Source organism: Microtus oregoni, unplaced genomic scaffold, assembly GCF_018167655.1.
Source record: "Microtus oregoni isolate MIOR12 unplaced genomic scaffold, Mior012 000168F_ref0000490, whole genome shotgun sequence".
NCBI lineage: Eukaryota > Metazoa > Chordata > Mammalia > Rodentia > Cricetidae > Microtus > Microtus oregoni.
Window position 1 is genome coordinate 474,000 of NW_024544824.1, and position 127,402 is coordinate 601,401.

Genomic DNA, 127,402 nt, shown 5'->3' on the forward strand with positions numbered 1-127,402 from the left:
CAAGGAGAGGGCCATAATGCTGGGCCCTCACTTCCCACCCCCAACCCTTGGACCCAGTGAGGGGAGGCCTGCCCCTTGCACCTTCCAGATCCCGGATGGGAGCTACAGGTGCCTGGCTCTGGAAGCTGAGGAGAGCAGCAGTGAAGATGGCCAGCAGGGAGAGGTGAGGCTTGCGGACCTGGAAGAAGATGTGGCTAGCAGACACAGAGCCAGCCATGGCACGCCACAGCTATCCAGAGCCTCAGACGTAATCCAGCCATCCAGCTGTTCCAGGGAGGCACGAGGTGGGTTCCAGCATGGTGACAGGACCAGCCATGACTGGGACGTGGTACAGGCCCGGAAAGTGATGACAGTCGGTGACAGCACCAGCCCTGGGTCCAGGGTGGCCCAGAAACCAGGTAAGCTTATATCCCTTCTCCCTAGGGTCATAGAGAACCAACCCCACAGGCTCTTAATCAGGGACTTTTAAAGCATGTTTTCCTAGGCTGTTTGACAATGATCACAAGTCTTCCAGCTGTCCGGATCTCCAGCTGTGGGAGGGGGCACCTGGGCAGTTCCAGCTCTTTGTCAAGGAGAAGGCACCAATAGAAAGTCTATCTTTCACTTGGTTGACAAAAATCTCACTCGCCCCTCTCACCTGCCCTTTAACCATCGTAGCAAGTGGCTGTGAAGTCCCAAGCAACTGGCCCTTGGGGAAAGACCCTTCATTAAACCTCCGAGCTCAGTGGCAGCTCTAGACAAACACCCTGACAGAGAGGCCATTGCCTCCCAGGTGCTGGCAGGGTAGAGACTGAAGCCTTCCATGTAAGATGACCTCAGTGGGGAAACTGAGCCTCAAGAGTAGGAGAGTGTGCCTCCGGGTCCCTCAGCATATTGCTGGCTGAGCTAGGCAAAGGGTCCTTTCTCAGACCTCAGTTCTCCATCTGTCAGAGATGAATGACAAAGGCAGAAGCCTTGTCACCTGGATTGTAACAAGCGTCAGTGACAGCTTGTGGAGGGAGGAGGATCATCTTCTCCCGGGCAGGGAGGGAGGCAGTGAGAGCTGGAGTGTGCAGAGGAGACAGGATAGGCAAGGGAATCTGCTTCGAATCGCCTTCACTGCTGGCCAGTGCCAATGGAAACGCCGTAGTGGGTTCACACTGCGGGTGGGGTTGGCCGTGAGCTGAGCCACCATCTGCCCAGGCAGGAGAGCTGCTGCCAGCAGGTCCCTAGGGTGCAGAGTGTGTGTGGGACAGTCCTGGGAGGGCTTGTGCGTCAAGAGAGTGAAGGAGCACTTCATTTCTCTGCAGGCGTTGCTGACGTCAGAGCTGGCACTTCACCAGCCTTCTCACCCACTCTGCTCTCGGCAATAATTCTCTCCAGGCTCTGATCATCTCATTTGGTCACAGTCTCTGCCCAGGCATGGGTTATACAGTGAGCTGGGCAGGAGCAGTGAGGGGCCAGCAGAGCCTCTAAACAGGGAGGAGGACCTCAGAGTCACCCTGAGTATGAATGAACCTGAGGACCATTGTCACTTGTTCCCTCCCCTTTCCTGGGCCACAGCTGGGTCAGGAGGCAGGGGTGATGGTGACAGGTACCATCAGCCCGGTGCTCAGTAGTCAAGCCCTAGCAAGTCCCTTTGGTGAGCTCATTATTTTTTTTCCATCTGTGAAAATAGAATAAAAACAGGAGCTGTTGAAAGGGTGCCATGATTTTAGCTGTAGCTATGTTTTGGAAAATTTACAATGCTCTGGGTAGGTGTGTAAAGTGAAATGGAAGCGATCATTACTGGCTGAACAGCATAACTGCCGTTGGGCGAGCGCTGTGCAGAGGCTGCTGTGCTAACGGCTTCTGTGTATGGCTTCCTGCAGTCTCGCAGCAGAGCCCATTACGTGGATGAAAGATGGCGGCTCAGCTGTGTAAGTGACTTGCCCAGGATGTGACGAGCATGCTCAGCCATGGTTGTATGGCTAAGGGCCTTGGGCTATCAGCTATGATTCTGTTCTGAAATCGTGCTTTCTGAAGATGCCCTGGAATGGTACGGGTGGGATGGAGAGGAGAGAAGATCACTTTTAATGACCTTGTTGGCATCTCGCGGGCTATGGGTCATTTGGTGGGATCTCACTCTCTGTCTTACTGTAGCTTTCCAAAGAAGGGCAGGTGAGACAATGGAGACTCAGAGATCCAAGATGCACAGCCATTGTCAGCCCTGAGACTTGGTGCATCCTTTTCAGGAACAGCCCAATTCATTTGTCTCTTTATGGTCCATCCAGTTGTTCTGAGCATTCCAGGGACAAAGGGGGCAGGAGTGGCCTCAGGAGGAGAGAAAGGAGGGAGAGGTAAGACTTCTCAAAGGAAGCTGGGTCTTGCTAAGAAGTGGAAATCTGGGTGGTCTTGGATCAAGTCTCAGTGGTCTTCCTACTCCCTGGGGATGGGGAGTAGCAGGTCCCTTCCCTCTGCCTGGAGAGTCTGAGGGAAGAAGCCTGGGAAGCTGCCAGGTTATTAGCAGCTTAGGGCTTCCTCTCCAAGCTTCCTCTCATTACAGAGTGGATCATAAGCATCTTCAGACAATCACACCCATCCTTCCGCTATTAAACCTGACTTTCTGGAGTGCTGCCTGGCAGACTGAAGTCCAAGCCATTCATCTTCTGCCTGGGGCACCTTGCAGACCTTTATTTGGGATCAGTGGTACCAGCTGAGCTGGGCAGAGCAAGGCCTTTGGCAAACAAGAAGGGGCTACAGCCTCACGTTCAGGTTCTGTGTCACCAGTGGCCGAGAGAAGTCTGATATAGGGAAGCGACCAGGCTTCTGCCAAGTACTAGGTGGTCCACGAAAGAGCTCTCCTCTGTAGCCATCTCTCCACACGGTCTCAGCCGACTGTACCTGACAGGGGATCAAGTCTGCTGTGTCGATGGCTACAGTAGGAGAGAAACCAAAAATGACAAGTGTACAAAGTCACCCAGTAAATTGGTAGCAAAATCAAAGGGTGCAACCCCAGGCTTCTCTTTTCAGATGCTAGGCTCCGTGTTGAATGTTTTATATAGATTACTTCACTGCACCCCCGAATAGCCTTACGGAATTCAGATCGGCCACTGCTGTCTCCTCCTCTTCTTCTTCTTCCTCCTCCTCCTCTCCCTCTTCTTTCCTTTTATTTTGAAGCAGTCTTGCTAAGTAACCTTGCTGTCCTGAAATTTGCCAAGGAACTTGTGCTGACCTTGAACTGCTGCCTCTCCCCTGTCGGGACGGGACGACAAAGTGTGTCTTCCACACCCAGTTCTGTTCTTTTCTTATCTTTGTTTTACAGGTGAGGAAACTAGGCTCACAGAATTTAAGAGAATTGCCACATTGCAGTCCGACGGCCTGTAGGTGGAGAAGTTGAGATTTGAACCCTGTGAGGTCTTGGACCCATGCTTCTAAATCCTCTTTCTGCTGCTTTGTTTCCATGGAGACAAGGAAGCAGGCTGTGTTCTTCCACCCACCTGGGGCTGGAAAACGGTTGTTCAGGCTCTGAGAGTGGGTGGGCGACCCAGCCAAGACGCATTCCTCTTCTTCAGATGTAACAGGGAGACCTGGGAGCCACTGCCGACCCAGCTTCTCCTTTGCAAGTGGTCGTTTGCTGGGGAGGGCGACCTAGAGGATTCTGGGTCTTTGCCACTCTAATAGATACTACCTGGAGCCTCAGATGGGGAGGAGAATGGGGGTAAGGGTCTAGAAGGCAAAGTGAGTCTGCCCTGGCCACACCCATCTTGATCAAGCAGAGAAACATCTATTTTATTAGGCAGAGAGCTGACAGAGTCAGGTCAAGGTCAAGGAGCCGTGGTCAAAGCCCCTGTCCCTTAGGCTTCTGGGAAAGAGCAGATGACACAGGAGGCTGGGAAGGGAACCCCACACCCTGGTGACTTTAATAAGAAGAGGACATTGAAGAGTACTGCATACAGGTTCACTTAGTAGTATCTTGTCCCCCACCCAACACAACAGCTTCCTGTGCTGTTCGATCAAACTTACATACCACATACATCCATAAACACACGTGTACACCACAGTGTATACATACCACATTCTCGACAAACATTCACCCTATGTATGTCCTTTTAAGTTTATACATGCGTGAATGCCATCAAACCCTGCACATATATGTGCAATGGGCAGACACTGGCATGCCCCCCCCAACAACCCCTCATCCCTCATACCACACGGTACATGTGGACAAGTGTCTCAGGTTTGTTTGTATGACTCCCATCCCGCTGCAGGTCATGCAGACACAGATCTGTGTTGTCACACAAGAACAGTTTCCTGTAGACAAGGGTTAAACCATATCCCTTTCTCAGTCACAGCCTGTCCTCCAGGCACGGCCACTCTTGCACATCCACCATCAAACACCCACATGCAGGCAGAATCACTTTCTCTTCTCCTTTCTTTTTCCCATCTCTTTCTCTTTCACAGCCACCCACACAGTAATCCTAGCCTCTCTCTCTTCCTCTCACCCACACACTCTGTTTCCTGGATTTCCACAGGCTGGGGTGTAGTCACCTCCCCAGTGCATGCACTAGAAGAAAGCAATCTCTTGCCTGGTGCCCTCGCTAGGGTAGTATCTTGTCCCCCACCCAACACCACAGGCAAAAGTGACCACAGATCTGGGAATGCCCTGAAGCCCACAAAGCCAGACAGAGGGATGGAAGGGGCCAGAATGGATTTATCTCCTCAGTCACCCAACCTCCTGCACTCAGATCATACCCACTGGGGACACGGTCAATCTTAGACCTGAACATCTTTGGGTCTGTGTTTTAGAGGACCTTGGTTGGGATGGGTGTACATCAGTATATTTCTAAGTTCCTTTATCAGAAACCTAAACACTGTTCTTGGGGACAAGTGACACTGGAGCCACTCTGGCTGCAAGAGTGTTCAACCGGTGTGGTCTTCCTTCAGACTTGCTGGGGATACAGAGGTGCTTGTTAACCAAGCCCACCAGCAGCTCCCCACGGGATCTGCACTGGAATGTGAGTCTCTGGACTTTCAACAGCTGTGTGTGTGCCGTTCCCAATGAAGCAGAGCGACAATTGCCATGGCCTCTGCTGAGCTCAGCCTAAACCGTGTTCTGCAAAAGTTAGGGAATCAAAGCCACACGGCATCTCTGCCCTTATTGCTGATAGCTAATTAAGTCGGGGGAGAATAACGGGTTGGCGACAACCCGCCTCAGGAACAACCCTACTGAGGAAGAGAGTTACTCTAGTTTCTGGGTTGAGACAAGTCGGGTGGGGGTGTCATGGTTATCACTTGAGGGGACAGAATCTCAAAGACAGATTTTAAAGGAGGGTTGTAGGGGGAGGGAAAGAGAAAGTGGCAAAGAGATGGCGGCGCATGGAAAAACCGAGTGAGAAAAAAATGTAAGGGCAGAACGGCAGACCTAGAGATGCCAGTAAGATGAGGAAACAGAGCGGCAGGGGAAGCGGAAAGTGAGATGAATAGTGAGGTAGAGAGGAAAGAGCCGGAGCTCCTGGAGATGAGGTCGGCCACAGGGGATGGGGGTGTTGCACCCCGGGGGCTGGGCGGGGCTCGGGAGGGGCGGCGCTAGGGCCCAGGGGAGCGCACAGCAGGATAGCGGCGCCCGCCCAGCGCCCGCGGCTCCCGCTCCGGTCCCCTTCAGCCTCCAGCGGCCAGGACCTCGCTTCTGGCGCTGAGCGGGCGCCACCGCTGGGCGGGGTGCAGGGATCTCGGGGCGGGGCTCACGCTTGGACGTAGCCAGGTGAGCCAAGGCGGCGGCGCCCGGGAGCTCAGGGACCGTGTACTGCTGCTGGAGGTGAGTGGGGGGGCTTGGGGTTGGCGAGGCGCCCAGTGAGCCTCGCCCTTTGCCACCTGCGCAGCTACTCGTTCCTCCCCGGAGGAGGTGGCACATCTGGTCTCCAGTCCCTGCACTCAGGGGGAGCTTTGCCAAGTTGCTTCTACAGAGCCTCAGTTTCCCCATCTGTGCAGTGCAGGCTGGAGAGATCTCAGGGCTCTCCAGCAGCTCAGAAACCAGAGGACGCCCTGTCCCGGGGCGCTATCTTCTCCGGCTGTGTGAGTTTCAGCTGTGTGTCCCTTTCCGCAAGCCTGTCGATGTGGGGGGCATGCAGCCCCCAGGCTCAGCCATAGGCACCAGCCCTAGCTCTGAGACCCTGGCCGCTCTGGGAAATTCGGTTGCAAGACCCAGGGGCCTGTGGGTGAACCGACGTGGGCGCCTGCGGGGGCAGCAGAACCAACTGTGCCGGCGGACACCTCCATTTCCCGCGGGCCAGAGGGAGCTGCAGTAGTGCGGGTGCGCAGGGTAGCCACACCGCTACACAGCTGGGACCTCCAGGGCCCAATCCCACCAGGGGAAATCAAGACCTTTATAAAGTGCCCCTAGGGACTCCTGAGCCATCCTCACCGCACTGATTTACTACTCCCCCTTTCGCTTAATTATCGGAAAGGGCCAGCTCTTTTCTGACACTGCGCTGTGGAAAGAGGGGAGGGGGAATCTCCCGCCTAGGGCCTTGGAAAGACCTCTGAGGAGGAATCTAGGGGAAAAGTCTCCACGTTCTCCCTCAACCCCAAGTTCTGGTCCTAAATCTAGGTGAAGATAAGGACCCCTGTGTTCCATCCCATCTGGGTTTTTTAGAAGCTGAGTAACAGCTGAGTGAGAAGCCGCAGGTGGCATGTCCCCACTCCCTCCGGTCCTAAGTGGCAGGTGGCCCTGCAGTGAACAGCCTTGTTGTAGGACCTTGGTGTATCCCTCCCTTCTCCAGATCTCAGAGAGGTAGGTGGGTGGGCCCTGAGGGGGCAACTGCGTTACCACGGTGGCCCTAGGCACAGTCAGGATGTCCCACCCTTGCTGCTTTGGCAAGAGGGGGATGAAATCTGATGCCCGTCATGAGGAAAGGCTACAGTGGGGTGCCTTGCCTGTAGCCACCCTGCCCTGTCACTGACCCAGACATGGCCCCCAGTCATGGGGGTAGGGAGACTGATGACTCCCCCCCCCCTCGCGGGAAGCCAAAATCCCTGTCTGGAGTTGACCTGCTTTTGGATAGTTGTAGCATCATTAAGTTTGATGCTGGAAGAACTAACAGCAAATATTTGCTACTAAGCCACCAAGGCTTGCGGGCTCCAATTTTTAGCCTGTCCTCTCTTTGCAAGCCACACCCTACCTCTTGCACCCTTTAAACTAAGTTAGGACTGAGTCATTATTTGTACAGGGGGAAAAAAAAAAATAAGGCCTTTAACCCTTTCCCTCCCTGGCCTGCTGTTGACCCTCTACACTCTCTGGCAGGTAAGGTAGATGGTTTTCTTTGGTTGTGCCTGGTTTCTGGCTAGCAAGCTTTGCCCCCCACCTCATCACAATGAAGTTAGCCTATGGGCTCCCTTTAATGGACGCCTTAGCTCATCTCCATCTTCTGAGTAGGGGAGACTGAGGCCGGGGAAGGGAAGAGTTTGTTCAGATACTTCTGCAGGAAGGCTGCAGAGCTGGGGGTGGGGTGGGGTGACACTTTAATAATAAATGGGAGGGGCACAGTGCCTTCGGGCATCTGGTGGAAGGGAAGAAACACAGGATGTCTTTCTCTGCCCCCTTCTCTACAGTCTTCAGGGCTGATTCCCAGAGGCCTGCTGGGTGGGAAGTTCATACTCCGCACGTGCCCTACTACTAAGGCTGCCTTCCCACATGGCTAAACACACCTCCAGCTCAGGGGCCTGGCCTGGGAGGCACCTTTTCCTTCAGGGCAGCTCCTAGGCTTTCAGACATGAGCTCATCGGAGTAGTTGATGCCAGGAAGGGAGGGACTGAGGGGAAGCAGTCAGGGCTGCCCAGATCAGGATGCCATGGGCTCGAAGAAGTAGAGTGGGCACTGTTGTCAAAGACTTTCCAGCTCTGCCCCATTGTGATGAGGAAGCAGGGTTAAAACAGGCCAGCAGAGGCCAGCAAGCCGGGAGAGGATAGGAGCCAGGCTGAGTGCCCCAGCTATAGTGTCAGGCTGACCTCTGCTACCTGCTGCCTTGCCAAGTAACCTTAGTTAAATCCCTTGCCTTCCTGAGACCTCAGTAGCCCTGGCTAGCAATGAGGCGGGGAAGGGCACATAGGAACTAGGCTGGAGTAGAAAACCGATTCTGCACTCAGGGAGCTTGCTATACATTTGTATCTGCACATACACATGTATTTGCACATATATATGTATATATACAGTGTACATATGTGCACGCACACATATGGTTGGGCCTTTTTTGTTTGTTTTTTGAGACAGAGTCTCACTATATAGCTCATGCTAGTTTGGAACTACTTGCTATATAGCTCAGACTGGCACTGTGCTGTCTTACCCGGCTAGAAGCTAGAAGCATTGCCTAAATTTTAAAATTAAATTTATTTACTTATATGTGTGTGGGGGGACACATCATGTATGTGTGTGTGCAAATACACATGGTATGTGTTGGTACCATGTGGGTCCCAGGGACTGTACTCAGATCATCAGGCTTGGTGACAAGCACCTTTATCTGATGTACCATCTCAACACAGATGCTTTTATTTTAATTGAGAGAATAAGACAATAAAAAGGGAATGGGCAAATCAACAAGGTAATTTCACAAGGTGACGGAAGGGGGATTGTAGCGGGGAAAGAAGCCTTCGTTGAGATGGAGAGCAAGCAAGAGGCTCCTTTTGGAGGTTACTGTGGCATGGGGGTCTGAATGGTATTTGAAGGGTGGTCAGGGCTTCTTGGAGGAAGCATGTCCAGAACGGGCCCCAGAGTCTTTGAAGGCACTGGTCTGGGTCTGGGAGGGTACTGCAGAGGATGGTGAGTATTCCCCCTCAGAGCTGGGTGCGGGTGGTGGGTGCTGGCTGCAGGTTGTACCTGCCCCCACCCCACTCCTGGCCTCCTGGGCTTTAAAATGCAGGCCATAGGAGTTGGTCTTGAGATCTGGCCAGAGGGAGGAGGGCTGATCTGCTTCTGGGGAGGCTCTTTGAGTTAGGCCAGTGTGTGTAGAGCGCCCTTTGTGAACTCTCCCCAGACACTGGGGCTCAGTTGTTACTCCGTGTGACTGGAGGAGGAGTCGACATGACACAGCTCCCAGGCCTTGTAATTCCAGAGGCTTACCCAAAGCCCTTTTTCTGGAATGAACTCTTCACCGACTGGCTGCTGCCGACATTCCATCCCCCTGGGTTCATCTTTTCCATTCAGTTAGGCAGCCCACTGTAGGTCTGTGCTGACCCTGCCCTGTCCTGCCCTGCCCTCCACCTCCCTGGGTGCCACCGTCTATCTCTGTGTCACCTGCTTCCCGAATGGCTGGCACCTGAATCTTGTGGTCAAACTTTGGGGTTTCATTCCTGCCTGCCTGAGAGTTTGTAAGCACATTATGTAACCCCTCTGGACTCCTGTTTCCTCATCTATAAAACAGAGACAATACTAGGCCTTGTCGTGTTATGAAAATGGAATCAGTAGATGGTGAATGCTGAAAAAAATGAGCTACTACTTATTAATAGTACCTCCATGTTTTGATCGCCATTAAAATAGCAAGCCCTTGAGCAGGTGGCCTGTCGCCCAAGGCTCCTGAATCTCCATGTAAATTTCTTCTTGGTGTTTGGCCAGGGTGTTTTGGAGGTAGCAGGATGAACCAGCACAATGTATAGGACTGAGCGTCAGGGGTAGCTCACAGGCTAGTGGTCTTGAGCAGCCCTTTGCTTCCTTTAGGCTTCAGCTGTAAGGAATAAGCTGGAAGGATGGGAGGGAACTTAATTTGTAGAACCCCAAAGCATTGACTTGTAGTAAGAAAGAAACAGTTAGATGAAACCGTGGTTGGGACATGGTGGGCTGACATGAGACCCTTGTGTCTAGTCTAGAATAAGATCTCTTGGAATGAGCATGCTTCATAAATAAAAAAGCAGTTTGTGAAATTTTTTTTTTGTTACTGTGTTTCAAGAGCTCTGTGAGACCAGCCTCACTGTTTTATGAATGAAACCTGAGGCATAGAGTGGCCAGTTCAGTGAGCACCAAAGACAGACCCCAAAGACCTCCAGCTTTACTACTGCATGACATAGTCCAGAGAGGCCAACCCACCTTCTCCAGATCACACAGTGTGTCTCCTGATTTTCATTATCTCAGACCCTCAGGCCCTGGCAAGAGGAGTCTCCTGGGCTTTGGGGCCCAAGCCTCTGACATTGGCCTATGAGCCAGTTCCTTCTCCTTCCTTTCCTGCCCTTCTTCCTCGTGGGTAGGTAAAGGGTGATTAAATGTGCTCTGTGGGTACAATGGGGAGGGGTAGCCCTGCCAGAGTGAGTGTGGTTAATGCTGCAGAGCTTGCAAGGATGTCAGTGCCTGAGCTGTAACAAGCCGTGCAGTCCGGCCTGCCCCAGCTCTGTACAGATAGGGAAACTGAGGTCACCACCCAGACAGTTGGAAACGCTTCATCCTTGGCCTCCTGTATTGTCTTCTGGGCTACTTAGGGCTTTTGGGCACCATGGAGAGCTAGGACACAGGGCTCTTTGAGAGGGTGGGGTGGGGAGGGTACTGATGAAAAAATAGACTGTCATGTGCACAAGGGCCAGACGTGCCACCACCCAGCCTCTGGATGGTTGGCTTCCAGGGATCCAGCTGCTGGGCTCTTCTCAGGCCTCCCGCTGAGAGCCCCATCCACCTCCCCTGGCTCTGGGCCTGAATCCACATGTGCCCAGCCCCGGCTCTTTTCCTCTCTCTCTCCCTCCAGCACTCCTCTTAGCATCCAGTCAGATGGTGCTCTCATTGAGCCTGGGTGGGCCCGAGGCTCAGCTGTTGACTTCTAGCTGTGCCAAGGAAGTCTGGTGTCACCATGTACTGGTTGTGTGGCCTCACATGAGACCCTGTCCCTCTCTGGGCATTATGCAATGATAGAAGAATCGGATGAGTGAAAGTTCTTTCTTTGCAGCTTTGAAGTCTTACCCGGGTTCCTTCTCTCAGGAAAACCTGGAGGGGTGTCATGGCCTGTAAAAGCCACTACACCTCAGAATGCGCAGGGCTATAGGGCCGAGGTCTCACCCCCAGTCATCTTGACAATGCTGTGTTTGTTTGTTTGTTTGTTTTAGCAGCTTCTCTAGTTGAATGAGATTGCACAGTGTCAGGGAGGTGAAGGCTTTGCTGTAAGGGTGTGAAGAGTTCACTCCTCTCTTCTTTTCTCCTGGTCAACAGATGTTTATCCGACCCCAGTGGTAGTGTAGGCATGGGAGGTCACACAGCCAATGTCCCTGCCCTTTTAGGGTGGGGCAGACTGATATTAAAACAAACAGTAATGGAATCTGATGAGTTCGAAGAATAGTCTGAGGACGCTATGGTGAGAATGTCACTCCCAGGGGTAGAGCATCTCATCACCTGCAAGCACCCCCAAAGAAGGAAAAACATGGTCAGAAAGTCACAGCTGATAGATAGACAAGGGCAGGAAGAGCTGAAGGCTCTGAAAATAGCGGGGCCAAGGCTCTGAGGTGAGAAAAGGTGCGGCACATCCGAGGAGCCATTAAAGGCAGGCCAGTGAGGCTGGAGGGCTAGGAGGATGAGGCATCCCAAACAAAGGTACATCATGGAGCAGTGGAGATAGTCATCCAGCAATGGAGCCCCAAAAGGATTTGAGGGGGATGCTGGGAAAAAGTCTCCTGAAGCTGTGCCAAAGACTGCCTGCGTCCTCTTTCTTGTGATTAGGTGCTGTCAGTGGGCCCCACACTCAGCTACTTCATAGCCCGTTGCTCACAGAGCATCTGGAGCCACCCCACCCCACCCCCTCTCTGCCTGGATCGCTGTGCTTGTTTCTGAATGGACTGCCCTGAGCGGGGTGTGATGGTCCAGCAGCCCTAGATCAGAGCAGGTCCTTGGGCAGGCAGCTCAGAGTCTCCTGAAGCCAAAGCCCCGGGGTGGTGTTTCAGTTGTTGGTGCTCTCTGAAGCCCTTTTCTTGGGACTCAGTTTACCAATTGGTGCCCTAGAGATTAGGTTTATTTTTCCTCTGCTCTCAGAGCGGGGCACGAGGCTGCAGTGTCAGCATCGCTGGAAATGCGGGTTCTTGTGCCTTGCCCCTTGCAGCTCTCCCCCGTACCCCGGTTGCAGCATGCGGTCTAACAGGTGCCCTGCATCACTCCCCTGTGCTTCGGAGCATGAGGACTGCTCCAGACCTGCCATCTTCAAACTGGGAAAGAGTAGATGCTTCCCCCGTCCCCAAGATTCTACATATAATATTCCCAGGTCTCTTTTTTTACTCCTTAAGAACTTGCTCACTGGCCTTTAAGCACCCTTAATTCTCTGGGGTTCCCTGTCTTAAGAGTCTGGAAATGCTAGCAGCGAGGGCAGTTAGCAGGCCACAGCCCTGTGACATTTTTCCTGCCTGTTCCCATTTGGTGTCCTGCCATCTTCTCTTTGGGATCCCTGAAAGGGTAGCTGGTACTATTCTTAGCAGGTCAGGGTGGAGAGGAGAGAACATACTGGTACATTATTCATGCCTCTTCGTCTACAGGATTACACTATGGGCTCCCAGGACATGGCCTTTCCAACATGGCCAGTGACCCTTTGGGTAAAACCAAATTATAAGGGATTAGTGGATCAGGCCTGAGGTGCCAGAGCCTCTGACTGGAAGCCACAGGCTGCATGCTGTGAAGTCCTAGGAGGTAGAATGGCCTTCTCTGGGTCCTCTCCCCACCTCTAACTTTTTAAAACTCTTTTTTTGAGACAGGGTCTTGCTATGTAGCTCTGGCTGGCTTTGCGTTTATGGCAGTCCTGACCTCTGCTTTCTAAATTCTGTGGGTACAAGCAGGTGCCACTACACCCCAGCCTCTGCTTCAGTTCCTAGAATGACGTGACAGTCCCTGCTCTGCCTGTATTTCTGATCAATGAAAAGAGCTATGAAAACCACCAAAGTGCTGTGAGTAACTAAAGGATGGTTTATGTTCGCTATCCTATTTATTAAGTTTTCTATTTTGCATACAAAATACGTAGGTTTCATCGTGGCATTTTCATGCCCAGCACTATGTACAGGTACGTGTCAATAAACAGTGCTCATACCCATCCCACATAATAATTCTTTTTACATGGTTAATGTTATTAAATGTGTTTCTGGTTAACATTAAGGAGTCATGTTATAGGCCAGACCACAGTCTAGGCACTATCTGTGTTTGCTAGCTACAAACGTAACTTATGGGTTGATGTACTCTTATGGTCCAGCGAGTCTCTCACCTGGCTGTATACCAGATGCTGGGGCATCTGGGGTGACAAATGAGGATACTGACGGTGGCTGCCGACACGCTCAGTGCCACGCAGGTACTTCACAGGGCTTAGTTATTGTAGGGGCGGAAAGAGGGACATTCTCTGGAACAGTGTGGTCTCCTGGGACACTCCAGCACCACGTGGTAGATTTTAATGCGTCCCTGAAGAGAGAGGCTGTGACTGAGGTGCAGAGTCATGGATTTCAAAGCATACCATTGCATGAGCACGGTGTACTTCCGTGTGTATGCCCGCAGGTGCTCGTGTGTCTGTCCTGCCCACTCTGTTTAGTGCGTGCATGCCTCTATCATGTGTCATGCAGATCTGAAGTGGGCAGAGCCTCTGTGTGGGAGCCCGTGTGCCAAGGCAGAGGTGTTGCCACCCGCTGGAGTCTGTCCAGCACTAAGGAAAGAGAAAGAGATCCCAGAGAGAAGAAAGTAGACACGATTCCCTGATCGTGTGGGGGGTAGCACAGGCTGTCCCTCTGCCAAGCCACTCGTTCTTCCCACACACCCATGTCTCACCCCCACCTCACGGCCTCACTCAGAAGCGCTTTCTCTAGGAAGATGACCTTGGTTGCCATAGTTAACTTTGTAAGTCGTTCTCCCCGGGCTCAGACTCACATGGATATTTATTATCTTGCCCCCTTATTAAAATTCACATATTTTTTGTGCTATTTCTCTTTATGGCCATGAACAGTGTCCGACCCTCAGTTTGTGCAATAAATATTGGTTGAATTCAGGAGTGTGTACTACCTATTTTCTTTAAATTGTCCAGTTATCCTCTCCCTAAGATACACCGGAGGCCACTGGCTTGGAGTTTGTTTTCTGGGACACATTTGAAATTTACATAGCAATTAAGAAATTAAGGACCGAGTGCTGGGATTGGAGGCGTGCGCCACCCATTCTCAGCTGCTTATCCTTGGTTTATCGAGGAGGAAGTCAAGTGGAGACTCAAACTCAGCGATTTACTCAGGGTGGGTGATGGGCGACCTGTTGCACAGTCATACGTGGAGGGGCGGGCTAGCTGGGGGAGGCGCCAGCTGACAGGATGGGAGTGTAGGCAGGTGCTGGAGATCCAAGGTTGACTCTAGCCTAATGCTGTAGGGAATCCTCAAACCCTTCAGAGCCTCAGTTTCTTTGTCTTTAGAATGGAGGTGAGAATACTTACAGCTCACGAGGATAAAGCAAAATAGTGAAAGAATGATTCTACATAAAGGAGGAAGAAGACCCAGTACAGGATGTGGTGGGTGGGCGGCTACTTGAGGAACAAGGGCACTTAGCCCCTGACAGGTTTGCTGAGGTGACTACTGGTGGCTGCCACACCACAGGGACTCCACTATGTCCAGTAGCTATGAGCAATTCTGAGTTCAAGTTTGCCCTCGTACCCGTTGCGAGAGGAAGCAGCAGGCCGCATCCCAGGAATGGCACGAGGCAGCGCTGGGTTCCCATGCTGTCTACCCCGGCGAGCAGCCCGAGAGCCAGTGTGCCTGTGCCGTCATTATCATTCCTCCTGTGTTTTTTTCTCCAGGGTTATTTATTTTTCTGAGGGGAAGGAATGTGGGGGAATTTACCACAGGGCTGGCCTTCATTTTTTTTTTTTTTCGGCTGCACAGCAGCCTCTTCTATATGAAGGAAGCGGCAGAGAGACAGATGGCAGAGTGGAGGAGGCAGAGGGTCCTGGCTGACTGTGGGACTGTGCTGTGTGCGTTATATAACCACCCAGAGGTTCAAGGCCGAGCCCACAGTGCATGTAGCCCAGGGCAGAACCTCCAAGTTCCTGGGCTCCCGTGAAATGATACCTGGCTCACTGCATGCACACTGGACTCCAGGCAAGCCTGCTGTCATTTTGCTTCGTCAAAGTCTTCTTCTCTCCATTTTGCTTTGGGGCGTGGGGGTGGATGGGGCCAGACTGCCTTTAGTCTTCTAGTCTCTGAAAACTGTCCCTGTTGCTTGGAGCATCCCCTCATCGCTTCTTACAAAAACCGAAGGCAAATGCTGTCCTCTCCCAGGGAGCCTTTGGCTTGGTCTATCCCGATTGCTCGCTCTCCCAGGCTCTGTGTTCTCCTGGCACTCCATGGAATCTTCTTCTTGGGTTTGACACAGAGACTTGGGGTTTCATCTCCCATTCCACCCACAGGCTTGCTGTTCTTTTTTCAGGCTCCCCTCACCCACTAAGAATCACTCTCCAGTCTAGAATCCAGATGAATCTGGAATTTGACTCCAGGGCTGAGTGACAGAGCAGGAGTGAAGACACAGAAACCTTGGCTTGTGGGGATGCTGATTCTTGGGTCCACACTGGCCGAGTCCCGCTACCCATAGTTCTGCCTGGTCTGAGGCGTTTAGAGATGCTAAAGGGGAAAGGCCTCAGCTTTGTGTAGTGCCCAGAGTGCAGCAGGCCCTGACGAGCGCATGAGGGAAGTTCTCTTTCCCATGATGGCTCGCCGCCTTTGTGTCTCTGGACCTTTGTGTCTCCAGGGTTAAGCATCTGGTCTGTCTTGTGCTCCTGACTCTTCCAAGAGACCTCATAGCCTGCAGGCCAGCCTTGCTTCTCTTGTAGGTTCTTGTCACCCTAGGCCTGAACTTGCTTGTCTCTGCTTACCATTTTGGGTTTTGTATTTCTTTTTTTCCCTGTCAGATAGGGTCTCAGCTGTGTTACCCTGGCTACCCTGGGAGATGTGACTTTCTTAGCATCCATAGGGGTAGGATTAAAGGTGCATGCCACCATGCCTGCCCTGTTTTGTTTCTGTTTTAAAATGTATAAATTTGGATTTTATACATGTAGGTGCTTTGCCTGCATGTATGCTTGTGCACCATATCTGTACAGTGCCCAGGGAGGTTTGGACAGAGTTTTGGAGCTTCTGAAATTAGAGCTATTGATGATTGTGAGCCATGATCAGTAAGCTGTGGATCTCTGAGACACCTCTCCAGCCCCTGATTTCTGTTTGTTATTGATGTTGTTGCTTCCTAATAACTGGTCGATTTTTTAACACAAGGGCTTACTTTGTAGCCTTGACCAACCTGAAACTCATAGATATCTGGCCGCCTCTGCCTCCTCAGTGCTGGGATCACAGGCTTGTGCCACCAGGCTGGCTGGGGTTTTGTTGTTGTTTGTTTTGTTTTAGACAGAGTCTTATGTAGCCCAGCAGGCCTCAGACTTGCTGTATGGCCAAACACTGAACATCTTATCCTCCTGCCTCCACCTCTGATGCTGAGATTAAGGCTTGCGACTCTTTCACATAGGGCTAGAGAATGACTACATGGCCTTTGTGCAAGCCGGACAAGTGCTCCATACTGATCTGTGTCCCCAGCCCTCTGGCTACCATTTCTAAGATTCTGAAACCCACCCGTTATACATTAGTAATTTAGCCGATAGAACAGGCAAGAGGGATGCTATGGCAGCCAGGTCCTGCCGGGATCTCCCAGCAAGCCGGGGTCAGCCAGCAGTGTTTTTTACCTGCAGAGATAGCTGCCAGCTGAGCTGAGTCTGTCTTCCCTCTTCTATCTGTGCCTGTCTGATGCCCTTTTGACAGAGAGGGTGGGGGATGACCAGGAGTTCTGGAAGAGCCCACATCCGATGCCTGCTGCATCCTGTGAGTCCTGTGCCCCCCAGCTGTGAGACCACTGGGCCTGGTTGAGCAGAGAACGCTACTGAGCTTGGAAGTTAGGGAGGACTGAGTAGTGCTTCCTGGATGAAGCAGCAGCTGATTCCGGGGTGTATGTGAGTACTCTTTGCAGGTGGAGCTTGGCTGGGGGAAGTGGTGCAGGCTTGGGAATCAGCTTTGCTGCTCAGCATGTAGCCTGCTCTGTCCCTTGCCAACCCTGAGACCTGGGATGGGTTAGCTAGTCTTCAATACCCCTTCCTCCTCATTTCGAAACTGGCCACCAGAAGCCATCCTTTGTGAACTGCTGCGAGGACTGGAAGGAAGACTTGAGCCATTGTTTGCGGCATCTGGAGCTCAGTAGGCAAAAAGTGGCAGTTGTCACCCTCAGTGAGAATGTGGGCAGGGCGGGATGCAGGAGTGGAGCATGTGTGCCCTGCCCTCAGGCTCCTTCAGTCTGTGGGGGACAGAAGACCCAGACCCTGGATGCCGTGAAACAAGCACTGGGAGGGACACCCTGAGTGATCCGCTGCTCCTGCTAGCCATGTAACTTGTTCCAAGCACCTCTGCAAGGCCTGTCTTCTCTGAGGTAGAGGTGAGGCCACTGCTAGCCTCGGGGCTGCTGTGTCGAGAGTGAAGCAACGCCCTGTCATAGTTCCGGGCAGACAGCTTTTGCTCTCCCTGAAGTGAGACTTCTCCACTAGTGATGACTAGTTTAAAACACGGACAGGCAGGGGAGGCTTTTGGAAGGGGCCAATCGCATTCAAATTGGGTGAGAGGCTGGGGATGTGGGGCACGTAGCAAAGGCAGAAAGTAGAAGGCTTCAAGTGGAGAGGTTTGTGACCCTGTTTCCAGGCAGGAACTCGAGGGCAGGGGTGGGAACTGGGAGCCACTGTGCCCTCAGCCATTGCCAAGGACACAGAAAAAAGAGAGTACTTGTTCTCTCAAGCAAGCTTTGCTGTCAAGGACCCCTGAATGACGGGATGAGAGGACCCTTCTGGCTCTGCCATGGCTTGGGGTTCTGAGCAGGAGAGAAGCATGGGGCTGGGAGGGAGGACAAGCGAATCTGGTGAAGCTGGCTGCGTGGGGTAGGTTGATTGGCGGGGGAGAGCCTGGGGGTGGAGAGGCCATTTAAAAGGCGGTTGCAGAATCGTTTTCCTGATAAAGAGCTGGGCTGAGTCATCTTCTGTGGAGGAGAGAAGTCATATCTAGCTCCTCCGGGTACTGTCAAGGTGGGATTTTTCTTCTCTGTATCAGCCAGAAGCTTGGCTGCCTGTCCTAGAGGCTTTGGGAGCAGAGGCCAGCGGCAGAGCATCCTGGGGAAGCTGGCTTGCAGGGAGGACCCAGTCAGAGTGAGTAAGCTGAGCACTCAGAGGGGCCTTTGGGGTTGGGACGTGACTCAGGGCATGTGGCATCCCCTGCCTGGCCTGTTTTTCCTTCCAGTGCCAGGAGGCAGATGGGGACTTCTGCCAGCCTGTTAGTAGCAAGGCTAGAGCTGGCCCTAGGGATTCCCACTCCTGTCCCCTTAGCTGGCAGCCCTCCTCTCCCAAGTGTGGGTCGTTCCAGAGGGAGATGTGTCGGTCTGGTCTGTATCCACTGTAAGAAGGCATTCCCCATGCTTCTGCCATGGATGCATCCTTCAGGGTCTGTGTCACTTCCCTCTGTGTGGGGAGGATGTGAGGCTGGGCTGGCAAAGGGGCTAGGTTATTACTCAGACCTCCTCATCTTCCTGCCCCAGTCAAGCCAGAGGTTGTATTGTGGCTGGGACATTGGGTCCTTCCTGACCCCACCAGGGGGGCAGTTTATCCAGCCTGTTTACCCGTCCTGTTGCCAAGGCTCCCAGGCTGCTACAATGGGCTGCCTCATGCCAACCTCTCTTCCCACCTCTGGCTCCCATCCTACCCACTGGCCTTGCCTGGACACTCCCATTGACGGCAGTCGTGTGGAGAAACATTTCCTTGAATTCTCAGTGCCCTGACCTTCTGCTCTGGTCTTTCTTCCCCTGCCCCAAATCCCTTCCTTTGGTTCAGACAGGCAAAGTGATAGGCAGATTTGGGGAGCTGCCTACAGGAGGGGATAAAGACCAGGGGCTGGGGAGAGGCTTGTTCCTGCTAGAGCAGAAGCCGAGCTAGGAGTTTACTGACTCTTAGCCTTATGACTTTCCTACTCCAGCACGTTTCATAGCCTATCATTCGTTTCTATCTTAGTGAGAATAAGTTCATCGGCTTCTCCTGAAAGGGAGCAGTGATCGGAAGCAGCTGAGGGGCACTGAACGGCTGGGGAGACGGGGGTCTGCAGACTCCTCCAGGAACCCTGAAGCTTCCTTAATGCCCTTCCCACTGAAGCTCTGAGCTAGAGAGCCAGTCAGACTTCCTGATTCTGAATCGCAGCCCTTCCACTTAAAGTTGTTTGACACTGCTGGGTGGGCACCTCTGAGCCTGGCTGTCACCTACACAGCGGGAGTGGCAACAGTGTTATCGTTTGGGGTCTCTGCCTTATCGATGAACACAGCAATGAGCGTGGAGCACTGACATAGGTCATGCGAGGCCTATGTCATGGCATCCCCACCTCCCTAAGGCAATGCTCTGTCTTTGAGCCTTTCTCTGGCTCTACCCCATCTCACCTGACTCCAGGTAGCTCCTCTCTTCCTTTACCCTCCAGCCTTCTTCTACTGAAGGCCTGGCTGTATTCAGGGCTGCTGTCCAGAGATCTATATAGGCCTTCAGAGACCTAGGCTAGAAGAAAGGGTATCATGGCCTGTGCCACAGCTACAGTAGGGGCTGCTTGTCTCTGTGACTGGGGTTTACCTCTGATCTCTCTAAAAGCAAGAAGCAAAATCTTACACAAGTTTGCCATTGCCAGAGATGACATTGCTCTGGGTGACTTTAGTTGGTATGTAGCTTATAACAAGGGACTCCAGGGTTCCTTTGGTTGGTCAAATCCTGCCCTACCCCATCCCATGTTTGTGCAGGGTGACAAAAACTTTCCAGGCTTATTGGCTGGGTTGGCCCCAAACCTCCCATCAAATTCCTTTTTTGTGTCACTGTGGCTGGCCTTGGGGGCAGAGCTCCTCTAGGAGGGGCACTCATTCCCCTCTGGCCCCTTCTGTCATTCCTCTCAGAGCTTAGGGGCAGCTCCAAACTCACAGGAGGGGAGGGCCATTCAGGGCAGGCCGAGCTCTGATGAGCCTGGCTGGAAGTCAGCAGCCTCCTGAGTCACCCACTCTTTGTGATCCTTTCTTTTCCTCAGCCCCCAAGCTAGCTTCTCTCCAAAGACCTTTTACACTGATGTTGGAAGATGGGGCTGGGGAGGGTTGTGGGGGACACAGGCCTGGTCCTGAAGCAGCAAAGGAAGAAGGGAGTGGCAATGTTCAGGGACACGGAGCGGCCTTGATGTTCAAACACCGGATCACTGTCTATCTGCCTTCCACCGTGGGATTCTGCAGCTAGGACGTGGTGCTCCATAGTGACAAGGGCCCATAAAGGTAGCTCTGTAATGTTGGACAGCTCACCTCACTGGTCTGGTCTTTGGGTTTTCTCATCAACACAAAGCACACAATAGCAGTTTGTGTCTTATAGGGTTGCTGTGGGAATCCAGCCGTACATGTAGTGTGTAGTGTGTGCCTAATCAGTGTTCGCTGCAACTGCTGTAAGTGTGTCGTAAGCAACATTGGTGGGTTCTTTATCCTGAGTCCTATGGGATGTGTTCGCATCTGTGAATCTCTGCAGGGTATATCAGGCCGCAAACTAAAGCTGTACACTGGTGTGGTGATGGTAATGGTGGTGGTGATGATGGTGGTATGGTGTGGTGATGGTGGTGGTAGTTGTGGTGGTGTGGTGTGGTATGGTGTGGTAGTGTGGTGTGGTGGTGGTGCTGGTGGTAGTGGTGGTGCACAGAAACACGCCCAAACGTGGAAGCCATTGTAGGCATTTATGGTTGAGAGGCCTGTACCAGTGGGAGGCACACCACGGGAGTCATGAGCCCATTTCAACTGAGTATATAAACACGTTTTGCACACACAAGGGTATAGCTTTAGGGATACAAGGATTGTGTGGAGAACTGTGCTGTGACAGCCACCTCTGAGTTGCTGAGACTCTGTGGTGCTTCTCCGTAACTCCAGAGTCTCCTGACGTGTGTCCTTCAGGACCCTGGTCTATGCAACAAATGTGCTTTGCTGGAAAAAGATTAGATACTGTCTGTCCCCACGAGCCAAGTGGGGTCACAGTGGCCAGTCCTTCCTGGGGTAATATGAGCCGTCTTTGCCCTGGACTTGATGATGACAGACCCCTTGTTCTTGTGATCTCAGGGTGGTCCCCAAATGTTTCTCAGCTAAGGAGCCCCTGACTCTGGGAGGAGGTAAGAGCTTGCCAAGATCATAGGGATAGCCCAGCCAAAGGACTTGGCTTTGGGCCAGGGGACCTGTTTCCAAACAGAGCAGAGGAAGCAGACACTGGATGGTCCACACATCCCTTAAGATGTCCCCGTGTGTGGAAACCTCATCTTCGGTTGTCCCAGGGGAATGGTCTGGCTAAACCCTTCATGTTTTACAGAGTGGGTAGCTGGGGAGGAAGAGGAATACCACAGCGGGGGCAGGCTCTGTGCTGTCATTGTGGCGTGATGGCAGAGCTACAGGTGTGGTGAATGGACAGGAGGATGGAACCAGAAAGCCATGAAGCATGAATTGGACCTGGCCTCCTTGGACTTCTCTGCTAACTCCAGCATAGCAGGGAGGGGGTCTTTGCCCTGGGATACTCTCTGGATCTCAGTTTCCCCATCTATAAAATGGGATAGTGGTGAATTACCTGTCTCCTCTATCTAGGCCCTTCCACCTCTCAAGAGTCCATGAACTCCAAGCCAGGATGGCAAGATGCCTAGAAAGACTGTCCCTGGAGACCCATCAGCCTGTCAGGGCCAGGGCTAATTAGGATGAGTTTGGAGGGAGGGCAGGGTCAGATTCCTCAAGAACTAATTAGCTTCCCACAGTCGGGAAGGAGTTTTCTCAGCCACCGGGTAAGCTATGACCCTGGTCCTAGGCTGATCCCTCTAGCTGCCTGTGACTCAGCTGTCCAGGCAGCTTGGTTTATTCATTGTTCAACAGTGTTGAGTACCGAGTGCATGCCAGCTGGGCATTGTGGACAGAAAGAGAAACGGTGACCTCGCTTAATAGAGGTCCGACCTGTGACCTCTGTCTTTGCCATTTCCCACTGCCTCTTCCCCCAGAAGGACCTTGAACACCATCTTTGCCACCTGTAGCTGTGTGGCCACGCATCTGTCAGGAATCTCTGAACTTTCTCAGAGAAGTTCTCCTCTGCAGTCCAGGCACACAGTGACTGTCACCTGGTACACTTGGGAGAGCAAGATAAATGAACACAGTGGGTCAGTGTGACCGCCACTGACATTTCACTTATGTTAGAATATATGGACTTTTAAATAATTTTCTTTATAAAAATGAGGGAAGCTTGTGGAAGGATATAGAAGAAACTGGCAGAATGGATTCTTGATTTGATGTGGTATAATCAGGGGTGGGGACACTGCCATGGTTACTTTTTTATTTGAATGTGTTAACCTTTCTCTGTCTAGAAACCTACACAGAGACAGGTTTCTCTGTGTAGCCCTGGCTGTCCTGGAACTCACTACATAGACCGGGCTAACCTAGGTCAGAAATCTACCTGCCTCAGCCTCCCAAGTGCTGGGATTAAAGGCATGCGTCACCATGCCTAGTGTGTTAACCTATTTTTTAAAAAGAAGTCTTAGGGGCAAGTGAGATGCTTCAATAGGTTAGAGGCATTTTGCTGTGCAAGCCTGGAGTTTGGGCCTCAGAACCCACGTAAAAGTCGAAGAGACCCGACTCCACTTATTATCTTCTGCCTCCACACGTGCAAAGTGGTACAGGATTCCCCACAATGATAAAGTGCCTTAAAAAATAAATCTTTGTAGCATCTTCCTATAAACCATCAAGCAAATGGCCCTACTCTGAATTTGAGAGTGTAAAAGACCCCCAGAAAAGCATATGGAAAGTATTTTGGGGTTGTTTTGCACATTTGGGACTCTTTAGACCAAACACTGTTCTCGGGGTTGGAGTCAGAAAGGAAAACGTATCAAGCGAGGCCCTCAGAGCTGTGTTTGAGGGGAGAAGATGAATCAGGAGATGTGCAAACACTTGAATTTCAAAGAGCAGTTGAGTGCCAGGGAGGAAAAGCAGAGATAAGACCCGAGACAGCAAGGCCCCTCCAGGGAGGGCGCACTGTCAGGGAAAAGGATGTTCCCTGCACTTGAGGCATGTAAGGCGCCTTACTTGGCCCTGTCTTTCTTCCACTTCCCCTTCTCTAGTGTAGAAGGGAAGCAGAGATGATGAGAAACATTCTCAAGGGGTGAGAGTGGCTGGTGGTCAGGGGGACCATGGGAGATGTAGTTAGTGGGGTGACTCAGTTTGGAGAAGCACTGTCTTGGCAACCTTCCTGGGCCGCCCAGTGGAATGGGCAGGCCGTCCTGAACATCTGAGCAGCTTCATCCTTGACTCCTCATGACAGCTGATTCTGGGAAACCGGGCAAAGGTCATATTTCAAAGAAATGGTCGGCTGTAGGAGGGCTTGGTGGTGACTGTACACCCATTTGCTAACTAGGCCTGTGTACTCTCTGCAGCCTTAGGCCGGAGCACTAGCTTCACTGAAAAGGATCTGAAGGAGGCCAAGGCGTGGAGCCAGCAGATCGCAGCCCAGCTGACCACCCCTCCCAGCTCCAACTCCCGAGGGGTCCAGCTCTTCAACAGGCGCCGGCAGAGGGTGAACGAGTTCACCTTGGAGAGCCGTGGCCAGAAGCCACCAAAGCATAGTCAAGAGGCTCTCCCAGCAGGGCATCCTTCGAACCCCACAGGCCATGCCCCAGGGCTCAGTCTGAGACCTCCATCTCCACCCAAGCCAGGCTCTCCAAAGCATCCCAGCCCCCGAAGCCTCAGCAGAGGGGTCCCTGGCCACATCATGGAAGGCTACTCAGAGGAAGCCAGCCTCCTGCGGCATCTGGAGAAGGTTGCCAGTGAGGAAGAAGAAGTACCACTGGTGGTTTATTTAAAGGAGAATGCAGCCCTGCTAACCGCTAATGGGCTCCACCTGTCCCAGAGCCGAGAGGCTGAACAGTCCTCACCAAACCCTCCAACAACAGAGGCACACAGTCCAGCTGCAGACATCAACCAGAACCTCTCCAATGCTACAGTCACCACACCAGCGTCCAACAGCCACCACAACCAGCCCACCACCGATGTGAATCAGAATCCCCCAGCCGCTGTCACCCCTGTCCAACAGAATTCATCTGAGGCCCAGTATCCCACAAATGGCACGCCCGATTCCAAGCCCAGCACTCCATGTGCCGATGGGCAGCCCCAGGGGCCAGCAGGGGAGGTGAGATCCAGCATTCTGCTGATTGATAAGGTGTCAGCTCCATCCCCTGCCACCAGCACCTTCTCTAGAGAGGTCACTCCCCTCTCCAGCTCTGGGCCACCAGCAGCAGATCTCATGTCCAGCTCCCTGCTCAGTGACGTGCAGCCTAGCCACCTAGTGGGGTCAGCAGAGCAAGAGATGTCCGGACGTGCAGCGGTCACCACGCCCACCACGCCCACCAAGGTGTACAGTGAAGTGCATCTCACGCTAGCCAAGCCCGCATCGGTGGTCAACAGGACGGCCCGGCCTTTTGGGATCCAGTCACCAGGGAGTACCAGCCAGGTGGAACACAGCCCCATGATGGGAAGACGACATTTTGGAGAGAAGGCCTGGGCTCCCTCGACTACCTCCATGGTGGACAGGAGTCCCCAGCCTCAAAGGCACATGATGTCCCGCAGCCCAATGGTAGAAAGGAGGCTGGTTGGGCAGCGAAGCCCAGTCCTGGAGAGACGCCCCTTAGGAAGCTTCACCCCACCCCCCACCTATGCCGAGACTTTGTCAACAGCCCCAGTGGCTTCCCGGGTTAGGTCTCCTCCTTCTTATTCTACTCTGTACCCCAGCTCTGACCCCAAGCCACCTCATCTGAAGAGCCAGGTAGCCCCTGCCAACAAGACAGGCATTTTGGAAGAGTCTATGGCCCGCCGAGGCAGCCGGAAATCAATGTTCACTTTCGTGGAGAAGCCCAAGGTGACCCCGAATCCAGACTTGCTGGACCTAGTGCAGACAGCTGATGAGAAGCGGAGGCAGAGAGACCATGGGGAGGTGGGCATGGAAGATGAGCCCTTTGCCCTGGGAGCTGAGGCCTCCAATTTCCAGCAGGAACCAATAGCTCGGGACAGGGTCAGCCCTGCAGCCGCTGAGGAGACTGTCCCTGAGTGGGCCTCCTGCCTCAAGTCACCCCGTATTAAGGCTAAGCCGAAGCCCACACCCAACCAGAACCTCTCAGAGGCCTCAGGGAAGGGAGCTGAGCTCTATGCCCGCCGCCAGTCGCGGATGGAGAAATACGTCATAGAGTCTGCAGGCCACACTGAATTGGCCCGCTGCCCTTCACCTACTATGTCCCTGCCGTCATCCTGGAAGTATTCTACTAATGCCCCTGGGGGCTTCCGAGTGGCATCCCTAAGCCCAGCGCGGACTCCGCCTGCCTCTCTCTACCACGGCTATCTGCCGGAGAATGGGGTCCTGCGCCCAGAACCTACCAAGCAGCAGCCATACCAGATGAGGCCTTCACTCTACGCTCTGTCTCCCGTCAAGGAACCTCCCAAGACCTCATCCCGCTCCACCTCACCACGCACTCCGTCCCGCACTGTCTCACCTCGTGCCACCTCTCCAGCCAAGCCTAGCTCCCTGGACCTGGTGCCCAACCTGCCTAGGGCAGGCCTGCCGCCATCTCCTGCTCTGCCTCGGGCTTCCCGCTCCTCCCCAGGCCTCTACACTGTCCCTGTCCAGGACAGCCTCCAGCCCACTGCCGTGAGCCCCACCTACAGCAGTGACATCTCGCCCGTGTCTCCCTCCAGGGCCTGGTCTCCCCGAGCCAAGCAGGCCCCCAGGCCTTCCTTCTCCACCCGGAATGCTGGAATCGAGGCCCAGGTGTGGAAGCCTTCTTTCTGCTTCAAGTAACGCATCCCAGTGCCTGTCTTGCCTCCTTCTCGGAGGGTCAGAGAGAAGATGTGGCAGGATGTGGTTCGGGGCTTAGCGAGAAGATAGGCACCCATGGATCAAGGTCTGGCTGTTGCCAACAGCTAGCTATGCAACCGTGGGTGGACCATCTCCTCTCTCCGAGCTGTAGACAAAGGGGTGTAGACTCCTTGTCTGGGTGGTGCGGAGGGTCATAGAGTAAGACTACCCTGAGAGGGTCCTGTTAAACAGTCTTTCCCTGGCCTTGCAAGCTTCAGGGATGGACCCTGATGGCAGTGTCTTGCTGGCTGAAGGCCCAGAGGGCTCCTCGTGGGGACTTCTGGAACAGAGAGTGGCTTCTGGCTGTGCCTTACTCATAGGGCTCAGGCTCCTGGCATCTGGCTTCCTGCTTCTGGATTCTCACCTCCACAGGGTGTTTCTTCTCCTCTGCCTTCTGGACATTTCCTCTCCACTGCCTCAGAGAACTTTGCCTGGCTATGCCTCCTCTCCTGAGTCCTCTGCTGCCTGTGGACTTTAGCGTATCACTGTTTTCTGATGCTTGTCTTCCTGCTCTCTGAGACTCTGCAGCCTCCGTGCCCTCTCCAGGACCTGACTCTACACAGGGAGGGAAACTTTTGGGCTCAGACCTCAGACCTGTTTCCAACTGCCTTGCCCTCACTGTTCTAGGGTGAGGCGACATCCCAGGGTATCCCTGAGAAGAATGTCCTTTAGAGGGGGCTATGCAGACGTTAGGAGAGTGACCCTTGAGTCATATAGTGACCTCAGCCAAGGTCTCCCTGATCAAAACAAGCCACCTCAGTGCAACAGCACAGGCCCAGGGAGATGCAATGGAAGAATGTTCTAGACTCATGTACCTTCCATTTGCTGGGTGACTTTGGCCAATTCACTTTTCCTTTCTGGACCGTAGTTTTCTCATGGACACAGGGTCTTCTAGTTGTGGTAATGGCTGAAGATTGAGAGACTAGGCTGGTGTAGTGGAATAAAGGTCTCAGAGGCAAGGGGACTGTCATGCAGAAAAAAAGTAGAAAGGATGGGCTGTTGCTGAGGGACACAGGAGTTAGCTTTTGATGAGAGTGACCTGGTGAGGTACAGTGGAATGAACTACTGCAGCAAGCCACAGTCAGAAGCCTGGACAGGGCGAGCTTAAGCTTGGGATCAGCTGGTGACAGCTGGACCAGGGCACGGTAGCTCAGAAGAGAGGGACAGGGTAGACCCTAGAGCTTTGAGGAAAAGATTGGGCTCAGATGAGAGTTCTGACTGGATGTTCACTTTGGGCCTCAGTTTCCCCATTCATACAGAGGGTGTCGAGTCAGGTAGCCTGAGATCACCATTCCCTGCCCCTCTTTGGATATGGTACAGCCCCTCCCTCCACCGAACTAGTCTTCTTTGGGGGTGAAGAATACAGGCACAAGAAGACATATTTAGATGGAATCTTCCCAAGACTTGGGGCTAGGACCACCCACTTCCTCTTTCCCAGCCCTATTTCTGGGATCCCAGAGAGGCAGGGGTGGTGGAGGCGGTGACCGTGCTGGGCTGAGTGCGCTGGCTGAGTGCGCAGTTTTCCTGAGCTTTGGGCTTGTCTCCATGGGAACAGGGGTGCCTTGTCAGGGAGCTCATCCAAGCGGGAGAGGGGGAGGCATGTGGGAACTGCGAGTGAGCTTGGCTTCTTCAGGTCTCCCCAGAACAGAGTGAGCCCCTAGGAGACCCTGCTCTTTTGTACCTGGGGTGAGAGTGGGGGTGGCAGTGGAGGAGCCCGTCCTCCGTCATGTAGCTCTTGCCGCTGGGCTGAGCTCTTTGCCACTTGGTTCTGTCTTCTGTTCTCAATACACTCTGTCTCAAACCTATCTGCCTTGCTTCTTTCTTCTGCGCTGTTGCTGCCACGGGCTGGGGCTCTCTGCTCTGATTGGGTCCTGGAAGTGAAGTGGAACCGCTCAGCTGTGTGTGTGTGTGTGCGCGCGCGCGGGAGTGAGGTTGTGTCCTTGGGTGCTGTGTGCTACTGTGCCTGCTGTGTGTCTGCATCTGTTGGTGTCAGCCATGGGCTGTCTAGGAAAGGAGGGTGTTTTCCTCCCTTCACTTCTTTCCCGAGGCTAGCCTAAACTGTGTTGAGGATAGAGGAAACACACTGCTCTACGGCCCAAATTGGTTTCTCCTTTTTTTTTTTTTTTTTGATAGGGTCTGTAGCACTCATTAGATAATGGGACATGCCTGAGCCCCCTTGATTGGCTTTTGGCTCTGAGATTGGTCTCAGCCGCTAGTCCTTCCTGTCTCACCAGGGGCAGGAACCTCCCTTGAAGTTCTCCATAAACTTGTGGTATGTCTCCCATAGGTGACCTGGTTGCAAGCTGCGACGTGTCACACACAGAGAACAGTTCTCGGGGACTCTGGCTTTTTTATACACATAGAACCCTGACCCCGGGAATAAAGAGGGGAAGAGGCCTGGTGCTGAGCCTTGAGTTGCTCCCTCGATGAGATTGGCTATCCTGGAAAAGCCTCCACAGGTCACTGTAGCGTTATATCCCTCCAATCGGTCCTCTCTGGCTCTTCTTAACGGTGCTTTTTAGTGAAAGGACACAGAGGCTGGACTCTTCTAGCAACTGCTGCCGTGTGATTGGACAGTTTATACCGTCTGCCTCTCGTTTCCTTTTGATTGGGAGGGACTACATTCTCTACATTGGTTGAAAGGGTGACTGGCAGATGGCTGACTGGGTGAACGCATGGATCTTGTGGGTGATTGATTATAGGCTTTGATTGGGATGAAGTCACTGACTGGACCTGATAGCTTGGGACTGGGACGAACGGATGATTGCTAGTGAACGTGGACTCAACCAAAAGCCCAGGCGAGCTACTTATTTCTGGAATAGGGGTCAACAGCTGGATAGTTTAAGGTGTGTGTGTTTAGCCTGGATTCCCAAACCCTCCGCTTTCAATCCCCTTAACACTGTTTAAGCATGGTGTAGCCTTTGAAACACACACACACAGACCACTGGGCTTCATTTTCATCCCTAGCGAAATGAATGCAATAATGCCAGCGTCCTAACCGGTCTGACCTAACTGGAAGACGTGAGAGATGACAGACGAGGAAAAAACACGCAGACGGATAAGTACTCAGATAGGTGGGAAATGCATTTGCCACCATAGCGGCGCAGTGCTTTTCACCGCAGATGCCTTCACCACCTGCTTTGCGCAGAACCAGTCTCCCTGCCCACGTTGGCAAGAAGCGCAGACAGGGAAGAACGCTGTCCAGAGATGAGAGGCTTGGCTTCCTTTTGTATCTCTGCCCGCCAGTAGGAATTTACTCCTGCTGGGCCCCCAAGAAAATAAAGTGAGGAGGTAACTTTGAAACATAAGGGCTGAAAGGATTCATGAGGTCCAATCTTAATAGCGGTAGTTATATTTTTTGAGTAGCTAAAACCATACGGTTGTATGGTTCAAAACTAAACATACATAGACTATAGTCATTTAAAAGGACTTGTCCTCACCCCCTGTGGCTGTGTGCATTGTGCCTACCAGCCCCATTCCTTAGCCTGCTGTGTCTTTTCCATCTCTACTTACGGTAGTTTCTGTTTAGTAATTCCCTCCGAGGAACGTGCTAATGCACGCAATGTCCCTTCATATGAGCTGGTCTTTCCTCGCGACTTCCTGGACACCCCATTATAGAGAGGAGGAAGCTGAAGGCTAAAGGGCTAGACGATTGCTTGCCCATTCCCTTCCACCAAGTGAGGGAACCTGTGTCCAAAGCAAGGAGGGGCTGACCCCAGATAGCAAAGGCTTTTAAAACTTCTGCATTGAGTTGAACCATCCGTGTTTTTACTTCAGGCACTACTACCTGACTTTGTTGGGTACCTTTCCGATCTCCGAATGATGGACAACCGTACTCGATCTTTTCGAAAACCCTGACTCGGAGGACCTGGCACTAAACCTTCCCCTCGCCCTCTCTGCTCTCTCCCCAGGACCGCCCCGAGAGCCTGCCCACGTCCCCGCCCTGGACGCCGGGCGCTTCCCGGCCCCCCAGCAGCCTGGACGGCTGGGTGAGCCCGGGACCGTGGGAGCCGGGTCACCGGAGCAGCATGAGCAGCCCCCCGCCGCTGCCGCCGCCGCCACCAATGTCCCCCTCGTGGAGCGAGCGCTCGGTCTCCCCGCTGCGACCGGAGGCCGAAGCGCGGCCCCCGAGCCGCCAGCTGCAGGCGCTTCTGGCGCGCAACATCATCAACGCGGCCCGGCGCAAGAGCGCCTCCCCGCGGCCAGCGGCCGCCGAGCCCCTGCGGCCCTTTTCCCCGCCGCGGGGGCCGCCGCCGCGCATGCGCTCTCCGCAGCCGGCTCGCCCGGCAGGCGCCTTCCGCGGAGCCGCCTTCGCCCCCATCCCGCGGAGCCCGCTACAGGTTGGGCCTCCGTCCTGCGCTAGTCCCCAGAGTCCTCAGGCCACGCCGTCCAGGCCTTTTCCCTACCGCCGCTCGCCCACAGACTCCGACGTGTCCCTCGACTCTGAGGACTCCGGGCTAAAGTCGCCTGGCATCCTCGGCTACAATATCTGTCCTCGAGGCTGGAATGGCAGCCTGAGGTTCAAGCGTGGTAGTCTCCCCACCGAGGCCTCCTGCACCACCTAAAGTTTCCCACCCTGGAAGGGCTGAGCCCAAAGAGGCACCAAGCTTGGGGAACCCCAGCACCGGGACCCCAAAGGGTCTGACCTCATTGGACAGCTCCAGAGAAGGATCAGAGAAGGAGAGCTCTGGGCCTGGGGGCCAGGTAGCTAGACACTCAAACTTGGGTTCTAGCCCTTGGTTCTGCCATTCCTTTGTGTGACCCTGAGTGAGAGCCTCCTGTCTCTGACCCTCAGCTCTGGCCGCTGCAGTCTCCAGACATTTTCCCCTTCTATTCACACACTCGTGCCTTGGAGAAGGCACCCATGCCCCCCACCCTTGGGCCTGCAGCGTGCTCCTTCTTCACTCCGTTCTCCAGCAGCCTGCCAAAGTATGGTGTTGAAAAGAACCTAGGCCGTGACCCATGCCCAGGCCCTGGCTTGACCACCGGCTCCTGGCACCAAGTTCTAGGCAGGAGCAACTGTTTTCCATCCCTTCTCAGACTAGCCCTATTTTTATCTGGTGACCTTTAGCGAGATCTCCCAGGCAAGCTCAAGGTGCCCTACTGGGCCCCTCTGGGGAGAAGGAGCTGGAAGAGTTTCCCCAGGCTCTGCCCTGCTGCCTTTGTTGCCCCAGCGCAGGGTGTCCGGGGTCTCCCTATGGCCAGGGCAGAACAGTGTGTGAAGTGCTGGGTTCTCTGGGGCTATGGGTCTCAGGAGCCCCAGACCTCTGCCCTTCTGGGCCTGGTCATGGGAAATCTGGTGTTTTTCAAAGCTGAGGAGAGAAGAGAGCCTTACATGGCTGCCCCCCCACCTGGCCTTAAATTGGAAAGAGGTCCTCGTTGCAGAATATGTAAGCCATGGCCAGGATGCATAGAGGGGACTCCGGTATTGGGGAGGGTTCTCATCCTGAAATGCATCCCATAGTATTAGAAAGGGAGGTTGAGGGTGGAGGACCATGGAGTTTGAATTCAGAGACAATAAACCTGGGTGGGAAGTCAAGGGGCCATACCAGTATGGGCCTGTGTTTCTGGCCACCAAGTAAATGCCTCCTCCCTTCACTTTCAGGCCTCAGCCCAGAAGAGTGGGCACTGCTATATTCATTTTCTTCACATCTCACTCTGGCCTAACTTGTGCCTATACCCAGTGGCCTTGAGGAGCTGGTCCCCTAAACTTCAGTGGCTCTGATTCCAGTCCCCAAGAATGACACTGGGAAGGATGTGGCTGAGTTTTGCGGTTTTCATTGTTGGCTGATGGTACCCATTGAGGTTCAAAATATCAGCTTCAGAATTCAGAACCTGGGGGTTCAGGTGCTGTAGTTCAATGAGGTGAAACAAAACAGGAGGATGTTGTTAAAGGCAAGGGATGATGTGATTTGGAGTAATTAGTAGATTTACCCACACATCCGGATGATCTAGAACTCCCTAGAGGAAGCTAGGGATCAGGGTGGAATAAAGTCAAAGTTGGGATGGAGTATATTGGGATAAAGGAGAGGTTCGTAATGGCCATGGTTGGGAACCTGTCTCCACCGGAAAGATGAGAGTGTACTCAGCTTAGTCAATAAATGAATACATTTACCAAAGCTCCTACCTGCTGCAGCATCCTTTGTAGCTAAAAAGTCCCAGGCTAGGGATGCCTCCCAGAGAAGACACTATTAAACATCCAGCTGATGCTGTGGCATAGATCAGCTTCTACCTGCATTTCCTCAGACAACCAGCAGGAGGCAGCTTTGAGAAACTACAGTTCTGTTTCTGCTGTTCTGCCATGGTGACTGCCTTCTCCCTTATGGTCTCTAACACACTAGAGCTTGCCTGTATCCTGCCTCATGCCTCTTGTAGAATTCAGAACAATAAATGCTTTCTTCATTCTTCTGCCTCCTGTGTCATTTTTGCCTTTCAGGAAGCCTTTTTCTTCTTCCCAATCATACATCAGTCCACAGAATATCTGAGCCACATGGTCTTGGATTTTGGAAACCATAAGAACAGCTGGAAAAACCTGGGATCATAGGCATCCTTGAATTGAAGCCTAGATTCTGTCATTGATTAGCTGGGTGGATCTGAGTACACCACCCCTTCCCCATGTCTCGGTTTCCCCATTTGAGTGAGGGGAGAGTTGATCTAAGTAGTGGCTCGGAGTGGTGGTGCTACAGAATGCTGTGGCTGGAGTGGGCAGAGCCAACCTCGGGCAGGGTCCAGCGCTCTGCTACTACTTCTTCATTGAACTCAGGATTCCAGGGTGGGGACAAGAGTCTCCAGGGGGAGGTTCCATGTGAGTTTAGGCAACTATAGTGAGACCAGGGTCATCAAGGACCCAGTTTCCATGGGTCAACCTTGGTTCAGAAAGAGTGATTGTGTTCCTACTTTTAGATGAGGCCATCCCTTAGCCCTACCCTGTAGATTCAGGCCCAGCAGAGACTGGACCCAGAAACCCAAGGGGCAGAAAGCTGCATTCAGAGCAGAGCCCAGGATGCTGCCCCACATGGGTGTCAGAAAGGCCACTGGGGCCATCTGCACTGATGGACTCAGGTGCTCGCCACCCTGTTGTGTGCCCACCCTTCCCTGGGATTGACTTGTGTGCCTTTCACAAGTCATAACTTCTGCTGGAACCTATCCTGAGAGCAGTCAGTATGTAACCGCCTGCTGTCCAGCACTCAGTACCTTAAGCTAATTCATCCTTGACGGAATGAGCTCACCATCCGACCTCACCCCCACCTGCTCCTTCCTTCCCACACCTCACATTTCCAGACCATCTCCAAGATGCGGGCGTTATTCAAGTGCCCTTCATTAACCTCTCCTCCTCCCCACTGCTTCTGTCTCCACCCTAAGTCAGTTACCCTCCATCTCTCTTTGGCTACCACACAATCTCCCTGCCTCTAGCCTGGCCCCTTTCAGCCCTGTATGTGTACAGCAGCTATCTCTGGGAAATGTCAATTTGACCACCACCTTCTGCCAGCTTAATCTCCTCATCAGCCCTTTGCAACACAAGTTCCCTTTGGAAATCTGGCCTCTTCCCACTTGTCTGGCCTCAACTCCCAGCACCACCCTCAGCTCCTATTTGCCAAACCCTCCACAGTCTTTGCAAGAGATCTGTCCTCCACCTGCAGGTCACCTCTGCCTGGTGGGCTCCCACAAATCCTGCATCCTCCAAGATCCAGTGCCAATGCGTCTTCCTCTGGGAGGACTTCCTAGGCTTCACGCCGAGCTGGCACCATGTTCCCTGCTCCTTGAGCTCTTTCCGAGCAATGTAGAGAGATGATAGCACAAAGGCTGCTTTACTGGTCAAGTCTGGGCTAGCTGAGCTCCTTGGAGATAGAGTCCGGGCATATTTATTTTTAGTCCACGGATAGAGACTCAGAGAATATGAGAAGATAGTAGGGAGGATGAGAAAGAGAAAGGGAGGGAAGGCAGGCCAGAGGGAGGAAAGGAGAGAAGGAAAGAGGGAGGGAGAGGAGGAAGGGAGGGAAGGAGAAAGGAAAAGCCAAGAAAAAATAGTGGGGAATTTGTTCACTTACTCCTCTGCCCATCCCTACTTCATTTATGCAGCGAACATTTGTTGAATTTCTATTAGGCATTACTCTAGATACTAGGGATACAGCTGTTACCAAGATCCAGTGAAGGCAGCCTATCCCCAGAGTTCGAATGTGACCGCGCCAGGGGGTGCAAGCCCTTCTGTTTGCAAGGGCCTGCTGCCGGGACACCTGTCTTCCCCAGAGCCCAGTGCTTTTCGCATCTGGCCCCGGCTCCTGTTGCAGCCCGAAATAAGGCTGACCCACGGAGAAGGCGAGAGTGATTCTTGTCAGCTGAAGCCAGCACTGGCTGTAGGACACACCCTGCTCACTGACCGCTGACCAGGGAGACTGCATTAGACACTGACCACACAACTCCAGCTCCCCGACGGAGGTGTTAATCTTAAGGGTCTGACATTCCTTCCCACCTACTGTGGCCCCACCAGGTACAGGCATCATCCTCTCATCTTCCAGGGAGCTCTTGGGACCTAGGGGGAGTGGGCAGAGGAGATGAGGTAATTTTCAGGGCCTTGTAGGTGATCTGGGGGGGGGGGGGCTCACAGAAGTCCAGGGTCTGCATTAGGAGGAAGGGAATTATAAGCTCCAGGATCCTAGACATCCAATGGGAAGGCTGGGGTTAAAGATGAGGGGAGGTAGTGGTTTTGCTTGGTCTTCAGGATCATAGGCACTGCCTGCAGAGAGACAACTCCCTGACTGTAAATGGGGGACCCTGCTCAGATCCTGTGAATGTTTTTCTGGGGACAGATCTGAGAACTATGGTGTTCTAACTCAGATAAGTCATAGTTGGCGCTTGTCAATTATCTCGTGACCCTCAACCGTGTGCAGACATACTCAGGTTTGCATTCAGTTTTAGAAGTCCATGGATAACCCTGAAACCCATTCTTGTGGTTTAATCTAATCCGTGCTGTTAAATTACAAAGGAGAAACTGAGGCACAGAGCTAGTGGATTACTTGTTTATTACTTGGTCATACATGCAGAGAAAGTCAAGGGAGCCTACTGGACTTAGCTCAGTCAGTGTCCAGGGTCCTGTTGTGTATGGGGACACAGATGGAGCACAGAAAGATCTGGGAGCCAAGGAGAGGGGTACACAGGGTCAGGCGGGGATGAGGGACTCAAGGTTGGGTTTCTTTTCCTGACCCATGTTAGGGAAAGTGGGTTGGGAACTCACACAGGTTCTCTGGGGCTTGTATTTGTGAATTCGTTCCAAGATTCCTGGAAAGCAAGAGAGGGATGAAGGAAGAGTAAGAGACAAGATGCCAGGTAGGGACAGCTGAGGGCTGGGGCCTTGAGGTGGTGCTTGGAACTGAGTTAGGACAGGTGGGCAGGGGCCAGATTTCCGAAAGGGGAATGTGTAAAGGGGCTATAGAGGGGGAGCTGGTAATGAGGTGGTTATACTGGCATTTACCAAAGGTAACTCTGTTGCCATAGAAGTAGCTCAAAGGTGTAGAGACAGGGGAGGATGTGATGGTTTTGCCTATATTGTTGGGCTAGCCTCAGGACCAAGTACCAGTGTGTAGACCCCAGGGTAGCCCTGACTTGATTCATGATGCCCCAACCTCTTCCAGCCTCCAGTTAGAGCTCTTAGGTCATGATGACAACCGTGCCTGATGCCCTAATTTCCCCACCCCTGAAGCCCCAGGCCTGGGGACAGGGCCCTAGGGAGAAGCCCTTAAAGAGAGTGATTTCCTAGAACACTGGCCTCTGATTTGTGTGACCTTCTAAGCCCACAGTCTTCTCCTTCGTATACAGACCTCAAATGCCCTTCAACCCCTCTAGCCTTTGCTTGTAACTATGGTCAGCTCGGGGCTGGGACTGGGCGAAAAGGACTAAGAGGAGGTTTGGGGGGGCGGGCGGAAAGGAGGCTTCCTGAGCTATTTGTGGGAGTTTCTCCTCCACAGGATGATCCCCAAGGAACAGAAGGAGCCAGCGATGGCTGTCACAGGAGATCTTGCCGAGCCAGGTAAGGTAGACTCAGTCCTCTATGTTCCGAAGACTCCCCTTGACCTCAGGTTATGGCCATTCAGGCCTGCTGGTCTCAGGGCTGGCAAGCAAGTGACGGTTCCACAGTAATCTCTAGACGCCTCTCTGGAGTATGCCCTTGGGCTAGGATGCTTTCTGAGGCTTTTGTGGGAACTTACCCTTCTCCACAACAGCTGAGTAACCCCAACCACATCCTTGGTTCCAAGATCACCCTGTTCCCAGCTCTCTCTGAGGCCAAACTGAGCTCCAAGGACTCCCTTTGGTTCCAGATTCAGCCCAACTGTGGGTCTCACTGAAGCCTGGAGACAGGACAGGTAGCCCAGTTCCATTTTTTGTGTGTTGGGGCATGGGGAGACTGAAGGGAAGGTGGCTCAGCTGGCCTCAAACCATTTTACTAAGACATGGATCAACTTTATGAATAAGTCACCTAAGATCCATGCTTGGCGATTTTACAAGGCCACTTTGAGAAGTCCCATTATAAGCATGGAATTTATTAGAGCACTTCAAATAGTCTAAAAATTAGTTCAACTTAGTGGGGGGTTTCAAGCTTTTGTGTGACCTCAATGGCTCTGTGTTGCTGATTAAAATCCAGACCCACAGCATCACCTCCTGGGACTATGGTTTGGTGCAGCTGGCGCGGGGCCCACACTGTTGTCTTTTGGACTAATACCCAGATGACTGGCACGGACTTGGCAACAAAGACACTCTGATAAATGCTCCCGAGCTCCTTTGCTGCTCAGTCTTGGTCAGAGACTGACAGATTCAACACTTGTGTCGTGTGACTTACAATTTATTTTTAGAAATATATATTTTTTTGAGACAGGGTCCCATATATCTCAGGATGGTCTCAAACTTGCTATATTGCTGACAATGACCTTTGAGAGTGCAATGTGGTAGGGGTGGGCAGGAGCAGGTAGATGAGTGGGTATGTGTATGTGTATGCGTGTGTATATGTGTATGTATGTGTGTGTGTGTGTGTGTGTACGTGTGCACACACATATGCACAAAAAAAGCCAGGAGAAGACGTTGGTTGTCCTGGTTTATCGTTTTCAACCTTAATCTTTGACCCAGGGTCTCCCACTGAGCCTGGAACTAGACTGACTAGCTAGCAGGCCCACAGGACCCTTGGTCTCTGTCCTCTAGCGGTGCTGGGGTTTAAGGAGTGCAGCTTCTCATACGGGTACTGGGATTTGAACTCAGAGCCTCATGTTTATACATGCTCTTACTGAATGAGCCATCTTTCCAGCCTCCAGTCTGGCTTTATGTGGCACTGGGAATCAAACTTAGAGCCTAGTACATTTAAGCAAACACTAACAACTGAACTGTAACCTCTGCCTTGTATGGCTTTATATGTGAGTTAGTCTTTTAACCTACCTTGTGTGTTCTTGTCTCTTTTTGTTGTCATGGGATTCCCCCCCCCCCCCTTTTGGGTGCTGAAGATCAAACTTAGGGCTTCATGTATGCTAGACAAGCATGCAGTGTAACATTGACTCACACTGCCAGACACATCCTCCATGACTTTGCATGCTTGTATATGCAAACTGTGAAGTATTGATGCTTAAACTGGAGGAGCCATGCAGCTGAATTCTATGTCTCTTGTCCCTGACATTAATTACAGACCCCCCAACTATCAACAAACATAATTTATACCAGACATGATTATTGCTATGACATGTATTAGCTATCTTTTGTTGCTATAATGAGAACCAGTGACAAAGGCAGCTTGTAGAAGGAAGAGTTTGTTGGGACTTACAGCTCCAGAGGGAGAATCCATAATGGATGGAAGGTACAGCAGCAGGCAGCAGGAGCAGGAAGCCCAGAGATCACATCTTCGACCACAAGCAGAAAGCAGAGAGAAAGCACTGGAAGCGGGGTGATGCTACGCTCTCTCACAGTCAGCCCTCAGGTGACACAGTCCTTCAGCAGACTCTGTTTCCTCAAGTTTTCATAGCCACCCTACACAGTGCCACCAGCTAGGGATCAGGGATTTAAATAGTGAACATGAAACCATCACAGACACTAATGCCATTTTCAAGTTAAAGCAGCCATTGAAAAGCAATAGCAATCACTGGGCAGTGGTGGCATACCTCGTTAATTCCAGCACTTGGGAGGCAGTGCAGGCAGAATTCTGAGTTCGAGGCCAGCCTGGTCTACAGAGCAAGTTCCAAGGCAGCCAGGGCTACACAAGGAAACCCTGTCTCAATCCTACCCCTCAAAAAAAGCAATAGCAATCAAAGCACTTACCATTATTTCTGGATGCTATGGGATAGACACTGTGCTAGAAGCTTTTATGTATTAAGCTACCTGAGCATCACAACAGCCTGAAGTTGCATATTATCATTCCGGCTCTACAAAACAGAAGCAGGGCTCACAGGGGCCAGGTGGTCCTGGTTGGTAGGTAGCAAAGCTGAGACTTGACTGTTGGTCTCTCTGTCCCAAGATCTGCTGCTTCTATTGTGCTTTTGTAAATAACACATCCAGTTAAAATATCCAGACAAGTGGCCAGAGAAATGCTCAGTTGGTTAAAAGCTTTGTCAGCTCTTCCAGAGGACTGGGGTTCAGTTCCCAGAATCCATTTGGGGGCTCACAACTGTTTATAACGCCAGTTCTAGGCCATCTGACACTCTCTTCCTACCTCTGTGGGTATTGTATGCATGTGGGGCAGACATACATTCAGGCAAAACACTCAAAAAATAATTGTTTTTTTTTGTTTTTAACAATTCGAACAAAACAGCACATGAATGCGTTTGAAAGTTCTTCCTAATGAAACGACTTGAATACGCTAACCACTGTCCGCATCCTGGTGTGGATTCTTCTGTTCACCATTTTTATATGCACATGTACATGGACCATGTTCGCCAGGGTCTTTCTTTTTTCTTAGCAGCAGACCACAGGTTTCTTTCCATCCTCGCATGATTTCTCTTGCTGCATTCCCTCCGCCAGCTTCCAAAGCACATCATTGTTTGCAATGTGTCCTATTTATCCAACCAGTTCATCATGGTGGTCCCAAAGTGTGCCTTAGGTGAGACCTTTGAAAGAAGAGTCGGGGTGCTCTTGTGCACCGGAAGGACTGACTGAGGATACAGCTTGGTATAGTCACTGTTGACAGTGACAATAGGGACAAGGGGGATGGTTCAGTGGGTGAAAAGTACTTCCATGCAAGAAGGGAGATCAGAGTCCCAATCCCTAGTATTCATGTAAAATTCATTGAGCATGGCTGCAGGTTCCTGTAACCCTAGCATCAGGAGGCAGAGACAGGAGGGGCCATGCAGCATCAGGAACAGAGACAGGAGGAGGGGACACGCAGCATTAGGAGGCAAAAGTATGTGACACTTCCCTGAAGAGCATGACACCTCCTCTATCTCCAGTTCCTACAACCAGAGGAAGAAAAGTGACATTCCCTGTTTGTCACAAAAAATAATTAGCACATTGAATAGAATCAGCAGTAATGATTTAGTGCCATCTAAGAACTAGTCTGTATTTAGATTTCTTAAATTTAATACTTTTTAAAGTTTTAAAGCTGGACGGTGGTGGCACGCGCCTTTAATCCCAGCACTCGGGAGGCAGAGGCAGGCAAAACTCGGAGTTCTAGGCAAAGAGTGGTCTACAGATTGAGTTTCAGAACAGTCAAGGCTACACAGAAAAATGCTGTCTCAAAAAAAGGTTTTTAAAAAAGATTTATTTATTTGTATTTTATGTGCATTAGTGTTTTTTGCCTGCATGTATGAGTAGCACATTCATGCAGTTCTTGTATGGCCAGAAGAAGGTGTTAGATGCCCCCAACCACCACCCAGGAACTGGAATTACAGATGATTGAGAGCTACCTTTAGGGTGTCGGGAGTTGAACCTGGGTCCTCTGCAAGAGCAGTTAGTGTTCTTAAATGCTGGGCCATCTCTCCAGCCCCCATTTGTAGTTTTAATCAGGACCCAAGAGAAGGCGCGTGCTTCTTATTTGGTTGCCATGTCTCTTTAAAATGTAATCTAAAACAGCCCCTCTCCTTTTCTTTCTTTTTCCATCTCCTTCTCTTGTTTGAAGAAACCAGACAGCTGCACAGCTGCCCTCCCCGAACATCCTACGTCCTTTTTCTGGCTCATTGCCCCCTTGTTCCACTGTCAGTTTTCTCTTGGGTCCTCTCCAGTCACACTTTCACAGCCAAATGCTCTATGGTCACTGCTCCAGGGGAGATCATCAATGACCCCAACTTGTTAACTCTGATGGTCACTCTTCACCTCTCATCTGGTTTGATATCTTTCAGGATATGGTTGCCAGGTACGTCCTCTCTGCAGTTCCTCCTTGCTGCCCCACCCCCCAGGTTTCAAGGGCATTTTTCTACTCCACCAAAATTGGACGAAGTTGTTGGCTTTCTAGATCTGTTTTGCTTTCTCCCTGACCTCATCCAGTTTCCCCAGCTCAAAATGTCATTTATATTCACCTGACACAGGAGGCTCTATGTTTGATTTTATTCTGTGTGTAGGTGTGTAGTGTGTGTGTGTGTGTGTGTGTGTGTGTGTGTGTGTGTGTGTGTTTCCTGTGCTGGAGGAGATTGGCGCCAGGGTTCTACATGCTGGGCAAGTGCTCTACCACTGAACGACACCTCCACCCTCTGTATCAGATGTTGAAGATTGGCTATGTTAGCTAAGCTGCCTGCATAGAATCCTTTCCCACTATCATCCGTAGCATGCCATCACCATGTCTTCCAAGAGGCTTCCTTTGTTGGTTAAATATATACTTTTGCTCTCAGGGAGGCACAGGCAATGGGGATGGGACCCAAACACTTAAGGATAGTCAGCGGCCCCGAAAATCCTCTAAGTGGGTTAGTGATTGATTCTAACCAACTCAGGGAGAGAAGGGTCTATTTGTTTATATGTCTTGATCCGAGTCTGTCATGGAGGAAAATCAGGGCAGGAATGTGGAGGCAAGAACAGGAAACTCATGGAGGAATGCCATTTACCGGCTTGCTCTTCATGGCTTGCACAGACTGCTTTCTTACACCACTGCATCCACCTGCTCAGGGTTGGGATCACCCACAGGGGGCTGGGTCCTCCAACCTCAACCAAGAAAATGTCCCACAGATTTTCCTACAGGCTAATCTAATGTAGGAATTTTCTCCATTGAGGTTCCCTCTTCCCTGATGACCCCCTTTGTGTCAGGTGGACAAAACGACCCAACAGCACAAATGTATTCACTTGGAAAAAGGGAACTCTTTGGTAAATCACATCACAAAGCACTTTTGCTATAGTGATTGAAAGGGTTTTACAGTGGGGCATACATTTCTGGGTGGGAGAGAGTGGCATTTTTCTTTCCTTATATCTATACTTTATAACTTTCTTGAAAACCTATGCTGTTTTTTTAAAATATTTATTTATTTATTATGTATACAATATTCTATCTGTGTGTATGTCTGCAGGCCAGAAGAGGGCACCAGACCTCATTACAGATGGTTGTGAGCCACCATGTGGTTGCTGGGAATTGAACTCAGGACCTTTGGAAGAGCAGGCAATGCTCTTAACCACTGAGCCATCTCTCCAGCCCCTATGCTGTTTTAATAATGTTGAAAGACAATTTTTAAAACTAAAACAACCAAGGTGGATTTGGTGGTATATATGTCTATAATGTCAGCACTCAAGAGATGGAGGTCAGTGAAGATCAGCATTCAAGGTCATCCTCACCTAAATAGCAAGTTTGAAGCCAGCCTGGGCTATGTGAGACCCTGTCTCCAAAACCCAAAATAAATATAATTAAATCAGCAAAATTTAAAGAATGTGTCTCAAGCCAAATTCTCATCTTCCCCACAACCATCTCCTTCATCCCCCCATCTTGGTGAATGGCTGCTCCATCCTCCCAGTGGCTCTGGTCAAGTCTTCCCTTTCTTTTACTGTTTCTTATTGTGGTTCCCTTAAACAACAACAAAACATATCAAAACAAAAAACCTTAGAGTCTCATCCTTTCTCACTACTAATATAGACAAAGAGGTGCAAAGGAAATCAGTGGAGTAAGTATAAATGGCCAAGAACTTCTAAAACAGCATTGAGCATCATTAAGCCTGTGCCCACCAATCGCTGAGGCGCCTTCTAACCCGCAGATGGCAAACACCCAAAGAACAATGATGCCCAGTGCTGGCAAGTGTGAGGCTTGGTGCTGCCCAGGAGTAATGGCAGGGCTGCCTTGAGGTCAGACAGTAAGAGCCCCCTCTGACCTCTTCCACAGTCCCTTCACTGGACCTGGGGAAGAAGCTGAGTGTGCCTCAGGATCTGATGATAGAGGAGCTGTCTCTCCGCAACAACCCGGGATCCCTCCTCTTTCAGAAGAGGCAGCGCCGGGTGCAGAAGTTTACCTTTGAGCTTTCAGAAAGTTTGCAGAGTGTGAGTAAAGCTATCGTTTGTTCTTAGGTTTGAAACGCAGAAGGAGAAGGCCGTAGAACTGGCTGACAAAGAGACAAAGTTAAGAATAAGGGGTATGGTTGGTTAAGTGCCTGCCTAGCGTGCAAGAAGCTCTGGGTTCCATCCATCCCCAGAAACACACAAAACCAGCGTGCTACACACCTGTAATCCTGGCATCTGGGAGGTGGAAGCAGGAGATCAGGGTTTCAAGACTGTCCTTGGCTACAGAGCAAGTTCAAACCCAACCTGGGCTACATAAGTAATCCTACCTCAAAATACAACAAAAGAATGGTTTGCTGGTGGCGGGTAATTTTGGAAAATACTAAACAAGTCTGGGGCATTTCTCCCTTTATCACTCAATTTCTGGACCTTACTGGAGTGGGGAAGAGGGAGGAGGAGAGAGATGGCAAGATGGCCACCTTTGTCAGGTGCCTGAGATAGTGCTTGCTAAGAAAGGGCTCTACAGGTATAAGGAAAATAAGTCACCATTATCATACCATGAGTATACCATTACCACCCACCACCAACACCGGCACCATCACCACTACAACTGTGACCATCACCCCCCACCACCAACATCACCACCATCACTGCCCCCCCCACTGCTACCACAGTCACCCCCACCACTACAGCCACCACCCTCAGGAGGGAACTGAGGCTCAAGAGTGTTTTATTCTGACTAGATTTACACTAGCAATGAGTGCTACCGATATTTCAGCATCACAGGCATTGGGTCATCCCTGTAAACCATCTACATTCCCAAGCTCCCCTCCCCACCCCACACCCTCCACATTCCTCAGGTGGTGGTAGTAAAATCCTGGTCTCTTGCTTAGCAGAGCATCCCTACCTGTTTATTTCCCCCCAACAGATCCTGGCGGGAAGTGCCCGAGGGAAAGTGGCTGGCAGAGCAGCGCAGGTGAGGAGTGACCCCTTTCCCAAGGGACAGCTACGGGAAGGGACGGGCGACCAAAGAGCGGCTGGCCTTGGCTTCTGAGTGCTCGCCCCTGTGCTCAGGTTCTCAATGGCCCGGAGGAGCAGAACCACCGCTTGGAGCAGAACCACGGCTCGGAGCTCCACGTTTCCCAGGGGTCACCGGGGGACCCCAGGACTGCCCACCCGGGAGTGACTGGTGTTGAGTCGGTCCGTAGTCCAAGTGCCCTGGCACCAGGTGAGCTGCTGCCCTGTGTCCTGGGGCACCGATGGCTCAAAGAATCGCAACAAATTCCCCAGGTTAGTTACACAGCGAATCCCTTTCTCAGGGCAGGCTGAATCCCACTGTTGCAGCCCTCCCGGCGTCCTGGGATGGGGAGGCTCACGTACCCCACCCCTACCTCCGCTCTCTTGACTCCTCTTCCCTGCCCTGGCTTTTCTCGCCCGCGGGGTAGGAGTGGGGGTGATGGTGGAGCCCTGGCAGTGCCTGTCACCAGCGCCACTCCACCCACAGGCTATGCAGAACCGCTGAAGGGCATCCCGCCTGAGAAGTTCAACCACACCGCCATCCCCAAAGGCTACAGTTGTCCATGGCAGGAGTTCGTCAGCTACCGAGACTACCCGAGTGGCAGCATCACCCCCATTGTTCGCGACTATCGCAACTTCAACAAGTAAAGCCAGGCTGCGTGGGACGTAAAGGGTGGGGAGGCCGAGTACTTTTTTGCTTACTAGCTGTAACCCCAGCACGTTACAGATATTTACTGAGATCTTGCTAGAACACTGCTTCACCCCTATTAGGTGTTCAATAAGTGTACGTGTGTGTGTGTGTGTGTGTGTGTGTGTGTGTGTGTGTAAGGTGAACATGTCGCACCTCCGTTACATGTTGCTGCAAGTACCAGATTCCCCTCATTCTATAAAGACCACACTCGGGCATATGAACAGCCTGCTCAGCACAGAAGACCCCAGAGGAAGGGGCAGCCCTGGGTGTGCACATCAAGTCCTAGAAGTCTGGGTTGTCTTGCTCTCCACTCAGCTCTGAAATGGACATCCAAACTCAAACTCTGTCCTTCTCTGGGGACACCTCCAGATCTCACCGGTTCTGGGCTTATCCTGCTTTTCTTTTCCCCAGTAGTATGGAAAAGGCCTAGAAGGTGGCTTTGAGGCCGTGGAAAGTGGAAAATAGCATGAGTTGGGGGCCGCTGAGGAAGTGGCCCATACGGTTTAGTGCGTGACCTTAATGCATACTTAGATGCAGACTCCAGACCTGGCTGTGCGGCCTTGGACAAGTAACTTAACCTCTCTGCACCTCTGTTGTTCCACCCGTAAAATGCAGCATTCCCCAGTACACACGCTGCTGTGGGGATAACGTGAGAGGTCCTAGTACATAGGCTGCTGTGGGGATAACGTGAGAGGTCCTAGTACATAGGCTGCTGTGGAGATAACGTGAGAGGTCCTAGCCGAAGGTTCTGTGGGACGACGAGCCAGCTGCTTTTAGGGCTGCGACTGCAATTGCTGCTTACAGGCAGAAATGATGGGGAAAGCGGATGGGAGAATGAGGCAGAAACGGGAGGAACTCCGCCCTGGGAGCCTGCAAGAAGAGCGGCAGATCGGCAGTCCCAGATGGCGGCGGATCTGCAGAGGGGCACCAGCTGGTTGTCTTTTCTGTCTCGATGCTGCTTCTGAATGTGGTCCTCTGATCTGGGCAGCTCTAAATGAGAACAAGAAGGCTTCAGAGAGCCGGGCAGCCAGTCAGCAGTCTTGGTACCTGCTGAGACCACACAGGAAGATTGTCTGAGAGACAGGCACTGTGTGGGAGGGCCTAGGGAGAGAAAGGATGGAAGGATGGGGTCCTTGAGAATACACAGTAGAGAGGGACTTGGCCGCTCTAAACAGCTGACTAGGTAAGGAGGGCACTGGTTGGAGGACCGGGCAGATGGGTGTGAGAGCCTTAGCTCTCTACCAAGCAGAATTGCTGTCCCTCCGAGGTCCTCACTGCTACCGGACCACAGCAGGCTCAGTCTTGGCAGCTAGCTTCCCGACTGGCTGATTTGGATGTATGCCTCACTCCCGTGTCTCAGAATGGCAGCTGAGGTACATTCCTAGCAGCGGGAGCAACTGAGGTGGCAGGGGAGGAATAGCTCTCTAGTGGACAGGCAGGGCCCAGGCCAGGACTCTGGACTCCCAGTCATGGCCGTGAAGCCTGCTGGGCTCAGACATTGCCCAGCCTGCCCCAGAAAGGGTTTAGTTGTTGCTGGCGAAGCTTGGGTAGCCTAGCAGTAGGACTGCCCTGGCAGGATCCCCGACTCTAGCCAAGGTTTGCAATTCCACCCAGAGGCGAACCTAGTCCCCCTTGCCGGGGAACTACAAGAATACTGCTTTCTGTATTCTTTTGTTGTTGTTTGAGATAGGGTTTCTCTGTGTAGTCCTGGCTGTGCTGGAACTCACTCTGTAGACCATGCTGGCTTCAAACTCAGAAATCCACCTGTCTTTGCCTCCTGAATGCTGGGATTAAAGGCGTGCGTCACCCCTGCCTGGCATGTATTTCTTAAAATAAAAATGACCATGGGTGCAATTGAGGGATTGAGCACTTGCCTAGCATGCATGAGGCCCCATGAGCAATACCTAGGACTGCTCTCTCCAGCAGAAGGCTTAAAATACATACAGCATTAGGCAGCTGTGAATGAGAAAAGAGGAGAAGGAAACATGGTTTCCCCGGGTTTCTGCACCAGATAAATGAAAAAAATAGAATAAAAAAAGGACAGGAAAGGAGCATAGCTGCTCCTAGGTGCGGTGGGGAAAGTTTACTGCAGACATGAGGGAGAACATAGGGACAGACGCACGGACATCTGGGAGAGTTCCGGGTGAACATGACTCTCAAGTAAAGACAGGATCTCTTTGTTGGCCACTCTCCGACCCGATTCCTTTGCAGTGGTAACACTGGTGGTTGTCAGGATGCCCTGCTGTGTATATGAATACTTTCATTTTGTAGCGTGCCTTTTTTTCACTCACCACTGTGCTTTTGGAACCCATCTCTCCCATACAGACGATTCCCTTTCCCTTGAGTTTCTGCGTGTCGCTGGCTCGTGCCCCTACATCAGAGGGTGCGGGGCTACTTCCCGCTTGTTCATGCCTTGCTGTCTGCTTCTTCACGCGAGCATGCAGGAGCCTCCCCCAGCCATATGCTTAGAAACAGAGTTGCTGGGTGACAGTTTACATATTTTCAGGTTAAAAACGATTATGCTAATTTGTCCTCGGAGGCAAAAGCACCGATTTACCCACAAGCCAAAGCAGCAGATGATGTGAGCTCGTCCCTGCCTCTTCCTTAGCTTTAGCATTCTCGCCCTCAGCAGCTTGTGTGGGGGAGAAGGGCTGAGCTCTGCTTGTCACTGGCATTTTGCTCCTTCTTGAAGTCAGCTGTCCTCTGGGTTGCGGGTATTTTGTCGTAATGGAAAGTGAGAAAGAGAAATCCACCTTCCAGTGTTGTTCCCTTCTGGCACTGACTGGAGGGGAGCCTAGAACTTTGCCCAGGCCACTTCTAGAAACTTCTCGCTTACTTCAACAAGGACCAGTTAATGATAGTATAGATCTTTGCTGCCTAGAAGGGGAAACCGAGGCCTCAAGAGAGGCTGGGTGTGAGCACATGTGTTACCCCTCTTTCACACAGCCCATCTTTCCTGTTTCTCTTTTCCAGGACCCCAGTGCCATTTGGAGGACCCCATGTTGGGGAGACTGTTTTCCAAGCAGGCCTCCCTTTTGCCCCGGAGCCATTCAGTGGCTTGGAACTCCTCCGCCTCAGACCGAGTTTCAACAGGGTTGCTCAGGGCTGGGTCCGGAAGCTCCCTGAGTCTGAGGAGCTGTAGCTTCATCCTGAAGCTCCAAATCCCTGGGCTCCCATCATGTTCATCTTAACTCCTGCTTGCTTTCTTATCTTTCTCCTTTCTTTCCTTCCCTTTTTCTTTTTTCTTAGTTTTCTCCCCGTCCTCTCTTTGAGACAGGATCACGCCCTGTAGCCTAGATTGGCCTGGAACTTAACGTGTAGCCCAGGCTGGTCTTGCCTCAGCTTCTAAGCACTAGGATTACAAAGTGAGCATGCCAGACTGACTTCATTCACACAGTGAACATCATTAAATATAGCACTTCAAAGGTCACTGGGTTCCTTAGTCCTCAAAGCAGATATGCATCAAACCATTGGATCTAATGTGGATTCAGGACCTGCTCTAGACTCACAGCCTCAGATCTGCCTGTGATAGGTGTTAGTATCAAGCCCTCCAGGTGGCCTGTGTAAGTTGCCTATGGAGTGTCTCCAGGAAGCTATACCCAAGCCTGTTCTGCCTGGTCCCAGCAGCTGTCACTCACCTGATGACAGAAGGCTCAGGAGTAGGCCATCTATATGTGGGCTGTTCCATTAGGAAGGAGCAACTTGGGAATGCAGCTGTTTGTAGGATGTTTGTTTAACACGCACAGAGTCCTGGGTTTGATCCCTAGCACCACATAAACCAGGCATAGTGGGTATGCCTGAAATCACTTGGGAGATAGAGGTAGGACTGAAAGTCTGGGTCATCCTTGAGTGAATTTTTAAGGCCAGTCTGGGCTACATAAGACTCTAGCTTTACAACAAACAAAAACAAAACAAAAACAAAAATGTTGTAACTAAGGCTGGCTATGAACTGTAGCCGAGGACAACCTTGAACTCCTGATACTTCTGCCTCCCTCTCCCAAGTGTTGGTTAGCCGATGTGCACCCGATGACTTTCCACTGACACAGCTGGCTCTCGTCTGCACATGTTCTCAGTATATCTGAAACATCTGTTCCGTGCTAGACAGTGGCAGGCCAAGGTCTTGAGAGGATATGATAGGGACGAGATCTGTAAGGCAGTTGAATCCTGACAGCTGAGAGCAAAGGGTCATGGAACAGAAGAACCCTGGGTGGGTAGGTGGGATTCCAGAAACTTCCCAGAGGACTTGAACCAGATCTCAGAGAAGGAATGGGAGCCCACCAAGGAAAGGAGTGATGAGAGGGTGCTTTTTGGCATGTGTTGAGGTGGGAATTGAAGAGGTAAGGTGTTCTGGAGACGGGAGAGGCTGTGATGGAGTGAGACAGCGGCTCTATTGTGTAAAGGAAGAAAAGGCTAGTAATGGCCTCACTGGTTGCTGTGTGGGGCCCTGGAGCGAGGCTGGAGAGCAGAAGTCTACAAGGGGCAAGGCTTAGAAGAGGAGGGAAGAAAAAAAGGGGCTCAGCCAGTGACACCCTTTACAGAACAGACACAAAGTGGAACTTACACCTTCCCATCCTCCCTGCTGAACAGATCCTAGTTTAAGCGATGAGGGTGCCTGATAGCAATGTGTGAAAGGGTCTTGGTGGTTCTCTCCATACTGTCCTACAGATGTGGATATCCAGTCTCTAAAGGGAAATGAGTTGTCTGGAGCAGAGTAGGGTGGAGGAATCAGGGCCCATCAAGGATTCCACCCATTTCTCTGGCCGAGTTGATGCCTACTCATTCTGGAACATTGTGGAACAGTGTCGCGTCTTGTGATTTAGAGTTTAAGTGATTGTGGGGATTGGGGGCACCCCATTAGATGGGCCTTGATTTACTCTGAGTGGCATGAACTTGGGGAAGCCATTTCCCACGGAGCCTCTGCTTCTTTATCTCTAAGGCAAAGACAAGTGTAGGTCTTCTGCAGGGCTTGGGAGCACAATACAGGACAGTCCCAGGGCCCGCTCCTATTGGATGCCATTTATAAAGGCAGGCTGTGCGGATGCAGGGTTCCAGGTCAGTGTGAAGCTGAGTGTGTAAGGTCCCCTCCAGCAGGAACCCCTAGCCAGGCTGTACTTTTCTTTGCTCTGTGGAGTTTTCCTCCCTTTCCTGATTCCAGGGAACCAGTAGCCTGAATCTTGAAATTCCTTGTAGTTGGTGTTTTTCTTAGATTTGGGACTGTCACTCAAAGCCAAGTTTCCATAATCTATAGACCACCTGGAAAGGAGGAGGACTTTGCTTGTTTGTGAGGCTCCCTGGAAGGAAACCTGACAGTGCAGAAGAGACCCTAGGAGGGCAGGAGCTTGTACTCTAAAGCAGGTTCTTATCCCTTCTTCTGTCAATCTTGCTACTTAATATGACCACTGTCTGTTCAGTATGGCCCCTCCCATGCACACCCATGTACTTAATATGACCACTGTCTGTTCAGTATGGCCCCTCCCATGCACACCCATGTACTTAATATGACCACTGTCTGTTCAGTATGGCCCCTCTGATGGAGGAAGGTCATTGGCTAATAAAGAAACTGCCTTGGCCCATTTTATTGGTTAGGACGTAGGTAGGTGGAGTAAACAGAACAGAATGCTGGGAGGAAGAGGAAGTGAGCTCAGAGACTCCACAGCTCTCTCGGGAGCAGACGCCTCAGAGAGAGACGCCATGCCCCACTCCCGGGATGAAGCTCCGACCCAGGATGGACATAGGCTAGAATCTTCCCGGTAAGACCGGTTCTCACAGATTATTAGAGATGGGTTGATCGGGATGTGAGAATTAGCCTGTAAGTGCTAGAGCTAAAGGGCCAAGCAGTGTTTAAATGAATACAGTTTGTGTGTTGTTATTTCGGGGCATAAGCTAGCTGGGCAGGCGGCCTGGGTGTTGGGGACGCAGCCCCGCCGCCATCCTTATTACTTCATATGGCGCCCACGTGGACAACTGCTTCCACATAAAGCCTGAGACAGCTTGGGAAGTAATTCTAGAACAAAATGAAAGCATTGTGCCAGGTTTCTTGGTAGCAGCAATTTCTTGGTTCTACTCTGCTTGCTAGAGGCAAGCAAGCGCCTCATCTAAGAGAGGCTTCCTGACTCAGTTTTAGCTGCAAAGCCTGCAGCTCATTAAGAGGTCCTGCCACAAAACACTTAAACGGTGTTGACGAAAAGCTGAACGCATGCTTTTCGGTTTTCAGCCGTAGCAGGAAAAAAGCTGCGCCGTTTAAAAATGCCGGCTTTCTGGGCTGTCCTGCCAGGGCAAACTCTGATTCTTTTACGCAGGCGGTTCGTGCAGTTTGCAAGCACAGGCTGCTGAAGCTCGCTTGCTGGCAAGGACCTTGAAATGCCATACAGTTGTTGCAGTAAACATGGCTACAGCCTGTATATCCACCATGAGGCTGGAAAGCTAAGGAATGGACTGGATCTAACTGGCAAAGCCACGCCTTTAGTCCTACTGAGATTGCTTGGTAAATTAAAGATTCATGTGGTCAGAAAAAGAGAGATATACAGTAAAGAGAGATTCAAAGACAGAAAAAATTTCTGAATGGTTTAAAGTGTGTTAGAAATATATGCAGACTAAAAGTTGAAGTTCTTAAAGTAAAAAACGAAAAAAGGAAGAGAGTTGTTGTGTGTGGTAGCACACGCCTTTAATCCCAGTGCCTAGAAGGCAGAGGCAAACAGATCTCTGTGAGTTCAAGGTGTAGTAGCTTACGCCTTTAATCCCATTGCCTGGGAGACAGAGACAGGCAGATCTCTGAGAGTTCAAGGACAGCCTGGTCTACAGAGTTACTTCAGGTCAAAGATACAGAGAACCTATCTCAAAAAGCAAAAAGTTAAAAGTAAAAATAAACAAAATAGAGGTTAAAACGAACAAAGATGGAAAATACACAGAGAATCTTGATACTGTATGCTATTATGCTCTCTTTGAATTGTTTGAATGCTGAGGAAGGAGCAACAACTGCTAAAAGATATTTATTTATAAATGCTGCTGAACTAATCCAACATAGATATTTTGATGCCTTGACTTTGAAATTTGGATCTAAGGACATGACGCTTTGGAAAGGAGTTTCTTATTTTGTTTTCACAGAGGATGAGACGCTGTTCATTTCTTCTATTCCGATTTGGTATGATGGACCACGTCCTCCTGAATGGTTCCTGTGCACGCCTTCAAAAAATTGCTTCGCTCAACTGCCAACTGAGATGAAACTAGCACACAGGTTATACCATGAAAGACCTAATTAACGACGCCCCCATTCAGCAGGAAGCAGTTTGGAGAGAAAAAACTGCGCCCATATTCCCAAATATGGTTTATAAACGTTCTTTTACATTTTAAGGGGGATATGATATAGATATGAATAATTTACATTAGTATAGATTTTGCTTTATTGATAGAGATTTAAGGTCAATTTTGTTATATGTATAAGCGTTTCTGATTTTGATTGGGGTATTGTGATTGTGTAGTTCATTTAAATATGTACTGTATAATTAAGAAATATAGGTTGTTAATGGATAATCTTCGATAATAGTAAAGCTTGTAGTCGTGTTAATTAGATTTTCTAGATATATAGAGATATATTTTAGATAGACATTCTTCATGTCTTTCAAAGATTACAGAATAGGACATTTAATGTTTTAATAACTGAGGACTTTTCATGACAATGAGACACTCTGCTCCTGGCAGCACCAATGTACTTCAAGAGGAAGATGGGCATCGAAGAGGCTCGTTATTGAGTTTGGTAGCCATTTGGGCAAGAAACTGCTCTTGCCTGGACTATTGCATAAACTGGACACAGAGAACCCACAGAGAGAGGACTACTGAACTTGCCTAAGGTGAGATGATCTTTCGGGGTTCCTGATTCATTTTGAAAGAGTCTGCGAGACATTCTGCAGGACACAACAGATAGTGACTGAACTGACTTTGAATTTTCCTGCTTTATGGAAATGTCTGCTGGATACCATGGGCCTGAAGGCTGAAGATGGATGCCCCAACGGTACAAAAGAACTTTGGGTGACTGTCCAGGCAGCGAGATGTCTTTGTCATTTCTAGAGTTTGAAGTTTCTTAGTTCTTGTTTACTTAGGTAATATTGTATCTTTCTGGAGTCTTTGATGGAGTTAAGAATAGTTATAGTTATAGTTTTCCTTAGTTATGATAAAGATTATTGTAACTTTTACTTGATAACTGTTTTGTTATATGTAATTTTGCTATGTTAAAGTTAAAGCCTTTTTTTTTGTTTGTTTAAACTGAAAAAGGGGAAATGATGGAGGAAGGTCATTGGCTAATAAAGGAACTGCCTTGGCCCATTTTATTGGTTAGGACGTAGGTAGGTGGAGTAAACAGAACAGAATGCTGGGAGGAAGAGGAAGTGAGCTCAGAGTCTCCACAGCTCTCTCGGGAGCAGACGCCTCAGAGAGAGACGCCATGCCCCACTCCCGGGATGAAGCTCCGACCCAGGATGGATATAGGCTAGAATCTTCCCGGTAAGACCGGTTCTCACAGATTATTAGAGATGGGTTGATCGGGATGTGAGAATTAGCCTGTAAGTGCTAGAGCTAAAGGGCCAAGCAGTGTTTAAATAAATACAGTTTGTGTGTTGTTATTTCGGGGCATAAGCTAGCCGAGCAGGCAGCCGGGGTGCTGGGGACGTAGCCCCGACCGCCCTTATTACTACACCCCTCCCATGCACACCCATGTACTTTGCTACTCCTGTATTCTGCTCCATCCCTGCAGACCACAGGTAAACTACTGGTCTTTAATGGAACCATACTACGTGTGCTGGTATTCAATAAGGACATTTTGGATCCTGAAAAAGCAAATAAAGTAATTTGGGAACCTAGCAAGTCCTTCATACAAACCTCTAATTTTGTCTCCTTTTCTTTACATAAAGTACCAAGACTAGCCAACACAACACTGAGAAGCCTGACGGAGTTGGCAGCAATGATCATGAACTAGTAGTTAGATGTAGCCACACAGGTACCTCTCAGAAGCAGAGTGGTGAGCAAGGCAAGCCAAACAAACACCCTTATGGTTACTATGCAAAGAAACAACATAAAATAGTGGTGACTCTGGAGGGAAGGGTTTGTGGATTTGAGTGATTGGAGGTCTCTATTTCTAGACCTGGCTGGCTGCTACACAGATGTCTACTTTAAAACAATTTAAGTTGGTTGTACATCTGCATTTTATGCACTTTTCTGTATATATTCCATTAAAATGATAGCTTCTTTTAAAAAAAAGTTACTTTTGGTCCCCAGACCCACCAAAAATTTGAAAAAGCTAAATAAATTCATATTACAGACAAATTCATTACGCTAAGCCACAAGTTCCCACATGTATTCCAGTGGTATAAAAGACGAAAAGTATCTGGAGGCATCACAATCCCTGACTTCAAACTCTACTACAGAGCTACAGTACTGAAAACATCCTGGTATTGGCATAAGAACAGACAGGAGGACCAATGGAACCGAACAGAAGACCCGGATATTAATCCATACATCTTCGAACACCTGATCTTTGATAAAGAAGCAAAAAATATCAAATGGAAAAAAGAAAGCATATTTAACAAGTGGTGCTGGCATAACTGGATATCAACACGTAGAAAAATGAAAATAGACCCATATCTATCACCATGCACAAAACTCAAGTCCAAATGGATCAAAGACTCAACATAAAGCCAGACACCCTGAACCTTATAAAAGAGAAAGTGGGAAGTATACTTGAACGCATTGGTACAGGAGACCACTTCCTAAATATAACCCCAGCAGGACAGACACTAAGAAAAACAATTAATAAATGGGACCTCCTGAAACTGAAAAGCTTCTGTAAAGCAAAAGACGTGGTCAAAAAGACAAAACGACAGCCTACAGAATGGGAAAAGATCTTCACTAACCCCATATCAGACAGAAGTCTGATCTCCAAAATATACAAAGAACTCAAGAAATTGGACATCAAAAGATCACATAATCCAATAAAAAAAAAATGGAGTACAGACCTAAACAGAGAACTCTCAACAGAGGAATCTAAAATGGCTGAAAGACATTTGAGGAAATGTTCAACATCCTTAGTCATCAGAGAAATGCAAACCAAAACAACTCTGAGATTCCATCTTATACCTGTAAGAATGGTCAAGATCAAAAACAGTGATGACAACTTATGCTAGGGAGGTTGTGGGGAAAAGGGAACACTTCTGCATTGCTGGTGGGAATGCAAGCTGGTACAACCCCTTTGGTGTCAATGTGGCAATTTTTCAGAAAATTAGGAAACAACCTTCGTCAAGACCCAGTAATACCACTTTTGGGTATATATCCAAAGGATGCTCAATTGTGCCACAAGGACATATGTTTAACTATGTTCACGGCAGCATTGTTTGTCATAGCCAGAACCTGGAAACAACCTAAATGCCCTTCGATCGAAGAATGAATAAGAAAAATGTGGTCCATTTACACAATGGAGTACTACACTGCAGAAAAAAATAACGACATCTTGAATTTTGCAGGAAAATGGATAGAACTAGAAAACATTATTTTGAGTGAGGTAACCCAGACACAGAAAGACAATTATCACATGAACTCACTCATAGTTGGTTTTGAAACATAAAGCAAAGAAAGACAGCCTACAAACCACAATCCCAGAGAACTTAGACAATAAGAAGGACACTAAGAAAGACTTACATAGATCTAATCTACATGGGAAGCAGAAAGTAGAAAAGACAAGATCTCCTGAGTAAATTGGGAGCATGGGGACCTTGGGGGAGGATTGAAGGGGGAGGGAGAGGCAGGGAAGGGAGCATAGAAAAATGTAGAGCTCAATAAATATCAATAAAAAAATGTATAAAAAAAGACGAAAAGTATGGGAAAAGACACAAAGAATGAAAAGCAGCTTGTAACTTACTAGCAACACTTTCTAGCAGCAATGGCAAACAAGTCATGCGCTGGCTCATCTCAGTCAGCGTGGCTACAGAGGGAAGCTCACAGAACCTGGACAGATGCCTCTGGGTATGCCTGTGAGGGGCTTCCAGTGCAGGTCAGTGAATCAGGTGAAGACCTGTCTGTAATGTGGGTGACACTGTCCAGTTAGCTGGGCACCTGGGCGACTGGAAAAGGGGGAAATTGCCTAATTCTTGTTTTACAAGTCACACATGTAAGCTCTGAAGTATAGACTTTAGCTAATAAAATGGCATCAAACATATTTTAGATTGTGTTGTTTCCCTTATTGTGGCTTGTGTAAGAAGTTACTCGAAATTACCATATATCAAAAGCCTAAGACAAGACTCTATAAATATTTTTTTTGACAGGGTCTATGTCTTGTTGTCTTAGAAATCACTATGTAGCCCTGGCTTGATGGAGGAAGGTCATTGGCTAATAAAGGAACTGCCTTGGCCCATTTTATTGGTTAGAAGATAGGTGGGAGGAGTAAACAGAACAGAACGCTGGGAGGAAGAGGAAGTGAGCTCAGACTCGACAGCTCTCCTCTCGGGAGCAGACGCCTCAGTGAGACGTCATGCTCCTGGCTCCTGGGCAGACGCACGCTATGAAGCTCCGACCCAGGATGGACGTAGGCTAGAATCTTCCCGGTAAGACCGGTTCTCACAGATTATTAGAGATGGGTTGATCGGGATATCAGAATTAGCCAGTAAGGGCTAGAGCTAAAGGGCCAAGCAGTGTTTAAATGAATACAGTTTGGGTGTTGTTATTTCGGGGCATAAGCTAGCCAGGTGGCTGGGGTGCCAGGGACACAGCCCCGCCGCCCTTATTATTACAAAGGCTGGCCTCAAACTCATAGAGATCTGCCTGCTTCTGCCCCCCGAGTGCTAAGATTAAAGGAGTGCACTACCACACTCTCAGCTTTCTGTCGGTTCTTATTTCAACCCTACTACCAACTTCTTAGTAAAAAGTCTGAGTATTTTTACCATCATGGAATGGGCAAAAAAAAACCTTGATGTGACATAGGCCTGTACTCCCAGTACTCAAGGGGTTGATAAGAAAGACTAGCCTGAGCTCTATGGAGATTATCTCAAACTGCATGCCGCCCACCTCCTGCCACCAAAGAAAAATAATGTCTAAAGATTTAAAAATTCACATGCATATAATTTGTTTCTTTTACCAATTTCAAGTTCAATACCAAAGGTAAAAGAAACAGAAATCCAGGAACATTTGGAAAATTGACCCGTTTTAATTATTTAAAAACAAAAAATACAATACAACATCAAATTTCCCTTACCATCTACAATTCAGTTAAATCCAAACATCCTAAGACTGAACAGTCTCCTGCCCAGAGGCAGTGAATGACGAGCCGCTGAAGACACACAGGTGAATGCTGAAGATGCATGTTCCAGCTGCAGGGGCCAGTCTCCGGGCAAATGCACTCCAAGTCTCTTCCTTTCAGTTTGTTGAAGTGTTTTACACCAAGTTCATTAAAACCATTTCATCTCAGGTACCAGGTTTCATCAATGATATGCAGCGCCATAAAATTTGGGTTTCTACCCAATAGGAATAAAATGCAAGTTTTTATTTTTGTCTTTTTCTGACAGTGTGGAGAAGTAAAATTATCAGTTGACTCCTTTAGTAACGTATGAAGTTTTAAAAGCAAAGAAAATATCGGCTGTGCTGAGTTCTGGTCTCTGCTTGTCTCTCTGAGGGTATGACTTCAAATTAGTTAAATCACATTTACGCCACTACAATGATTAGTACTAAATTTTTTTAGATGATAAAAAAGAAAATACCAAATAGACATAAAAATGGTCAAAAGGCTTTTTTTTCCAAACCTCAGGTCAATTTTTGCCTCCCACCCAAAAAGATACAAAATGAACATATTGGGATAGTAACTCCATTAGTTACTCCGATTCGCCCATGTGCATGTCCCTCACAAGGTGGAGAGGAACAGACACAGGCTATCTTAGTACTGCTATAGTGGCAAGCAGCTGTGTTCATGGCAGCTTGTTTTGGGCCCGCTGATCCTCTGATACATGTGGGAAGCATAGCTGTGTTCTCTGACTGCCCACATCTGAACACATTCAGCTACCATGGAAACTACAAAGCAAAGAAAATTATACTGATCCCAGGAGTCATTTACTGGGATTTTAAAGCGCCCTTTCTTCCTCAGAGCCCGAGTGGTGATGCTGTGCTAGGGGCTGCTGTGTTTTCCAGCATGAGCTCCCATCCTTTGAGGGTCCTGAGATGGGTAGTGGATTGGTCCGGGAGCCCTCATGAAAGGAGGTGGCGGTCCCATTGGGTGGAACATATGTGGTCCAAAACCTGATGTGGAAGAGAAAAAATTAAAACTTGCAGTTCCCTTGACAACCTTCCAAACCCCTGAATCTTTCTAAGATCAAAACCACCTACATATACATCAAGGCAGACATGATGTTAATGGCAGAGCACAGTCCCTGCTTACGAATATCTACCTATAGTCTTTGATTTTTCCTCTCAGCTCAAAAAACTTCAGACCCAACTGTCTGTTACTAATCAAACATAGCAAATCCTACCAGACAGGAGTCAATCAGCATGTGGGCGACCAGAAAGAAACCAGGTTGATGCCAAGATCCCTTCTGTCATCATTAGCCTCAATGCTTGACTCCAGAATGGAAAGACTTTCTTCAAACATACAGGCTCATCGTCAAAAGAACACCAGCCACCCACTATTCCTACATTGTTCACACTGTCACGGACAGTCACACAGCACTACTGCTCTCTTGAACTGACATGATAAATGAGCCCAAATGTAACTCAAGTCCATAACCAATTCACATGACAGTCTCTTTGGAGCAAGTTTTTTTAAGCAGTGTTTACTGATTCCCATTGTGATACAAGGCCCACATCTTGCTGTGGACAGGTAACAGGGCTCTAGGATGTCAGTACAAAATTTACAATGCAAAACAGACTGGTGGTAGATGGCTGTTACGCATTAACTCTACCCTACGATACCTATGCCCAGGTTCACAGAGTGGTGCCTTTCTTCTCCAAGTCCCAGAGCAAGCACAAAGAACGCAGCTGTCTCAGACTCAACTCAGGTGCAGAACTTTTACAAGGACTTCTCTGGGCCAGGAAGGAAGAAGGCAATTACCTGGGGGTGGGGGTGGGGCAATTCCAGGGGGTGGGGGCAGGGCAATGTTCACCACTGCTGGAGGGCCACTTGGGGGCAGGTTGAAGTAGTTGGCAGATGCCTCCTCTTCTGCTGCAGGAGGAGGGGGTAGAGCTGGAGAGGAAATAGCAGACACTTAGGAAGACAATCAATACCTCAAATGCACCGTTTATATCCTGGGTTTGCTGCACCCCAGCTGACTGAGTTTCCATCAGCAAGAAGTCCGCACTTACCTCCAGGCAGCCCTGGGACAGGCTCTAGCTTGATCCCGGAGTCTGTGCTTCCGTCCTTCTCTTTTTCTTTTCCTCTGGCTGCTTGGGATCTGGAGACACACATGACAGGACATCAAGAACCTGTCCAGTCTTCTTTCACACCACTGCTTAACTCACTCTGCAATAAAATGAGCCCCACCACTCCTTCCCCTTTCAGCAAACATTCTTTTCCCACAGATGACAAAGTGTAGAGTGATTAAAAGCAAGATTTTTGAAGGTGGTAAGTCTGGTTCAAAACTGTCATTGGCCAGACATGATGGCCCTTGCCTTTAATCCTAGCATCTGGGAGATAGAGGCAGGCAGATCTCTATGAGTTCCAGGACAGGGTCTACACAGTCCCAGAACAGCCAGGCCTACATAGAGAGTCCCTGTGTCAAAAAACCCAAATCCAAACCCCTGTCACGCTTAGAGCAGACAAGATTCCCGTGCAGAGCAAGTGCTCAGCACGGAGAAAGTGCTGCACTCCACCAAGGGGAGACCGAGTCCCCTTTGAAACTTAGGGCATTTTATTTCTCTCTCTTATGCAGTCAATTTCAAACTTAAAGCGGACATTCTTCTGTTTGTCCCTTTCCTCACTACTCTAGCACGCAGCCTTTGAGGGGAATCTAAGTCTAAGTCAGTGGAACCCTCAACATCTATCTTTGGTAACCTAGCATTATGCTCGACTCATAGCGGCTGGTAAAACATGAAGAATTTCAAAGGAGCAGGGCATAAGAGCAAGACCTTAAAACACATTTCTAAAGCAAGACGCGTCCAGCAGCCATAAAAATCAAATAAGGGAGCTGGAAGGATGGCTCAGCAGTTAAGATCATGAGTGCCCTTTCAGAGGACACTGGTTTCATTCCCAGCACCCACATAATGACTCATAATTATCTGTACCTCCAGTCCCAGGGGATCCAATACTATCTTCTGGCACCAGGCACACAAGTGGTACACAGACATACATGTATGCAAAATATCCATTCACATAAAGTCACTAAAATAAAAACACTAGAGAAGTAGCTTCTAAAGATGTTTAAAGGCCCTGTCAAACCTGTTTCCCCAAGGCTTTCAGTGTCCAGATGAGAACTGTCCAGAACAATCTCATTCATACCTTCCCCACTTCACATTGAGCCTGCGGCCATTCACGATGAGCTTATTGAAGGACTTCTCAGCAGCCACCTCAGCAGCCTGCCTGGTGGCAAATTGGATGAAGGCACACTGCTGCCTCTGCACAACTGTAATTGTGCGGATCTCTCCGAACTGGTAGAAGTGATTTCTGAAGGAATACAGCCAAGGAAAACAGGTTAGCAACCCAGACACTGCCTGGGGAAATGGAAACGGGCTATAAACTTAGAATGTTCTGAGTCACCACTAGGCAGGTGGCCCCATGGACACAAGCCTGTCTTTAGGCTTTCCTTGAACCCGGCCCTAATGTAAGGGCTGCTTATTGGAGATAAAAGGAAAATTAAGTAAGAGTTCTCCTGTGTCTCTGGATTTTTCTTGTGGAGGAGGGGTTTTCCTTGGTTACTTAAGAGCCACACTTCCTACCCCAAGTATAAGGCACTGGCAAACTACAGCTCTTATGGTCCATGAGTCAAGATTTTTTTCATTTGAAATGGAGCCCTGTTATGTTATACAGGTTAATTTTGAACTCATGGGGTCAAATATCTTTCTGCTCAGCTGGGACTGCAAGCAAATGCTACAATGCCAAGCCATGAGCAAAGAATGCTTCAAAACGTGTTTACGGGTTGAGGACTGTATGGCTCAGTGGCAGAGAACGCTGGTCTATTATGTGAGAGACCCTCAGTTCAATTCTTAGAACTGGAAAAATAAATTATTTTTTATCACTTTATTATTAATTCAATGAGATAAAAAATACTTAAAACTGAAAGAAGGAAAAAGGTGGAAAACGAAGGAGAAAGCCAGTCATGGTGGCCCATGCACAGACCCTAGTGTCAGAGAAAGGGGAAAATCTTGAGTTTCAGGCCAATCCATGCTATATGACAAGACCCTGCCTCAAAAAATAAAAATAAATAAATAAAACTAATCGAACAAAAAAGTCAGGCCTGGTACTTAATACCTATCAATGTAATACCTAGGAGATGAAAGAAAGCAGGAGGATCAGGAGTTTAAGGTCATATAAGTTTTCCAAGATAGCCTGAGCTGTAGGAAACTCTGTATCAAAACCTAAAACAACAAAAAAGGGAGCAATATCCAGAAGATATCACATGTGCTCCACTGAGCCCAAAGTATTTTCTTGAGCCCTTTCAGAAAAAGTTAGCTGGCCCTTGGAGATTACTGATTCAATGAGATAGGGTTTGATGGAGATAGGCCACCAAGAGCAGGAGTTTCTTCTCTACTTAATCTCACTGGAAAAGCTATATAGTTAAGCACAGAATAAGCCAGAAATACAAATTAAATCAGGACCTCTGCTTAAAAACAAACAAACAAAACGCAATTTAAACTGGAATAAATAAATAAATAAATGAACAAACACATACATATATACATACATACATACATACATAGGCTTAGAGCCACAGGGCTTGCTACCATCCATGATAATTGGATGTGTATGAGTATGTGTGTCATCCTTTAAGAATTCATACTAGGGGCTGGTGAAATGGCTCAGAGGTTAAGAGCACATGTTGCTCTTGCAAAGGACTAAGTTTAATTCCCAGCACCCATGTCGAGGGGCTCACTACTTGTAACTCCAGCTCTAGGAGGCTCTAACACCTGTGGCCTCTTTGGGTACTTGCAGTCACTTGCACAAGCCTATACATGTATCACAAACACACACAGTAATTATAAAAATAAATCCAGTTGACCACTAGGCCCATATTTATTTTCTAATGCAAACATGAAAAAGCACTCTTGAGAAATGGAACTACACTGGCATCATAAAAAAGACTTTCAAAAAACTTTCAGTCTTTTTTTTTTTTGAAAGTCTTTTGGTCTACAGAGCTAGTTCCAGGACAGGCTCCAAAGCCACAGAGAAACCCTGTCTCGAAAAACCAAAAAAAAAACCAAAAAAAAAACCAAAAAAAAAACAAAAAAAAAACCTTTCAGTCATCATTCATACCAATGATAGGCTGGCTAAAAAAAATTAAACTTGATTTAGAATTATCATGTAGGGTGATGTTTTTTGCAAACTATTATTCCAACACAGTTAAAAGCAAAGAAGAGTTCTGCAATGAAGCCCACCAACCTGAGATCTGTTTCAGTAATGGTATCTCCCAAACCACCCACATATAGTGTGGTAATGGTCTTATCCTCTGGTGGGTCTAGACGAGGCATGGTTGAAGCCCGCTTTAGAAGCTTATCGGCTACAGGGTCATTAATTCCATAGTACCGGTCTTTTATATTCTGATCAGCAAGAGGGTCATCTGGATCGGTAGGCTTCTCATGTCTGAGATTCACAAATGAAAAAAGCACAAAGGTGAAACAAAGGGAAAAATGATCACTCTACAGTAGCTACATGATAAAGTCCCTCAATGCCTTTCATTCTAGAAACCACGTCCATACAAAAATACTGTTACTAAACAGAGCAAATACTAAGGGATTGCTATACCACATAAAGACTTCCTAGCTGGAAGAGAATCTGATTAAAGCTATGGACTTCACTTTATTTTTTTATATTTATTTATTTATTATGGATACAATATTCTGTTTGCATATATGCCTGCTAGAAGAGGACACCGGGTCTCATTACAGATGGTTGTGAGCCACCATGTGGTTGCTGGGAATTGAACTCAGGTCCTTTGGAAGAGCATGCAATGCTCTTAACCGCTGAGCCATCTCTCCAGCCCCCTGGACTTCACTTTAGAAAAAGGGCATATGGTCTGATTTTTTTGGGGGGTAGGGAGCAGGTATTACAGTTGACAAATCATTAGTTGGAACCCCTAGTTCTGATGTTTGGCAGTCTTGGTTGAAAAAAAAAGTAGCCCGCAGAAGTCTGGTCTATTTTGATTTCGACTATATTTTGCTATTCAAACCATTTAAATGATGACACTAAGTAATCTTAGAAACTTCAAGTCAGCATGTATTTTATGTGACATAGCAATTTAGTTTCTCTCAGTTAGTCATTAAGTAGAAAATATTATTTAGCTAGGTTCTTATAAATGTAACAGTTCTAGGACATGAGATACTCTGCGGACCATAAGACCTTTAGACACTAAAGTACGAATTTAAGCTGGAGCCTCTCACTAATCAGCTGCCTGAAAGTAAATACAGAAAGTGAGGCCCAGGTCTTACCTATATGGACACTCTTCTCCTCTCTTACACTCTCCTTTCACCCAGAAGGAACAAATGTGGGGCCGATTCCTTTTGTAGTACGGTGTGGTCCGGGCCAACTTGAGCAGCATGTCACTGGTGGATGTAGCTTTCCCCAGCATGCCAACTGGACGTGTGCCATCAGAGTTAGAAATCTGCATGAAGAGGACAACTTTATAGGCTGTCAGTTCTTTAGGACTTTTATCAAATGCAAACTCCATCACCCACGAGGCCCTGGGTTCAATTCCCAGAACCACATGTATACAATCTATCCCTGACAGACAAACAATAACATCAACAAAGTGGTCAGAGGACCAGAAAGTCTGGTGTGAGACTGTGTTTCCTAGAAATGGCAGGGAAGCCATACCCATGATATCCTAAACAAAGATCTGAGCCGATATACTAATGTGGGTATGTGGTGTATGCCTTTAACCCCAGAACTTAGGAAGAGGCAGGTTGATCTCTGAGTTCAAGGTCACCCTGGTCTATAGAGTGAGTTCCAGGACAGTCAGGGATATAGAAACCCTCAAAAAAATTCTAGATAGACTAATTCAGAAAGGGGAAATCTCATGGGTCCTATTCCTAGAGAAAGAACTACAGGCAACTAATGACTGTTGAAAGAGAATTTGGTCTCTTCTGGGGATGAACTCCTTAATTAGTTATCTAATACAAAGTGATCAGCCTTGAAATCATATACATATAAGCCACATTAAATGGACTCAGCAGGTTGCATTTGTATGTCTGCACTGTGCACACACACAAAACCAATAATAATCAAAGAAAAAGATGCCATCAATGGGGGGTTGGAAGGGGTTGGAGGAGAAGACATACATAGGAGGGGTAGGAGAGAGGAAGTGATGTAGTAAGATTTTAATTAAAATAAAAACATACTTCTCTTTCCATATTCTGTGTGTAATATTCTTTGTTGACATCTGATTTCGGCATGTCATCTTTAAATGACAGTCCTGCATCACGGACTTGGATGGGTAGGCCTGGTATAAAGAAATGGAGGAAAAAAAATCATACAGATTTGAAAAAACATTCATACTGAATATGGACATAAATGACAACATCATCTTTCCCTTCTCTTTCCTACTTGGCGGGGACTAGCGAGATATTCCAGTGATTGAGAGTACATACGGCTCTTGCAGAGGACCAGAGTGCGGTTCCTTATAACCGCGCAGGGTGGCTCACTGTAACCCCAGCTGCAGAAGATGACCTTCTCTTCTGGACTTATAACCGCGCAGGATGGCTCACTGTAGCCCCAGCTGCAGAAGATGACCCTCTCTCTGGACTCTGTTCTGCACTCACATGTGCACCCCACTCCCATATATATACATAATTAAAAACAAAAATAAAATTTTAATAAAAAGATCATCGACATACTTGGTGACAGCTTACAGATTTTAAACCAAACTGTTCGTCAGGCTGAGGAACTGCTTAAGATTCTTAAGATCTGTCCAAATTCCTGTGCTGTCACCGAATTGGGTGAGGTGAATGTTTTAGAAAATCGTTTCAAGAATAGACTTTAGCCATGGCCAAATAATTAAGGCCCAGGGACTTCTGGTTGGGACTATGAGAAAAGTTCCAGGCAAAGGAATAGCCTATGATAGGAGCAACGCCTTTCACTCCAAATGGCTACACAGATGAGGTGCAGGCCAGTTCTGGCTTCTTCCCAACTGCTCCTCAAGTTCCTACTGTTGCTCAGGGGGACTCCACAGAAGCCTAATTATAAGTGTATGCCTGGGAAAAGCAAGAACAGTAGGCATTCTACAATGGGATCAGAACCAGAGAAGTGGGAGGCATCAAGTCTAGTGGATGTGGCAAACATACCATACTCGAGGTCTAACAGGCAGGTCTGACAAACGTTCTTCAATTTACTGCAGGTTTGGCACACTTCAGTCTTCTTGAAGCGCATGCGGACCCCAGGGCACCAACGAAACACTGTGAATGGTCTGGCACAGATCTGGACACATCAAGAACCATAGCATGTTAATGGTCCTGACCTGGACTCAATCCAGACTTACTAAGTATGGAGAGCTGACCTTAGCAAGTACCTAATTTATATGCCAGTTAACCCTCAATTCCATTTATTTTCTCTTTTCTGGTAGTTAAAAAGCTCACAAAATACAGAAATAAATATTCAGAAAGTCAAAGTCCTCCCACCTAAAGGCAAACATTAAAAATCTGACTATCTTTTTGGTGGGGAATAGGGAAAGCAAAGCAGGAAATATTATCTTTGAGAATACCATGACAGCCTCAACCTTTCTCCTCAGCTGAAATGCTCCTGGGTAGTAGCCAGACAACACCTGGCACAGAAACCCATGGCAGTCAGAGCAGATTCAGACACCTGTTTATGAATCTACAGGAGAAAGGTCCTTTTATTTCCCATACTAGTTGTCAGTCACTGACTATACCAACGACACATGAAAGTCATGAGCATGAATTCTGACCCAAGGATCTCAAAACTAAGTACAAAGCTAATTGGTAGACTAAAGGGCAGAACAAAGAAATAGCTACTTCTTAACAGATACACTTACTTTGCATTCTTTTCCATATTTTTCTTTGGTCTGAAATAGAAAAGAACTGGAATTACAGCAGAGAAAACAAACAGGTAAGTAAAAAACAAAAGAAACTTATTTTTAACCCCAAGTACAAAACATGCTATGTGTCTGGAGATCCCTGGTACTGTAAACAAAGATAACCAAACCAAACCTAAATCATCTTTAAGTTGTTACAATAAGGGGTACTGTGAAGGTTAGATCTAACAGTCAACCTGCCATAACCTAGATTAAACTGGGAAGAGAGTCTTGATGATGGATTGTGTAGACCACATCAGCCCGTGACTATGGGAGTTTATCTTGGTTTCTTTAGCTGATGTGGGAAGAACCAGCCTGATCATGAGTGACACCATTCCCTGGGTTGGATGCTGGACCCTGTAAGTGAAGAAGGGGCTCAGCACTAGCAAGCACACATGTATTCATTCTCTGCTCTTGACCTGAATGTGGTATGACCAGCTGCTTCAAGTTCCTGCTGCCCTGACTGCCCCCAAATGATGGACCGTTAACCATACACTGCAAGGCAAATAAATCTCTTCTAAACTGTTTGTGTCAGGGTCTTTTATCACAGCAAGAGAAATGAAATTAAGACATATACCAGCAAAGTCATATTCTCTAAAGAGAATGGAACATTACTAAGTGTCTTCCCAGAGCCACAACTCTTAGATTTACTTCTGATTCCCAAGAACTAAAATTCCTAATGGAAACACTGTGTTTTTTTTTACATGTGAAACCTAGATTTCAGACTGTGCTTGTGTGTGTGTAGATCATGAACCTAGAGAAGGGATCCTGAGTGGGAAGTGTGTGTGGAGATTGGGTAATAAGTCAGGTATTAGAAAGAAGGGCAGCTGGGCGTGGGGCGCCCGCCTTTAATCCCAGCACTTGGAAGGCAGGGGCAGGTGATCTCTGCATGCAAGGCCAGCCTGGTCTATAGAATGAGTTTCGGGACAGCCAAGGCTGCACTTGAGAGAAACCCTGTCTCCACTCCCCTCTCCCCAAAGAAGGGCATATTGGGGAAAATAAGAAAACTAACAAGAAATGGGCAGGGAGAAAGGGAGAGGACAGTGGAGGAGGGGATAACTGAAAATAAAGTATGACAGATGTATGAAAATAACAAAATGAAACCTATTACTTTGTACACTAACCTAAAAAAAATTTTTTTTTTAAATCATTTCTGGGAGATGGCTATTTCAAGGGCCACTTTGTTTTCCAGGTGAAAACTTCCAATTTCTAGCACATGTTTCTCTTTGAGGGAATCTTTGAGAAAACTGGTTTAAACATCAATCCAACCACCTGACTGGTTGACTTTATGTGTCTGGTGGAGCTGGCCACCAAGCTTACGATTGGTCTAGGAGAACCAAGCCTGGCGATGGTGGCACCTGAAGCAAGAGCGGCTTTGCAAAGCATCTACTCATGAAATCTGGTTGGCAGTCTTTTCTCAGCATAGTTCTCTAGGTCACTGGTTGGGAGGAGGCAGACAGTGTGTGTGTGTGTGAGATATCTATGTGCTTTAGGAAAAGGACAAGGTCTCACTGCATAGTCCTGTATGGCCTGGAACTTGATTTGTAGTCCTGAATGCCCTTGAACTCACAGAAATCCACTTGCCTAAAAGGCCGGGATTAAAGGCACGAATCACCATTCACGACTGGTTTAGGAATCTGTTTTACAACTAATTATGTCTAGCAATAAAAAAAGTAGTCAATATATAAGAACTATTTTATATTAGAGCATGAACATGCAACTTAATCTCTCATAATATATATGTGAACTGATAGGATAAATATCAAATTCTTCTAGCGTGAAAACCGAAATCCCTAAAGGTTTTCCCAGTCCCCAGATCAAGCAGCATGAAGCCATGGTCGACTTTCTACAGTTTGCTCAGAAAGTAACTGTACTGATGCAACAATCTGTCCCCATGAACCATTCAGTCAACATCTCTGAGGCTGATCCCAATATATAATCCTAAAATAATCACGCTGACTGTTGCCATTTTACCCTTTTTGAAAAGGATAGGTGAGCTGGGCGATGGTGGCGCAGGCCTTTAATCCCAGCACTCGGGAGGCAGAGGCAGGCGGATCTCTGGGAGTTCGAGGACAGCCTGGTCTACAAGAGCTAGTTCCAGGATAGGCACCAAAGCTACCGAGAAACCCTGTTTCGAAACAAACAAACGAAAAGGACAGGCGTATCTTAAACTAGAAAGACTACAAGCTGCAGTGGCTGAGAGGCACACTGACTGGGAGTCAGGGAGTAGAGCCACAGAGACTCTCCCGTCAACAGACCTACTTTCTGGGAAGAGGCTCAACAAGTATTAGCTGTTATGTTACAGCTCCTACATTACAGGGTTATTGCTCAGTGTCTAGGAGAGGAAGTACGCATGGCATTACTTTGCAAGTTGTCCTGCTAGTAAAAGAGTATCAATCCTTCTAACGGCCAAGAGAAATACTTTACCATGAGCGTGCAAGGACAATATAATGTACAGTGAACTCCCGCTGCACAGGCAAGCACTCACCATTCGTATGTAAGGGTTTTCTCCAAGACACGTCTGACACAGTATGGGGAAGTCCTAAAGAAAATGGGAAATCTGATTGAAGATCAAGTTCCCAAGACCCTGTTCCCTCAGTCACTTTCTAGGGCGGGGAAGGGTGCAAGGTTGGCAGGAGCCCCAGCTCCGGCACTGACCGCGGAGCGGGAAGGGGCGCTGTCTGCACTTCCGGCAAGCGGAAAAAATGAAAGCCTCTGGGAAGTGTGGAGTCTCCGGGTGGACAGCGCTAGTCCCAGGACCCTGGTCCGCCGCACGAGGGCTCTGCTCCGGCTGCCCCGCCGAGCTAGGCCGCAGCGCGGCTCCGGCCGATCCCGCCGCAGCCTGGGACATGGTTTCCCATCCCGCCGGGCCTCGCCGCCCCCGCGTCCTTCTCCGGCGCGCACTCACCGCGTCCTCCCAGTTTTGCCTGTTGTAGGTGTTGGAACCCAGAGAGGTCGCCATATCGGGAGTCCCGAGGCAGCGCCGGCTTCCGATTCGGGAGACCTACCGCCACAATCCCGACAGGCTCCGGGCGGGCGCCGCGCTACGTCTAATCTACGCGCCTAGGGCGGCCGCGGCGCGGGGCTGCGCGTCAGAACTTCCGCCCAGCTGCCGTGCGCGCCTCCTTAATGCGAAGGGTGGAGGAACGGATGAGAATCACCAGCCCAGGCTGGGCTCGGAAGTTGGTTAGTCGCAGCCAGGCACTGATGCCTGCGTCTCTCATGTTCCCAGTAGCTCTTCCGTTGTTATATTTAGCACACAAAAGTACAAAACGTCTAGTAAGTTTACCGTAGAAGACAACGAATCCCTTCGGCGGAGGTGTTGGCAGAGTTATTCTTTATGACAGAAGCGGGGTCACTATTAGGAAATCACATTTAACTAGCTATCCTTTATCATAAGCTGCCACCCTACCATTATGGCTAGGATGTGGATTCCTTTTTTATAGAAAAAGAAATTGAGGTTAAGATGAATTAACTTTTTTTTTTCGGGGGTGGTGGTGGTGTCTTGGAGCTTAAAAACCCATGAAGCCACTGATCCAAGAAGTTAGTTTTTCTAACTTCTGACGTGAAAAGGGTCGTGCAAATCAGAGCTTCCCACTTTATAAACTCCTAACCATTCATCGAATATTTTGAGACAGAGTTACACTATGTAGTTTTGAACTCACAATGTAGACTAGGCTGGCCTGGAACTACAGATCCACCTTCCTTTACCGCCCGAGTGCTGAGATTAAAGGCGTACACTATAATATCCCTTCTATATTTTTATTTATCTCTGGGTTGAACTTGAACTATCTCTGTAGCCCAGGAAGGCCCTGTCTGAATTTGTAATATTCTTTCCTCAGTCTCCCACGTAGCTGGGATTATAGGTCTGTGCTATCTGGCCTGATCATTTTAATATTTGACCTAATCAACCACCAAACTGTTCAAAGATTTTCTTGTATAGTTATTATTTTTCTTACATACATTCACCATATAGTTTTATCATCCCAAAGTTTTGATGTGCTTGTAGGTGATCAGCTCAGCCCCACATACAGCCTACAGTAATAACTGATTTATGTTCTGTCCCTATACAGATGCTCCTGGATTTAGGGCGGATTATGTCCTGTTGAGGCCCATTGTGTGGAGTTTGAATGATCTAGTCAACTGGATCTGGATTGTGTTTTGATGGTTCCCTTCAGTGTGTCATGGCTTTCCTATCCTCTATCATTGTTCTTTAGGTTTCTCAAACGCCCACTCTTCATCCTTAAGCTTATAGCTGTCCTGCATGTCTGCACAGTAGAGATGTCCTTTTGTACCTTTGCCAAGCTTCCAGAAACTGAAGCATGTTCCTGTTTGCTAGATTGGGAGTACAGAGATAAAGGAGTTCTGTCTCAGTTGTTACAATTCAGTTTGTGTTTAGTAGGCTTTGTGCCTGAGTTTTAGAAGCCCTTTTTAAGCGTTCTCCTCCTCTTCTTATTCCTTCTTTCCTTCCTTCCTTTATATTTTATTTCACCTCAGCAAACTGTTTCTGAATATTTACTACTCTTATTCCCTAGAAGGTAAAAAGATAATTAAAACTTTTTAATAACTGTCAACCAAGATAGACATTTCTCCAATGTGGAAAACTACCAAAGATCTCAAAGTAGCTAGTCTGAGTCTAGTGGAGATGGCAATTATCCGGGACACAGTTCTTTCGTTTGGGGCTGACATCGTCTGTGTTTAGCTTCCGTGTGGGTACTACTTGGCTTTAGGCATCATATCTCACTTTGACTTACTTATATTGAACCTACATCATCTCCTTTCCTAAAGCAGGAGGATGTCTCTGCCCTTCCGCCAGCGGTGAACAGAGGGTGTTGGTGTAGAGTTGTCTCAGAACCGAGTCTTGTCTTTCCAGGGATTTTATGTATTTATTTATCCCTTGCTTCAGCAGCAGTGTGCCTTTACCTGGGGAGACACTTTTCTAAGTGGCTCAGGCTTTCTGTTCCTTTATGAGAGCCTGGGAAAGGAGGCAAAGTCTTATGTCTCTCCTATATTAAGCCTGCTATATTCCCCTAAACCAAGCAATGCCCTCTCAAACTTCCCACCTCTGGAGGTTTTAGAACATGTGAGTGCAAAAAAAGTTAATTCTCTTCAAGTCTTAGGATTGCAGGGTTACATGCTATCATATTAGCTCTTTTTTGATCTTTAATATTGTGGTTGATTTTCTCACTTCTATCCATATCTGCTAGGCCGTTGCTCCCTATCATGGACTCTAACCCACAGGAACTGTAGGCCCAATTAAACACTTATTTTTATTATTATGTATACAGTGTTCTGCCTGCATGTGTGCCTGCACCCCAGAAGAGGGCACCAGATCTCATCACAGATGGTTGTGAGCCACCTTGTGGTTTCTGGGAATTGAACTCAGGACCTCTGGAAGAACAATCCTCTTAACAACTGAACCATCTCTCCAGCCCTCCAATTAAACACTTTTTTAAAAAAATTAAACTTTTTTTAATAGGTTGTCTTGGTCATAGTGTTTTATCATAGTGATAGAAAAGGAACTATCACTACATGTCTTCTGTTTTCTCAGAGAATTATGTCCCTTCTTGGAAGCCAGACGTTTGGACTGCTGTGCCACTTTAGCTCTGATAGAAGAACATCCCCCCCCGCCCCGAGACAGCGTTTCTCTGTAGCTTTGGAGTCTGTTCTGGAACTAGCTCTTATAGACTAGTCTAGTCTCAAACTCACAAAGATCTGCCTGCCTCTGCCTCCCCAGTGCTGGGATTAAAGGTGTATGCCACCACCGCCCAGCTGAACATTTATGATTTTTAAGATTAGTTTAGAAATTTAAAATTATGTGTCTCTGTGTGGATTGTGCACATGAGTGTAGGTACCCAGAGGCTAGAGGCATCGGATCCCCCAGTAGATGGAATTACTAGTAGCTATGAGCAACCCAGTGGGTTCTGGGAATCTAACTTGGGTCCTTTGTAAGAGCAGCACATATAGGCAGGACATAGCCAGGACTAAGGTAGCCAAGAAGATAGCAGAAATGGTGGGAGAGTCTTGCTGATTATAAGGAGTTATGTTGCAGTAGGGAGGACTTGGGAGGTGCAAGGGGCCAGGAGGCTTGTGTGGGGGCTCTGAGATGCATAATAAGTGTGAATAAGGCCTGAGGGAGGCTGGAGGTCCTTATAGGCATTTGATATACAGTCACAGGTATATGTCAATGGAGAGCCAAATAGCCCTTCTTTCAGAGGCAAGGGAGAGGATTCCTTTTGTGGAAAGGAACTCATTTCTTGAGGAAGCCTGGTTTTTATCTAATTGACAGAAATCCTAGCCTTTAATCCCAGCACTCGGGAGGCAGAGGCAGGTAGATCTCTGTGAGTTTGAGGCCAACCTGGTCTGCAGGAGGTAGTTCAAGGACAGCTCCAAAGCCATAGAAAAACCCTGTCTCGAAAAACCAAAAAAAAAAAAAAAAAAAAAAAAGCTTTTATAGTTCAGTTTGAGCTAAGCCAAGACTATCATTTCTGTATATACACACATTCTGAGACCTAACATAATGGACCTGGATTTGATCTCAGGGAGTTTGCAATCCATTAAAGCATTAAAGGGGCTATATGTGTTCAAAGTCCCACAATGCAAGGCAGAAAGATGTACCTGCCTTGGAGAGGCACAGTATTGTGGATTAAAATTACTATTTATTTATTTATTTATTTATTTACTTATTTATTTTCCAAGATGTTTCTCCTTATGTATCCCTGGCTATCATCAAAGAGGAGGGAGCTCAGCTGAGAAAATGCCTCCATAAGACTTGGCTGTAAGCAAGCCTGTAGGGTATATTCTTAATTAGAGATTCATGTGGGAGGGCCCAGCCCATTGTGGGCGGGAACACTGCTGGGTTGGTGGTCCTGGGCTCCGTAAAAGCACAGGTTGAGCAAGCCATGGGGAACAAGCACTCCTTAGCCTCTGCATCAGTCCTGCCTTAAGGTTCCTGCTGTTTGGAGTTCCTACCCTAGTTTCCTTCAGTGATGAACAGTGATTTGGAAACACCAAGGTACACCTGGATCTCATTTAACTTTCCCTTTGTTCAAAGATGTAACCTAGATCTCCTTTAACCATACTTCAGCTTCCAGGTCCTTGGTTTTCCAAGCTGCTGCTGGGGCAGGAGCCTAGGGAAGAGTCAGAACCCAGGCCCAGTCAGGAGTGGGTGGGAGGATGCTGAGGCTAGAAAGAGCTCTCCATGCTAGCTCATCTCTCAAGCACGAAGGATTCGTTTACATCATATGCTCTGGGTAAATAGAGAAATGCACTGAAAACGGTGCATCTGGAAACCTGTACAGGAGCTCAGGCATTATCCACCTGCATGTTCCAGAGTCCAGAGAATTACTCCTTTCTTTTTTTTTTTTTTTGAGACAGAGTCTTTGTATACAGAGTGCTAGACTACATTAATTTAGACTAGGCTGGCCTTGAACTCACAAGAGATCCTCCTGCCTCTGCCTCCCTAGCACCACTGGCAATAAAAACATGAGCCACCACTAACCAGGGCTTGGTGAATTACTCTATCAAGTTAATTTACATAAAGAAATGAAGGGAGTGGCAGGAGAGAGCACTTGCAGAGGAGAGTTCAGTTCCCAGCAGGCAGCTCAGACCACCTGGAACTCCAGCTCCAGATGACCTGCTGTCCTCTTCTGGCCTATGTCCTACCAAATAAAAATAAAAATGAGAGACGTGGAAGGGCGCCTACCACTGAGTCTTATCTACCAACTGACCTTGAGGCCCTGAGTTGTGCAGGTTCTAATCAGCATTTGTGAAATCAAACAGAAGACACACTCAAGCTTTGTCTGATTTATTTCACTACATTAAGCAATAAGGCAAAACAGTAACCTGCTATTCATAAGTCAAGGAGTGCCTCTCATCCCCAAAAGGGGCCAACAAAGATGCTTATTACAAAGACGCAATGGCATTTAGTGCATATGTCTTTACATATACTTGGAACAAAGGAAAATGTTGGTGTGTAAATCAATTCACATACTCAAAAGTAACTTAGCCTTAAGTTTCCAAATTGTAGTTTCAAGTGCTAAGGATGCCTGACTCTTGTGTCCTGGTGCACACTGAGTAGTAATAAGAACTCTGCACCTGATCTAATACCAGAAGGTTGATTCTCTGAATTCACCAGCTGCAGGTGTTGAACCTTTTCTAAGAACACAAGGCCAGCTTGCAATAAACTCATCTTGAAACAGCCAACAGCTGTTATCTGTAAGTTAACTTGACTTCTTAAACAGAAATTGTATATTCAAAAGTGTTTTTGTGTTTCTCTATCACCCAGGAGTAGACCCCATTATGTCAACATTTTTTCTAGGGACTAAGTATCAGTTTCGCTGCATAAAGGCATGCAGACAACTGTGCCTGCCTCCACAATGTGTGAACTTATGAAGCCATCCCCCTGACCCCAAGCAGACATTGAGTAGTAGTTTCACAGAAGGCTCTAACTTGAGTCTTCATGAAGGTGAAATCACTTTCTGTAGTTTGAAACTTGTAATTACCCAACTCCCTGCTCCAGCTTCTAGGAGATTAAACATTAGTTACTGTTTCCATAATATTAGATCAGTATTTTCTTCTTATACTGTGGTAGATATATTACTATGTGGGAATATTGTTTCATAAAATTGGCTTGATTGTAAAGAACATAGTCTCTCTTTCAACAGCTTCCTAAATAGTTTTCTCTTTTAAGGGGAACTGACAAATACTATTTCCTATCTGTCGTTCAGATTCTCTATACCTTAAAACAAAATAAAACCAAACAAAAACTCCTAAAGACATAAAATGAACACCAAAGCAGGGTTTGTAAACAGAAACTTTTTCTTCCAAGATCTGTTGGCCATGCGCTAGGAATACTTTAAGGAAAAGTGGTGCAGCTGGTCCTCTCTGTCAATTCCTTTTAGAAAAAGCCACAGAAGTTAAGGGTTGCAACTAAAAATTAGTATCTGAGAAAGTGGCATGTCTAGGGTTAGGCCAGCCTTCTGGCTACTTGCTTACAATTAAATATTCTCACTTGATACAGCAGGAGAAGTCTTATACCCACAAAAGGAAAGGTTCCTTTTAACATCCAGTTTTGGATATAAGAGATAGTTGGTTTCTCCTTTATCTCAGTGGAAAAAAAAACATTAGTTTGTATCATGCTAAAAATCCAAAACTTAAAATGTTCTCTGAATACCAGAAATGAGTATGTCCACTTAAAACTGCCTCAGCTCTCTTTTTAATGTCCCCAACATGAAAACAATTCCTTTAATTATAGAACAGAGCGGAGAGCTGGGCGTGATAGTCAAGTGTTTTTAATCACAGCAGGTGAGTTCAAGGCTAGTTTGGTATACAGATGGAGTTACAGGCCAGGGTTACTGGGAGGGAGCCTATGTGAAAAAATAAAAGAAAAAGAAAAAATAAAAAAGAAACAAATCTGAAAAACAAAACCAGAGTAGAGAAGGGCAGAGGGTGAGACTATAAAGGCTGTCCCCCTGTGGCATCATTAGCCCCTGGATATTAGGTAATGGTAAAACATATGGGACTTCATGACAGGTATTGCTTCCATGTCCTACTGTGGAAAATGAAGAGCAACTGTAGGTATACTGTAGTCCTTTATCAGAGACAAACGGAGCGCCTTAAGGAAGTCACGTCCTGTCATCACAAAGTTAGACACCGTGACAATCCTACTTCTCTGTCAAATGGAAATCAATGGCAAAGTGAGAGCCATGGCAAGTGAATGGTTATAATTACTAGTGATCCTTACTGGAATGCAGAAAGCAGCTGGAACACCGAGGCCAGTGCTGGGGTACGAACAGCAGGTCTGCTCTGGATTACCAGTCTAAGTTTTTTTGGGTCAAACTGTGACAGGTTCATGGCCCATTTCTCAGGGAGTAAAATCTAATGACCCTCCGAGGAAGACCCATTTTACTGGGATGGAGTTAGGCTGTTACTCAACGTGCAGGGCTCATGTGGGAGACACAGACTTACAGGAGTCAACAGAGAGAGCAAGTGGAACAGCAGTTACCCTGTGCTCCGTATCCTGGTCTGGCCTCCACTCCTAGGAACAGGATTCAGTAGTGATGGGTACATCTTTATAAACACGTCTAATGAAGCAGCAGCTTCCACACTGTTACAGAGTTGCCGTGACAGCTGTGGGCAGCATCACCCACCAGGTGATTTTGCTTTAAGGAAGAAGAGGGCCAAAGCTCAGTTCCACATGCTGAGTGAGCCAGATGACCTCTGTGCCCTGGTCACTTTCTTCCATCGGGCGGATGGGGGCAGCCAGGTTTTTAAAATCATGTTTCATCTTGAAGCACACGGTCACGTCACCTTCCTCACGCTGTGGGGTGACTTTGATGAAGATGCCCACTTTGTTGGCTTTTCTGAAAGCTACAATGCTATGGGAAGAAAAGCACACAGTATTAGGATGAGAAGTCAACTGAATCAACATCAAGTCTCCTAGTCATTTCATGGAACAATGGGAATCTCTGCTGTGACCACCATCCTACTGCCCAGCAAAGAAGGGTTTTAGAAAAAGCTGAGCTATTTATACTTTCCTTTAAAAATTTTTATTTATTTAATGTGTATAGGTGTTTTGCCTGCTTATAAGTCTGTGTATCAGGTATATGCCTGGTGCCTGCAGAGGCCAGAAAAGGGCATTTGATCCCTTGGAACTGGAGTTACAGAGGTTGTGAGCTACCTATGGGTGCTAGGAATTAAACCTGGGTCCTCTGGAAGAACAAAGGAAATTCATAACTGCTGAGTCATTACTCCAGCCCCTTTTAGTAATTATTTCATAACATATAATAGGGAAAAATTAGTTTTAAAACCCAGGCAAAGAAACAGACACCTAAGTGTGCATTCTTAGGGTCTGACTCTGAAATAGCTCACAGAAGCTCATATCTTCAATGTTCAGTTACTAGTACGGGGTGCTATTTTGGAGGCCATGGGACTGGAAGGTGGTGGGGCCTACCTGGAGGAATAAAGGCACACATTGAAAGATATTCTCCCATTTCCAGTCCAGTTGTTTTGAGTGTTCTCTGCAACATGTGACTAGCTTGTGGCCTCACCTCATGCATCCACTGTAGAAGCTTCTCCTGCTACAATGGACTACAATTCTCTCTGAAATTGGAGCTAATTAACCTTTTCTTCCTAAGTTGCTCCTATCACACATCTGGTCACAGCAACACAAAAAAGACGAATCCAGGCTTCTGGATCAGCTGACTGTGGTCTGAGGACCACAGAAAGATCACTTACTCGGGGTCATCCTGAAAGTCCTGGGGCTCTGCCAGTTCATCATACTCAGCTGCGGCATCCTTGCCAGCTAAAACAAGCTCTTTGGGAGGTACCACCACCTGAGAACAAAAGAGACACTGCAGCAGCACCATCCAGACAGAGGTGAGCATCACATTTCTGGACAGTTATACTCCCGACTCTTATAACACTGCTGAGGAAGCTGAGCATGAGGATGAAGAATGGAAACAAGTCAAGTGAGCATTGGTTTCACAGGGGCTGAGCTAGCTAATGCTTACCTGGCAGACAACCTATTGGCATGGCTGTGGATGAATTTCTACATTGGGCTCAGTAGGGTGAAGACTTCCCCTAACTGTGGGTAGCATCATTCTGTGGACTGAGGGTGATTTTATTTCATCTCCCGCTCCTTTACTACAGATGCCAAAAAACGTTGTGACCAACTGACTTGAGGCCAGGCATCATGACTGTGTCCTCCGACTGCCAGGCAAAGAACAAAAACAATCTTGTTCTGTGAAGACTTTGTTGTTCCAGTTATTCTGTTGCAGCAAGAAGAAGGAACTAATGACGGGAATTCAGCCAGGCTCTGACATAGGGCTGCACTGCACCTTTTCTCTTTTTCTTATTTTATTTTTTTTAAAGAGTTATTATATATACATGTATGCCTGCAGGCCAGAAGAGGGCACCAGATCCTAGTATAGATGGTTGTGAGCCACCATGTGGTTGCTGGGAATTGAACTCAGGACATTTGGAAGAGCAGCCAGTGCTCTTAACCACTGAGCCACCTCACCAGCCCTCTTTCTTATTTTAATGTGTAACTTCAAAAGGGGAGTTCATATATCCTTTATTCTATTATTTTTAAGATAATTCCTGGCATATTTGAGATAATTTACTCTTTTTCCCTCCTGAAAACACAAGGACTTTCTGACACTGAACCATTATTTATATTTATGTTTGTGGAGCACAGGTTAGATTCTTATATCGTAACTGGTCCATACTTTGTTATCTCAGAGACCAGCAGCACATTAGAGCCTTGGTCAATGCTGCATCCACACTTCTACGTTTTTAGCTCAACTAGACCTACTTTTTTTTTTATTTGTTTGTTTTTTGTTTTTCAAGACAGGGTTTCTCTGTAGCTTGGGAGGCTGTCCTGGAACTAGCTTTTGTAGACCAGGCTGTTCTCAAACTCACAGAGATCCGCCTGCCTCTGCCTCCCAGTGCTGGGATTAAAGGCATGCACCACCACCGCCCAGCCCTTCTTATTATTGTTAATCTTAAAAACAAATGTGAGGACATATGTCATTGCTTTCTGGAGGTGATGCTGGTGAATGAAATCATTAAAAGGCAGAAGAAAAACCCACCGGGAAATTCTCTACTGATATTCTTTGAATAACAACTGGAGGTACAGGCATTCCTTCTATAAATACTTGCTGAGTATCACACTTAATTATGAGTTGGTACTACATCAAATTCTCTTAAAATTTCCATCAATTTAACTGGTGGGATGGCTCAGTAGGTCAAAGTGCTAGCACCAAGTCCAGCAACCCATGTTAGTTCCTCTGGACCTATATGGTAGAGCAGAAAACGAACTCTAACCTCTAACCTCACAGCGTGCAGACATACAAATACATACATATATGCAAAACTAAAAGAATCCCATCAACCTCTGAGCAACAAAATATAAAAAAAGCTGCATTTCATTCATTCGGTTAAAATTATCCTAATATTTAGTCACTGCTATTGTGCTCTATATAAATGTGGGAACGTAGTAGAGATGCCAGTTTCCAAAAGGAGACATCTCATGAGTCCTCAAGAATGAGTACTAAACTGAATGGGGAGGGTGCGTACACTGGGAGACAGAGCAGGAAGGAGGCGCTCCCCAGCAGGAGCATTTACACCCATCAGTGCAACCATCCCTGTAGCAGCACCTGCAAATGCTAAATTTAAGGATCTGGAGGAAGGTCACACGGAAGAACAGAAAGCAGCCATCACCAAGAAGCTGTGCCAAAGAAGTTGGACTTCATCCTCAAGTCAGAGAGCTGCACATGATCAGCAGGCTGAGCAGCTGATGCAGGACAAAGGGTCTGGTGGCACACAGGTGATGGGCTGAGATGAAGTTGAAGGACTGAAGTACTAAAGTACTAAAAAGAGTGAGGTCAGGCAGTAAGATCCTGTCTGAGACCAAGTGAGAATAATGAGACTCGACAGAGAGTGACTGTGTGTTTGAGGACAAGATAAAATCAGGACACTGTGGATCACACGTAGAAACCAGAGTGTGGATTATTTTAAGCCATGGACAATGGAGCCACTGAGGCAATGTCGGGGTCTGTCCGAGGAGACAAAAGCCCTTACCTTAGCAGTGCTGTTGATATTATCAGGGTCTCCTTCTTCACACTCCAACAGAGTCACATGGGTGAGGTTCTCTACTGGATTTGTAAGAGTGAGGAGGACCTGGCTCTCCTGGAGAATAAGAAAAGCATCTTTCAGACAGGGGCCATACTCCCGCTACGGTCCACTTTTGTAGGTGTTACAATAAATGATTCACACCATCACTCCCTTTTCTCCGGAGCAACCAGACCTCTAGTTCCCCTACATCAGAGCATCCAAAGAAGGGTTACTGATCTTTCTATTTCTGTGTTAGCGACATACCTTCTGGATTGGCTATCTAATAAAGAATCTCAGCATATTCTAGTTACTAGGCCTAGAAACTCTGAGAAAGGTTTATTATCTAAATGATTATTTTAAAGTTTGCAGTTCTTGTCCCACTCTAGTTGTTGCTTAGGGATTGAAAAGGAAAAAACCAAAAAACCCTAAATAAAACATTGTAGCCATAGGCAAGTCAGTAGTATCAAGGGCAGAAGGAAAATGATATATTAAAACTATAAAATCTTTTTTAAGCTTCCTAAAACCTGATAATATGGCCATTTGCTACTTGAGATTGGTAAAATAAAGGGCTGCTGTAACTTTCCCTGAGCAGCTTGGAGGCAAAGAGTCAAAGTGGCCACTGCAGAACAGTCAACCATTCATCAGTGCACAGAAGACAACCCCAGGGAAGAACAGGGCTATTGTACAGAAGAACCTAGCCAACTCCTGGCACTGTGCACACATATATGAATCAACAGAGAAGCTCCTACTATGGTAACCAGTATCACTGTCTTTCTTTTTCTCACTCTTCTACCTTTACAGAATGTATAATCCGCTTCTTTCACACCCAACATGCTGTTGGCAAGAATCACAGTTTAAAGAGACAAAGTCTCTAAATCTTTATCATTTCAAACTGCCCTTTCCCTGAACCTTCCCTACAGCATCCCATTCTACACACACAGCAGCCTATATTCAGACATGCATAGGCCACTGACTTTAATCAAGTCTGTGTGTCGATAAATCCGGTACTAACCTTCATGTAGCGAAGGTTGGGGATTGACATGATTCTCACTTCTGGAATATAATTGCTACCAACAAATAAAAACATGTATTAATATTCACTGATGTCTCTTGAAATTATTATTTAACTTTAAAAAAACGCACACATGAACTAGCACAACTATAATGTTAACTAGAACACATTAAGAGAACATGAAAACCTGTAGCACCACAGTAAGAGACACAAAACCAGACTAACAATGATTCTGTCTGAAATTTTAGGATTTCAAGCCTGTATATATACAGAGTTGGGTTAGGGTTTATAGTTGTGCGTATCACATCTTATGTTTTCCTTATAATTTTGTTTTGAGGGAATCTCATTTATTTCATTTTTAAGGTAGCTTGTTATAAGATCCAATCTCATTAACTAATAGTCTGTATTGCTGTAAACACTAATTCATTCTTCATTCCTACCACACACAGTACTTCCTGTGTGCCAGGCAATATTCTAAGTATTGTACAAGTGTTTACCATAGTGTGTACTCCAACTCTGTCATGTACTGGTATATTATTTGTTTTAATAAATAAATCTTGCCTGAAGACCAGAGGCAAAGCTAAAGCCACTAAAGGTCAGGTAATGAGACACACCTTTAATTCCAGGATTTTGGAGATAGAGGCAGATTAATATCTGTGAGTTCAAGGCCACCCTGGGCTATGTAAGATCAATGCAGAAACAAATCCAGGTGGTGGTGCCTCACCTTTAATCCCAGTACTAGGGAGTCACGCCTTTAATCCCAGCACTAGAGGGAGTATAAAATGCGAGGAAAGAGAGACTTAGTGGTTAGTTTGCAGTTGCCAAGCCTTAGTAGAGGTAAGTGGCTTGGTTGCTTTGCTTTTCTGATTTTCGTGTTGAACCCCAATATCTGTCTCTGGGTTTTTATTATTCGTGCTACATTTTGGTGCTCAACGTGGGGCCTAAACCCACGACCCTGAGATTAAGAGGGTCATGCTCTACTGACAAGTAGAATGACTATATACAATATATACAGGTAACAAATCCATCAACAATGTCTAATCCATGCTGGGCAGGGGTGGTACATGCCTTTAATCCCAGCACTTGGGAGGCAGAGGCAGGTGGATCTCTGTGAGTTTGAGGCCATCCTGGTCTGGGATTCCCCTATGTATGCTGTGAATAACATTGGTTAATAAAGAACCTGTCTTGGGCCTGGCAGGACAGAATAGAGGTAGGAGGGGAAAACTAAACTGAATGCTGGGAGAAAGAAGGTGGAGTCAGAGAGATGCCATGTAGCCCTGCCAGAGACAGAGGCCAGACAGAACCTTGCCAGTAAGCCACAGCCACATGGTGATACACAAATTAATAGAAATGGGTTAAATTAAGATGTAAGAGTTAGCCAATAAAAAGCTAGAGCTAATAGGCCAAGCAGTGATTTAATTAATACAGTTTCTGAGTGGTTATTTCGGGAGTCTGGGCAGTCAGGAACAAACAAGTGGCCTCCTTCTACAAGTTCCAGGACAGGCTCCAAGGCTACAGAGAAACTCTTGTCTCAAAAAAGTCAAAACAAAAAACTTACCAGATAGTTCTGGCTGACACTCTATAGACCAATCTGTCCACAAACTCAGAAATCCACCTGCCTCTGCTTCCTGAGTGTTGAGATTAAAGGCGTGTGCCATAAAGTCCAGTTAAATAAAAAAAAACAAAACAAACTACTATTGTGTGTATGTGTGTGGAGATCAGAGAAGAGCTTAGGGAGTGGTTTTCTTTCCACTTTTGCACAGCTCTCAGGGATTGGGCTCAGGCTGTCAGCTTGTTCCAGCAGTGCTTCACCCACGGACCATTCTGCTGTCACCCTCAACATGTCTGCCTAATCATCTTCTTTTTTCAATACACAACGACTGACAACCTATAGTGAGTTAACTCTAACTTAATCACCTTTATTCCATTCAGTGAAATGTAAGCAGAACCAGGAAGTAAAATGAACATTATTTCAAGTACTCTTCAGTTTGCTATACTTTATATTTAATTAAAAAAAGGTCTGAGATGTTTTATAATTCCATATTGCCAGAGACCATATCGCAATACTCTGTCACTGATACAAACACAGTCCTGCTTCTGTCTTCTCAGAGGCTGGGATTCCAGGACGTGCCACAGTTTCAGGCTGCAGAGCTTTGATTCTACATTTATAGATGTACTTGAGACTTCATGCTGTTCAACTAAATTCAAAACCAGAAGAGGAACAGAAAGACTCTCCTGATGTAATTTTTTTTTTCCTTTTTAGATTTTTTTAAAAAAGATAAACCAATATTGAAAAAGATTTATAAAACTGCAATCAACAACCCAAAATACTTACACAGCAACCAGTTGGATTTTAAATTTGATAGATGTTGGATTAAATTCTGGTTTGCTTAAGTTGTGTTCACATTTCTGAAATAAAAAGTACATGTCAGAGGGAAAGATATTCTGAAGATCCACAGAACCATTAAATGCAGAAAGAAAGTAGTTACTAGAATTTTATGTTTTGTCCTGCCCAAAGTTTGTAACTTTTATAACAGAATTTATGGTACTAATAACCAAAATTTATAGAATACATTTGGGTCATCATATATTATCACAGTGTGTAGTGCTGAGAAACTGTGTAAACAACTTAAGACAGACACTACACTGACTTCATCAGATGAAGTACACAGTTGTTAATTTTCTCTCCTAACATGATTAAAATGAAACCCAAGAAGGAGAAATAACCTATGTCACTTCGGAGATCTGTATGAATGCAAGGACATAAATCCAATGACCTATATAACCTGGTTAAAAAATATGTTTAAGCTGGGCAGGGGTGGCGCACGCCTTTAATCCCAGCACTTGGGAGGCAGAGGGGGGGGGGGGTCTACTACAAGAACTAGTTCAAGAACTGGCTCCAAAGCTACAGAGAAACCCTGTCTCAAAAAACAAAACAAAACAAACAAACAAACAAAAAGTTTAAGTAGTAGAAAGCTTTTTCTGTTATACAGAGTACATTACTAGTGTGTTCCTTGTATCTCTTTGCAGGGCCAATCAGCACAGGGCAGGCTAGACACATTCGTTAGTGCACAGATATCACCTTTTTTCCCCCCACAATACAAAAGCGAAGTCTATACCTTCTCTTGCCCTTTCCATTTTACATTAATCTTGGAATTCTATCCTAGCACCCATAGGAGTCTCATATTTAATGTTCCACTCTAATTTCTGTAACTTTAACCAGACAACTGAGCTATTTAGAATATTTCAATCACATTGTGACTATAAGTAAAGCAGCAATGAGTACTGGACGTGAGTCAATTTCCAATGCATAAATGTGTAAGGAAACTTCCTAAGTGTCGATCAATGGGAAAGCCATTTACTACTTCGATAGATACTCCCAGGCTGCTAATTTCTGCTATCTGCTGACTATCAAATGCCATCTTGAAGCAGTTTTAATACACATTGCTGTCATCACCATGTAAGTTCAAGTGTCTTTCATGCTCACTAACTACAGGAGTTTTCTCTGCCACAGTCACTCGCTATTTTTATATTGGGTTACCCCGTGTTTGGTTTTGGACAGAGGGTCTTAGAATATGCACTCCCTGCTTTTGTATCCAGAATGGTGGAATTGTAGGCATGTGCCCTGTGCTTGCTTTATATTATACCTCCCCTTGCTGCGTTCTAGAGTCGGGTATACATTCTAGAGAGAGATCCTTCATTATCCGTACACCTTAGGAATGAATGGCTCTTCTCAGTCTCTGTACATCTTGTTTACAGATTTTCTGTGGGATATGAACAAGTGTTACTGTTACTGTGGTAGAAGATCCAACTGTACAATGTTTGTTGTTTGCTTGCCTTGTTTGTGAAATCATCCCTTACTCGGACATCATATATGAACAATTCTAATTTTCTCTCCTCCTAATTGCCTTTTATGCTTCCAATTTTCCTAATCAAAAAAAATGTTTTTTTTGAGATATTATCTCATGTATGTACCTGAGCTGGCCTTGAATTTGCTATGTAACTGAGGATGACCCTGAACTTATGAATCTTCTCTTTCTATTTCCTGAATACTGGAATTATAGGCACGTAGCCCATATCCAGTTTTCTGTGGTACTGGGGACTGAACCCATGCACATTAGGCAAGTGCACCATCAACTGAACTATATGCTTACCTGCCACCCAGCAAAGTTTCATAGTCTAGTCTTTCCCCAGTGATTTGTAAGCCAGAATTATCAAACATTAATGTTTTTTTAAATTGTATTATTTTTTTGAGACAGGATTTCCCGTGCAGCCCTGGCTATCCTGGAACTCACTCTGTAGATGAGGCTGGCCCTTGAATTTACAAAGATCCACCTGCCTTTATTGTGGATTAAACGGATTAAAGGCATGCATCACTACTGCTCAACTTACTCTGCCTTTTGTATTTAAAAATATATACCATAATACACACGTGCACACATACACACACACAAAGGATGCTCAATCGTGCCACAAGGACATGTGCTCAACTATGTTCACGGCAGCATTGTTTGTCATAGCCAGAACCTGGAAACAACCTAAATGCCCTTCGATCGAAGAATGGATAAGAAAAATGTGGTACATTTACACAATGGAGTACTACACAGCAGAAAAAAATAATGACATCTTGAATTTTGCAGGAAAATGGATGGAGCTAGAAAACATTTTGAGTGAGGTAACCCAGACACAGAAAGACAATTATCACATGAACTCACTCATAGGTGGTTTTTTTTTAACATAAAGCAAAGGAAGCCTGCCTACAAACCACAATTCCAGAGAACTTAAGACAACAATGCGGACACTAAGAGAGACTTACATAGATCTAGTCTACATGGGAAGTAAAAAGTAGAAAAAGACAAGATCTCCTGAGTAAATTGGGAGCATGGGGACTTTGGGGGAGGATTGAAGAGGAGAGGGGAGAGGCAGGGAGGGAAGCAGAGAAAAATATAGAGCTCAATAAATATCAATAAAAAATAAAACAATATATACCATACTAGCATATTACTTTGAATAATCAATATTATGCAATGTGCAAAATTGATAGGAAAAAAATAACTGCTTATTTTGAGTAGCTATTACTGTATTAGTGGTGTATTATATATCCAACATCTGTGTAAATCTGTATTAATTTACATACTAACATTTACTTTTATTAATGTCTGTTAAAGAATCAACTTTTGATTTTCTCTTGTATTTTGCATTATTTAATTCCTTTTTTTATATTTTTTTAAAATATTTATTTATTTATTAAGTATACAGTATTCTGTCTGCGTGTATGCCTGCAGGCCAGAAGAGGGCACCAGACCTCATTACAGATGGTTGTGAGCCACCATGTGGTTGCTGGGAATTGAACTCAGGACCTTTGGAAGAGCAGGCAGTGCTCTTAACCTCTGAGCCATCTCTCCAGCCCCCTATTTAATTCCTTAATATAGTTAATATCTGCTTTTACTTCTATTTCTGAATTTACTTTGCTGCTATTTTTATAACTTTTGGAAATAGATGCTAAGATATTAAAACTTTAACTTCTCTTATGTGTCAATACTATTTCTGTAACTCTGTATAGCTACATAGACATCTATATATCTAAGGATGGCTTTACTTACAGCGTGTAAGCTTCGCTATATAAGCATTACCAGTTTAAACTTAATTACATTATGATCAAATGATACAGTTTAACAATTTATTAAATATAAAGATATTAAAATTTATTTTATTTAATTTTTAATTATGTGTATGGAAGTGTCTGGATATGTGCAGGTAAGTGCAAGTACCCCTGGAGGCCAGAAGAAGATGTTGAATTCTCTGCAGCTGGAATTACAGGTGGTTTTGAGCTGCCTAATATGGGCTCTGAACTGCTGAGCCTTCTTCCAGCCCCTGAGATTTTCTTTATTATCCAGTATACAGTCAATTTTTAGAGTGCTGTCTTACACTATACAGATGTTAGGTGTAATGTTTTGTATACACATCTATTTGGTCAAGTTTGCTAAAGGTTCCAAATCTTTCCTTACTGACTTTTATGTTTGTTCTGTTTCTAAGGTAAATATATGTCAAAATATCCCCAAATTATATGTCTATTTTCTCAAATATTGCTTTGTGTACTCTGAGTCTATCATCTGGTACTTATAAATTTTGACTGTTATATCATCTGTGAGCTGAGCCTTTGTAAAAGTGAAATACGACGCTGGGCATAGTGGTGTATACCCTTATATCCCAGCACTAGGGAGGCAGACACAGGCGGACCTCCGTGAATTTAATCTACATGGCGAGTTCCAGGACAATTAAGACTTCATAGAGACCTTATCTTAAAACACCAAGACAAAAGAAAGGAAAAAAAGATACTTTTTAAAAAAGAAATTAGTGTTTGACCAGTCAGGCACACTGGTGTACGCCTTTAATCCCAGCACCTGGAAGACAGACCTCTGTGAGTTTAAGGCCAGCCTGGTCTACATGAGTTCCAGGACAGCCAGAGATACATGGTGAGACTCTCTTTTGAAAACAGAAAATAGAAAAATAAACTTAGTGTTTGTACAACTTCCACTGTTCCTTCTTCTTTTCTGATGCGAATCAAACCCAGGACCTTGTGTGTGCTATAAGCACTGTTAAATTAACACTGGGCTCTACCCTGAGCCCTTGGCATTTTGAGACAGGGTATTATTGCTGTACAGCTCAGGCTGGCCTTGAAGTGAAGATCCTCAGATGCCCAGGAGCTGGTTATAGGCATTGTACCACCATGTCCAGCTCTAGTTGCACTTTAACTCTCTCTGAATTCTTGTATTTTTGTTGTTTCTAATCAGCACAGAAACGAGTTGTGGTGTTTGTTCAATGTATTTAGTTGGACATTCTTTTTCTTATTTAATGAATTAATCAGTGTGAGTTTGGGCACTTGTCTCCTACCATGTGGGTTCCAGGGATCAAAGGTTATCATGCTTAAAGGCATGTGCCTTCACACACTGAACCATCTGAGCTTGCTAATAAGCTTGTGCTATATGCTCATTCTACATTCTTAGTTTTTATGATCACTATTGGACATTATGCCATTCATCCATAGATGTTTTAGCATGCATCTCAAAAAAGATGAGAATATTAAAAAAATTGTTCCTAAAAAAAGACCAATACTTTAATAACATAAAGAAATCCTGCTAATGTTTAAATTCCTAGGATTTTATAAATTTTTGGGTTTTTTCCCTCTTTCTCCTTCCCTGCCTCCCTAGGCTCTTTTTGTATACAAGTTTATTTTATTTTGGTGTTTTGAGACAGGGTTTCTCTGTAGTTTTTCTGTAGCTACAAGAACTAGTTCTTGTAGACCAGGCTGGCCTCGAACTCACAGTGATCTGCCTGCCTCTGCCTCTTGAGTGCTGGGACTAAAGGCATGTGCCACCACCACTCGGCTTTTTTTTTTTTTAAAAATATTTATTATGTATACAATATTCTGTCTACGTATATGCTTGCAGGCCAGAAGAAGATACCAGACCTCATTGCAGAGGCTGTGGGTCACCATTTGTTTGCTGTGAATTGAACTCAGGACCTTTGGAAGAACAGGCAATGTGCTTAACCACTGAGCCATCTCTCCGGTCTCCGTATACAAGTTTTATATCTATGTTTTGTCTGGATCAGGATCTTCATTAAGTATACAAATTATGCTTGGCTGGTATACCTTTAAATCACTTCAATCTTGAGATGCATTATTTGATAACATTAGCTATATATGGTTATTTAAACGAATTAGGAGTCAGTTTCTCAGCAAACTTCACATTTCAAGCACTTGGCAGTGATGTGTAACCAGTGGGTACCACACTGCATCATTCAGGCAATGTAGAATTGATCATCATAGAGAGTCTACAGCATCACAGGATGGAATCTAAGATTTCCTCCTTCTATTTTGTTATTTTGTTTTTACAATTTATCCAAGAAACCACTGTTTGTTCTGTACATTCCTAGAGGTGAAATTTGTGGTTTTTCTTCTTTCTTAATTTTTCTTAAATTGCTTAATTTGTATTAGTGGTTTACTTATATACCCTAAAAGCCATACGTTCTTCTGCTATTCTGTTATGGGCTTACGTTACACATTTAATCTTCAGGTACTTCGGTCTCCATATTTGTAGAGCAGGAACAACATCAGTAGCTACTTTCAGAGTCATTAGGATTGAATTTATATTGAAACCATTTAAAAATAATGTCCAAACATCTGGTGTGCTCTCTGAGCTTCTGTATTTACTACAATGGCCAGATATCACTCATGTCTACTCTTATCTGCTTTTCTCTTGGACAAATGGCAACTCTACAGGAAAGAGTATTTACCCGACAGCGCAGGGACCGTTTGATCAGAAGGTGCTTGTGTCGAGGATAGAGCTGTGAAGCTGAGACTGGCTGGAAGTCAGGCTGTAAGAGGCGCTGCTGAAGGGTGGTCACTAGCAAGAAAGGCAGAAATCGGGCTCAGTTCAGTCAGTTTTAAAAATCAGACTTGTATGCAGGCAACGAAATATGCTACCTGAAGCAATATGCCAAAATGAACAGTATTGAAAGATATTTTAAAGTTCTTTAAATGAGTATATCTAATTTATTTTCAATACATTATTTTCCTAGAGATTCCATTAAGAATCTCAAGTCCTGAGGCATGCTGGAGTCAAAGCATACACAGCCAGAGAACAGAGCAGGAACAGAAGAACGTATGAAATTACCCTCCGTTAAGTTTACTGGTCGTGTGTAATAGTCTTCAGGCAGAGGTTCCACTTCAGCAACAGCCTGAGCAGGCTCAATCTTTACCTCTTTCTGGTCTTCTCCTTCTCTAAGGCTAAAAAATGAGAAGTCGTAAGTTCCTGAGGGTCCATTCAAAGTCCTTATCAAAGACTGGAGTAATCTTCTAACATAGAGTATCTTACAGTTTGGGTCTTTTTTAAGTCTAAGACTCTTTTTCCTATTGGTAGCTTTAAAAAAAATTCGATACCCCTTTAAAAATGCATTCTGTTATCTGCTGTTCTCAGTTACTTAATGTCCAAACTTACGAAAGTCCAGCAAGTGTACTAATGGATGCACCAGCTCGGGGTCGCTGAAGCCTGGTTCCAAGACTGTACTTGTCCTAAACAGAGTTCAGAAATTGCTATTAGAAAGGCCAGTTTATACATCCTATTCATTGAAGGCAAGAAACGGGAGGATAGCATGAGAAGCTTAGGGAAATAAGCAAAAACTAAAACAAAACCAAAAGTAATAAAACCAAAAAGTTACTCAAAATCTACTTTATTTGTAACCCACATTACTATTCTATTCCTAGAATAAGCAACAGAGACTAAAACTACAGGACAGTAAAAATGGACGACACACAAGCTTTTAACACTAGTCTAAGAACGTCCAAGCTATGGTTCAGGCAAGAACTATGTGAAGATTCTAAGACACACAATGACCATCTGCTAACTTCTTCAGGGTTAGCAAGAATCATAAAAGAACTTACCACTACATGAATAGTGTGTTGCTGTAGAGCCCCCAAATAGCAGCAGGTTATAACAAAGAAAAAAAATGAAGCATAAGATAAAAGCAAATGCATACAGCCAGCAGGTATATGGGAAGGTTGGAAGGATAAAGCATTTTGTTCCAAGTCCTGTCCTAATATGTAGGCGTGGATATGCTGATCAGGCACTGGACTATTTGGGAACATTCACTTTGGTTAAGTGTAGGTGCTTTAGCTAATGTTTAACTAAACTTACATCTATATATTTCTATATGAATCCTACCAATCATTATGTCTTTAGTGGCTTAATAAATTGTCCAGTAGATACAGTATAACAAGTTATTTAACCTTCCAGATCTCATTTCCTCAAGTGTACTATCAACCTTACAGGACTGTTGTGGCGATTAAATAAAATGATATACATTATGTATGTAGCACAGTGCTTGACATGTCACGCCATGTTATTTATTTAATGTCAACATGTTAGGGCTCAAGCAGGTACAAGGAAAAGGAACTGTTCTGTGAGAACAAATGAAACCTGGGGGAGAACAACCCCCCCCCCCCAGAATCCCAATCCTTGTTTCTGTTTAGTAATTATAAAGTAGCAGAAAATGACATCCATAAACCACTTCTACCAACAACCCCACTTGTGCGTATCTCTGCTTATTTAAGCACACAAACATACTGTGTAAGGCTCAGGATGTAGTCAGCGAGGGAGTACTTGCCTACAGAGGCCAGGTCCTAGGTTCAACCCCCAGCAACAGTGCCACCAGCACCACCGCCACAAATACTGTGCATGTGCAGTGATTTCCATCTTGAAAAAAAAATGAGGATGGGGCCAGGCGGAGGTGGTGCACACCTTTAACCCCAACACCTGGGAGGCAGAGACTCATCTCTGTGAGTTTGAGGCCAGTCTGGTCTAAAGAGCGAGTTCCAGGACAGGCTCCAAAAAGCTACAGAGAAACCCTGTCATGAAAAACAAAAACAAAACAAAAAAAAAACAAAAAAAAAAAAAGAGGATGGTGTGGTAAGTGGTAAGGTGTCAAAATAAAAACAAAGACTGGAACTGGGAAATCAGGGTGCCAGAGGAATATTGCAATGGTAGGCAAATAAAATCTACCACCCCACCACTGTCTTTTCTATCTTTCTGTAATATGCAAAAGCACTCAACAGTCTGCATAGCCTAAAAAATTAAGCAGTAACTTTTAGTAGGAATAAACATAAAATGGAACGATGAAGGAAGATAGAAGCCCCTATTAAAACACAAGGAATTTAAATAAAATTAATGACACACAAAAGCACAGCCGTGGGCTTACATGTCTGTATGTGAGAAACTGTTTTTGATACCAACTACAGAAATCTAGGACACTGGCCATTTTCTGAAATGGCCACTATTCTGATGCCTTACAGGCCTTGCAAAATATCTTTATGCCAAATTCTCACCGAAAAAGCCATAGGCATGTAGTTCCTACGCCGTGCCAGTTTCTTGCGATCTCGTTCAACCTTTTCCTTCTGAGCAAGTTGCTGGTAATATTCAATCAACTTATTCATCTGTAAGAAATCAAGGACTCTATTTGTCTCATGAAAAGACTAACAAAATCAATCAATTGCATTGACTAGAAGTAAAATAAGCCAGGTGGTGGTGGCACATGCTTTTAACCCCAGCACTAGGCAGGTGGATCTGAGAGTTTGAGGCCAGCCTGATCTACAAATCGAGTTCCAGGACAGCCAGAACTGTTTCACAAAGCAACTCTGTCTCAACAAACAAACAAGAAAAGAAACAAGGAAAGTTATTTTTTATTTTACTAAATAAAGTGGGCAAGTTTTTTTTTCCCTCCTTCTTCTGTAAAGGGAATTTTCCCTCATAACAGTGTTTTCAGAACTGAAATGAAATCCTTACATCCGCAAGATGACATGCTCCATACGTCACTGCCTACCACACCCAGCCTTGTCACTTTTTAATTCATTTTTCATCATAGAGCAGTATAAAAATTCAAACATACAAACATAAAGAATAAAACACTACTCTGCCTCATCCTTTGATTAAAGGTAGTCTTTCCTTTTTTTTTAAAAATTTGTTATTATGTATACAGTGTTCTGCCTGCATGTGTGCCTGCAGGCCAGAAGAGGGCACCAGATCTCATAGATGGTTATGAGCCACCACATGTGATTGCTTTTAACCTCTGAGCCACCTCTCCAGCCCCCTAGCCTTTTCTTTCAATTAGGTACCTGCTATTACCAATTATGTCTTTCTGACACACTTTAGAAACATATGATATAGCCGGGCGATGGTGGCGCACGCCTTTAATCCCAGCACTCGGGAGGCAGAGGCAGGAGATCTCTGTGAGTTCGAGGCCAGCCTGGTCTACACAGCTAGTTCCAGAACAGGCTCCAAAGCCACAGAGAAACCCTGTCTCGAAAAACCAAAAAAAAAAAAAAAAAAAAAAAGAAGAAACATATGATACACTTTAAAACACCCATGTATAGATATAGAACTTGCTCCAAACCACAAAGTGCTTTATTTTTCATCTAAAAGGGAATAAAATATCTATTCTTTTTTATTCCAAGTATAATGGACTTCCCATACATCTGATCTACCTCTCTGTCCATACTAACACACCAACCTTGTTCTTTTCAAAGGCTGGACCTCATTGCATAGAACAAATGTTCTAAAAGGTATTTAAACATTTCTTACAACAGGACATAAATGGTCTTCTGGTGTCGTTCTTGTCCTCTTTAATCAGCAGCAAAAATATATTTTTTTTAAATGAGATTTCCTTTATGTCCATGGTTGTTTTAACTACATGTATGTCTATGAATCATGTATGTGTAGTGCCTGTGGTGGCCAGAAGAGAGTGGTAGATCCCTTATGTCCTAGTTGGGATAGATTTTTGTCTACTGGATACAAGTTAGAGTTATCTTGGAAGAGAGATGTCAACGGAGGAACTGCCTCCACCAGATTGCCTGTAGGCAAGACTGTAGTGCATTTTCTTGATGAATGACTGATGTGGGAGAACCCACATCGTTTTCTCTGATTACAGGGTTTTCAGAACTGGGATGAAATCTTCACATCCAACCAGAGAATGCATGGGCATTCGACTCCGTAGAGGAGTCGAGAGGATGTGCTCCATACTTCTCTGCCCACCACACCCAGCTTTCTAGTACTGTAGTACCACCCTTGAGAGGGTGGTCTTGGGGTGTATAAAAAAGCAAAATGAGCAAGCCATAGGGCAAGTCTGCCTTGACTTCCCTCAGTGATAGAGTATGACCTGAAAGTTTGAAGATGGAATAAACCCTTTCCTCCCCAAGTTGCTTTTGGTTACGGCCTTTACCACAGCAATAGACACCAAACTAAGACACCCTGGAAATGGAGTTATAGAGCGTAATTAGCTACCCTGGAGGTACTGGGAACTGAGCTCAAGTCCTCTGGAAGATCACCTAGTACTCTCAACCACTAAGCCAACTCTCCAGCCCATGCAATTGATTATTTTTTTAACATTAATGTGATCCTGTCATCTCCTTATTTTTAAACATTTAAAGGCTTCTCAAACTTCTTGGTCTAAAAGGTCAACCCTCAACACCCTTCCCCATTTGCCGATACCACGCTCCACTTCAACCACTCTCTCAGCTACTACACGCTTTGTTTCCTCCACCTACAGGCTGTTCGCCTGTTTCAACTCTTTCCCCTGTGTCTAGCATCTCCAGACAGCAGCACAATGCTCACGCTGACCTCATTAGTTGAAATTTCCAAGAAATGTTGACAAGGCACAAATTCTCCCTCACATTACTTACTTCAGTTTCTACTTTACCTGGAGACAATTTTTCCCTTCCCTATCAGACACGCTGAAGATTTCACACACACACATACACACACACACGAACACATATGGCTATGTGCAAGCACTTGTTCACATATACATGCATTTCTGTAGGTGAGCATCTATGAAGTACACACAACAAAGAATTCCAGAAACCTGTATCAACCCATACTACACACAATACATGTGAGAAAACCATTTCCCTACACTCTCACTCTGGACACTTTCAGCATTTTTAATTTTTGCTGATGTCATAGGTGAAAACTGTAAATTCCTGTTTAGTTTTCACCTGGACATTATAGTGTGCATGCTGATAACAGATCATCAGTTCCTCACACTGTTCTAACGCAGGGGTTAAAAAGCCAACTGCAACACATACTGCAAAAACGCTCTATCTTGCTTCTGCAGGAAGTCATTACTGGTCCAAAGGCACCTTCAAAATTATTAGTGTCTCTAGGACTGAAAGGTCTATGTGCACGTATTTCTAAGAGTATCTGATAGCAAACGAAACTTTTATTAGCTACTGTTGGGCATGTGAAGAAAACAACAAAGTTATTTCAATCCTCTTCTGAAACACAACTGGAACTCAGAACCAAAACTACAAGTGTTTTCCACGACTTCAGTGGAGAGAGAAGAAGTGGCACCGACTTAAAACCTCTTTGTGAGTAACTGACCCACAGCAAAGATAAAGGCACTTCTAGGAATGGGCCACACTCACTGCCTTTCTGGTTTCTTCCTCTGTGGCCTATGTTCTTGTACTTACCCGTTGTGTGTGAGGATTTTCTGGTTCTTGCCAACCGCCACTCGCTAGAAAACAAACATCAAACAGTAATTTTATCTTTTTATTTTCAAAATTGTCACCTGTAGGACAAAAATTAAAAACATAGAGTTTCCAAGAAAGAACACTTATGGACCAGCATAACTGAAGAGCAACACACACACCCTTTCTCTTTCCCTACTCCCTTTGCCTTCCCTTTCTTTCCAGTACTAGGGACTGAACCTAGGGCTCTGCCCATATTTTACACTGAGCTATATTCCAAGCCCTTAAAAACAACTCAGGTAGTCAAGTTTGTAGAGCAAGAGCGTCTACCCACTGAGTCATTTCACCAATCTTGTTTCTAAAATGTTTGAGACATAATCTTGTTTAGGTGCCAAAGCTGGCCTTGTTCTGTATCCCAGACAAACTTTGAGTTTGTAATCCTCCTGTCTCAGCTTCCCAAGTAGCTAGGATCACAGGCCTAGGCTATCAAGCCCAAAACAACATTATTTCTTTAAATATAATGAGGGTGATGCTGACCCTCAGCAGCACCAAGAATACATGCACGGTGTTTGCATCAGGCACCTGAAATGGAGCACAAAGCATATTTTTTTTTTTCTGTTCTCATAATACGTTCTGAGGTAAGGCATTCTGATTGATCCCATTTTATAGATGAGAAATTCAAAGCTCAGAATGGCTAACTGACCTAAAGTTACGCAGATAGTAAGTGAAGGAGATAGGAATCAACTCAGGAAGTAGGCAGGATCTGGAAACCCTGCTCTCATGTGTAACACGATCCAAATTCCGAACAAGTAGTGCTGTAGCAACTGGATCTGCACATGCAAAACAAAATCCCCCAAACTCAAACCCATACAAACTTCAAAACCCTTGACCATTAAAAAATGTACAGAACTTACCTGAGACATAGACTATAGGCTGAAACATAAGGGTTAAAACTTGCATGTCAATAAGTATACAGAGTAGATTTTAGCAAAGCTGGATTAGGTTAAAGTCTCTTCAACAGGAAAACAAAGTATAAACACATCTGTACACACAAGGAACAATAAGTGGGCAAAAGGAACCATATATTGCAGTATGTGTCTATAATACCAGCACTTAAGAGGTGGAGGTGAGGTGAACAGGAGTTCAAGACCAGCCTGGGCATGAGACCTTGTCTATTAAAAAGGGATAAAAGACTTGTAGATATTTTACTGAAGATGCTTTCTGTGTGACAGATAATAAAGAAAACACACACTAGCCAGGTGTGGTGGCTCAGATCTGTAATCCTAAAACACTGGAGGTTTAGGTACAAGATTCGCCATTTCTTTAATTTTTTTTAATAATAAAAAGAAAGTATAATAAGGTAAAACAAAAACTAACACATCAGAATTAGACAAAACAAATAAGCAGAAGGAAAAGAGCCCAAGAAAAGGCACAATAATCAGAGATCCACTTGTCCGTACACACGGGTATCCTGTAAAAGCACTAAACTGGAATCCCTAATGCATACTCAGGGGGCCTGGTGCAGACCCAAGAATCAACATTTCAAGATCAGCCTGGGCTACAAAAACAAAATAAAATACAAACTAAAAGATAGTTCAGCCATTGAGACCATTTGTTGCTCTTGCAGAGGAGCTGGGCTCAGTTCTTAGCACCCATGTGGAGGCTTGCAACTGTCTGTAACTCCATTTCTAGAAGATCAAACACCTCTTTTGGCCTTCATGGGCACTGCATGAATGTGATACATGCAGGCAAAATACCCAAATGCACAACATATAGATAAAGAGGGCTGGAGATACGGCTCAGCAGGTAGGAGCACTGGCTACTTACTCTTCCAGAGCATCCATGTTTGATTTCCAGCACCCACATGGTGGCTCACAACCATCTGTAACTCCAGTTCAGGGGATCTAATCCTTTTCTGCCAGAGTGAGACATGCCTCAAAAAGTAAATAAATAAGGCTGGCAGGATGGCTCAGCAATTAAAGGCACTTGACACTAAGCCCAAGGACCTGAGTTCGATCACCAGAACTCACATTGGGGAGCACATCAACTTTCCAGAGTTGTCCTCAGGCCTCCAAACAGGCATGCACACACAAACAAAAAATAAAAGTAAATAGGGGTCATCAAACTGTTCTCCAAGATGACAGTATTTGAGAATTAGCCTGTATCTAACATGATATAATCAGATTCAAAAAAAATTTGAAAAATAGCATTTTCCTAATTTGTAGCTAAATGAACACCTTTGAAGATGATCACTTTTATCTTCAGCTATGACACCCGTTCAAATTCTTTGCTGTGTTCCTTCTGACTCTCCTAAAATTGATCTATCGGTTCTTCAATTTGGTTAGTCTGTTATTACTGAGTGATGGAGGAAGGTCATTGGCTAATAAAGGAACTGCCCTGGCCCATTTTATTGGTTAGAAGATAGGTGGGAGGAGTAATCAGAACAGAACGCTGGGAGGAAGAGGAAGTGAGCTCAGAGTCGCGACAGCTCTCCTCTCCGGAGCAGATGCCTGAGAGAGACGCCATGCCCCGCTCCCGGGATGAAGCTCCGACCCAGGATGGACATGGGCTAGAATCTTCCTGGTAAGCGCACCTTGGGGTGCCATACACAGATGATTAGAAATGGGCTAAATTAATATGTGAGAATTAGCCTAGAAGAGGTTAGAAGAAATGGGCCAAGCGGTGTTTAAAAGAATACAGTGTCCGTGTAATTATTTCGGGGCATAAGGTAGCCGGGCAGGCATCCGGGGTGCTGGGGACGCAGCCCCGCCGCCCCTTATTACTACAACTGAGTTCTGCTTTCCTAAATTTATCATTTTTAATTTTGTCCATGATATTTAAATTTCAGATAAAAAAATTGTTTTTGAGGTAGGGTATCACATAGCCCAGGATGACCTTGAGCTCCATAGGCAGGTGAGAATGACCCTGCAATGCTGGGATTACATATGCAAGCTAGAATACCTGGTGTATGCAGTGCTGGGAATTGAACCCAGGGCTTCATAAACAATATCCCTAGCTCAAGAAATATTTTTAAAATAAATGGTATTAAGTTTGGCTGTAGTATTAGATTCATGAAAGTTACTTTACCAACTCTAAGAAAATGGAATGGTATTACTCTGAGATGAGAAACTATGATCCATAAATGTGAGAAAATGGGTGCACACAAGACTTATTGACAACTGTTCTCAATTTAGGTTCTACAGCCCAGCACATACAGAGCTGATAGTTTATGGAGAATTACAGCACTGATGGCAGAGCAAACGCCATGTTCAAGTATACTCACCTACAGATTTGTCTGCCATGCCCACGTCTCTAGAAGTCCATCGACAAAATCCACAGGCCAAGTAGTAGGCTTTCTTCATGGTGGTTTTGGCTGGGTCATCTGGAAGCTGTGTGGAGATGCTGGTGGCCCGGGTGGAAAGAGTGTGCATGCACCCAGGACAGTCAAAGCAGTTGGCACATCTGTGACATGGCAAACACAACCATTCATTCAACTAATACTTACAAGTACCTACTACATGCTAGACATTGGTTTAGTTCAAGGTCTCTTAATTTTTTTTTTACTTTTGAGAAGTTTATCACATAATCTCTAGGATATTTTTTTTGTAAATCAAGTATACAAATAAAACATTTACTGTTAATAAGTAAAGAAAAACTTAAGAACAATTTATTGTTATACATGTAATTTGCCATTTATTAAAGGTAGAAGCAGCTGGGTGGTGGTGGTGCATGTCTTTAATCCCAATCCCAGCACTAGGGAGGCAGAGGCAGGTGGATCTCTATGAGCTCAAGGCCAGCCTGCTCTACAGAGTGATTTCCAGGTCAGGCTCCAAAGCTACAGAGAACCCCTGTATCAAAAAACCAATTTTTAAAAAAGCAAATTTGTATGCTAACAAAGATGCACATTTATTTTTATATAATGAATTAAATCTTTGCTAAATAGTTGATAATGCAGGAGAGAGAATCTTCAATGCTTTTCAGGGCTGATATTTTATAATTGCCAATACTTTACAATAAATTACAATAAATATGTAATCTAAAATGACATAAGTGTCTTTAGGGTAATTTCAGATATTTCTGGAAATTCTGTCCCAATCCCAAGCCATCACTCTTTTAAAAGTAAACACTCTTATACAATAGAAACCAAAGAAGTATAATCTGATACATGCTGAGGAATGATGGTAGAAAAATCATAGACTTTGCTGTCTATGATCAAGCTAATATTTGTATTATAGCAAAGAACTTTGCATGTGTCGAAAAAAAATCCAATTCATCAGCTCTAATAGTCTCAACTGTTTTAGGCAGCACCCACTGCGGCACCAGGAGTGCCAAGTCCACACACAGGCTGTGTTCAGAGCCAAGGTTATAATGAGGTAGTACAACGGGACACGGGCACACGCCACCATAAACACCTCATTTACTACATGTCTGATTCTGAATTAGATTTCGTTTCAGAAACCTTTTACCTCTGTCATCTTTTTAAAGTGCTCACATCTAGGCACATGGTCACAGTGCACAGTTTAGGAAACCATGGTCCAAATGGTAGGAATTCAAAGACTCTCAAGGGGAAAAATATAACTTTTTTCTGGGTACTTTTACCAAGTTTAGCACTTCAGAAGTACTATATGTTCATTTAAAAACAAAACAAAACAATTATCAGCAAAGCTTGTAACAAATCAGAACCCAATTCTACCTCCTCTACAGAGAAAAATCACTGTTTCTAGGTAGGGTTTACGATTCCACATTTTTATGCCTATATAGGACACAGATTTTTAAGGAAATGGCATAGTTTATGCTGCTAGAGAGGACAGAGTACTGTGTGACAAAAAATTCAGTCTCAACAACATAAACAACTGTGAAACTGGATTCAGAAAATTACTGTTTGACCGCTGTGCCAGGGATCTGAAACACACCACAATGGAGGAGCGTGGTCAGAATGGGGCACCAGCAGGGAACAGACACCAGGGAAGGGGCAGTAGCTTTCTGTTCTCTCCTGAGATGCATTGTGTAGCATTTCCCTTTGGGAGCACTAGACCCTGGTGTCTTTTGCTGTTTGTTTGAAACGAAGCCTATTTAGCTCAGACTGGTCCTGGCTCCTGGCTCTAAGTGCTAGGATTACAGTTGTGAGCAACCACACCCGGTGCATTCAGCACTCCCACAGCCCGAGGATATCCAGATTTCACCTGTAGTCTTCCACAATATTGATCATCTGTTATAATAATAAACTGCCGTCTTCAATAAGAGAAACAATACCACCTACCTTACAGATTCACTTGAAAAGCCAAGTGACACATGAATGTACAGAAAGCATACAACGCAGCATCTAATTCTCAGGAGCTACTTCCTGGAGCAGGAAAGACAAAACTAGGGGCTCACAACCACAAATGAACAGGAATAAGGCGGGAAACAAGAATTTTCACAACTAAAAACCCAGCAGTAGCTAGGGCTTTGTGTGTGTGTGTGTGTGTGTGTGTGTGTGTGTGTGTGTAGCCCTAGCTGTCCTGGAACTCACTCTGTAGACCAGGCTGGCCTCAAACTCAGAGAGATCCACCTGCCTCTGCCTCCCATGTGCTGGCATTAAAGCCATGAGCCGGGAAAAAAAAGAATGTGTCACCATGTCGTGCTGGGTTTTAGTTCTTAATATCCTCCAGTAAAAAGAACCAAGTTTCTTCAAGAAATAACAAATTCTTAGAGGCAGAAAATATACACACTAAAATACCTTATAGTACTATACTGGTAAGAAACTGCTCAAATAATGGAACAAGACAACATACTCTCTTTTCCAATGATAGCGGCTACAGGGGCTCAGGGGAAAAGTAAGAGTTCCCAGGGCCAAAGACAGAACACACAAGGGCGAAAACCAACAAGATAAAGCAATATCACAGCCTAACCAACGAAATAAATATTCATGAGTAATGATTAAATAGAGAAAAGAGGCAGAATAAGAAAAAAGTCCTAAACCATTTATGTAACTAGACTTTGAGAGGGTAGTCTAACTCCCTACTCTTACCCAGCCTCCTGTCTGAAAGAGGAAACATCACAGACACCGAAGGGCAGTCTATATGATACTGCACCAGGAAGCCTTGGTACTTTTAACCTCATGACCAGAGAAAGTCTAAGAGACAGTCCCAGCCACAAGAAGCCTATGGTGACATAACTAAATCAATCCTGTCTCTTAACAAAGGGGGAGGAGACTGCACTATTTTCAGAACAATTTTTAGAAGTTCTCTAATAAAGGTACTTTATTAAAAAATAAAATCAATGCTGGGCAGTGGCAGCACACACCTTTAATCCCAGTGCTTGGAAGGCAGAGGCAGGTGTACCTCAGTGAGTTCAAGGCCAGCTTAGTTTATAAAGAGAGTTCTAGGACAGTCAGGATGGTTACAAAGAGAAACTCTGTCTCGAAACCTAACCCCCCCAACAATTAAAGTCAGGTAGTGGTGTCTTACACCTTTAATCCCAGCACTTGGGAGGCAGAGGCAGGTGGATCTCTGAGTTCAAAGTCAGCCTAGTCTACCGAGTGAGCTCTAGGCTAGCCAGGGTCAAACAGGGAAATCCTGTATGAAAAAAACAAAATTTGAGGTCTGGTCTATGAAATAAGACCCTGTTTTGGCCTTAGTGCTCACAAAACCAATAACAAATGGGAACAGAAAGATTTGCCCAGTTCTTACCTATTCTTTTTTAATTTGGCTTCAGCTGATGGCATGTTTTCTAAGCAGCTGGGACAATAATGTGAGTCCACCTATGAAGAAATAAAAATATCAGAGAGAAAGAAATTTATTATTAAAATATGCTCCACCTCACCAGAAGATAAGAAATTACTGACCCGGGGAAAACAGACAAAAACACCTGGACTGTTTCCAACTAAGCAATTCCCTGTCTGTAGACGTCTTTCATTTTTTCCTCTCTTAATCCTTTTCCTTTCTCGTATTTTCTGTTCCCTATCACCAAGGTTTATGTGTCAGCTGTCCAAGACTTGTCTATCTGATAGGTCAAAGCTCCCAAATGAATAACTCTCTGGTCTACTGAATCAATTAATAATGCAAATGTAAAGCCGTGGTCAACAGCCTCCCATCGAGTTTGGCTTGATGTCACTACAATAACCCAGCAGTCCCTGTGTTAAGAGACATTAAGTTGGGTCTGAAGAGGTGGCTTGTGAGAAGGGCATCTGCTGCTGTTGCAGAGGACTGGGGTTAGATTCTCAGCACCCACATGGTGGCTCACCCTTACCCTTCTTCCGACCTCCACAGGCAGCAGGAATGTACATGGTGCACAGACTTACATGCAGGCAAAACATTCAACATTACATCTAAAAAAGTAAGATAACTCTTAGCTGGGCGGTGGTGGCACACGCCTTTAATCCCAGTACTGGGGAGGCAGAGGCAGGTGGATCTCTGTGAGTTTGAGGCCAGCCTGGCTTACAAGAGCTAGTTCCAGGACAGGCACCAAAGCCACAGAGAAACCCTGTCTCAAAGAACCAAAACCAAAACAAACAAAAACAAAACAAAACAAACAAAAAGATAACCCTTAAAGACATAAAGTTTTCTCATTAGTGATATATTTACTAAGTATATATGAAAATTTACGTAGTTATAGCCAGCCAATTAGAGACCTGTTTCTTAATTTTTTTTTTTTGTATGTTGTATGTGCATGTGTGTGGAGATCAGAGGAAACTCTCAGGTGCTACAACTTCAAGCACCGTCCCCTGGCCACTTCCCCGCTTTTTTCTTTTATAAGAAAGGGTTTCTCATTGGCCTGGGGTTTACCAAGTAGATAAAGTTGGCTGGCCTGGATTATGTGTCACAGTGCTTAGCTTTATGTATGTGTGTTCTGTGATTCTGGGACTGAACTCATGATCCCAGTCCCCAAAAGAGAGATTTTCATTTATTTATCTTACATTTGTTTCGTGTCCATATGATGAGGTAGGTGACCTGCAGGTAGGCACCACAGCTCATCTCACGGGGTGTGTGTGTGTGTGTGTGTGTATCTCCCAGGAAAGGGTTCTGTCTTTCCACCACGTAGGTTCTGAACCCAACTCAGCCTTTACTTGCTGAGCCACCTCTTCAGTTCCCCAGTACCGTCTTTTTCAACAAAAAACTGAACAACACAATAACCTTACTGTATTTTACTCAAAACACATTCTAAATAGTAGATCTGTTCCGTTTAAAAAAGATCTCATAAAAAAGCACTTTATGCTGGGTGGTGGTGCATGCCTTTAATCCCAGCACTTGGGAGTCAGAGATAAGTGGATCTCTGTGAGTTCGAGGCCAACCTGGTCTACAGAGCAAGTTCCAGGATAGGCTTCAAAGCTACACAGACAAACCCTTTCTTGAAAAACCAAATAAATAAATAAAAAGTACTTTATATATTAAGTAGCTTCTATTTGATAATTACACAATTCTAGCTATCACACAAAACGCTAATGCAAACTCCAAGAAAAATCACATATATGACATAAATATGTAAGTATGTATAACTAGGACTGGATTTCTTATATTCTTGGTCTTAACCATTCTCAATATTTTGGGAAGTAGCCCCAGTAAGATAAGAATCACGGACATGTTTTCACAAGCATTTCTTCCCAGGATTTAGTCTCCGATACAGATCTTCCTTCCCACCTCTAAGCGACTCTGTGACCTACAGGAAACATTCTGTGTTTGCTTCTTAACCTGTCCATTTGGGGGAGGAGTGTGAGCCTTGAGAAAGCTCGTGAGAAGTCACACTGTAGCCGACTGTCCTAAAAATTACCATGCAGCCCATGCCTGCTTTGAATTTACAGTGTTCCTCTAGCTTCAGCCTTCTGAGTGTTAGGATTATAAGCCTGGGTCACCGCAATACGGCTTCTTCTTTTTTTTTTTTTTCTTTTTGCAATAACAAGCACCTTCAATAGCTGGACATAGTGGATTACACTTATAATCCTGGCACTTGGGAGGTGAAGGCAGGGGAATCAGGAGTTAAAAGGCCAGCACTGGCTACACAGTAAGCTTGAGGTGAGCTTGGGCTTAACGAGACCCTGACTCAACAACCCCCCACCCCATCCAAAACCTCCCAAACCCAAGCCTCCGCCTTCATTATCTGGAAAGATTATGCAAAGCCTTTGTCACACAGCTAAATACAGAATAAAGCTGCCATCATTTCTATGGGCTTTTCCACCAGACTGTGAGATTCCTAACAGCAGTGCAGTAGATAAACAACTTTTGTCAAAAGCTGCAAAAGGTTTGGGACTTGGTTATTAGGTGCCTTTTAATTTTCAAACTGAACAATTCTATTTCAATGACCATCTGGGCCCGTGAAGAGAATTCCGAGCTGCTTTGACCACAGACTACCCTATGCGTTTTCTACTCAAGTCAACCTATCCCAGCCTTCTCGCTTCAGTCCTTGGCCTGGCTCAGGAAACCGGGTCAGCTGTTTGGACAGGGCCCGGTTCTGCTTAACGGAGGGTCAGGCCTTCCCAGAAGGGAGGGCCACGAGCGAGAACGGCTGCCTTCCTTCCACTAACGATGAGAAAAGTTTTCTCTGCTTTTCAGTGGCTTGTGCTAGACAGTCCCCGACCAATCTCTCGGGTCTCAATTCTCAAGTCCCACAGCGGACCCCAGAGTCCAGGGCAAACCGGTCCAGCTACAGGCAGCTCTGGAACAAGAGGATCTGCTCAGCCCCACCCGGGGCCGCCCCTTTCCTAAGTGACAATTTACAAGCAAATGAAATCGCAAACTCAGATGAATGATGGGGCACTTGGCCAATCGGAAGGCTAGATACAAGACTTCCCCGCCTCTCCCGGCGGAACTTCCCGCCAGCCGCAGTGACAGGGAAGAGCACCCCCGCCCCGGCGCGCAGTCCCCGCGGAATGGCCTAGTTACCTCGTGCGACACACATTCCAGCGATCGCAGCTCGCTGCAGTAGCGGCAGAAGTAGAGCTGCGAGAGCGGGGCCCGAACCTTCTTTTCTCCTTGGACGAGATAGAGAACGCGCTCCGACTGCAGCAGGGACGCCATCTTCGGGAGGGAGGAGCCAACGCCCGGAGCACATGTCACGTGACTCGGCCCGGCGTCTCCCACCCCGCGTCCCTTACGTCTTCCACGTAGGCGTTGACGTAAAGTAGCCGACCCAGAGGGGCTTTGCGACTTCAGTGCGCGTGCGCTTCTCTGGGTTTGGGCCCATTTCCGGGCGCTTTGGCCGCTGGGACTCTCCTCGAGACGCTCTGACCTGGTGCAAGGCCAGGCGGGCTCAGTGCTCTTTGCATCTTCCGGAAAGTAAGGCTACTGTTTCGTCTTCTCACACCGGCCCCCTCCTACTCCACCGTCCAGGCTAATATTCCATCCTAACTGGAAAACAGAGTTACAACGGCACATTTATTCTTCTGCCGCTCTTGCCACGGACCTCAGGAAACATTCACATTATCTCTTTTCAAACTTCTTTGTTAAGACCCGCGCTTTGGCCGTACCATTCACTTCTAAATTTAAGGGGTTAGCGATAGGTCTACGTGCTGGGAACGGTGAATCAGTAGTTGACAGGAGGTCCGTGAATCAACTGTATTCTGTATACATCAAGGTGTGGATGCGTAAAGTGACATGTGTCCCAGAGCGTTTTGACAGGCCCATGCTGCCTGCCACCATGTGCTTGTCCTAGTGTATTCAGTGTCTGACATTAGGGCTTGAAGAAATGGCCCAGAGGTTAAGAGCACTGGCTATTCTTCCAGAGGTCCTGAGTTCAAGTTCCAGCAACCACATGATGGCTCACAACTCATCCGTAATGAGATCTGGTGCCCTCTTCTGGCCTGCAGGCACACATGCAGGCGGAACACTGTATACATAATAAATACATAAATGAAAAAAAAAAAAGGTCTGGCTTTAGAGCCCATGATGGGAGCAGAAAAGGAACCAATCTATTAATATTGAGAATGGGAATAGAGGAAATGGAAAACATACACTGCCTCAATTCTCACGAAACTTCAAAGGTAGATATTAGCATTATTTATGTTTTAGAGAGCAGAAAACCTGGGCTTGGGGAAGCACAGTGATTTGCTTCCCATTTTCTCTTGTATTTGACTGCGGAGCTTGTACACATTTACCCCCATATGAAGCATCTTGAGCCAATTCTCCAAGATGATAGTAACTGGCTTTATATATGGTTTTCAGTTATACAGTATTTGATCCATATTATCCCATAAATTATGTCACGTTAATAGTTTAAGTCTAAAATTTATTAAATTACATTTACTCTTTTTACTTTAAGGCAGGGAGGAATTTTATCCAGAGAACAACCTACAGCGCAGGTATGATTCTTCCGGGCTGCCAGAGCTAGAGTGCTCAAGGGCCCTTTACTCCTCTTGGCAGGCAAACAGCCTGGCACTAGATCCCATAGATGGGTTTCTTTGGCTTCGTGGATTATCATGTAGCTTTTAGTGAGCTTGAATCCCCTTTCCTAGACTACTGCCATAGAGTCCCATAGCCTAATGCTGCAGAGAGGCTACAGATTTGAGCTGACCCCATTTGAAACACGATTTTTAGAGGATTGGTTCTGAACAAATCTCGGGTGCCTAGATGTACCCAGTATTGAATAGGGAACCAGGGAGAGACACGCTTTCCCCTCTTGGGGTTCGGGGCCAGTGCCTTTCAAGTGTGCTTCTGGATCACCTACAGAAAAATTGCTCGAGGGATTTAAAATTGGAAATCTAGGTTTATTTAGGTAGATTATTATATAGACACAAATTGGAATTTCTAGGTGGGGCCCAGGAATTTCACTTTACGGTGTATTCTCAGATGAATCCTATAACTAGAACAGTTGAGAAGAACTGGATTTTTTTTCAAGATTTATTTATTATGTATCAGTAGTCTCAGTATTCTGCCTGCATGCATGCCTGCAGGCCAGAAGAGGGCGCCAGATCTCATTACAGATGGTTGTGAGCCACCCTGTGGTTGCTGGGAATTGAACTCAGGACCTTTGGAAGAACAGGCAGTGCTCTTTATCACTGAGCCATCTCTCCAGCCCGAAGAACTGGATTTTTGAAAATCATTTGTTTTTTGCTCTCTTCGGGCTTGACGCTGGGCACAGAGAGCCTTCTCTGTTGTCCTCTGTTGCCCTGCCCAACAGAATATCTGGCATTATGAGGTCATTGTGCTATGGAACAGGTAAAGTCTCCTATGGCAGAGAATCAAAACATCTCGTTAATTTATTGATAAGTTAATAGTTTAATTTTGATAATTTTTAAATAATTGATAGGTTAATTTATTTATAGGTTCCCTTCAAACCTCCAAGGGGTCTGGATCCTGTTCTTGTTAATTCCATAGAGCTATAGCTTCTAGATTCTGAAAACTGGACTTTTCAGAGATCTGTGTTCTAATGACAACACCAGCATTGGTCCCAGGTTACCTCTAGCCTTATTTTTAACTACATAGCCAATGTGTGAATACATTTTGGGATACTTCTGGGAACACATTTGGTAAGCCATGAAGAATGAGTTAACCATCTGTGGAGAAAGTAATGTAGGTGAGAACCTATGAATACATTCCCTCCTCTGTCTTCCAGAATTCTCTGTGTTCCTTAGAGGGTTCTAGTAGGATCAGATCCTCTTTGCACACAATGGGGGCAGTTTGGTGTCCTTTTCACTCTTCCCTAAGGCCACTGGGGTCACATATTAATGTTGGATTCACTTTGAGCTTTGCTTTTTAGGATGAGCATAAGGCTAGCACAGGGACCCAGAATAAGAACTGACAGATGAAAGGCCAACCACATTTAACATACTGACAATGTGTTATGAAAAGCTAGCTCAATTTGTATTCTCATCCAGAGTAAGACATCCACTTCCCTATTGTTTCGCCAACATAAAATATCTAATTTAGATCAGTGGTTTTGGCACTTCCTAGCTATGCACTTATGAAAAAAAAATTCACTTATAGCTCCCAAGTATTGTTTGAAAATGCATAGATTGGGAAGAATGCTACATGTCTTGGTGAAAAAAAAGTTACCATAAGTGTAAGCATTTTGTAAACTGTGAAGTGCTGGGCAAATGAAAGGAAGGTCCCAAACCCCAAATGTGAAATCCTATTATGAGTTCCTCTCAGAAGTTCTTCAGAACAAATGCACAACAGAAAGAGCTTGGAGTTAGGCTTTGGCCCAGTGAGCTCCCAAGCAACTTCTGAGACCCCAGGAACTGTGCCAACCATGGTTGGCCGTCTGCCAAGGCTGCTTTCCCCACTTTGGGCTTCCTGCTTGAACTCTACACTGATCACAGGCTTTCCTGTTCATAGCCTGCCGGTTTGTCCAAACATCGTAGCAGGTACACAGAAGGGAAAGAAAAAAAAATTCATGTCTCAACAGCTCTCCATTCCTGGCCCTCCTGGGAGCCCCTCCCAGGAAATGTGCTGCTGCCGCCTAAACGCTGCTATTTCCCAAAAGTAAACATGGCAAAGGGCAGCAGGATGCTGCCATCCTAGCAAACCTCCACAGCCTGAACTGTGTATTTCTCTCAGAGCTTATGTTCCTCACATGCTTGCCCCTCTGATTGTACTAGAAGCTTCACCAGCACCTACCGGCCTTAGCCACAAACCTGAACACTTCAATTCAGAGTTGGATTGTTTTCTTCCTGGGCTCACTGCTTTCTCCCAACAGCCACTTGATCTGTCCTCTGCATTGAGCTAGATTGAACTGGCATGGAGGCGGAGACAGGTGGATCTCTGTCAGTGTGGTCAGTATTTCGAGTTCCAGGCCAGCCAGAACCAGATAGGAGGACCTTGTTTTGGGCCTGCAGCTCACAAATTACAACATGGAGACTTCTTATTAATTATGAAAATTTGGCCTTAGCTTAGGCTTGCCCTACTAGCTCTTAAAACTTAAACTAACACATTTATATTAGTCTACACTTTGCCTCGTGGCTTTTTACCTTTCTTTCATTCTGTATGTTGACTCCTTCCATGTCTTATTGGTGTCTCACTGTGCCTTGATTGTCTTCTCCTACTTCCTCTCTCTGTGTTCAGAAGTTCTGCCTGTACCTTTTGCCTAACTCTTAGTAGTTCAAGTTCTTATTACACCAATCACGGCAATATATTTTCACACTGTACAGCTATCCCATAACAACCTTGTCTCAAAACAACAAAAAACCAAAATATTGAGTTAGACTAGTCTTTATAAAAACCAAACTTCAGTCCTATTTATTTATTTATGTTCTATTGTTTATCTTCCTTCATTGGCTCTCTATTACCTACAAGACAAACCCCCAAACTCTTAGAATAATGGATAAGCCTTTCAGAATCTGGAACCTGCCTGCCTCTTTGGTTTCATATCCCCAGCCTCACTTGCTTTCATGTCCTATGTAACTCCAACTCTGACCCAGGAATGAGGTTATTCTGCGTTCTTTTATCCCTTTGGGACTCTGTAAATTCACTTTCCTCAGCCTGGAACTTTTTCTCCTTGTTAGTTCCAGGGTATTTTCCTCTATGAAAACTTGCCAAACATTAAAATAGAGGAATTGACCATGCTCTCCCTATTTCCTACAACTGTGACCTGTTAGGGCAACTTGCATGTGGCATTGCCTTCGTTTTTAAAACAAAGATGTCTTCTTTCTAAAGCATGGGCTCTGTGGATGCAGACCTGACAAAGACTTAACCCAGAGTAGGTAAACAGTCCTGAGAGAAGGCTTGCTCCAGAGTAGGTAGACAGTCAATTGTATTCAATAACTTTTGCATCTGAACATATTACACACATGCTACTATATTTGCTAACATTGTCTGACAGGTATGTATACATAAGACCCCACAAGGCAGAGTCAGCTCAGCTTTTTTCTCAATGCTCTTCTGTTTGCCTATAGTGCGTGGCTGTTTCCATTTTGATAGACTGAGTTTCTATTGCAGTTGCCTGCCAGACTCCAGCTCCGGATGGCAGGGTCTGAAGTGGGTGGATGTGAGAGTGGCATCAGACACGGGACACTTCTTAGCTTCGTTTTACAGGAGATGGACAGAGAGGAAGCTCATCTCGGTATCACGTGATCTACTCTGACAATCTGCATCTCTTACAAGCTTTATTTATACACAAAATCATTTCCTCATAGACTTTAATCATTGATTACAGTCTTTTCATGGTATATACTTCTTCTAAAGTCTTCCTTGATTACATAAACATATCAAAGTAAAAAACAAAATGAGCAAACAGCAAATTTTATGAGAACTAAAATCTAACATGATAAAATCAATTATTTTAACTCAGTATCTTTTTCCTTAAAATTGGTGTCATAAAGCATTGCAGTTACAGAAATAGTAGACAGGATGTCTCTATTTAAGTTTGACTAAGTTAATAAATCAAGAGTCATTTCCTCCTCCTGTTATACTAAGCTTCTCCTGTATTAGTCTATTAATCTACTATAATGAATATTTGATCTTTGTATGGAAATCTAATTCCTCAGTCCCTTGTTTAAATTCTTTCTTTTGTATCTGACTTAAGTCCACCATCCTTTCCCTTGACCTCTGAAATGCTGACCTCTTCTCTTTGTTCCTCCTACAGTCAGAGATCCTGCAAGTCTGCTCAGGAAGCCAGGGAGTTCACTGAGCAGACATGTTTTTCTTTTGTGTCTCTGTCATACGCTCTTGTCCCCATATGGTCTCTATCTTTATTACAATCCTGCAAAGAGTAGAAGAGCATCAAGATTCCTAAAACTGCTTGCTTTACTAAGGCCTGTCATTAATTTTATAATCAAAATCTTTTTCTTGTCTATGCTAGTTCTGTGTTTCTGTGGCAGAACATGAAAATCTAATGATTCAGTTATAGTTTGTCAGCTTCTAAAATTTCCCTAAGTTTTTCTACTTTAATGATTTTTCCCCCAAATCATTGTCTCATGCTTACTAATTCCACTTTATAGAAGACTCAATTTCTTGCGTAGCCAATTCTCCCAGGGAATCACTGTTGTTCTTTTGGTCCCTGCCCTAGCCACGCCCACTCCTTTTAACTCCTGACCTCTGCCCTACCCGCTCTCTTCCTGCTTTTCCTCTCACACGGGGCTTTTGCCTTTCTCCTTCTCTCTATCTCTCTCCTCTCTCTCTCTCTCTCTCTCTCTCTCTCTTCCTTCCCCTTTTTAATAAACATTTATGGCTATTTTTGTGTTTGTATGTCTGACTCACCGCGTGCGTGCCCTCCCGCTGGTGAGAAGCTACAGCCGCTTGCTCGGGTGCCGGACCCTAGAACCGGTGCCCGGCACTGCTGGGACCCGCCAGAGTTTGCTGCGGGGCAGGGGGACCCCAAAGGATATTTTTTAAGAATAAGAATCACCATAACTTATTTTCTTATTATCATCAGCTTTCATAAGAATTGTTACATTATTCCAGCTCTAGCCTTCAGTGAGAGACCCTTAACAGCAAGGAATTCAAACATTAGACATGTCAAAGACATTGAGTTGTGCAGCAGTTTTCACCAGGGGCAGTGACAGGTCAGTCCAAGTTGTCCTAGCACTGTGAGCTGTGTCAAGCAGCACCTTTAAGACATTTGGCATCACCAGCTGCCAACAGTGGAATTCCCTGAATGTAGATGGCAACTAGCATGAGCCCTTGTCAGCAGTGAAGCTTCGGCCCAGCAAAGAAGCAGAGGGAGAAACAGACCTTGAAGACACCTGGCTTGGTGTTTCAGGCTCTGCAGGGCCAGCTTCTTGAGTGGTATTTTCAGGCGGCACAGACCAAGTCAGTTGTTGCATTGTCTCTGAATTTGGAGTTGGCAGATGCCCACTCTAGTCTTCTGTAGTAATAAGGGGCGGCGGGGCTGCGTCCCCAGCACCCCGGCTGCCTGGCTAGCTTATGCCCGAAATAACAACACACAAACTGTATTCATTTAATCACTGCTTGGCCCATTTCTATCTAGCCTCTTCTAGGCCAATTCTCACATATTAATTTAGCCCACTTCTAATCATCTGTGTTGCACCCCTAGGTACGCTTACCGGGAAGATTCTAGTCTATGTCCATCCTGGGTCGGAGCTTCATAGTGTGCGTCTACCTGGGAGCTGGGAGCATGGCGTCTCTCTGAGGCATCTGCTCCCGAGAGGAGAGCTGTGGAGTCTGAGCTCACTTCCTCTTCCTCCCAGCTTTCTGTTCTGTTTACTCCTCCCACCTATTTTCTAACCAATGAGGGCCAAGCAGTTTCTTTTTATTTAACCAATAACCTTCCTCCATCAGTGTTCTGGTATAGTAGGATGGATGTGATTAAGAATCAATATGAACTCCCAAGAATCTTGTTCACATCCCTGTATTTTTCAGATGGAACACAAAACAACAAGCAAAGGACATTTCCATGGGTTGGTTTGTTTTTGAAAGAGTCTCTCTAGTCTAGGCTAGCCTCAAACTTAACCATCATTTTGTCTCTGGAGTGCTGATGTTAGAGTTGTGTGGCCCACTTGCTTCCCTTAGGTTTCTTGTTTTGGTTTCTGTTTTCTAATCCTATAAACTCCCCAGTTCATAGCAACTGGCTAATCAATGTCTGCAACAGAGTGAAAAATCTATTTTCTCTTTTAACATTTAAAAAGAAAAAATCAGAGGTTAAGAGCACTGACTGCTCTTCCGGAGGTCCTGAGTTCAATTCCTAGCAACCACATGGTGGCTCACAACCATCTGTAATGAGATCTGGCGCCCTCTTCTGTCGTGCAGGTATACATGGAGGCTGAACACTGTGTACACAATAAATAAATGAATCTTTAGAAAAAAAAAGAAAGAAAACAAGCCAATGTAAGAGAAAGCCAGTGATAGCAGAGAGCCTGTTTATTTTGCCATGGAAATGTGTTGGGTGACCTCCTTCCCGCTCTGGACACAGGAGTTTCACATTTCTAGAGTGTTCCCTCTTTGTCCTCAACAGGAGTCTCTCAAGCACACTTGCAGCCTCTCCAAGTGTTTCCCCTCATGTCCTCCTGCTAGACTTAAAATGAACCCAGAACCAATTCTGTGGTGCTTTGGAGAATGCTTCCTTTGTTTCTGTCAAGGCAGCAGGGATGTGTCTCAGCATCCTCTTTCAGGCTAACCATGGCAGTTGCCATCTAACAGTTGCTTACATTTAGGGTAAGATCCTGTCTTCTCAATTCTCAATTGAGGCTCCTTTCCCTAATGATTCGACCGTGTGTCAAGTTGACATAAAAACCTACTAGGACAGTGTTTTGTTTTTTTTTTTTTTTGTTTTTTTTTTTATGTATACAGTATTCTGTTTGCATGTGTGTCTGCAGGCCAGAAGAGGGCGCCAGATCCCATTATGGATGGTTGTGAGCCACCACGTGGTTGCTGGGAATTGAACTCATGATCTCTGGAAGAGCAGTGCTCTTAACCTCTGAGCCATCTCTCCAGCCCCTAGGACAGTGTGTTTTGAAAAGGAGCAGTGATCTATGTTTTAAAGTGTCACTCTGTGAAGTTTTTAGGAAGAAGACACAGAAAAGAAGAGAAGCAGAGGTTGGTTAATAGATTGCTACAGTGATCTTGAGAGAGGGGGCAGTACCGGGAATAGTGATCCTGACATATTTTGAAAGTTGAGCCTGTGGTTTTCTTTAGGCAGTATGCATATCACACGGAGGGTGTAGCTTGGAAAACATGCAGTGAGGCTCTGGATAGGCCATGGGATGATTTGTTTAATGCCTTGATTGAATTCACTCACTGCAAGTTTATTTCCTCATAAACAACTAGTAATACTAGACAGGGAGAAAATGAGAGTTTTTAATGTATAAGAGAATGGGTTGGAGCTGTCTTGTTCAGCTTCGGGTTTACTTCGTTCCAACTCACAAAGCATGATGGTTACCAGACAGGAAAGCATATTTCACAAGAGGCCCCTGGAAAGAGCCAGTCACTTGTTAAACACATTAATCAGATCTTCCGAGCTCCAACTTGGGCTGAGAGTTTGCTGCTGCTGCTGTGTGAGAACCCAGTCTATTTGTAATGGTGCCAAAGGCTCTTCCAAATAAGCTTTACTCTTTGCCATGTCAGTAAGATGAGTTCAGGGAAGAACGCTGGAAAAACCAGCACTCTGTCAGTGCTCTCAGTGTGCTCGGGGCTCCTCGTTTGCCAGCAGAAAAGGAATTCAGAGGGAGAGTGCCCTGTGTGAATGAAGTTAGACTCATCCCCAGCTTACTTTGGGATGTTATGTTTGCTTCTTTGGTTACTTCAGGTGACTGACATTTCCTAAGTGTTTATATTCCCATCTGTTCATTTTGGTGTCTCTTACTGTTCATTTCTAGAAAGTTCTTTTGAACTTTGAACTATGTTGTTTTGAAAGGAAATGTATCGGCTCAGGACCCCCAAGACCAAGTTCTCAGCACCAAGGAGATTTATTTGCCCCATAGGGCAGAGGGCAGGGAATAGGAGACAAAGACAGGAGATAGAGGACAAGGGAGAAGGGGAGAGGAAAAAAAGGAAAAGGAACAGTGATAACTGCCTCTGGATAGAGACAGACATGGCACATAGGAAGATGGCCATTTATAAAAGTACGAGGGGAAACCCATGGTAGGATAAAATGTTTATTTGTAACTGAGCTTCTTCTTTAATTAGCTGAGCCAAAGGGGGCTTTTTTTTTTTTTTGATTGCTGGTTTTCAGTACTTTGATAGTTGGACCATGGTAGTCAGCTTTGGGAGGAGGAAGTGGCCAAATAAGGGAATAGACTTTGGTGGCTAACTTTAACAGTTTTTAGGAAGGTAGACAGAATTGGGAAGAAGAGCAAGGATTGCTAGAGCCAAGCTCTCATGCTCAGGCTGGCCAGAGTCCCTTCATGTCTGAGCAACTTTTTGCCCTCACAGGGAAGTTCAGCCTGATGTTTGGTTACTACTGAGCTGGTCTGTGAAACCAGTCTCCATGTTTTCTCTGGAGGTCAATACTCATTAGTATTCACAGCCTGGTAACTAGGAACATTTGATAGATGTTGTGGGATAATGCCCTTGTACCCTGTAAAAAATTTGTAACTTGTATTGGTTTAATAAAACACTGATTGGCCTACTAGCTCAGGTGCATTATTAACTAGTTCTTACATTATTTAAGCATCTTATCAAACCAATACAAGTGACAAATTTTTACAGGGTACAAGGGCATTATCCCCCAGCAGACAGAAGTGATAAGATGACACTTCCAAAAGTGATTATGAAAATGTTAATTTGCAAGAAATTGGATGGACTTGGGATGCTTAATATTAAGTGAGATCACATGTTTTCTCTCAAGTGTAGCAACTAGCCAATAATATAACACATGTATAGATGTAAACAAATGTACATGGGGGTATAGTATACTATGAAGAAACATGAAGATAACAAAAATAGCTAAATATTAGGGGATAATGATTGGATTCAATAATGAACATGAATTATGAAATAGTATAATTTTTTTGGTTCTAACTCATAGATTTTTTTAATTTTTGGTGATGGGTAAATGAATAAAAATGTATTTGATGGTGAAAGTACAAAATCTAATGTGAAGGTCTACAGCTTCTGTTCCAAAAGGTTACTCTAACTATATAGATGTTCACTAAGTTCTATAGTTTTTGGATCAGGTTATTTTTGGCTTGTGACCTTTTTTTTAAATAGTAAAGTTTGAAATGAAAAAAAGAAGTTACTTTTATGACCCCTGTTCGTAATGCTAGTATTTGTGAGGCTGAGGCAGGAGAATTGCCTTGAGTTTCAGACCAGCTTGGGCTATAGACAATAAAACCAAAACTAAAACAAACCAAAACAAAATATAAGCATACCCCTCCCCCAGCTGGATCTTAGGAGTGCTAGCTATATGATGAGGCCTATTGTGGAAAGAAGCTGTTGTCTTTGGCTGGTAACTAGAAAGTAAGCTAAAAACAGAGGCTCCAACTCTATTCCGGCATTGAGTTAATCTAAATTGGCCTGTCAATCACCTGATCAGGGAAATGCCCCCTCAGGGAAGCTGTCTATTCTAGAACCTTGAGAAACAGTAAAGCCTACCTGAAATGTTTGTAGGCAGAGTGGTTTCATTTGATTTCCTGGTAGATACTGGCCAGACCCATCCAGGCAAGAACTTCCTTTAGAATGTCTTATGACCTACCTGTAGCCAGCACAACACCTTCCCTCCCGTGACTGGTGCCGTGACTGGTGACTCTGTCACTCTGTCTGCTTCACCTTGTGCTCCTTCTTTTCTTGGTTTCCTGTCCTCTTCAACTATCCTCTCTGAGTCCAGTGTTCCATTGAAAGAATTCAGACAAGACTTGTGGCGCATGGTGCAGAAGATAGGCCATGTTTATTACAGCATGAAGTGAAACACTTTCAAGAGTGAGAGTGGCCGATAGCCAAAGGGGCCATTCTGTGTAGAGCATACTCTCTAGTTGTAAGAGTGGACATTGACAAAGGACCATTGTGCTCTTGTACATTTTAGGTAGGCTTTTTGCCGTTTCTTAAATCTCTAGACTAGACAGCTTCCCCAGTGGGGCATTTCCCTGTTCAGGTCATTGGCAGGCCTGTTTGGATTAACTTTTTAGAAAAGGGTACTGTGTGTCTTCATTCTTTACGAGAAAGTCTCCCTGCAAATAGGAGCCTTAGGATCTTTTGGGCAGTTCTTCTCTACACAGGGCACGAAACACAACTCAGATCTCGTTCTTTTTGGCTAGCACTTAGGGTCTTGTAGCTCCAGTTCCTGGTTTTACAAGCTGCTGACTGAAGGTGTGTGTGTGTGTGTGTGTGTGTGTGTGTGTGTATGTGTGTGTGTGTGTCCCTCTTGGTTACCTAACCAGAGTTGATAGCCTGTGAAAAGCTGCTGTGGGAGTTGTTCAATGTGTGTTTGTGTGTGTGTGTGTGTGTGTGTGTGTGTGTGTGTGTATCTAAAGGAACATTATGGCACTCCATGGCTAGTAAAGGTGTGGTGCTCTGTGAAGTCTGAGACCTGAAGTCCCAGGGGAAGAATCAGTTGTCAAGCCAGCCATTACCATCAGGACGTTCTGGGGATGATGGGGAGGCTGAGGGTAGAATGAAACTCCTGAGCTCTTGCCAGAGCTTCTCTGTAAGCTGAACCTGATAGCAGCCAGACATCAAGGAAGCAGAAAATGAGCAAGAGTTGGGAGTTGAGAGGTTTAGGGGATGCCAGTAGAGAGTGTTCCTGGAAGCCGAGTAAGCTGGTTCTCAGACCTAGGTCCACAGAGACACTCTGGGAAACAATATAACAGATTTCTCAGAAATTATTCTGCCAATTATAATTGGTAGGGAGTTAGGGATGTTTATATCCCTGAAGACTTGGAGAGAGAGAGAGAGAGAGAGAGAGAGAGAGAGAGAATGTGTGTTTGTGTGTTTGTGTTAATTACTGGGTACTTTGACTGACAGTCTGCTTTTCTTTGGCTCTGAAAAAACCCATAGATACAAAGGTACTGGCAACTGGAAATCTGTGAGGTCCTGAAAGGGGACACTGATAGTCTTCTCTGGGGCCTAGTGGTATAGTAAACACAGAAGTACCTCCATCCTCATAGCAAGAAGGAAATACAGATACAACTTGTCTGCATAATTTTCCTTTTTTATTTATTGTTTTTATCGAGTTATATATTTTTCTCTGCTCCCCTTCCTTTCTCCCCCTCCCCTTCAACCCTCTCCCATGATCCCCACGCTTCCAGTTTACTTAGGATATCTTGTCCTTTCCTACTTCTCATGTAGATTAGATCCATGTATGTCTCTCTTAGGGTCCTCATTATTGTCTAAGTTCTCTGGGATTATGAATTGTAGGCTGGTTTTTCTTTGCTTTATGTCTAAAAGCCACTTAGGAGTGAGTATGTATTGTATTTGTCTTTCTGGGTCTGGGTTACCTCACTCAATATGATGTTTTCTAGATCCATCCATTTGCCTACACTTTTCAAGATGTCATTATTTTTTTTCTCCATTGTGTAACTGTACCACATTTTCCTTATCCATTCTTCAGCCAAGGGGTATCTAGGTTGTTTCCAGGTTCTGGCCATGACAAACAATGCTTAGCTGCATATTTTAAGGAAACAAGTTAACAACTGTGCTTTAATGTTCAATAGGCTTCACGATGATTGTTCCTCCTCATTACCATAGTGACACTCCTCGGCCTTCTCCCATAGTTAGGATTTGAACTGTCAAAGCTGCATTGTACTTGTTTGCTGCACATTCTGATCGTGTTTCTCTGCTCTGTTTCGACAGGCAAGAAGGAGCTCGTTTCACAGAGCTTTTAAAAAGCAGAGGCACAAAGAGGAGTACTGGCTTGGTATAAGGCAGTTAGTTGGGCACAGGACACTTAACCAGCTACTTGGGAAGGTAAAACAGGAAGTCTTCAAGTTCAAGAGCTGCCCAGTCATCTCAGTGAGGCCCTGTTTTAAAATAAAAATGTCAAGAGAGGGGGTGTAGCTCTGGTAGAGTGCTTATTTAGCATGTGGAAGGCTCTGGACTCAGCTCCCATTACCACACCAACCAACCAACCAACCAGCAAACAAGTGCTGACCATATAGAGTGGGTGATCCTGGGTAAGTTAAATTAAGAAATAAGAAGTTATTTTATTATATTTTGTTCAGTTTCTCAATTGGTTTATAGGATTATAGGTGTGAGCCACCAAGCCCTGCTAAAAAGTGTCCTTAAAGCCAGGCATGGTGACACAGGTCTGTCATCCCAGCAGAGACAGGTGGATCTCGGTGACTTCGAGACCAGCCTGGTCTACAGTGAGTTCCAGGACAGCCAGGGCCACACAGTGAAACCCTGTCTCAAAAAAACCATAAAAATAAAAGAAGAATATTTTATGAAAAAGTAAATAGAAGTATTCTTATTTTTAGTGTCACAGTCTTCTTGAAAAATTAGAAAGGCAAACAGACAATGTGCCGGTGACAGTCTTTCTGTCCTCCTAGCTCTACAACTGTGCGATCGAACACTTTGAGATTAAGCTATGAGAGTGCATTCAAAGAATTACATTAACGAGACTGTGTGACCATCTCTCCATTTCTGACCTAGAAGATGGAATCTTCCCATTTCCTTTTTGGCATCTTGTTTTCTCTCAAATCCTTCCTAATTGTTAACTGGATGGAGTATTTTAGCCACAAAACAAAGTTTCAGTTAAAGTAAATTTCTGCATGCAGCTTTCAGGCAAGAAGCGATGTCCTTTGAGAGCAGAAGAGGACATTTTGCCTGAGGGTCTGTGGGGCAAAGGAAGTCCAGGGTGAGATGGGAAGAGAGGAGACTCTTGGGAGTTCTAAGGCCAGCTCTCTGACTCTGTTGGAAGAAAGATGGTGGAAGAAGCTGATGTCTGAACCAGGATGGAGCTGTCAATGGGTGTGGTGTTTGAAGGCTAGGTCCCCCATTGGTGTCACTGTTTGCATAGGCTTAGGAATTATGTCCCAGCTGGAGGACATGTGTCACTGGGGAGGGCTTTGAGAGTTGGAAGACTTGCCAGTTCTAGTTTGAGGTCGTGGTTCCTGCTTGGAGTTCAGTATGTGAGCCCTCAGCTTCCTGATCCTGACGCTCTTCCTTCCCTGCACCATCATGGACTCTAACCCTTGCCTTGGTTGATGGATTACAGCAATAGAAAAGTAATCAATACAGTGGGTTAGTGGAACAAGATGGATCTCTGTCCACAGATGGTAAACTCAAGACTGGAGCAATGGATCAATAATTCAGAGCATAGGCTTCTCTTCCCGAGGACCTGAGTCTGATCCCCAGCACCTAAATGGCAGCTTACAACTGTCTATGACTCCAGTCCCAGGGGATCTGATGCCCTCTTTTGGTCCTGTAGTCATGTGGCACACCAATACACATATAGCCCCCCATAATAAAAATAATTTTTCAAAAGGTAAATTCAGATTGTAACAGTCTTAAGACCCTTGAGCCTTAACTTTAAAGGAATTGTGGAGTTACAAGTTCCACCAGAGGATATCATCTAATTCAACTTCACATTCTATTCATCACTAGAGCCTAAAGACTTAGAAAAGGGAGGAGATTTAGTCAGTGTCACAGCAAACTAGAGACAAAGGAGTCAGGCTTAGTACTGTTTAGGGTCATGCACTGTGCAGTATTACAAGCTTGCATAACTTCCGTAGCAGAGAACCCACGGCAGAGAACCTAGACCAGCCCAGGAAACCCCACTCTGCATTTTCAGGGGGTAATCTTGATTTTTTTTCATCCAGTCATCTGCCCCTCTTCCACTGACCTGGTTCTAATTGTCCCTTTCTGCTCAGAACATACCACATAGGGTTGCTTAGAGTTTAGAAACTGGTATGACTCCCACTCCCACTTTAGATCCAACATCCCACTTTCTTACAACTCTATCAATTCTGTCCTGTTTCTTCTTGTTGTTGAGGCACTTTGTGTTCTAGCCAGACCATTACCTAGTTCAGATCTACTTCAGGGCTGTTATTCATATGTACTATGTCCACCTGTAAATAATATTTTCTAGTTATGCGCTTTTTAACCATTGTGGTTTCACTGACCTTCTTTTGTCCTATTACAACCCCCTAGATAGACATTAACATTCACATTTTACAGAAGGAAAAACTGAAGCTCACAGACATCAAGTATGTGTCCATGGCAGTGAGGTAAATGTGGAAGAAGCATTCAGAAACCACTTTTCAAAAATTCCGAATCACACCTTTCTTAGAGATTTTTGACATTTGTGAAAAATGGCCTGAGTTCAGAGCAATAAGAACATAACCCTTGGTGATTTTTGGTATCTGACAGAAATCATCTATATCTTTACTGGAAAGAACAGACAAAAATCCACTTGTACTGCCCTCAGCTGTCTACAAGTTAGCAGCTAACTTTATGGGGCTATAAATTGTCTAACTCTTAATTGATAGTAAATGGTAAATGGCAAAAGCTGTCTTTCTAGAGTCAGATGGTCTTTATGACATGCTTTAGTATGAGGTAGATGGGACAGCTGGGTATCCTCTGGTTTATTTCTGAATGTTTTCTCTTAACGGTATACTTCTAGAATGACAAACTTCAAAAGTTATTTGTGAGCCAGGCCTGGTAGTACATGCTTGTAATCCGAACACTTGAGAGGTAGTAGTAGGTGGATCAAAGAGTTCAAGGACAGTGTTGGTCTCATAAGACTCTGTCCCAAATCTTTGAAAAAAAAATATGATCACAAAGGGCCTGTGAGATGACTCAGGAGAGAAAGGCACCTGCTGCCAATTCTGACAACCAAGTTCAATCCCCAGGACCCAGAGTAGGAGAGAACTGATGGCTGAAAGTTGTCCTCTGACCTACCGTTAAGCCTTTTCATGCTTTCTCCTATATACAAAGCACAGGTGCATAGAATGAACTTTTAAAATATAATAAAATTGAACCATACAATAGAAGTGATGAACCCCTTTCCATTACTTTCCAGGTTAAATGGCCAAACTCAGAACTGAATAAAAGAGGTATAAGAAAATCTTCTGGACACCAGTATTTCTCTGCTTCCTGGCTGTGGATGCAGCTTAATAATTGCCTGTCCCTGCTGCCACAGCTTTGTGCCATGATTCCCTCCAGGGCTGGAAGGAAAGATATTGTTGGACTAGCTGGATCTTCAAGCAAGGAGCCCAAAGAAGCCCTTAGATTGCCAGGTATCTGGTCATAGCAATAAGAAAAGTAAGCAAATCATAAGTACTCACTTCTATCTTTTGAAAAACTGATATATCATAGTATTTTTATATTAATCAGAGTTAAAGTTTATTGAGGGACATTTTTAATATAGTTTAATCAGAGGGATTAATAGGATGAAAGAGTGGTGAGGGAAAGAATGAAGTATATCCAAAGGTAACCTAGCATTGTAATTTTTCAAATGTTTAGTAGATTGGTCTGTGAAATCATCTGGTCCTGGGTTTTTTAAAAATTTAATTTAATTTTTATGTTTATGTTTGTTTGTGTGTGCCTGAGTGCATGCATTTGCACCAAGTGTGTGCAGGAAGGAGTCCAAGGTGGTCGGAACAGGGATCTCTTGCAAATGGAGTTACAGGTGATGTTGGGCCACTATCTGGGTGCTGGGAACTGAACTCAGGTCCTTGCAAAAAGCAGTAATTGCTCTTAACCACTGTGGTGGCTATTCTTGGTTGTCAACTCTACTTTGTTTGGAATTAGCTAAGACCCAAGAGTCTGGGTACACCTGTGAGGGATTTTTCTTGGTTGAATTATTCGGAGTGAGAAGACCCACCCTAAGCCTGGATCTTTTGAGGTGACACAATCCTTAAATCGGGGCCACATCTTCTAGTAGCAGCCTATATAAAGGACATGGGAGAAAGAAGTGCTTGCCCTTTGCCTGCTTGCCTTCACTCTTGATGGCAAGTTCATTCCTTCCCTGCCATTAGAGCATACTGATCTCCATTAAGTCTTGTATTAAGTCTCTAAAAGTGAGTGGATTTCTCTTTTCTCTGGGTTCTCACCATCTGCTAATACTGCTGACTCTTTAGCAAATGAACGTCACGACTGTCTGTTAGCCTGCTGGAACAGGCTTATATAAACCGCAAAATAGACACTGGAGTTATTTCCCTGGAGGTCTTTGTAGCCTTGCTTCCACATTAGAAGTGCAATTATTCCTTAGGAATTAAATGATAATACCCAATAAAATGACATTTATTCAGGTATAAAAGTCTGTGGAGGCTTTGATTATAAAATAAATTTGCCCACTATATACTGATAGAGAGAACAGAATCTCTGAGTTTATGCAGGCAGCAATATATCCAGGAACTCAGCAAACACATTTACTCGTCAATTCTGAGTTTAGTGAACATGGTCATTAAAATTTCAGATGCCCCCTCCAATCTGCTTTGTGTACTACTCACCTACACACAGCAGAAGGTGCCCTGCTACCTCTGATGTATTTGGACCAAGGCTGAAGAGGCTGTCAAGAAGCTGTAGTTCAGGTTCAGGAAGATTGCAGTCCTGGACCTGTCTGTGGAAGTTTGGCAGGACAAGTTTCCCACCAAAGAAACTTTTGTGACTTTGTTAGTTACTTACAAGACAACTTGAGACAAACCTAGACATAGCTTGGAAGGGGGACTTTTAATTAAGAAAATGCCTCCTCCAGAATGGTCTGTAGACAAATCTGTGGGGGTATTGTCTAGTTCAGTGATTGATGTGGTAGGGCCCAGCTTACTGTAGAAGGTGCCAGCCTTGGACAAGTGGTCCTAGGTTGTCTAAGTAAGCAAACTGAGCAAGCCTTGGAGAGAAAGCCAGTAAACAGCATCCCTCCATGTCTTCTGCTTTAGTTTCTGCTTCTAGGTTTTTGCACTGCTTGAGTTCCTGCCATTGCTTGCCTAAATGATGGACTGTGACGGGGACAGGGAAGCCAAATAAACCCTTACCTCTCAAAGTTGCTTTTGGTCATGGTGTTTACCACACCAACAGAAAAGTAATGACGACTCTGGGTGAGTCCCTGTTCAGGGGAGGCCTGTTGAGAAGCCCTCTAGATAACTGCTGATGGCCAGAGTATTGAAGGGAAGAAAAAGGCATCTTGGAACATCAGTGTCTGGTTTTTCTTTGTAAGAAACAAGGCCAGGGACATCGTCATGGACAGTTCAGTTTGTGGAATGTGATTATTGACTCATACAATCCAATAGTAGAAAGCACTTCCCTAAAGCTGATCACAGTAAATGGACCAAGACTTTCATCTTTAACTTGCAGACCCGGCTGGGCAGGATGGTGAGCCCATTTCTCTCAGACATACTTCATAGCTATTGATCAATATATGCCTGTGGATTGTTACATTGACCCAAAGTTGAAGTGGTTAATGTTACCTTTGATAAATTGTTGGATGTGGTGGGGAAAGCACAATAAATTTTCTTAGACTTGTATATGAAAAGGGTGATCAGTTATGAAGAAGGGAAAACTTTGGCAGAATCTAGAAATACTGCTTTTTTTGGAGTCCTCTGCTAAAAAATCCAAAAAAGGCAGCTGTTGTGTTTAAAGGGGGACTGTAGGAGCCAGTGCTAGTGTGATACTTCTGTAAGGGATGCTAGTAGAGGCGGAAAGGATGGATATGCAGCCCCGTGGGGAAAGTCTTCATGCTGCTGAACTCAAGGACGTGGCACTAAATTCTACCTGGAGAACAAACTGTGCTCAGCCTTGAAAGTAACTGGGTCTCTTTTCCCTCTTCAGATCTGAGTGATGGCATTTGGGTCAGAGCCTCCTCCCTTTCAGATTAGGTTAATGTCCAACTCTGTTCAAATGGGTTTACTTGCATTTCCAAATTTTATTTCATTAAAAATTTAATTTTTACTTATCATTATTGTGTGTGTGTGTGTGTGTGAGAGAGAGAGAGAGAGAGAGAGAGAGAGAGAGAGAGAGAGCGAGCGTCTTGGTACACGTGGACTTGACATTGTGCAGAAGTCAGAGAACAACTTTTGGGAGTTGATTCTTTCCTTCCCCTCTGGAATCCTGTGACCCAGCACAGGTCATCAGATTTGTGAACCTTTACCTGCTAAGCCGTCTCACCAGCCCTATTTTCAAATTTAAAAGAATCATATCTTAAATTTGTATATTTAGTATCTTGACCAAGAATGTTATCAGCATAGATTTTCAGTGTCATTTGTTATTTAAAATAAGGCGATGTCAAGACGATGCATATTTTATACTACCATTAGCTAAGCTCCAATGTGTCAGTGTTTATTTCATTGTATCAAATGTATAATTATACTGGAAATAGCTAAAACCTTTGAAATGTCTTATTTTTTCAAATTAGTATTCAGTTTGAATACTCATAAGTAATTAAAGTGTATGAAAAAGAACAGTATCTTATGTGCATGGAAAAGCATTTCAAAACAAATCTAGCAGTATTCCAAAACAGCTATCATTTGATTTCCCTCATTGGATTACTAGGTGTATGTGATTTATGCTTGCTTCATATGTTAGCAGTGTGCTTCTGATCAGGAAGTGTCTTAGCAATCCTGATGTAGTCCTGTGTTTTAGTTCATAGATGTCTGCCTTTGGCCACAATACTTGAGAAACTTAACTCTTAAGTCTATTCCAGTGAAAAGTGCTACCGAGACACTGAGGTTGTTTTCCCCCGTTGACGACTATTTAGTATATAGCATTGATCTTCAGGATAGTAGGGGAAGCGACTAAAAGCCATCTGGTTTGACCAAACTAAAAGTTCAACAGTTTATGTCAAGAGAGAACTATATTAGACTAGAAGAGTATGACATTCTCTATTGGGTTGTAGAATTTGATAGTGTTTGCTCAAGGACAAGAACATACTACAGAGTTGATAATGATAACTTCAAAGAGTAACACAGGGGGCCAGGATATGTAGCTTACTAATAGAGTACTTGCCTAGTGTGTGTGAGGTCCTGTGGGCTCATTCAGTCTCTACTACATACACATACACAAAAATAACATAGGGAGAGCAAATTTACTTCTTTAGTTGGATGGCTTGTACAATCTCATGTGATTAATACATAATGTCGTTCTGGGATTATTAAGCTAATAAACGAATATTAATATATATCAAACATACATGATAAATTCCAGCATTGCTCCTGCTTGTGAGTTATATAGCATATGGTAGAAATAACAACAAGCACTTAGTTGTAGGTTTTTTTTTTTAATTCTTTTGGCTCTTTGCTCTTTGAAGGGCCCACCACCCAGCTCCCAAATAAATATATACATGTAGACTTATTCTTACTTATGAATTCCTGGCCTTAGCTTGGCTTGTTTCTAGCCAGTTTTTCTTAACTTAAATTATCTCGTTTATCTTTTGCCTCTGAGCTTTTATCTTTCTCTTTTTCTGCATACCTTTCTTTACTTCTTACTCAATGGCTTACTATGTAGCTGGGTGGCTGGCCCCTGGAGTTCTCCTCTCCTTTTCTTGTTCCTTGATCATTCTCTTCCCAGATTTCTCCTTCTATTTATTTTCTCTGCCTGCCAGCTCTGCCTGTCCTTTCTCATGTCTCTCTATTGGCTTTTCAGCTCTTTATTAGCCCAACCAGGCGTTTTCAACAGGCAAAGTAACACAGCTTCACAGAGTTAAACAAATGCAATATAAAAGAATGCAACACATCTTTGTATTATTAAACAAATGTTCCACAGCATAAATAAATGTAACACATCTTAAATTAATATTCTACAACACTTAGTAATTTATTCATCCAGGAAGAAAGCCCCAAAGATAGCTGGCATATAAAAACACATTCACAATTATGTCTTTCTAAATTCTGCAACTGATCTTGGGCATTGAGGGTTTTTTATTTTTTGTAGTATTTGGATAGAATCCAGGGCAACATGCATGCTAGACACTGAGCAACACCTCTAACCAGGAGCTGATCTTGGGAAAGCAACAAAAATAGTTTTCAGAAGAGAACAGTCACTACTATGAGACAGAAGCATGGATGCCTGGGAACAAAGAATGGCTGCAGCTACAGAAACTGTTAATAAGACTAATGACATCCTATTGTTAGGTAAATGTGACTGAAGTGGTAATTATAAGAGCATCAATTATTTCTGAAATGAGGGACCTGGGCTGCTGTTTTCTGTTGTTTGTTTTAAATAATCAAAGGTGTGACAAAGTCAGCAGAAAGAGCACAGACTTACTCCTATTTGATCAGATTATGTGGAATGTAAAGAACAGTTGTTACAGTCTCTTGTTAATAGCAAGGTGAACAGCACAGGGTCACTTTCTCTCTCTTTCTTTATTCCTGTAAGTTTTCATTTTGGGGGGATGAAGTCCCTCTCTGTAGTCCAGACTGCCTGGAACTCAATAGACCAGGCTGGTACCCAGCTCTTGGCACTCCTTCTGCTTCAACCACCTGAGCACTATGGTATAGGACATGCATTACCATATCAAGTTTTGTCATTTATAACAGAGAAAAAAAATCCCACTCTTACATTAATATAGCAATTGACAATAAAGAATTCACTTCCTTTAAAGTTAGGTTTTTTTTTTTTTTTGAGACAGGGTCTTTGTGGTTCTGACTGTGTAGACCAGACTGGCCTTGAACTCACAGAAATCTTCCTAACTCTTGGCATTAAAGGTGTGCACCTCTAGACCCAACTAAAAACCTTAAAAGCTAATTAGTAGAAACAGAATTTTCTTTTTCTCAAGCTTCTACAAGTCACTCATTCAGTTTTTGTCTTTTACTTATCATTCACATTATGACATATTCACAGACAAAATTGCTGATGGTTTAATTGATAAATCAAACTATATGTATCACATATACAAATATAATATCCATGTTTCCATTTTTAGTTTGGTTCACTAATCCATATAAAGCACAAAACCAGTGAGTGTCTCTAGCTCTTGTTTCCTCACAGAGCAAACTCTGGGCAAGCAATGAGTATGGAATATGGAAACATTTAGTTGGCCAGCAAAAGTTAAAAACAACTGTACAACTGTAATATAACTTCCTATGGTAATGTGTTCCTCCTGCATTTTATAAGGTGCTAAATAGAACAGATACATAGAAAAAAACGTAAAGATTTGTCAAGCATCAAAAACCAGTCTACAAAGGTGTGTGTGTGTGTGTGTGTGTGTATGTGTGTGTGTGTATGTGTGTGTGCGCATGCATGTGCTTTGCTTGTTGAACAATGTTTTTGTATTTTAGTTTCCTAAGAAATAAATGAACGGGATGGTATCAGTTTGTGAAACCACAAAGACCATAAACAAGATGTGACAGCAGCGTTCTGTTGTGGAGATCGCATTTGATCTGTTTCTCAGCAAGATGTGTGTAAAGAGTTCATCTTCTGTTGAGATAGTCAAGTTTTAAGTAAAGAGATACATGAATAGATTCTTTATTCATATCTGTATCAGACAGGATGGGTGAGTAGTTCTTATTTTACTACTTTACAAGTGGAGAAAGCAAGCAAGACATGTTTGATCCTTTAGCTAAAGAGTGACATACTCAGAAATCGAATTTTCTAATTTCCAAACAAATATCCCTTGTTATCCCCACGATGGAGTATTCATGTGTATATGTGAAAGGACGCAGTGTTATTTAGATCAGTTATTTAAGTGTTACTCAAGAGCAGTTCAGATGGGCAACAGACATGCCATATGCCTCTGCTACAGAATTCAGGACTTTTTCTTTTTTAGCCCCCTGTTTGGTTCTCAGGACAAATAAATATTAAAGATTCTGATACCCTGCTAAATGGAAAAGATACCACCTGATTGTTGGCTCCAGCCCTGGGTCTTTCATTGTCTCAAAGAGTGAAGCCAACAGTCATGGCAGGACACATTCAGTTACTAGTTGCCCACCTGAAGGATCACCCCATCCTGTTCATTCTATATGACATGCCTCCCTTTAACACTTAGAATTGGACTGCACTCTTAGAATGTCCTCCAGTTATTTTCTGTGCTTATCCCCTTCGTCCTCATGGCGCTGGCTCTAAAGCTTCTGGTAATGACTTGTCATTTCTGCTGACCTCATCTCTGAGTGGGAGGAAACAGTGTGTATGTGTGGGGAGATAAAAGGCAAGGCTTACACCAGATCAAATGTCAGCCTGGGCGAGTCAGCATGGCTGCTGTATGCCTTAGAAAAGGGGAGAAACACAACTTTTTAAGGTGCTGGTAGCCTCTGCCCGGGAGCCCCACCCTCCATACGAGTAAGATGGAAGGAAATGCTATGCAATTAGACGATGAATGGAAATCCGATGTCTTTAATTCCGGGCAGAGGCAGTCAGATCTGTGAGTTCAAGGCCAGCTGGTATATACGGGAACAGAGGACAGTCAATGTAGAGGAAG

At 45.7% G+C, this 127,402-nt stretch overlaps 4 protein-coding genes across 8 annotated transcripts; 2 read left to right on the plus strand and 2 right to left on the minus strand.

Moving 5' to 3' along the window:
* Positions 1–261: 261 nt before the first annotated feature.
* Positions 262–30,498, plus strand: LOC121445237 (synaptopodin-like). Of its 4 annotated transcripts, none has more exons than XM_041647276.1 (3): positions 262–398; positions 23,431–25,811; positions 29,810–30,498. In XM_041647276.1, exons 1-3 carry the CDS (start codon positions 347–349, stop codon positions 30,461–30,463), a joined length of 3,087 nt encoding a protein of 1,028 aa, XP_041503210.1. In that variant the 5' UTR covers positions 262–346; the 3' UTR covers positions 30,464–30,498. The 4 variants fall into 4 exon arrangements, 2 of the variants coding, with proteins under 2 accessions (XP_041503210.1, XP_041503211.1); XM_041647277.1 differs by lacking the exon at positions 262–398 and adding an exon at positions 17,979–18,020 and having other exon boundaries at positions 29,810–30,497; XR_005973904.1 differs by lacking the exons at positions 262–398; positions 29,810–30,498 and adding an exon at positions 5,638–5,776 and having other exon boundaries at positions 23,431–23,562.
* Positions 30,499–35,861: 5,363 nt separating this feature from the next.
* Positions 35,862–47,113, plus strand: LOC121445227 (myozenin-3-like). The gene is made up of 6 exons (XM_041647254.1): positions 35,862–35,922; positions 42,151–42,305; positions 43,192–43,239; positions 43,338–43,491; positions 43,768–43,924; positions 46,945–47,113. The coding sequence occupies exons 1-6, from the start codon at positions 35,862–35,864 to the stop codon at positions 47,111–47,113; spliced, it is 744 nt and encodes a 247-aa protein (XP_041503188.1).
* A 9,018-nt stretch (positions 47,114–56,131) lies between these two features.
* LOC121445235 (pre-mRNA-splicing factor RBM22-like) lies at positions 56,132–68,217 on the minus strand. Its single transcript, XM_041647273.1, has 11 exons — positions 68,077–68,217; positions 67,657–67,710; positions 65,130–65,159; positions 64,423–64,555; positions 63,481–63,581; positions 62,572–62,744; positions 61,526–61,726; positions 59,429–59,593; positions 58,297–58,385; positions 58,046–58,177; positions 56,132–57,237 (listed from the first exon to the last, which is right to left on the minus strand). Exons 1-11 carry the CDS (start codon positions 68,128–68,130, stop codon positions 57,107–57,109), a joined length of 1,263 nt encoding a protein of 420 aa, XP_041503207.1. The 5' UTR covers positions 68,131–68,217; the 3' UTR covers positions 56,132–57,106.
* Positions 68,218–72,959: 4,742 nt separating this feature from the next.
* Positions 72,960–103,842, minus strand: LOC121445240 (dynactin subunit 4). Of its 2 annotated transcripts, XM_041647282.1 has the most exons (14): positions 103,675–103,842; positions 100,489–100,559; positions 97,101–97,279; positions 93,821–93,864; positions 90,683–90,790; positions 89,243–89,263; positions 88,800–88,873; positions 88,476–88,588; positions 88,096–88,205; positions 82,133–82,206; positions 79,798–79,852; positions 78,753–78,860; positions 76,407–76,504; positions 72,960–75,547 (listed from the first exon to the last, which is right to left on the minus strand). In XM_041647282.1, the coding sequence occupies exons 1-14, from the start codon at positions 103,807–103,809 to the stop codon at positions 75,334–75,336; spliced, it is 1,404 nt and encodes a 467-aa protein (XP_041503216.1). In that variant the 5' UTR covers positions 103,810–103,842; the 3' UTR covers positions 72,960–75,333. The 2 variants fall into 2 exon arrangements, with proteins under 2 accessions (XP_041503216.1, XP_041503217.1); XM_041647283.1 differs by lacking the exon at positions 89,243–89,263.
* Positions 103,843–127,402: the final 23,560 nt, after the last annotated feature.

Excerpts from the sequence above, each read along its gene's own strand:
- LOC121445237 (XM_041647276.1), top strand. The coding sequence starts at position 347 with ATGACAGTCGGTGACAGCACCAGCCCTGGGTCCAGGGTGGCCCAGAAA. Across the intron at positions 399-23,430 it reads CAGGGTGGCCCAGAAACCAG|CCTTAGGCCGGAGCACTAGC; the intron begins GTAAGCTTATAT and ends TACTCTCTGCAG. Across the intron at positions 25,812-29,809 it reads ATGCTGGAATCGAGGCCCAG|GACCGCCCCGAGAGCCTGCC; the intron begins GTGTGGAAGCCT and ends CTCTCTCCCCAG.
- LOC121445227 (XM_041647254.1), top strand. The coding sequence starts at position 35,862 with ATGATCCCCAAGGAACAGAAGGAGCCAGCGATGGCTGTCACAGGAGAT. Across the intron at positions 42,306-43,191 it reads TTTCAGAAAGTTTGCAGAGT|ATCCTGGCGGGAAGTGCCCG; the intron begins GTGAGTAAAGCT and ends TCCCCCCAACAG. Across the intron at positions 43,492-43,767 it reads TCCAAGTGCCCTGGCACCAG|GCTATGCAGAACCGCTGAAG; the intron begins GTGAGCTGCTGC and ends CTCCACCCACAG.
- LOC121445235 (XM_041647273.1), bottom strand. The coding sequence starts at position 68,130 with ATGGCGACCTCTCTGGGTTCCAACACCTACAACAGGCAAAACTGGGAG. Across the intron at positions 65,160-67,656 it reads AAAACCCTTACATACGAATG|ACCAAAGAAAAATATGGAAA; the intron begins GTGAGTGCTTGC and ends TTTCTATTTCAG. Across the intron at positions 58,178-58,296 it reads TGTCCCAGGGCTGCCTGGAG|CTCTACCCCCTCCTCCTGCA; the intron begins GTAAGTGCGGAC and ends TTTCCTCTCCAG.
- LOC121445240 (XM_041647282.1), bottom strand. The coding sequence starts at position 103,809 with ATGGCGTCCCTGCTGCAGTCGGAGCGCGTTCTCTATCTCGTCCAAGGA. Across the intron at positions 90,791-93,820 it reads AAAATCCTCACACACAACGG|ATGAATAAGTTGATTGAATA; the intron begins GTAAGTACAAGA and ends GATTTCTTACAG. Across the intron at positions 88,874-89,242 it reads AACACACTATTCATGTAGTG|GACAAGTACAGTCTTGGAAC; the intron begins GTAAGTTCTTTT and ends AACTCTGTTTAG.